The sequence below is a fragment of the Staurois parvus genome, unplaced genomic scaffold (assembly GCF_062004578.1).
Source record: "Staurois parvus isolate SC_StPar_1 unplaced genomic scaffold, SC_StPar_1.0 ptg000827l, whole genome shotgun sequence".
Taxonomy (NCBI): Eukaryota; Metazoa; Chordata; class Amphibia; order Anura; family Ranidae; genus Staurois; species Staurois parvus.
In genome coordinates, this window is record NW_028318623.1 from 93,041 (window position 1) to 235,570 (window position 142,530).

At 44.7% G+C, this 142,530-nt stretch overlaps 2 protein-coding genes across 4 annotated transcripts; one reads left to right on the top strand and one right to left on the bottom strand.

The window, feature by feature from the left end:
- The first annotated feature begins 1,919 nt into the window (after positions 1 to 1,919).
- Positions 1,920 to 17,461, top strand: AKT1S1 (AKT1 substrate 1). Of its 3 annotated transcripts, none has more exons than XM_089655150.1 (5): positions 1,920 to 2,072; positions 7,154 to 7,641; positions 11,264 to 11,344; positions 13,828 to 13,979; positions 17,030 to 17,461. In XM_089655150.1, the coding sequence occupies exons 2-5, from the start codon at positions 7,173 to 7,175 to the stop codon at positions 17,162 to 17,164; spliced, it is 837 nt and encodes a 278-aa protein (XP_089511276.1). In that variant the 5' UTR covers positions 1,920 to 2,072; positions 7,154 to 7,172; the 3' UTR covers positions 17,165 to 17,461. The 3 variants fall into 3 exon arrangements, with proteins under 3 accessions (XP_089511276.1, XP_089511278.1, XP_089511277.1); XM_089655152.1 differs by having other exon boundaries at positions 1,921 to 2,072; positions 13,828 to 13,973; XM_089655151.1 differs by lacking the exon at positions 1,920 to 2,072 and adding an exon at positions 2,079 to 2,214.
- A 20,730-nt stretch (positions 17,462 to 38,191) lies between these two features.
- LOC149443832 (pleckstrin homology-like domain family A member 2) lies at positions 38,192 to 98,525 on the bottom strand. The gene is made up of 2 exons (XM_089655153.1): positions 97,589 to 98,525; positions 38,192 to 38,777 (listed from the first exon to the last, which is right to left on the bottom strand). Exon 1 carries the CDS (start codon positions 98,023 to 98,025, stop codon positions 97,618 to 97,620), a length of 408 nt encoding a protein of 135 aa, XP_089511279.1. The 5' UTR covers positions 98,026 to 98,525; the 3' UTR covers positions 38,192 to 38,777; positions 97,589 to 97,617.
- Positions 98,526 to 142,530: the final 44,005 nt, after the last annotated feature.

Below are 142,530 nucleotides of genomic sequence, written 5' to 3' on the forward strand. Positions count from 1 at the left end.
TTTTTCCGTTTACATCCATTTTTTTTCCGTTTACACCAGTGTTTCATCCATTCCATTTTTCTTCCATTCAAAAAAAACGGATGTTAACGGTTGCAGACATTAATGGATATAAACAGATGATCATCCGCTTACATCCGCTAGTCCATAGAAATACATGGGTGTCCGTAAACGGACAGATAAAAAACGGACATACGGAACGCCTGTGTGAAAGAGGCCTAAGGCCCCTTTCACACGGGCATTCCATTTTTTTCATCAGTTCAGTCACATTTTTTCTAAGAAAAAACAGATCAGTTCACATCAGTTTTTCATCAGTTTACATCCGTCTTTCTCATCCGTTTTCATCCGTTTGTTGTCCGGTAACATCCTGTTTTTTTGTCTGTTTACATCCGTTTTTTGTCCGTTTTGGTCCGTTTACATCCATTTTTTGTCCGTTTTCATCCATTTACACCAGTATTTCATCCATTCCATTTTTCTTAACAGAAGAAAAATAGGGTTTTCTTCCATTCAAAAAAACGGATGTTAATGGTTGCGGACATTCATGGATGTAAACAGATGATCATCTGTTTACATCCGCTAGTCCATAGAAATACATGGGTGTCCGTAAACGGACAGATGATAAATGGACATACGGAACGTCTGTGTGAAAGAGGCCTAAGGCCCCTTTCACACGGGCGTTCCATTTTTTTCATCAGTTCAGTCACATTTTTTCCAAGAAAAAACAGATCAGTTCACATCAGTTTTTCATCAGCTTACATCCGTTTTTTTCATCCGTTTTCACCCGGTTTTGTCAGTTTACATCTGTTTTCACCTAGAAAAAAACAGATCAGTTCACATCAATTATTCATCAGTTTACATCCGTTTATTTAATCTGTTTACATCCATTTACTTCACCCGTTTACATCCGTTTTTTTGTCTGTTCTGTTTTTCTTAACGGAAGAAAAATAGGGTTTTTTACCGTTCAAAAAAAACGGATGTTAGCGGATGCGGACATTAACGGATGTAAACAGATGATCATCCCTACATCTGCTAGTCCATAGAAATACATGGATGTCCGTTTTTCCTCAGTAAACGGACAGATGAAAAACGAACATATGGAACAGCCGTGTGAAAGGGACCTAAGGTGGTGTCACACCAAACCCGACTTACCGTGAAGTCGCACGATTTTAAAGTCGGATGACATGCCAATTTCAGGTGCGATTTGCAAGACGTCTAACACAGATGTCTATGCAAATCTCACCAAAATTAGTGCTTGTCCTACTTCAGAAATCAGTGCGGCTCTGACCAAGTCGTAATTGCGCCGATATGACCGCTGTCATAAGGGGTGCGGCTTGGCATACGATTCGGCATGTCCCATGGCACGTAAATCGCATGCCAAGCTGCCTCCAGTGTGCCCGGGGACTGACATTCATTTCTGTATATTTTTTTAATTGATAAACAGATGTGCAAGTACCGTGCGACGTATGTGACGACCGCCGCCGTTTTATTCCGCAGGGCCTCTGCTTTCAGGAAATACGTCCATTTTTTAAAAGGTTTAGTTTCTAAGCGCAGATTGCCGATTTTGTAGGAAGTAAATAGAATGGCGGGAGGTGGGCCAGTGTGTGAGGTGATTGGAATGACTGAGCAACGTGTGTGCTGACAGGCGAGCCGCCATGGGTCTGCCTCTGTGAACACACTCCATGCAGTAAACAAAACTGGTCACACCACAGCATTGGAAAGTGTCAACAACCTCCCACACATGCAGGACAGCTGCAGCCTACCGCCGCCATATTTACTAAGGGCAACCCCTTGCCCTGTCCCTCCGCGCACCCATAGCTCTAAAACGTCACTTATACAGTCCAAGGGAGCCCTGATTACTTGTCTCATGGCATGCTGTGACGCTGTCCAGCGCCACCCGTGGCGGTGACATGCTTTGCAAACACTGTGCGCTTAGTGGTGGAGGCAGGGGACGCCATATTTGTTGTGGGCAATGAGAGAATTTGGGGAAAAGTCGGCTGTATGGAGTCTCGGCCTCGTATTGGAGCCTGATTGCCCGACACCTGTGGCCGGCACCTGTGCGGCGGGCGGCTAGTAAGGTGAGGGGGCGTGGTTACAGCGAGAGGGGAGGGGCCGGCAGGGGTTTAAAGAGGGGAGTGAGCGGTGTGGTGGACAGGCTGGTGACGTTTGTAGCTGTGCGACCCCGGGGGGCTGAGAGTGAGGACTGCTGGAGACACACAGGTACTGCACGGGGGGGGCAGGTTGTGCTTGCAGTGTAGATGGTGACGACCGATCAGATCGGCCATCTATGGGCATGCTGGGGCTTGTAGTCCTGCACGTGCCACACGTGGTCCTGGTTGTGTTCCGCACTCCCCTCCCCATCTATGGGCATGTTGCTCTGATCATCCATCGATCATGATCGGCCAGTCTGTCCATACACTGCTGTAAGATCAGTCTGCTGGTGGGCATGCTGAGACTTGTAGTTCTACAGCAGACCCTTTTTGCAGTAATTCTTTTGGCATGCAGAAGTGCTGTGGGATGATCTGTGTTTGGTCTCCCCATACATCATACAATCTACTTTTTTAAGCTTTCCAAGAAGAATTGGTCTCAGATCAGACCCTGAGACTACACAGATGGCTGATCTAGAGATCATTGGACAATCGGATTGTATAGTCGGCTCTAAGCTCACCATGCATGTTATGGTCTGATTGTACAATCTGTTAGGGTCCTATCACAGTTGGGCGCAGGGGTGGACTGACAACTCATGGGGCCCCTGGGCAATAGGGGATCATGAGGCCCCTGTGTCCTTGCCCAAACTCACAAAAGCCTATGAAACAGGTACCAGGGGCATCTCATGGGGCCGCCTACTGACCTCGGGCAGTGCCTGAGTTTCCAAATGGTCAGTCCGCCCCTTGTTGGGCGACTTCAAAATTGTGATTTCAAAGACCCGTTCAGGTGTCATTCACAGCAGTGCGACTTCAGAATTGCATCATTTCCATTGCAACTTTTGATGCGACTTTGGCTTTGACCGAGGATGATTGAGCTCTAAAGTCACACCAGTCTCATGCATCCTTTTTGGAGGGTTTACATTGATGTTCATGGCCCTCAAGTTGCATGAAAGTTGGCCTGAAGTAGTGCAGGAGCTACCTACAGGTTGCTGTGGCTTGAAGTTGTACAGATATGAATGCTACACATTGGGGGAACATGGGGTGGGGCTTGTCAAGTGTCGTTTTTTTTTGTTTTTTTTTTGCGGCTATTTTTACTTTTTCACCTAAAACAAAAAAAAAACCGCAGTGGTGATCAAATGCCTGCATGGTCACCCTTTTATGTGCTTCAGAAGTAGGTTCTTTCATGGGAAGACTTCCCCATCAATGCTCTTCAGTAGCTGCAGAGTTCATGTTGACAGGAAGTGGCTGCAAAGATGGAGAAGATCAGCAGCACGAATGCGAAACCAGTATCTTTAAGGGCAGGTTCACACTATAGAAATGCAGTCCAAACGTGCTCCGGATGCATGTTTTTGGTGCATTTTTATGAATTACAGTTCAATTTTTCCCTTCAATTTAAATAGGGATGTGTGTGCGTTCCAGAGCGTTTGTTCTTTTGTTTGTGGTTTTTTTTTTTTTTTGTTTGCATTTTCCCCCCCCCCCCCCCCCCCAAGCGCTGATGTTAACTAGGTGATTGACAACCATATGACCTACTTTGTGTATTTTGGATGCAGAAAAAAGCATCAGGTATTTATTTCAGGTACTTGTATAGCGCCACCAACTTACGCAGCACTTTACATATACAGTCATGGCCGAAATTGTTGGCACCCTTGATATTTCTCCAGGAAATCATGTATTTCTCATGAAACGTATTGCATTAACACATGTTTTGCTATACACATGTTTATTCCCTTTGTGTGTATTGGGACAAAACAAAAAAAGGGAGGAAAGAAAGCAAATTCGACATAATGTCACACAAACCTCCAAAAATGGGCTGGACAAAAGTATTGGCACCCTTTCACAACTGCGGATAAATAAGAATGTTACAAGCATGTGATGCTCCTGTAAACTCACCTGGGGCAAGTAACAGGTGTGGGCAATATAGAAATCACACCTGAAAGCAGATAAAAAGGAGAGACGTTCACTTAACCTTTGCATTGTGTGTCTGTCTGTGCCACACTAAGCATGGACAACAGAAAGAGGAGACGAGAACTGTCTGAGGACCTGAGAACCAAAATTGTGGCAAAATATCAACAATCTCAAGGTTACAAGTCCATCTCCAGAGAACTAGATTTGCCTTTGTCCACAGTGCGCAACATTATCAAGAAGTTTGCAACCCATGGCACTGTAGCTAATCTCCCTGGTCGTGGACGGATGAGGAAAATTGATGAAAGATTGCAACGCAGAATAGTCCGGATGGTGGATAAGCAGCCCCAAACATGTTCCAAAGACATTCAAGCTGTCCTGCAGGCTCAGGGAGCATCAGTGTCAGCGCGAACTATCCGTCGACATTTAAATGAAATGAAACGCTATGGCAGGAGACCCAGGAGGACCCCACTGCTGACACAGAGACATAAAAAAGCAAGACTACAGTTTGCCAAAATGTACTTGAGTAAGCCAAAAGCCTTCTGGGAAAACGTCTTGTGGACAGATGAGACCAAGATAGAGCTTTTCGGTAAAGCACATCATTCTACTGTTTACCGAAAACGGAATGAGGCCTACAAAGAACAAAACACAGTACCTACGGTAAAATATGGTGGAGGTTCAATGATGTTTTGGGGTTGTTTTGCTGCCTCTGGCACTGGGTGCCTTGACTGTGTGCAAGGCATCATGAAATCTGAGGATTACCAAAGGATTTTGGGTCGCACTGTAGGGCCCAGTGTCAGAAAGCTGGGTTTGCGTCCAAGATCCTGGGTCTTCCAGCAGGACAATGACCCCAAACATACGTCAAAAAGCACTCAGAAATGGATGGCAAAGAAGCGCTGGAGAGTTCTGAAGTGGCCAGCAATGAGCCCAGATCTAAATCCCATTGAACACCTGTGGAGAGATCTTAAAATTGCTGTTGGGAAAAGGTGTCCTTCCAATAAGAGAGACCTGGAGCTGTTTGCAAAGGAAGAGTGGTCCAAAATTCCGGGTGAGAGGTGTCAGAAGCTTATTGATGGTTATAGGAAGCGACTGATTTCAGTTATGTTTTCCAAAGGGTGTGCAACCAAATATTAAGTTAAGGGTGCCAATACTTTTGTCCAGCCCATTTTTGGGGTTTTGTGTGACATTATGTCATATTTGCTTTTCTGCCTCTGTTTTATATTTGTTCCAATACATACAAAGGGAATAAACATGTGTATAGCAAAACATGTGTTAATGCAATACCTTTTTTGTGTGAAATACTTGATTTTCAGGAAAAATATCAAGGGTGCCAACAATTTCGGCCATGACTGTATATTGTACATTCACATCAGTCCCTAACCCTCAAGGGGTGTACAATCTAAGGTCCCTAACTCACATTTATACATACACATACTAGGGACAATTTAGACAGGATCCAATTAACCTACCAGCATGTCTTTGGAGTGTGGGAGGAAACTGGAGTACCCAGAGGAAACCCACGCAGGCACAAGGAGAACATGCAAACTCCAGGCAGGTGGTGCCGTGGCTGGGATTCGAACAAACTACCTGAGTACTGCCAGGTGGGAGTGCTAACCATTTAGTCACTGTGATATGGCATTGACAACCACATGACCTATTTTCTGTGCATTTTGGATGCAGAAAAAAGCAACTGAAATGCACACGGTATGACCTAGCCCTTGAAGGGAAACATGGCTCCAGCAAATGACCTCTCATCCAGTTGGGGCTTGCAGTTTTTGCAGTTTAGTTCCTTGGGTGTGTGAACAATTTTACTTCGCTGTGAGGTCTTCAACAATTCTGATGGCTCCTATTGCTTTGAGGTTGGTCCATCTTGGTTGGTTGCCCCCCTGGGGATGACTGCATGTGTAACTTTGCCCTAATCCTGCATGGAATACTTTTGACCCATCTTACTATGTGGTCTGAGCCAAATTTGCATGGCCAGGGGTGGACTGAACTCCTGGGGCCCCTGGGCAATAGGGGATCATGGGGCCCCTGTGTCCTTGCCCAAACTCGAAAAAGCCTATGAAAAAGGTACCAGGGGCATCTCATGGGCCCCCTACTGACCCCAGGCAGTGCCCAAGTTTCCAAATGGTCAGTCTGCCTCTGGCCATGGCAACCTCCACCACCTGCATGACCATACTGCTAGCATGGGGACTTATTATTATTATTATTATTATTATTATTATTATTATTATTATTACATCGAGTTTATATAGCGCCAAAGGGTTTGCTCAGCGCTGTACAATAGGGGGGACAATACATGGCACAGTACAACAAAAACAGACAGCGTACGAGGGGTAAGAGGGCCCTACTCATTCGAGCTTACAATCTAGGAGGGAGGGGGTAGTGGTACAATAGGAAGTGGAATAGGAAGAACATCAACAAATAATGAATGAGTCTTGACAGCACTTGTCTCCAGCTGAATGAGTTTTCACTCTGAATACAGGGGGGAAAGGGAGCATTAGTTCCCCCTATTCCACCCAGTTTTCACTGGTGCTAGGATTCTAGTGGCTGGGCCACACAGAAGGCTGTGCTGCCTTCCTCCTAGCTACCAATGACTGAACAGCCTGTACTCTTGACCAATAAAAAGATGGAGGGCCACTGGGTGGGAGCCCTCGCTAGACCTCCCGCCCTTTGCTCCCCAGGCCCTTGCTAGACAGGCAATGGTGACTAGGCTCAAAGTTGACGACTTCCACAAATTGGGCTTCCATCAGGGGAGGAGCAGACAACATCGAAAGGAAGACCTGAAGAAGGGGAAATGTACTGGTGGGTCAATCATACATGTGTTTAAACTGCACCCATGAGCTGCTAGTGCCCCAGCCTAGTGTTGGAGGCTTGCAATTACTTCACCAGCACAGGAGTAATTGCAAATGCCTTATTGCTGCAGTTTGGGAACCCTTGGGTGGGCTTGGTGTGGTTGATGTGATTGGGGCCCTCACTGCTAAGGCACCCACCTGGCTAGTATGCTTGTGCTCCCTGGTTGCAGTTTAAACCTTTTGTATACATGCTTGTTCTGCTTTCTGTACCTGTGTATACAAGTTTTGCTTGGCTAACTGTTTCTCCATTCACAGGGTGCAAGATATCTGAAACATGACTGACATGGCTGACAACCACAAGGAGGCCTGGGAAGCCTTGATCAACGCTGCGAACAAATACCGCAGACTGACTGGCAATGACATTGTGCTAATGACTGCTTATAAATCCAAGTTACTGACCTCCTATGCCTATGCCGTTCATGGCAACGGGGTGCTCCTAGAGGCCACTCAGCGTTACATCGATGACATTGCTGTAGTGCATAAAACCACTGCTTTTACCAGCCCACTACCGATCAGCAAGACCAGCACAGAGGCCACTAGTGGCAGACAGAACTCTTACTCAAAGAGCTACCCTTCTATCTATGGCAAGGAGGGTTTGCTGACACTGGAGGACGGTGAACGTGCCAAACCCCCCACTCAACTGCCGGAGCCGCTGCCACCTCTGAATCCACCTGAAGAGGATTATGATTACAGCAAGCGGAGCCAGCTGCATAAGGCAGACAGTGTTCCCAGTGACTCAACAGGTGAGGCTCTGGATGGTGGATGCTGGATTTGGTGGGGTTTTGTTTTACAGCTTAAACCTTGTTTGGTCCTTCAACCCAAATTTGGAATGGGTCTCATGTCTTGGTGTCCTTTGCTGAGAAGTTCCAAAGAAATGGGCCTTGAAGCTGCTTTGCAAGGCATGGCCCAGCATATGATCACTGCTTAACAGGTTGCTCTAGGCCAGCCTTTCTCAACCTCTTCAACCTTTGAAATGACTTTTTGGTCTTGGGGAACCCTTCTAAATTTCTGTATCTGCAGCTCATGATGCGTTCGTGTGATGGTCCATAGGAAGAATGTTCCTTACACTTGTGGTCATTGAAGAATTACCCCCTATAGAGAACTAAAGATATCAATGGTGTCAGCAGGAACCCGAGAGGCAGATATTGCTCAAGGCTCCCCTAGCAACCTCTGGAGGAACCCTAGGGGTCTATGGAACCCTGGTTGAGAGAACCTGCCCTAGGCTATGACTAAAACGTGCAACTCTGGTCCATGGTAGCCTAGGACTTGGTGCTGTTCAAAGGCAACCTGTCATGAAATGCTAATCCACAGATGTCAAACTGGTGGCCCTCAAGCTGTTGCCAAACTACAAGTCCCATGAGGCATTGCAAGATTGACAGTTACAAGCATGACTTGCAGAGGCATGATGGGACTTGTAGTCTCAACAGCTGGAGGGTCCCTACCCAAGGCTACTACTGAACTCTTCACTCTGAATGTGACCTTTTTCGTGACTCATGCTGGTCCACTAGCTCCGGTACGGAGTTGCTGATCTGAATTGTGTTCAGATTAGCTCTAATGCAGTATATAGGGGAGCAGATGCCACTCAAAACCAGTCCCCAGAGTCAGGTACCATGTTGTAGATGGCCTCAGCTACTCCAGCCATGCCCACAGATTTTACACCCCACCATCAGGTCTTGGTCAGATTCCCCTGTGACCGAGCCCTGATGGGTAGAGTGAAACACATCATAGGTGCGTCTGAGGCGATCTACAACATGCTACCATTGTTTAACTCCAGGGATTGTTTTGAATGGTGCCCACTCCTCCATAGACTGCATTTATTTCTGAAATAACTTGGGATGCTGCACCCCTCTCCTTCTCTGCCAGCAGGGTGACCTTCACCTGTATTCGGCCTTGAGTGGCACACTCCCATATGGTTCTCACAGGTCAGGAGCTCATTACTTTGAGATTGGAGGGGGGAGAATGTGTCTATTTTCTATGGTTATTGGTTCCATCTAGTAGCTGTAATGCATTTTCCTGCAATACCACATATTCACTACTAGATGGTGCAGACTATCATAGGAAATCTACATATTGGGCACATTACAGGGATCATTCACCATGGCGCCGCAAATGCTGAGATCAGCACAGCAAATTTAACCACCTCCCGTCCGGCTGTTGTATATAAAGGGCCAGACTGTGGCAGTGCAGGGTCAGGTGGGCATTTATAAGTGGCTTTCCTGGCCCCTGCTTGTGCACGCTCCCTGGGAGCACGCAGCACAGCGATCTGGTGCCCGCTGACAGTGGAAATATGATCGTTGTACGGGAACTCTGTGTGAGGTCCCAATCCTGTGATCACTGATTGGCCAATCAGTGATCACATGCAGAGTAGTAAGCAAGATGCCACTTCTGACATAATTGCTTGCTACATGTGAAATCTGAATGATCTGAGGTCACATGGTACAAGGCCATTCACAACAGCCTTGTACCATGTGACAAGCTGTGACCAATCACGGCTCACAAAGTAGTTCTCAATGGCTGCAAGAATGCAGCTAGGGAGAAGTGGTTGCTTTTACACCCATAAAGGTTGTAAAAGCAGTCAGTGTACAAAAAAAATCTTCTTCACCCCACGAGTAATACAGTATTGCTAGGGTAACTAGGTAGAAAAAAAACAAATGTAAAAAAAAGCTAGGGTTACAGTATGTAAAGTCTAAAAGTTGTTGTTTTTTGGTTATAATTTTGTGTTCTCTTTAAAAAAAAAAAAAATAAAACAGAATAAATGTTGGCCAAGATTTGATATATTTGCTAAATTTTTTCAAAATTTTTGGACTTTTTATTTATATAGCAAAAATAAAAATCCCAGTGGTGAATACCACCAAAATAAAGCTTTTATCTGTCTCAAAAAAATGCCAAATTCATATGGGTACAGTATTGCATGACTGCACAATTTGTCATTCAAAGTGTGATGGCACTGAAAAGCGGCCTGGACAGGAAGGGGGTAAGTGTCCGGACTGGAAGTGGTTAAAGCTGTAGGCCAGGCAAGCCACAAATGGGTTCAGCACAGTTGGGGTAAATCTAACGGGGTGGTTGGGGATGGGTGCATTAGATTTACTGAGAGCTGTACCCTTTTTAATTTGAGATTAGGACACTGGTCATTTCAGTGACACATACAAAGGGGCCTTAAAGTGATTGTAAAGGTCATTTTGTGCACTTTTTTTATTTAATTTTTTTACATTGACTACTCAGTCCTAGGAGAGGCTTTTCATGAACTACACTGGCTGTATTTCTTTAACCATTAAGACCTCATGCACTGCTGCCCCCAAGTTCTCATTTAGGAGCTTTTGGTGTTCTTTTGCTGCCAAAGCTCCTGAAAGCGACTCGTACAAGTCAATGTGTCCATAATCACTTGCATACATTTTTTTTTTTTCTTTTTTTTTTTTCTAACAAAATCTCATTCAGCAGAGGAGTGTTGACATGCCGAACAAGGCAAAATCGCAACACCCAAGTGCTTGATGCAGGTAAATGCAGTACACACTTGGCAGTATCAAGCATTTTTATGCTGCCAGAAGAAAAATGTCCAAAGCAGTTATCGGAATCCAGTGTGCAAGTAACCTAAACCAGGGCTCAACAAACCTTAGGTCACCATGGCAACTAAATTGTATCTTGGCGCCTGGGATTTTGTCAGCCCATTTACTGTCCAGAGGGGTCTCTCAGCACTCAAGCAGTCCTCCGTGCTCAATCAGCTGGGCACTGCTCAGCCTTGGCGTTGGAAGAGCTTGGCCTGGGACTTCCTTAGCCTCACACAGTGCAGAGGGTGTCAGAAGACTGACTATTGTCTTCCCTGGTTGCAGGATGGAGCCTTTAGCGTGCCTACTACCTCCTTGTACTGGGGAGGAGGAATGGTGTTGTAGGGGGCATCAGAAATCAGGTGACGGTTTTCAGGATGGAGACAACCTGTGGATTTCCAGCTGTGACGGTACCTCAGCACTTGGCATAGTATCTGCTGATTGGACATGCTGGACTCTGTAGTTCTAAAGAACCCAGCATGCCAATGACTTCTAATGCAGGGATACTGGTCATTGTCTGCTGACTTAGGTGATTTTTTTTTTTTTTTTTTCCCCCCCTCCCAAAGTCTTCTACTTCTGAGTGGTGTTTATCTTCAGACAGGTTGGTAGGGTAGAGGCAGACGTTAGTTCTTTATTCTGAGATCACCAGACAGGTGATGTAAATGATCAGGTCTAGGTGGGCTGACCTTCCTAATGGTGTAAATATTTTAGTGGACTTGTATCACCATTTGGGGTGCTCCGATATTGCAGAAAAGGCTTGCATATAAATATTTCTCCACTAGGTGACGCTGTAATAACTTGTATTTGTTGGCACTGTATGCAGGACTCTTTGTGATGGACGAAGACTCACCAAGCCCAGACTGTGAACCTTTCTTTGAATCTGACCCTGAAGAAAGCACCGATGGTAAGACTGCAGAGGCTGGAGTTAATTTTTTTATAATTTTTTTTTTTTATTCTTTCAATGGCTGTATATCAACTTGGAGTTTTAAAGTGATTCCCTTACCACATTAAGACAGGCCTATTCTGACACTTCTCACATGTAAAAATCTGCTTTCTTGTGTTAGATTACTCAAAGCAAAATTTCTCTAGGGGAGAGGACAGCAGAAATACTTGCCTGACTTGCCACCTCTGTGTGGGGGGGGGCTGTGCCCCCACTGCAATATATTGCACAGGCCCTAGAAAACAAAATGGCTAGTGTTGCTTTTTTTTTTTTTTTTTTTTGTAAATTTTTCAAACACAGAATTGATAACCCTTTAACACTTTGCTGCCATGTTTGTATGTCATACAGACCAGATGTGGGGGGGGGGGGGCTTCACATCTGCTTTCCTCCCCTTCATGCTGTGCCCTGGAAAGTAATGTGTAGGAAATGACTTCCAGGTTGCCCAGTTTTTTTTTTTTTCCCCCCCCCCCCCCCACCCAGCTAGGATAGAAATGCATTCAGAGATTCAGAGGAGACATGGGGGGGGGGGGGGGGGGGGTAGTCTTCAGGCCTAAAATGATTTTAGTATTGCTAGGTATATTTAAAACACAGCAAGAACTCACTACATGCTTTTCTGCAGTGTTTCCATTGAAGTCTATAGAACCAGGAATGCAACTTTTTGTTTTTTAAAAAAAGACCCTGACCCTTTAAAAAAAATAAAAAATGCACTGGGTGAAATCACAAATGTGATTGTCACATATGAAATGTTAAATGGACTGTATTGCGTTTCTGTAAAATGCTGCAGATAGCAATTGGGTGTCAACCTAGGGTAAGTGGTGTCATTGGGTTTGAGAGAATCTCCCAGGGATTCGCAGTAATAAAATGCCAAGTCCTAACCATCAACAGATGGATGGATTTGTGAAAAGTCCAGCTTTAGTGTAGTTTGAAGAGATTGGGCCAAGTCATGAAGCCAGGACACACCTTGGCCATAACTATTTGTAGCTTTTATTTTCTGAACTTTTCATAGTAAATGAAAGCTAAACCCTGTAGCATTTCTGCTAAAACTGTAGCGGAGCTCCTACTTCTGGTTCTACTTAACACTCTAGGTGTCTACAATAGTGGGTTCCCTCCTGGCATGTCCTCCTGACCCCCGAAATCCTAGTGTCCTGAACCAACAAAGGGGCAGCAGGGATAAGTCACAGGAGGGGACATGAACCATCCTAAGGCATGTATGACTCTCCCTAACTGGATAGGTCCTTCTCCCCACCCCCAAATGGGCTGCTTTTTTTTTAAGTGGCTTCCTTTTTGTTATAACCAACATTTAAGCAATTGCAATCCAATTCAGCTTTTCACAAACTTCAATACAGAACCCCTTTGAAATAACTTGGTCTCAGAACCCCTACTAATTGCTATATCTACAGCTCCTGGTACATTAGCATGATGGTTAGTGAGCATGCTCCTTACACTTGTGGTCATTGGGAAGAATTACTCCGTTACAGATGGCTAAAAAGATGATTTGTCAGTGAAAACTTATCTGAGAGCCAGAAATTCCTCATTGTTTAACCACCTTCTGCCTGCCCTATAGCCCAATGATGGGCGCAAGGTGGTTCTCTAGGTCTGATATGACATCCTTCCATTCTCACCACACATGCATGGCTCAGGGAGCACATAGCACAGTGATGGCTGGTGTGCTGTCCCTCCGACACAGCGGATCACGGAAAGAGCCGAAGATGTCGGCTTGGTCATGTGATCAGCTGTGTCCAATTCCATGTAAACACAGAAATGCAAACACGGAAATGCCAGTTATCATTTCTCTCCTCTCAAGCTGTCACGCTGACTGCTCGAGAGGAGAGCCGGTAATCTGCTTTCTGCGGAGGGGACATGTACACTGATCATTGGGGCACTGATGATCAGTGTGGCCCCAAAAGTGCCACCTGTCAGTGTCCACCAGTGCACATCAGTGCTCATCTGAGCTGCCTTTCAGTGATGCCTGTCAATGCCCATCAGTGCAACCTACCAGTGCCTCCTCAGTGCCCATCACTGCAGCCTCATTAGCACACATCAGTGAAGGAGAAATCACTTAAATTGTATAACAAATTAAAACATTTCAACATTTTCAGTGGTTTTTGGTTTAAGAAAAAATAAAAATCCCAGAGGTGATTAAATACCACCAAAAGAAAGCTCTGTCTCAAATGATAAAAATTTCATATGGGTACAGTGTTGCATGATCGTGCAATTTCACATTCAAAGTGTGACAGTGCTGAAAGCTGGGAATTGGCCTGGGCAGGAAGGGGGTATAAGTGCCCTGTAGGTGAGGGGTTAAGGAACCGCTAGCAGCCTATGGAGCAACCCTAGAGTTCCCTGAAACCCTGCTCTGTATACTGAATGCTTGTTGTATGTAAACGTGTACATCTTGAGGTTTAAACTGCTTAGAATGCTGTCTAACCCATCTTCTGGTCCATCTTCAGACGGAAGTTTAGCTGAAGATGCCCCTGGACGCCCTCCACAACGCAATCTCCAGCAGTATGCCAAGTCTCTGCCGGTCACTGTGCCTGTATGGGGATTTAAAGAGAAAAGGCAGACTAATAAATCTTCTGATGATGAAGGCACAAAGGTTGGTGTAAGTAGAGAGCATCCTATAGCTCCATGATCTTGCAAGGATTTAATCCTTGCATTTGGCACCAGGATACAAGATGAGGGGGTTGATGATCTCTAATGGGTACCACTTGGTCACTGAGAAGTCTTCTCTGTACCTTGCTAACCAATAAGGTGATGTTTTTTTTTTTTTTTAACGGAGTAGGTGGTACACCATGAGGTCACACAGTTACTGTCAAGTCTGTAAGAATGTATTGCTTTCTAAAGTTTGGCTAACATGGCTATTTCACCTATGCTGAAAGCTTACACTGCTGCAGTTTGACATTACCTTGTTTAATAGGTGTAGCTTTACCATGCTCTCCCACAGGGGCGGACTGACAACTCGTGGGGCCCCCAGGCAATAGGGGCTCATGGGGCCCCTGTGTCCTCACCCACACCCAAAAAAAGCCTATGAAATAGCCAATTAAAGGTACCTTTTTCATAGGCTTTTTTGAGTTTGGGCAAGGACACAGGGGCTCCATGATCCCTTATTGCCCGGAGGCCCCATGAGTTGTCAGTCCGCCCCTGGGGGGAGGAGCGCACAGTCGCACGCACACCCAAAACGTGTTGCCATCAGGGGTGGACTGAACTCATAGGGCCTCCGGGCAATAGGGGATCATGGGGCCCTATGTCCTCGTCCACACTCAAAAAAAGCCTATAAAAGGTACCAGGGGCATCTCATGGGGCCCCCTACTGACCCCAGGCCCTCGGGCAGTGCCCGAGTGCTCAAATGGTCAGTCCGCCCCTGCTCTCCCATGACCTTTCCATTAGTGTGGTATACCTCAGATCATGCCACATGTACTCATTATCCCTACAGCCCTTTCCCATATACAGGAAAGGGGTTAGGGTGCTTAAAGTGATATTAAAGGTTCTTGGCATGTTATACTTTCCTGCTCTGTAATTTGGCAGAATAGCCAGGATCCTCCTCTTCTGGGGTCCCCATAGCAAGCCACTTGCTCTGGGGGCACTCATGCAAGCTGGCTCCCAAGCCCTGCTCTGTCCAAGATGCACAACAGGGCTTAGCCGTGCCCCTGCTGCTCATCGTTGGCTCTGATGGGACAGCAGTAGGAAACTATGTCTTCTGCTGCTGTATCTCAGTCAATAGGGAGCAAGAGCCTCAACTCATGCACATCGCTGGATCAGGCTTGGGTATGTGTTTGGAGGGGGGAAAGCTGCATACTTTTATATCTTTTTTTTTTTTTTTAACCTCACTGCATAGAATGCTGTAGGTAAAATAACAAACCTGATTTTACATCTTCAGCTTGAATCATGCCTGCACAGTCTTAATCTGTCTCATTGCAATGCTGATAACATGGCCTTTAACACTTGTGCCAGTTCTTGCTGCATAGCATCAGACTTGCATATGACCAGGGGCGGACTGACAACTCATGGGGCCCCTGGGCAATAGAGGATCATGGGGGCCCCTGTGTCCTTGCCCAAACTCAAGTCTGCGAAAAAAGGTGCCAGGGGCATCTCATGGGGCCCCCTACTGACCCCAGGCCCTCAGGCAGTGCCAGAGTTTCCAAATGGTCAGTCCGCCCCTGCATATGACTAGTCTTAAGGGCTCAGTCACACAGGTGCCTTGGCTTGTACAGTGTGAAGATCTATTTATGCTTTCAAAGTAGCATAGAGCTGAATGCAGGCAGCATATTTCCCAATGGAGTTGGTATACACTCACATGCAGCTCTCACTTTGACAAGTATGGGTGCACGGACCAGGACACTTGTGGTCTGCATAAAGGCTGTGCAGTCACCCCTGCATACCTGTTAAATGGGCTGGGGGGGGAGTGGTTGCAGCTCTAATTCAAAAACCAGCTGCCTGCATACAGCTTAATCCTTAGAGGATAAAGATGACTTCTACAAATTCATTCATGTGAATGAGCCCTGACTTTGGTCCAGCTGCTTTTGAATCATATACCGAAATACGGCTGCCAGACTCATTCACCTTTCCAACCGCTTCGTTTCTGCCACCCCCCTCTGCCAATCCCTCCACTGGCTTCCAATTGCACAACAGATCAAATTCAAAATCCTAACTGATGTACAAAGCCGTCCACCATACTGCCCCGAACTACATCACTGACCTAATATCCAAGTACCGCCCAACACGCACACTCCGCTCCTCACAAGACCACCTTCTCTCTAGTTCCCTGGTCTCCTCCTCCCATGCCCGCCTCCAGGACTTCTCCAGGGTGTCACCCATCCTCTGGAACTCCCTGCCCCAACCCATCAGATTATCACCTACTTTCCTCTCCTTTAGGCACACCCTGAAAACCCATCTCTTCAGGGAAGCCTACCCCACCCCCTGCTAACCTGCCGACCTCCTCCACTCCATCCCCCACAGCTATTTCCTCCTGTGCCACCATCCCCTCCCTCCTAGATTGTAAGCTCCAAAGAGCAGGGCCCTCGATCCCCTCATGTATTGCATTGGTATTGTTCTGTCCCCCTTTGTAATATACAGTGCTGAGCGACCATTGGCACTTTATAAATCCTGTATAATATACCCACCCTTTGTGCATCATGTACAGGCAAGAATGGGCCACTCATGAGCTGGACCACTTGTAGTCCATATAACTGATGGTCACTCTCTTATCAGAGCAAATGGAAGTGTGGCACTATGGTATTGCCCCAGCTGTGCAGACCACTAGGTCAGAAAAGTTTCTGTATGGGAAGATCTAGTAGTAGCTTTTGTATAAGCCAGCCCTTTAGAACTGCTAAATAGATTGCAGACCTTGCCTACTTGATTGTAGGTCTTTATGTCCCTTTTTTACTTTTTCAGGAGTATCTGGCTCAGGCATAAAGCATGCATGGTGATGTCTGTCCCATGTTGACCATGAAGGCTGGCTTTTAAATAGTCTGAGGTCAGGGGTCATCTTTAGCATTCCTGTGTTCTGCATATAGCCCACCCCACTATGGGTGTGGGAAGCAGTATATGTAATGGATTACCCCCCCCCTTCTGCATGTGTGGTATTATACTTCCCACACTGGAAACCTACAGTACTAACTGAATTTTTTTTTTTTTTTTTTTTTTTCCCTTCAGTTTCCATCTCCTGATCTTGACCGGATTGCTGCCAGCATGAGAGCTCTGGCTCATGACAACACTCAGCCGTTTGGGGATCTGCCTCGTCCTCGTCTGAATACCGGTGACTTCCAGATAAAATACCGGAAATATTAAGTCTACCGGAATACTAAGACTATAGACTAAGTCAAGCCCACCTTCCCAATGGTGTGACACTACAAAGACTGTTTTTTTTCTTAATCAAAGAATCGGCAAAAGAAGCTTACGATTTGGAAACTCCCTACCTGTTAGGAGGCAGACTGGTTCACTTCCTAATGTGGTAAACGTTTGTCTAATTCTTTTTAATTGAATTTTTTTGTTTTTTCCCAGGCCTGACAAATGTGGGTACCCCAATTGTCAGATTTTTACCCCAACTTTTTAAATTTCACCTCAATAAAAGAGGAATACAACTCACTGTCTTGTTTCTGTGTGTTCAGTTCTCCTTGGAAGAATTTAAGTGACTATATGCTATGGTTCTCCAGGAAAGCCTTTACTAAAAGGAAGGCTGTGAAGTGATTGGTGCATGTCTGCTGGCTTCTATTGGACCTAACTGTAGGAGTACTAATCTGTCTGATCCATCAACACCACTTTCAATGTGTAGGGTGTTTCTTTTTTTTTTTTTTTTTTTTTTTTTTAATTTAAAAGGAAAGCTCCATAACTCCTAGGTGGATACAGACTCAGTACAATGCTTCATATGTCCCCCACTACTGCTTCTAAGACTGATCTGAGCAATCAAAGACCACTGACTACTCAGACCAGCTTGCTGAAGACCAAAAACTATCAACAGCTCTCTGCTCTGCCTCCCAGCATTAACCTGGCTCAGCTTCTCAGTGGCTTGCTGAGCTAGCTACTGGCCCAGGCATCTGAATAGATCCCAACTGTAAAGTCTGGATCAATCCAGAGCCGGAACCAGCAGGGTGACAGCTGATGGTGGGCTTTAGCCCAGCCTCAGCTAAACTGGTCTCTGGAGTGAAGAACAAATTGCACTCTGGCCCATAAACGTGGGGTTGAAAAGGCTTTGACCCTGTCTTAAAGATATCCTCACAGGAGGGGGAATGGATGGTTGCCACTTAACTGTCCTTAGATGTGGCTGTATGGCGGTCCTTCTAGGAAAAGGACCATTTGAGTACAGAATCTTTCAGAAATGCAGTCCTGGTCCCTTCCTGTGGATTGAACTGATTGAATGTCCTTGGCTATTGCCTACTAAGGCTACATTCAAATGGCCACTTCTGTGGACAGTATGCTGTGTTCAGAGGCAGTAACAGTCTGCAGCTAGTGGCCAGCTTATATATGGCAGAACTCTGCAGAAGAGCTGACAATCAACATTTACTAAAACTAGTACAGCTGTGCATGGTAACCAGTCAGCTTCCAGGTTTTGTCAAAGGTTAACGCAGTGTTTCTCAACTCCAGTCCTCATGGACCCCCAACAGGTCATGTTTTCAGGATTTCCCTCAGATGAAACCGCTGTGGTAATTACTAAGGCAGTGAAACTGATCAAATCACCTGTGCAAAATAATGGAAATCCTGAAAACATGACCTGTTGGGGGTCCATGAGGACTGGAATTGAGAAACACTGGGTTAACGGAACAAGCTGAAGTTGCCATGCACAGCTGCACACTTTAGTAAAATCTCCACCATGTTGTCTGCATCTAGTTGCTCAGAGGTCATAGTTTGCTGTTGAAATGAGCAGTTGCATGCAAACAGTAGCAGCATTAGCCATATCTTTACCTAGTAAAATCTGCTAGGCAGCTGTCTGACTGTAGCCTTGGTTCCCCTGTAATGGGATAGGAATAGAAGTTTAGTCCTGTCCTAGGGTAACAGCACTACTCTATGGTGTCTCCCTTGTACATGGGATTACCCAGTTAAAATAAAGGGTGTTGGGAGCCTGGAAAACGTTCCTAAATCTAGGAATGGATGAGGGTAATTTTATTTTTTTTTTTATGGGTTTTTCCTTTAAGCCACCTGGGTATTGCCTCTAAATGTGTGGAAAAACACTACCATGCTGTGAATTATATAGGTTGCCAAGTGACCCTGTTACTACAGGATCAAATGTAAGGTAGCCTGTCAAATGCTACAGATTTTGCCTTGCTGTGAATTGCGCCTGCAGTTCCCAGAGATCAGCAAAGCAAAATGGACAAAGTGGCTGTTTTTTAGTTAACACTGTTCCCTACACATGGCAAAAGTGGAAGTCCAGTCAGGTCCTAAAATCTTCTCCCATTTTGAAGCCTAATCCTTACCATGTACAAGGAAGGATGCCCATGCTGAGGCCACATGATCGGATCCCAGTAGCAGTTTGTGTAGAGGGACTGCTGACAAGATGACCCATAAGCCTTTGGGTGATGCCATTGTACAGCCTGGCACTACAGATATCTGTAGTTTTGACTTTAATTTATTTTATTAAAGAATAAACCTCAGGTAAATGTGCATTTAATTTTTTTGTAGGGCACCTGCAAAGCATTGCACTAGCAACCAACAGATCATGGGTGCAATGCAGGGCTCTTGCAGACTGTCAGTTTAAGCTGCTTGCTTGTACAGGCAATTGCACACTTAATAGGAAGCATCAATGAACTACCAGAGTGCTCATCAGTGCCCTGTTAGTTCATTGAGAACTACAAGCTGGTAGCTGCAAAGGCTGTTGGTACTTGTAGTTCATTCACAAGGTGAGAATCTTTCCCTGTACCCACTATCATGGAGTGCAGGGATTGGAGCGGCTGCAGGAGCAAGAACATGCTACACCCTAAATGTGTGTAATGTGTTCCCCCAAAGGTCAACTTACTCCTCTAACCACTTCCTAACAGGTGGACATGTTTGACTTTGGTTGTACTAGGGTGATGCAGCTACAGGCTATTATACTTTAGTATTTATAAAGCACCAATAGTTCGCTCAGCGCTGTACATTACAAAGGGGGACAGAACAATACCAATACAATGCAAAACATGAGGGGATCGAGGGCCCTGCTCTTTTGAGCTTACAATCTAGGAGGGAGGGGATGGTGGCACAGGAGGAGATAGCTGTGGGGGATGGGGTGGTAGGAAGAGTGGAGGAGGTCGGAAGTTAGCAGGGGGTGGGGTAGGCTTCCCTGAAGAGATGGGTTTTCAGGGTGCGCCGAGAGGAGAGTAGGTGATAATCTGATGGGTTGGGGCAGGGAGTTCCAGAGGATGGGTGACACCCTGGAGAAGTCCTGGAGGCAGGCATGGGAGGAGACCAGGGAACTAGAGAGGTCTTGTGAGGAGCGGAGTCTGTGTGCTGGGCGGTACTTGTATATTAGGTCAGTAATGTAGTTCGGGGCAGTATGGTGGACAGCTTTGTACGTCAGTGTTAGGATTTTGAATTTGATCCGTTGGGCAATTGGAAGCAAGTGGAGGGATTGGCAGAGGGGGGTGGCGGATACGGAGCGGTTGGTAAGGTGGATGTGTCTGGCTGCCGTAGTCAGGATCGACTGAAGCGGGGATAGCCTGTGGCGAGGCAGGCTAGTGAGGAGGGAGTTATAGTAATCAAGTCATGATATGATGAGGGAGTGGATGAGCTGTTTAGTGGTTTCTGGAGTTAGGAACGTGTGGATTTTGGCGATGAGGTAGAGTCTGCATGAGTTTGTTAAAGATTGGACTTGGGGCATCTAGTATCTTTATTTTTATCCAGCAATTCCCCGTTTTAGTAAAATACATCATTGTGGCAGATTAGCTGCCAGATTGCCTTTAACAGGCAGTTGGAGGGGATGCTGCCATTGGATTCTCGGAGGCCAGGAACAATGTCATGGTGTTGCTGGCAGATGTGAAAGCAGATCAATGGTTTTTATTGATCTCGTGCTTTCCGGGGAGATATTTGGTGTCTTATTGACCCCAGATGTCTCTATAAAAGATCTGTCATGCATTTCTATCACAAGGAATATCCTAATTTGTATTCCTTTTATTCCCATCAAAGGAAATAAGACTAAAAAAACAGTTAAAGTGCACTAACACATAGGTTGCACCTGCATACAGTATATAAATGGTAAATATTGCAAAATTATGTAGCGCTGGTACCAGTAGTGAGAAATGTCAAACACACAAATAATAAAATGCTTTATAATATATCACATATCATAAGGTAATATAAACGCATGTTTTTGTTTATTACCTTTATGTTATATTAAGCATTTTATTTGTGTGTGTTTGACATTTCTCACTACTGGTACCAGTGCTACATTTTTGCAATATTTTTACATGTAGATCATTTGGTATATGATTGGATGTTGGCAGCTGTACCTTCATTCTTTATATTAACATTTCAGGGGTGGACTGACCATTTGGAAACTTGGGCACTGCCTGGGGTCAGTAGGGGCCCCCATGAGATGCCCCTGGTACTTTTCGTTAAGGCTTTTTTTTTGAGTTTGGGCAAGGACACAGGGGCCTCATGATCCCCTTATTGCCTGGGGGCCCCATGAGTTGTCTGTCCGCCCCTGCATTATTTTAGGGACTTGGATAAGAGTGCAGGAGGTCTTTTTTTACTCATATGTATGTAAATGTTGTTTTTGTACAACGTGTATGTTGCCACAAGCATTAGTGCAATAATTCTAGCTCTAGACCTCAAAATCAACTGGTGATGTGTCCACTTTAATGGTTCTGAATGGTCTAAGGCACGGGTGTCAAACTGGCAGCCCTCCTGCTGTTGCCAAACTAGAAGTCCCATGGGGCATTGCAAGATTGACCGTTAAAAGCATGACTCCCAAAGGCAGGGGTATGATGGGACTTGTAGCTGTGCAACAGCTGGATGGCTGCCGGTTTGACACCCCTGGTCTAAGGTGTTAGTGATGTACCCTAAAGCAGTGTTTTTCAACCTTTTTTGTGCAAAGGCACACTTTTTTCATGAAAAAAATCACGAGGCACACCACCATTAGAAAATGTTAAAAAAATTTACCTCTGTGCCTATATTGACTATATATAAAGTAATTCTCTTGAATAGGAATCAAACACAAAGAAATTATTTTATAATTACTTTATTATGAAATAATAAAGTATTTTATAATTGGACCCGGGGGCCGGACCAAGAGTAGATGAATGATGTGTATGTGTCATCCATAGTAAGTATAGTAATATTCCCCCATAGTAAGCATAGTAATTAATCCCCCATATAGTAATTCATCCCCCATAGTAATTAATCCCCCATATAGTAATTCATCCCCCATAGTAATTCATCCTCCATATAGTAATTCATCCCCCATAGTAATTCATCCCCCATAGTAATTCATCCCCCATAGTAATTCATCCCCCATAGTAATTCATCCCCCATATAGTAATTCATCCCCCATAGTAATTCATCCCCCATAGTAATTAATCCCCCATATAGTAATTCATCCCCCATAGTAATTAATCCCCCATATAGTAATTCATCCCCCATATAGTAATTCATCCCCCATAGTAATTCATCCCCCATATAGTAATTCATCCCCCATAGTGTAATTCATCCCCCATAGTGTAATTCATCCCCCATAGTAATTCATCCCCCATAGTAATTCATCCCCCATATAGTAATTCATCCCCCATATAGTAATTCATCCTCCATATAGTAATTCATCCCCCATAGTAATTCATCCCCCATATAGTAATTCATCCCCCATAGCAATTCATCCCCCGTATAGTATTTCATCCCTCGTATAGTATTTCATCCCCCGTATAGTATTTCATCCCCCGTATAGTATTTCATCCCCCATATAGTATTTCATCCCCCATATAGTATTTCATCCCTCATATAGTATTTCATCCCCCATATAGTAATTCATCCCTCATATAGTATTTCATCCCTCATATAGTATTTCATCCCCCCATATAGTATTTCATCCCTCATATAGTATTTCATCCCCCCATATAGTATTTCATCCCTCATATAGTATTTCATCCCTCATATAGTAATTCATCCCTCATATAGTATTTCATCCCCCCATATAGTAATTCATCCCTCATATAGTATTTCATCCCCCCATATAGTATTTCATCCCTCATATAGTAATTCATCCCTGATATAGTAATTCATCCCCCATATAGTATTTCATCCCCCCATATAGTATTTCATCCCTCATAAAGTAATTCATCCCTCATATAGTATTTCATCCCCCACAGTACTATTCCCCCCCCCCCCTTCTAGTAAGCCAAGTCCCCCGTGTCAATTCACTTACCTTTTGCGTTCCTCTCGCTGTCTTCCCGCGCCGTTCGGGTCTTCAGGGCGGACTGTGAGAGGAGCCTAGCTCCCCTCCCCTCACGTTCGGCACGCTGCCCCGCCTACACACATCCTGACAGCCACATCCGCAAGCCGGATTAAAAGGTCCGCGCGGACTTTTGGGGCTGCCAACCGAGAGGAGGCAGGGGAGCGGCCGACCGAGAGGAGGGAGGGGAGCAGGCGCCCGGCACACAGAAGAGCCGCATTAGACTGGGTAAAGAGCCGCATGTGGCTCGCGAGCCGCGGCTTGCCGACCACTGAATCATTAGATTCTAATGATTGGTCTATTTGTGAGCCGAAGCCACATGTTACAGATGAAATTGGAATTTTTCCCACGGCACACCAGACAATATCTCGCGGCACAGTGGTTGAAAAACGCTGCCCTAAAGCTCAATATTGTGGCTGTTTCTGATTTAGTTTTTGACACTTAAAGTATAACTGCTTGCAGATGACACCAGGCTATGCAGTTAAATAACATCCTTACAGGATGTCTTGGATTTACAAGCTGTCCTCAATGCTTTGTTTAATTGGGCAACTAAGTGACAAATGAGGTTTAAAGGATGAGTTCACCTTAAGGAACATGATGCATTGTCCACCCATTGAGGTGTAAAGAGTTCCAACTTCTGCAGCAATCCTGAGCCCTCTGTGTGACAGTAGTACAGGGAGAAGTTCCCTGAACCAGCTGTTTCTACTTAAAGATTGGGGCTCCAGCCACATCAGTTCTGTGAATGGGAAAATGAAGTCCCAAAAGCTTTAGCAGCTGTCAGCTTGTAGTTATTATACGGCATTTATATGGTGCCAACAGTTTGCTCAGCGCTTTACAATATAACAGGAGACAATACAGAAACAATACAGTTCAATACAAGAGGGATAGGAGGGCCTGATCCTGGGAGCTTACAATCTAGGAGGGTCTCAATTTAACTACCATGGCACTGTGGTAATTCATTGCATCTTCCCGTCAGCAGCCATGATTTTGCCATTAAGCATAGGGATGCCAGCCTCTACAAGTATATTAACTTTAATGGAGTCTTAGTCTGTAGGGTTCACTATTGCGTTGGCCCCGCCCTTTGCTATAACAGCTTCAACTCTTCTGGGAAGGCCATCCACAAGGTTGAGGAGGGTGTCTATGGTAAAGTTTCTGCGTTCTTCCAGAAGCACATTTGTGACGTCAGGCACTGATGTTGGGGGAAGGAGGCCTGGCTTGCAGTCTCTGCAATAATTCATCCCAAAGGTGTTCTATGGGGTTGAGGTCAGGACTCTGTGCAGGCCAGTCAAGTTCCTCCACCCCAAACTCGCTCATCCATGTCTTTATGGACCTTGCTTTGTGCACTGGTGCGCAGTCATGTTGGAACAGGAAGGGGCCATCACCAAACTCTTCCCACAAAGTTGGGAGCCTGAAATTGTCCAAAATGTCTAGGTATGCTGACGCCTTACAAGTTCCCTTCACTGGAACTAGGGGCCAAACCCAACACCATAATTCCTCCTCTCTTTCCAGCAAACATTACACCTGGCACAATACAGTCAGACAAGTACCATTCTAACAACCACCAAAACCAGACACGTCCAATTGTCAGAAGTGAGTTTTCACTCCAGAGAGCACATCTCCACTGCTCTAGAGTCCAGTGGTGGCGTGCTTTACACCACTGCATCCGACGCTTTGCTTTGCACTTGGGATGGAAGGCTTGGATGCAGCTGCTCAGCCATGGAAACCCATTCCATGAAGCTCTCTGCGCACTGTTGTACTAATCTGAAGGCCACACCAAGTTTGGAGGTCTTTAGCTATTGACTCTACAGACAGTCGGTGACTTCTGCGCGCTTCAGCATGCGCTGACCCTGCCCTGTCATGTGACGTGGCCTACCACTTGGTGGTTGAGTTGCTGTTGTTCCCAGTTGCTTCCACTTTGTTATGATCCCACTAACAGTTGAGCGTGGAATATTTAGTAGCCAGGAAATGTCACGGATGGACTTATTGCACAGGTGACCACCTATCACGGGACCACGCTTGGAGTCACTGAGCTCCTGAGAGTGACCCATTCTTTCACCAATGTTTGTAGAAGCAGTCTGCATGCCTAGGGGCTTGATTGTATACACCTGTGGCCATGGAGGGGATTGGAACACCTGAATCACATGATTTGGAGGGATGGACCAATACTTTTGGCAATATAGTGCATCTGCTTTCCTGTATGTGCAAGCTAATATACTGGGTATACTGACAGATCTGCAGGAGACCTGCATGGCACCAGCAATCTGATTGCTGGTGCAATACTTCACAGGCTCCTGCAACCAAAAATGTTTTTTTTTTTTCCCTGCAGAAAAAGTGCATTTATTGATCAAAAGTTTAACTTGCTCTTTAATGCTCCAGGTATGTCTTTCATAATAGAACGGCTCTGAGCTGTCAATTCTCTATGCCCTCCCAAAAATTTTTTTTTATTTTTTAAAGTGTTCAAAAACATTCCCTGAAATAGTGTAACCACAAGAGCACTTTTGGCAGCTGTTATGATTTGGATCATTTATTTTAAAGTGGACCTGGCAAGAGAAAGCTCCAATACCTCAGACCCCCGCCTCCTTTAGAGATACTTGTACAAAACGGGCGGACTGACAACTCATGGGGCCCCTGGGCAACTGGGGATCAAGGGGCCCCTGTGTCCTTGCCCACACTCAAAACACACCCAAAAAAGCCTATAAAAGGTACCATGGGCATTTTATGGGGCCCCCTATTGACCCCGGGCCCTCGGGCAATGCCCGAGTGCTCGAACGGTCAGTCCGCCCCTGGTACAAAACCATACCTAATGGGGTATAAAAATTAAAATGTATACCTGCCTTACTCCTGGTTTTATAGCGGAGGGCTGATATCTTTCCATTTAGATTCCCAGAAAATGTAGAGTACCCCAAGCTTGTAGGATAAAGCTCCAGCGCAGGGAAGTGCTCCTATCACACGTAGGCAATAGTGCCACCCCTTTAAAAAATGATCCACCATAGATCACTTTTCAGAGGGTGTTTGGCAGGCAATGAGAAGATATGTCATCATCTGCTCTAACACTCGAAATTCCAACCCACTTCTGCGCCAATGCATGTGGTTACTTCACACTTGAATAAGGGTACCCCTGCTTCTACCAACCCCTGGCCTGTGTAAATGAGCCCCAAGATCTTCTCCTGAGACTTGGAATCCTCATTTTTCTGAGGATATCTGAATAAAGACAATGATATAATCTTTGCCTAGGTACCGTGGGCACAGCAGGGGTAAGATGAGGCTATTTTCTTTTTTTTTAATGTTCCTCATTCAGTGATTTATAAACAGGGAGGCACCCCCATGTAATGAGCAGACCTTGCTTTCTAGTGTAGGATTTGCTTTAACCTGCAAGGAATACAGAATATATTTTAGACATCACTCTTTATTGAAATAAGGTTTTTACACACTAGATGGCGCCAGCCCCACAAGACACATCAATGATGCAATGGGCTCTATTGATCTGATATGATTTGTATCAAATCCATACAAGATCCATGGGGGGGGGGGGGGGTTTACTAAAACTGGATCACTCAATCTGGTTCAGCTGTGCATGGTAGCCAATCGGCTTCTAACTTTAGCTTGTTCAATTAAGTTTTGACAATAAAACCTGGAAGCTGATTGGTTTCTATGCAGAGCTGCACCAAATTTTGTGTTCTCCAATTTTAGTAAATCTCCCCCATAGAGATTAGGGATGATGAAATGATTTTTTTTTTTTAAAGGTGTTCAATTTTATAAAGTGTCACCTATAGTAATGTCAGTAACATTTTGCCAGGTTTTAATATTTTACGTGTTTACTGTTTCACTGCTCATTCTTAAAGGGTAAGTTCACCTTTGGGAACATGTTCCACCCGTTTTTAGGGTAGAACATGTAACATGTTCCCATAGCAGGAGTGGATTGACAACTCATGGGGCCAACGGGCAATAGGGGATCATGGGGCCCCTGTGTCCTTGCCCAAACTCAAAAAAAGCCTATGAAAAAGGTACCAGGGGCATCTTATGGGGCCCCCTACTGACCCCGGGCCCTCGGGCAGTGCCCGAGTTTCCAAATGGTCAGTCCACTCCTGGTAACATCGCATCAAATTCTCACTACATGAACAGAACCAGGGGCGGACTGGCCATTTGGAAACTTGGGCACTGCCCGAGGGCCCGGGGTCAGTAGGGGGCCCCATGAGATGCCATTGGTAGCTTTTTCATAGGCTTTTTTGAGTTTGGACAAGGACACAGGGGCCCCATGATCCCCTATTGCCCGGGGGCCACGTGAGTTGTCAGTCCACCCCTGAACAGAACTGTCATACTTCCTATTAGCCAAAAATAAAAAGCTTAAAATACTTGCGTTTTTGGTGCAGATCCACTGGTCAGTCCGCCCCTGGTGGAAACGCAAATAGTATGAATTAGCCTCAGGTTAGCTGGGATCCCCGAAATGGGAGCACCCAATAAATTTGCAGTGACAAGTTCACCGGGGAACCCACCAAGGCAGAGGCCACCTCCTACGCCAAATCAAAGAGAGACCAGGGCAAGCCCAGAACATGTGCAAGAGTTCCAGCAAGGCCACAACCCCTAAAGCAGAGGTGAGACATTCCTGGAAACATGACATATAATCTAGAGGGGGAGTGTAATACCAACGGGTTAAGATCTTAAGGGCCGTCTCACGGAGCGAAAGGGATCTAGAACCTCTACGTATATTATCCAGCATGGAGTCCCAGTCCTCATCCGAGAATGTAATATTGCAACCAGGCTCCCACTTCGATCTACATGAGCAGGGGTGGACTGACCATTTGGAAACCATTTGGAAACTCGGCACTGCCCGAGGGCCCTGGGTCAGTAGGGGGCCCCATGAGATGCCCCTGGTACCTTTATCATAGGCTTTTTTGAGTTTGGGCAAGGACACAGGGGCCCCATGATTCCCTATTGCCCCATGAGTTGTCAGTCCGCCCCTGTATATGAGGGAGGGGAGGGGTAAATGGCACATGAGAAGAAAATATGTTTTTCAAGTTGTCGGCCCGGCAATGTGGACAGGAAGGTGAAGTTGCTGTGTTGACGAGTACCGAGCACTTAATCCCCCAAGATTCCAGGTGACCATCCCAGGGCCCAGAGGAGAGAGATCCATAGCAGACCCCCCATCACAGCTTACCTTTAAAGGAGACCTCTAGAAGTGACATCCTACCATCCTTATCCACGGAAGAGGTTATCCATTGCAGGCTGCGTCCTTTCCAGGACAGAGGGGACCTCTGGCTAATTGATATAATGCGCATATAAATTGCGCCTCTGGTGAGTGTGCAATTTTACCATTCTCCTGCACGTCGCCGGAATACATGCTCCACGGGGATTAGCGAAGTCACCCATCCAGAATAATTTTTCCTGCACCTATATAGAACATTTATTGATCTATTCATTTATTTATTTATATATAGTGCATGGTTGTTGGGATATATTATATATTCCACATTTGGTCTGGACATCACTTCTATGTCACATATTCAAATTTTATTTTATGATTCAAGTGCTTTACCAGGAATTTTACTGTAATCTTTAGCGTCAGGCGTCCATATTTTAAATGTTTTTAGTTTTTATTCTATATTTCGTTTAGCGCTGCACTAAGTGATTTATGTTTGATTTAGAAGGTTTTATGGTTTCCTTTTTAGCTGCTTTATCCGTAAGCGCTCGCTGAGTTCCATTTTTTACAAGTTGTCGACTGCTTTCTCTTTTTACACAAACAGAAACCTTATTGGTCTGTGTGTGTTCTATTTGTATGCTATTTCCATGTTCAGGACGCCACAATGGTGTTGTATTAGTAGATTCTTGTAGGGATGTTTGGACAAGTGATGGGTAAAATCCTCTTATCACCTGTCTGACAAACACATCAGACACAATGAACACACAAGTAAACTAGACGTATTTTGGACACGTACAAAGGGTTTTGTCCTTGACTTCTTTCTCAAGGATAGTCTTGTTTTACTTGTGTACATAAAGTCAATGCTTAAGAAACTGTATTGAAAAATTTTGTAGGCGCTATTGCTATTTTTTTGTTTCAAGCCCAGTGGTCAGAATTGTTGGCCAGCCCTGTACGCAAAACTAAGTAAGAGCAGTTACATGCAGGGGCGGACTGACAACTCATGGAGCCCCCGGGCAATAGGGGATCATGGGGCCCCTGTGTCCTTGCCCAAACTCAAAAAAGCCTATGAAAAAGGTACCAGGGGCATCTCATAGGGCCCCCTAATGACCTCAGGCAGTGCCCGAGTTTCCAAATGGTCAGTCCGCCCCTGGTTACATGCCAACAGTGGTGGTGCCGGCTATTGATGCAGATCTTCATTTCTAACATACCCTAACTTTACTTACCAGGGTACTAGGTGTAATCCTAGACTCCCATCTGTCCTTCCAGCCCAGATCCAATTGTTGACAAAATCATGTAGACTTCACCTCCGCAACATCTCCAAGATACGACCGTTCCTAGCCCCTGAAACCATTAAGCAACTTATTCACTCCCTTTTCATACCACGCCTCGACTATTGTAACTCCCTCCTCATTGGCCGACCTCATCGCAGGCTATCCCCTCTTCAGTCCATCATGAATGCTGCTGCCAGACTCATCCACCTTACTAACCGTTCTGTATCTGCCACCCCTCTCTGCCAATCCCTCCACTGGCCTCCACTCATTGTCCTCCACCCCTCTCTGCCAATCTCTCCACTGGCCTCCACTCAGTGTCTTCCACCCCTCTCTGCCAATCCCTCCACTGGCCTCCACTCAGTGTCCTCCTCCTCTCTCTGCCAATCCCTCCACTGGCCTCCACTCAGTGTCCTCCTCCTCTCTCTGCCAATCCCTCCACTGGCTTGCCCAATGGATAAAATTCAAAACACTAACAATGACATACAAAGCCATCCACAACTCTGCCCCAAATTACATCACCGATCTTGTCTATAAATATCACCCAAACCGTACTCTCCGCTCCTCACAAGACCTCCTACTCTCTAGCTCCCTTATCTCCTCCTTCATCCCCTGCTCGTCTCCAAGACTTCTCCAGGGCGTCCCCATCCTCTGGAACTCCCTACCCCAATCTATCAGACTATCGCCTACTTTACTTACTTTTAGGCGATCACTGAAAACCTATCTCTTCAAGGAAGCCTATCCCACCCTCTGCTAATACTGGATTTCTCTACTCTTCCAACCACTCCATCCTCCACAGTTATTACCTATTGTACCATTAACCCCTCCCTCCTAGATTGTAAGCTCCAAGGAGCAGGGCCCTCTAATCCCTCTTTCAGGAGAAAACCTGCAGTGCCAGCCCCCTTTTTTTTTCTTGTTAAAGGTTTCTTAGAAGTGCGTGTTGCCCAACAAAAAAATTAGAAAAGCAACCCAGTAAAATAGGAATTATACTTGTTCTGCTGCGGGAGGCTCCAACCTTTGCTCTCTTGAAGAATTATACTTGGCTGAAAAATCAGCATTGGTCATTTCCAGGGGTGTTGGATGTATGCGTGCCCTATTGTGCATTGATGGCTACTGTATCTCTGCATAGCTGTAGGGACATGGTGGCCAAAACAAGAGGGCTCACCAGGGGATGCAGGCAACTCACTCACCCAGAAGATACCCTGTGCTATGTAACGTAGAGCCGACTGTACCTGAGCTCAGTTGGAGGCAGGTCCATGAACATTAGTGAAGTTGGGGTGCTGGATCTTAACCCTTGATTTAGGTCAGGTGAGTGTGGGGGCCATTCAATGGTATCAATTCCTTCATCCTCCAGGAACTGCCTGCATACTCTCGCCACATGAGGCCGAGCATTGTCATGCACCAGGAGGAACCCAGGACCCACTGCACCAGTGAGGGGTCTGACAATGGGTCCAAGGATTTCATCCCAATACCTAATGGCAGTCAGGGTGCCATTGTCTAGCCTGTAGAGGTCTGTGTGTCCCTCCATGGATATGCCTCCCCAGACCATCACTGACCCACCACCAAAACGGTCATGCTGAACCATGTTACAGGCAGCAGAATGTTCTCCACGGCTTCTCCAGACCCTTTCATGTCTGTCACATGTGCTCAGGGGGAACCTGCTCTCATCTGTGAAAAGCACAGGGTGCTAGTGTTGGACCTGCCAATTCTGGTGTTCAATGGCAAATGCCAATCCAGCTGTATGGTGCCGGGCAGTGAGCACAGGGCCCACTAGAGGGCGTCACGCCCTCAGGCCACCCTCATGAAGTCTGTTTCTGATTGTTTGGTCTGAGACATTCCCACCAGTGGCCTGCTGGAGGTCATTTTGTAGGCCTCTGGCTGTGCTCATCCTGTTCCTCCTTGCACAAAGGAGCAAATACCAGTTAAGGACCTTCTACGGCCCTGTCCAGCTCTCCTAGAGTAGCTGCCTGTCTCCTAGAATCTCCTCCATGCTCTTGAGACTGCTGGGAGACGCAACAAATCTCCTGACAAATGCATCTATTGATGTGTCATCCTGGAGCAGTTGAACTGCCTGTGCAACCTCTGTAGGGTTCAGGTATCTCCTCATACTACCAGTAGTGACACTGACCATTCCTGTTTTGGGGGTTGTCTCATTGTTGCCCATCTAGTGCCCTCTGCTACTTAACTGACCAGATCAATACCCAGGAGTTTAACTGACTTGATGCTATACTCTGATTAAAAAGTGTTCCTTTAATTTTTTAATTGTATTACCTGCTCTAAGAAGGAGTGATGAAATTGACTTTAATTTCTTTGCTAAAGGGGATCTGTATCCATCTGTTTGAATAAAGCTTTGAGATGTCATCTCCAGGTTCCCAGGAGCCGTGTTGCCCTGGGTGCTGTACCATGCACATGTAAACATTTCCTAATATAGTGGAGAGCTTGCCTAGCCCTTTCTTCCTCCTGCATGATTGTCTTGGATGTTTAAAGTTTCTCATCATAGTAATGTAGTAACAGGAGTATGTGAGAGGTAGTGGGCAAGCTTTTGATTTTGGAATTGTTTTTTTTAACCCTTTTATCCCTGCCCCCCCTTCTTTCCAGTACATCTAATTTCAGTATTTGATCTGGATGTTAACCCTTAACCCCCCTTATCCTATAAATTACCCCTTCATCTCCAAATTCATTTGAGTACAGTGTTTCATGACTGTGTAATTGTCAGTCAAAGTATTAAAGCTTTGGAAAAGCGCTGAAAAATGGCCTGGTAATGATATTACCGGCCAGTACTGAAGCGAATAAAAGAGAAATAAAGCCAAAGCTTTTTTGACTGTACTTCTCCTATGGATCACAGGAGTGCAGTTTGTTCTGGAGAACTGAGCGATCAGCAGTGTTTGATCACTCGGTGGGGGACAGATGCAGAATCGGATCAGTACTGCATCCACCAAGGTGAGTATAATTGTTTTTTTTTTGCATAGCCCATACATCTCTTTTATTGCGCATTGTTTGGCACAGGTTCAAGTACTGAAGTGCTATATTTTTTTTTGCTCTGGAATAAAGTAAATGTGGCCATTAGACATAATGTGGCCCCTGGAAGAAGAATGTAATCAGCTCAGCCCTCTATTTAATTTGATTTTGACATGCCTGATTTAAACTGTGGAAAATACCAAGCCGTGCTATATTACCTCGTTTAGAAATTCCCAAGGCCGACTATTTTAATTCTCATGTTCCACCTGTAATAACATGCTTTTCGCTTGTCCTTCTGCCAGGCTTTTTATCTGATGTGCTGACACAGCAAAGTGGCTGCCTTCTATCAGATTGAAATCTGGGCAATGGAATTTATTGATGTGATGATGAGAATGAAATGAGGCCAGGAGGGAGGGTGATGTGGCGCTTTCATTTGTTTATAAAACACGAGCCAAGATTTATGAATTGTCACTCGTATCCACTTTGTGTATGAACGCTGAATACGCACTTCAGATGTGTTTAAAGAGATTAAATAAGCTTTTTTTTTTTTAGGAGCAATTCCAATCGAATAGAAAGTAATGACGCCTCAAAATGATGTTGGAATTACTAGAAATATCCCTTTACCACCTTTTATCTACCTTTCTTGAGGGCTCGTTCACACTACGGAGTGTATTTATAAAAAATTTGGATAGGCATTTGTCCAGCGAAATTGCTGATACGTTCGTTCTTTGCAAATGGGGCAAAACCAAATGTTTCATAACTATTCCCTCTACAGTTTGAATGTTATTCATTAACTAGTCTGTCTGATTTTAACCAGATTAAACAATGATACTGGTGTATGTGGATACCAATGAGGAAAATATCAGTTGGCCATGTAGGAATAATTTAGCTGGTCGTAGTTTCTTCCCTCTTTGAGATAAACCAGTGATGGAAATATCTGGGTTGGACTCCCTTCTCCACCAGAATAAATACTTACAGTGGTCAATCCAAGAGAATTCAAGGAGAATGTTTTGGCCAGAGTTAGGCTTTAAAATCCCTGTGCGCAATTTATCAGAGTACCCATGTTATGTGGATACCAATGAGGAAAATATCAGTTGGCCATGTAGGAATAATTTAGCTGGTCGTAGTTTCTTCCCTCTTTGAGATAAACCAGTGATGGAAATGTCTGGGTTGGACTCCCTTCTCCACCTGTCAGGGCAGGAACGATGGAATGGGCAGGCAGGCCTATGGTACGGTCACGCCGCGACTGACGACAGCCACTACCCACAGACAAGAGTACCTCAGGGCGCGGAGTCTAAGCCCCAGGCTACCCTTCACCAGGGCCCCTGATGGTGGGGATGGACTTGACGCAGCCTGAGACCAGGTCGTGGCCCCCGAGTAACCCCAGCTGCGGTAACGACTGCCGCCAATGGCGTACAGCTGGTGGGAGCTAGATGGGAACACGTGTAGAGTAGTCAGACAGGCCAGGTCAATAACAACGGAGCAGACAGTACTAGACGGTAGGCAAAGAATACTCAGGTCACGGGCCGGGTTCAGCAACGGGAGGTCAGGTAAAGGGTTAAAGCAGCGAATAGTCTTGTCCAAGCCGAGTCGGTTACCAGGAGAGCAACGAGAACAGAACAAGAGCTTGCGACAAGGAAACATACAGGACACAAATGCAGAGAGCACTTGCAGACAGCAGGTTTAAATGTGCTCAACCAAACCCTTCTGGAGGAGGAGCCGCAGAAGCCTGAAGGCATAAAGGTTCCCACCATGCTTTGCAGAAACCCAAGATGGACACCAGCACATGGAGATGCACAAGCTCTGAAGAAAGGTAGGTCCTTGACACCACCAGAATACATACTTACAGTGGTCAATCCAAGAGAATTCAAGGAGAATGTTTTGGCCAGAGTTAGGCTTTAAAATCCTTCAAATCCTTATGCACAATTTATCAGAGTACCCATTTTATAAATGAATAAAACATTTTTTTCTTTTCAGTAGACAACCCATGACTGACATGTGACTTTCCCCCACCACCACCTTAGGGAAACCCATGTTTTATATTCTAGGGCAGCCTGTCTCAACCTTCTTACCCTAGAGGAAGTCCAAAAATAATTGTCAGCCCTCTAAAACCTCATCCTCAACCCAATTCAATATTGTTAAATTGGTGGTCTATGGGAAGAATGCTCCATACACTGGTGGTCAGTGGGAAAAATACTCCATACACTGGTGATCAGTGGGAAGAATGCTCCCTTTACAATTGTGGTCAATAAGATGAATGCCCCTTACATTGTTGCTCAGTGGGAAGAATGCACCTTACATTGATGGTCTGTGAGAAGAATGCCCCCTACGTTGGTTGCCAGTAGGAAGAATGCCCCCCGCCCCTACATTGGTGGTCATTGAGAAGAATACTCCTTACATTGGTGGTCAAAGAGAACTACCCTTACATTGAAGGTCTGTTGGAAGAATGCTCCCCTACATTGATGATCATTGGGAAGAATGCTCCCCTACATTGATGATCATTGGGAAGAATGCTCCTTACATTGGTGATCAGAGAGAAGAATAGCCCTTACATTGGTGATCAGTGGGAAGAATGTCCCTTACATTGGTGGTCAGTGGGAAGAATGCTCCTTACATGGTGGTCATTGGGAAGAATGCCCATTACCTTGGTGGTCATTGGGAAGAATGCCCATTACATTGGTGGTCATTGGGAAGAATGCTTCTTACTTTGGGGGTCCCTATGAGTAGTAAATAGCTTGTCTCAACACTCTAATTACTACATTTGCAGGAGAGCTTTTTCTGTTGAAACACAACAGACCTACTTCCCAGATCACTAGGTGCAAATAAAGGAAAGAAAGCCTAAAAAAGAAAACCAATGCAGTCGTCACGTCTAAGAATTGGTAAGCTGCAATATACTAAATGTTTATTATTATTAAAAAAGTAACCAGTGGGATGCATTTGAAGACACATTGTACTGCCCCTTCTCAAGGTACACCTGCAAGCACATGTTTTGGCTTGCAGGCTGGTGTGATAGAGCCCTTCCTCTATTTAAAATCAAGAAACATTTGCATTGAAGGTACAATTTAGTTCTCAATAACCTAGCAGCATTAGGGTCGTTGGTTTGAATCCCAGCCATGACACTACCTGCATTGAGTTTGAATGTTCTCCCTGTGACTGTGTGGGTTTCCTCCGGGTACTCCTCTTTCCTCCCACACTCCAAAGACATGCTGGTAGGTCAGTTGGCTCCTGTGTAGGAGTTAGGGCTTGTTTACACTTGCTTCAAATGTGGCACTGGACATGCTTTTTTGAAGCACTCTGAATGCCAGTCAAAGTCCTGTTCACACATAGTTTTTGCCTAAAAAATGATACCCCATGTTGCTTTCTTGGTGCTTCAAAACTTCTCCAAAGAGGACTATGACAACGCTTGCTTACAGCACCTGAAGCTTTTATTCAGCTTTGTTTGTAGGTATTGCAGGTATGAGATATCTCAGGATGCAGTGGGAAACCAACAAGCGAAGTGGAAAGACATCATCAGCTGTCACTTCTGGTTCATGTGGATATATTACGGGAGTGTCTGGTGCAGATGTCACATCTGGTGTGCAGCATGGAGCAGCAGGAAGGTAAGTGGGGTCTGAACTGGAGCAGAGCAACTAGCAGGCTGCACATGTGGCGGGCAACATGGGAATACTATAGTGGAAGGTAAGTGGGGACTGGAGAGAGAGAACTGAGTGCCAGAGGATTAACAGAGCTAGGGGGACTGGAGCAGGAGAAACTAGCAATGTCACATGTACTGCACAGCATGGAAGGAATATAGCGGGGACCAGAGAGAGAGGAAGAACAGGAAACCAGAGAATCAGCAGTGCTGGGGGCTACTACTGAGCAGAGGATCAGCAGAGCTGTGGATTACCAGTGAGCGAGGAATTAGCAGAACTTGGTTTTACTACTGATCAGGGGTTCAGTAGAGCTGGGGGTTACTACTGAGTGGGGGTCAGTAGATCTGGGGGTTACCAGTGAGTGAGGAATTAGTAGAACTTGTGGTTACTACTGATCAGGGGATCAGTAGATCTGTGAGTTAATACTGAGTGGGGTCAGCAGATCTGGGGGTTACCAGTGAGTGAGGAATTAGTAGAACTTGGGATTACTACTGATCAGGGGATCAGTAGATCTGTGGGTTACTACAGAGTGGGGGTCAGTAGATCTGGGGGTTACCAGTGAGTGAGGAATTAGTAGAACTTGTGGTTACTACTGATCAGGGGATCAGTAGATCTGTGAGTTAATACTGAGTGGGGGTCAGCAGATCTGGGGGTTACCAGTGAGTGAGGAATTAGTAGAACTTGGGATTACTACTGATCAGGGGATCAGTAGATCTGTGGGTTACTACAGAGTGGGGGTCAGTAGATCTGGGGGTTACCAGTGAGTGAGGAATTAGTAGAACTTGTGGTTACTACTGATCAGGGGATCAGTAGAGCTGTGGGTTACTACTGAGCGGAGGATCAGCAGAGCTGGGGGTTACCAGTGAGTGTGGAATTAGCAGAACCTGTAGTTACTACTGATCAGGGGATCAGTAGATCTGTGAGTTAATACTGAGTGGAGGATCAGCAGAGCTGGGGGTTACCAGTGAGTAAGGAATTAGCAGAATTTGGGATTACTACTGATCAGGGGATCAGTCGATCTGTGGGTTACTACTGAGTGGGGGTCAGCAGATTTGGGGGTTACCAGTGAGTGAGGAATTAGCAGAATTTGGGGTTAGTACTGATCAGGGCATCAGTAGATCTGTGGGTTACTATTGAGTGGGGGTCAGCAGAGATGGGGGTTACCAGTGAGTGAGGAATTAGCAGAATTTGAGGTTAGTACTGATCAGGGGATCAGTAGATCTGTGGGTTACTACTGAGTGGGGGTCAGCAGATTTGGGGGTTACCAGTGAGTGAGGAATTAGCAGAACTTGGGGTTTGTACTTATCAGGGGATCATTAGATCTGTGGGTTACTATTGAGTGGGGGATCAGCAGAGCTGGGGGTTACCAGTGAGTGAGGAATTAGCAAGATGTGGGGTTACTACTGAGTGGGGGATCAGCAGAGCTGGCAGTATTACTGAGTAGGGGATCTGCTGAATGAGGGTACTAATAAGCTGGATATCTGCTGAACAAGAGTACCGATCAGCTGGGGATCTGCTGAACAAGGGTTCCGATAAGCTGGGGATCTGCTGAACAGGGGTACTAATGAGCTGGGGATCTGCTGAACAGGGGTACTAATGAGCTGGGGATCTGCTGAGTGAAGGTACTACTGAGCTGTGGTTCTTCTGAGCGCCTTTAAAACAAATAGAAAATCATCACACATAGGGCATTTGCCAGTCTTCATGGAAGATTCAAAAAAGCATCAGAGATGCATCAAATACACACCCAAAAAGTATGTTGAAACAGTAGGCACTTTAATGTGTCGAAGCAAGTGTGAATGAGCCCTCAGGGATCTTATATTGTAAGCTCCTAGAGGGCAGAGACTGGTGTGAATGTATAATGTATATATATATATATATATTGCTGTGTAAATAAATGGAGCTATATAAGTACATATGATAAATAAATAATACATAACAAATTAATAGTTTTCATGGAGACCACTCTAAAGCTCAGATTAAATTTTTTTTTTTATTATTTCAAAATCACAAAAAATAACCACTTGTTCCACTTAGGTGGTCAAAAAGTCTGAATGAGTAGCAGCAAAGTAACTACAGTTTCGGAATACCCAGAGGTCCTCTGCACCCACTCGCCCTTTTGTAGATATAAAACAAAAGCACATTCCTCAGTGAAAAACCAAAGATGGAGAGAATTACCGACCAATAATTCTAGCCACATCCCCAGGTCCTGACCAATGTCTTTTTTTTTCTTTTTTTCTTTTTTTTTTAAGCGTTTTAGAATCTTTTTTCTTAGAGGACGGAGAGAACAAATTAACAATAGCTGTTCCTCTGCCTTGCTTAGAAAAAGAATAATGAGGTGTTTTTTTTTTTTTTCATTTCTCTCATTGAAGGTCTTGTAGTTCATGTGAGGATTTCTTAATCAGGCTGCAGTCGGCATCTTCTGCAGATTACAAAACCGCCAGGTCAGCTCGGGTCCCCGTGACTTGGAGCCTGACTTCCAAATTCACACTGCTCCACAAATTAGAGGAAAAGCCAAAAGGAGAAAGAACACTTCGGTCTATGCGGCATCCAATGAATCCTGTACAGGAGAAAAGAATATTTATATTAGCATACATTGTTACTGCTATATATATTTATTTTTTTGCATTTTCTACATTTTGGTATTTACTACACAATTCAGTAGGATGGATTAATTATTTTAAAGTACTTAAACCCAACAACAAAAATAAAACCAGTCCTTAGTTCTCTTTTTCAGGCATATACCGAAAAATACTGGTTGATCCTGCCAGAAATCCTTGCCACTTCCTGTACATTGAACAGAAAGTAATGCTATTGGCCTTCCCAGTTCACTTCTGTGACCTAGAGGACACCCTCTACAATGCTATGGAGAAAGGGGGAGGTGTTATGTAGTCCCGGCAATTTTCCTGACCTAGGGTGACTATGCTACTGCTCCATAAATACAGTATAGTGAGTAGGCAATGTCATTGTAGGACAGATGTGTTACTGGCAGAATGTCATTTCATTATAATTTATTTCTGCTCCCTCATCACCTCCTCCCACGCTCGCCTCCAGGACTTCTCCAGAGCCTCTCCTATCCTCTGGAACTCCCTACCACAGCATGTCCGGTCAGCCCCCACCCTGTCTGCCTTTAGGCAATCTTTGAAAACTCACTTTTTCAGGAAAGCCTACCCCACCTCCACCTAAGAACTGTACTTGAATCAGCTCCACCAGATCATCCCCCGCAGCTATCACCTTTTGCATCACCTCCCCCTTCCTTTAGATTGTAAGCTCCCCGAGCCGGGCCCTCCTATTCCTTCTGTACTGAAATGTATTGTAATTGTATTGTCTCCCTTATATTGTAAAGTGCTGAGCAAACTGTTGGCGCTATATAAATCCTGTATAATAATAATAATAATAATTTCTGATTAGTTAGAATTTGTGATTCAGAGATTCGGATACATCCGAATCTCCTAATAACAAAAGTTTCATCCGAATTTCAATTCGTTATGAATCAAATTGCACTATGATGTCTAAAAATAGCGTGTGACAAGGTTACAATTAGAAAGTGGCACACTATCCCTAAAAATTATTTTAAATCTTGGCATCTACATTCTATTTACAAACATTTATAAGCTCTTTATTTAAATACACAACATGTAGCCAAGGGTTGACTGAATGGCACTAAGAAATGGCTTGCAGTATTTACTACCTGCAAACATTTGTTGACAAGGCTAATGAAAGCCCATAATGTCCAATTCTGCATTTTTACATATATGTAGCGCCTTCTAGGTAGCTAGGTTTATTGTTTTATAGTTAGAGGCTGGATAGCAGCCTGGGATGAGTCAGCCTGGGAGTGAGGCAGGAGTTCACCTAAGGACAGGCTGGGAGGCTCTACAGGTCAGGGCTTCTGGAGCCTTCCCACACTTCAAGAAATTCAGAAAACTTTCTGGAAGGAGGGGAGGGAGCCAAGATCTGCATGTTTAAGGGGACTTGGCAGGTCCCCAGGCAGGAGGCCAGGCTTGGTGACCAAGGACATCCCTTAAATGTGGAAGAGCCTGAGCAGCAGGGGAGTCGGGTGGAAAATGGACTGAAGGAAGGTGCTGAAGCGTGGAGCCTGGAAGGGGGCCCCAGGGAGGGCAGCCTACCTAAAGGCTGGTTGCTGGACTGAAGGATCTTGTCCAGCTTGTTCTCTGAAGAAATTCAGAGACCTTTCTGGAAGAGGGGTGGAGCAGGGAAGGGAGCCTAGATCTGCATGTTTAAGGGAACTTGGCTAATCCCCAGGTAGGAGTCTGGGCATGGTGACCAAGGACAACCCTTAAATGTGGAAGAGCCTGAGCAGCAGGGGAGTTGGGTGGAAGATGGACTGAAGGAAGGTGCTGGAGCGTGGAGCCTGGGAGGGGGCCCCAGGGAGGGGAGCCTACCTACAGGCTGGTTGCTGGACAGGAGGATCTTCATTTTTTCATCACCCCTTAGGGAGGACATTCTGAGCAGCAGGGAAGGAGCCAGCACAGTGAAAGACCTGAAAGCTACCAACCCACCAAGTTGACAGGACAGGACAGTGTGAGTACTCCTATACCCCCCTGGGCCAAATAAAGGGAGAGGGCGGTCAGGTGCAAGACCTATCCAGTTCTCATCTGGGTCTACTTCATTGTTAGATCTTTCCCAGGGATACCCTCAGTGCAGCCTGGTGAAGAGGAAGGATTCATCTGGGGTCTGAGGAGGTACACCAAAGGGGGCTTAGAGCTCTCTAAAAGAGACAGCGCTATATTTGCTCTTTTCTAGCATGTTCTTTTGTACAGTGTACAGGTTGTCTTCAGGTTTACAGTTCTTGAGCGTCCCATATACCCCTAGACCCCATCCAAGCTGTTAACCCCTTAATAAAAACAACTTAAAGACAGTTCAAGGACCGTTCACTGACTACAAGTGTGCAACTGTTGAAAATGCACGTTGGCTGGCTGTACAGAGCTTAGGGGAACCCAAAACAAATCCAGCGGCCCTCAAGTGGGTAGTGCTACATATATATATATAATATCCATAATGGTTTAAGAGTTCTGAAAGCAAGGGTTCTCTTTAATAGTAACTTTTCAGTATTGAAGGGAAGGGGGTACCTTTGGATTTTAACCCCCCTGGCGGTATTCCCGAGTGTAGCTCGGGGTAAAGTTTCAGCACCACAAGCGGTAGCCCCGAGCTACACTCGGGAATAGACTGCAGCGTTGCTCCGGGATCTCTTCTTCACTTACCTTGTCCTGCTCTCCCGCGATGTCCTCCCTGCAGTATCCCCAGCAATGTCCTCCGGCCGATGCCGGCATCTGTCTTCTGGGTTCCGTTCCCTGCGACGTCGGGACGTACGGGGGACGGAACGGCGGGAAATTTAAAAATGTGAAAAAGTGACATTCACTAAAGTCACTAAAATCACATAGTAAAACATTCCTGTATCAAACCATTTCACATACATTTTGTCCCGAGTGCTTTGTCCGGCGCCCTGACTGCATTTTTACTGTTCTTTCTGCCTGGAAACTGAGAAAAGTCCATGGCGTCCAAAAAGCGTCCCTTTAGGTCAAAATCGGTTTTAGACCGGCTAGAGAACAGCGATAGTAAATCAGAACCACTTGCAGAATTGAGTGATAATGATTCGTGGGGGAAATTCCTCATCAGACACTGAATACGATTTTGTGACTTTGCTCAGTGATGTGCGAACTTGGCGCTCTATTTCAAATTTCAGTGTTTTTGGTTTGATTACATTATTGAATTAAATTTATTATTATTATATTATTATTTTTATGATTATTAATTAAATTATAATTTATGATTTCGTGTTTCAAATTTTATCATACCCGGGATGTTTACTAGACTCTTGTTGGGACAGATTTCAGTGAGTTATTCCTAAAAATTACAGCCTACAACAAAAAAACGACATATTTCCATGCAAAAAAATTTACCGCTTTGAGCACAGAAATACTGATATAATCAGACCGCTAGGGAGGCTACTACAATATTATTAAATTCTTATGCTGGGGTCCAGAAAATAATCATGAAAATCCCCTTTGAAATATTACCTATGTGGAGGACACCCAGGCAATCTTAGATTAGAAAAGAAGTTGGGATAGGGACTTCAACTATATAACTGTCAGGAGCATGTAACCCTCCTGTTCCATGGCAGCTGCTTGTCTCATTCCAGCACCTTGGCTGAGCTGCACTCTTCCTGTCTGTCCATTTGCAGGATGATTGCTAGACAAAGCCTCTGGGTGGTGTTCAGATCTGTTTTAAGCCTACCATGCACTCAGTCTCATGCTTGTGATAGTGTTTGCAACATGAGTTTCAAGCTCCTTGTTTCTCTGCCTTGTTCCCACGCCTTGACCTACATCGTCGCCCAAGCCCTGCCAGCTAGTTTGGGTACACTTGTTTTCAACCTTGGATTGGACTTTGACTATGCTCTGAATTCTGCCTGCCTTTTGACCCTGGATTGGACCCTGACCACTCTCTGAACATTGCCTGTCCTGAATCCGGATCAGGGACGGACTGACAACTCATGGGGCCCCCGGGTAATAGGGGATCATGAGGCCCCTGTGTCCTTGCCCAAACTCAAAAAAGCCAATAAAAAAGGTACCAGGGGCATCTCATGAGGCCCCCTACTGACCCCGGGCCAGTAGGATTCTGATGGATCCACCTCCATCCAAACCAGAGTGCAGAAGTAACCTCTGAAATAGTAAATGAACACGTTAAAACGGCAAAACTTCCAAAATACGAATCACCCCCAAGTTCCATTTAGGCATTTTTGCGTGATGTGGTGTGCGATAACATACAATAAGGGACAGCAGAGCACAGGGCCGGATCTAGGGTGGTCTGTGTTCCCCCAGATTTTCATTGAGCCCTCCACAGGTCTCTAAGATCTAGGGTGGTCTGTGTTCCCCCAGATTTACATTGAGCCCTCCACAGGTCTCTAAGAGTGATCCACTGATCAATGAGCCAGTCTTATTGGGGGGGCAAATGATGTAAAAGAGCACTCTGATTGTAACAATCCATGTAAGGGGGCACTGTGATGGGGGCACCTAATGTAAGGGGCAGGGGCGGACTGACAACTCATGGGGCCCCCGGGCAATAGGGGATCATGGGGCCCCTGTGTCCTTGCCCAAACTCAAAAAAGCCTATGAAAAAGGTACCAGGGGCATCTCATGGGGCCCCCTACTGACCCTGGGCCCTCGGGCAGTGCCCGAGTTTCCAAATGGTCAGTCCGCCCCTGATCCGGACTGTTACTGGACCACTCTACCTGTTCGGTTCGCACCTGCTCTGGCGGTGTAGCCAACCACTATAGCATTGTGTATAAGACCTGGGGGCAACCAAGTACCGGTTGGCCTGCTTTCTTTGTGGAACAGGAGACTGTTATAGGTGAAGAACACAGAAACCAGCTATAGTGCCCGACCACCAATGCTAGAGGAAGACGTGACAGTAACTGTACTGTGTATAACAGTTGCTCCGTGTTAAGAACATACAGAAGCATTTTGCATAAAACCGAGGTGGGTTTTGTGTAGAATTGTAATTTTTACTCTCACTTCATCTGGAAATAAAAGCTAAATTGATTAGTAGATGGCCACCAATTATGTTATTACCATTCTTGTAACTTTCCAAAGTGGTTTCACCTATCGCCCCAGAAGACAAGAGCACTGCAGCTGTTCCGCACAGCACCCTTTGTCACGCCCTATTAAAAATTCAGCAAGTGGAACAGATGGGACATAGGTCACTGTGTCTCTGCGCTGCAGTTTCTTCTCTATCTTTATAGAAGTATTAACTATTACTGCAGATAGGAAATAATAGACATGCCATAGTAGTACTGTATCTCCCAGCCACAGTGCTCCAAGAAATAACCTCAATCAGAAGCCACCCATCCCATTAGAAGTCCCCCATCACATCATAAGTCCCTACAATTGAAAATATAGGTGCTGCGCCCTGTATTTGGGTAGATGTCTATTTGATATAATGGCTTTATATGATGGTATGATTTAACGAGAACAATAATGAGTATTATACCCTAATGTATAGTCAGCACAGTTGTAAGGATCAATTCAGCTGTATACAAAAAATATAATAAACCTAAAAAATGTGAATGTGGATTAAGAAATCATTATAATATAAATCGTAATAATAAAACAAAAAAAATAAAATAAATATGAGTGCCCTATCATATCCCACAGACGAAGCCACGTGACCCTGTGGCGCAACGCTTTGGGGAGGGGCATCGACGTCACCACGTACCCGACTTCTAGAACGGCGAGAATTGACAGTGTGTGCAGACATGTGTGATACATAAGTCCCCCAATTCATATCAGAAGCCCCCCATCACTTCAGATCTCCCCTGTTCCCCCATAGATCAGAGTCTCTATCAGAAGTGGAGACCAACTAAATTGATTCCTAAATTTTACACCACCACCACCATCCCAAGCTGCGTGTAGGCGGGAGAGAGGCCAGGGGGTAGGCACCCCCAGGGGAAGGAACGGCACACGTAGTGGTTGGATGTGCAGAAAATGTATTGTTAAGAACGTTCCAACAAACAGCAATGGAGTCTATACAGCAACCTAGAATTATCGCCAACACTCACAGATGGTTGCATGGTACTTGCTGGAAGAGATGCACAGAGACAGCACCCAGCACAGGAGGAGGCTAGGAGGCAGATAGGCAGTGAGCAGGGAAGAGCTGGTGGCAGAAAGGTCCCACATGGAAGCACTAGTGAGTGGTTCCTATACTGTCCCTTCTTCTCTGGAACCTCTCCCTTCCGCTCTCCCTATTCAGCGGGTTCCTGTCCCTAACCTACCCACATGCCAAATGTGCACCACCTGCAATGACCAAGTGCTCTCACTAAAGATGGACGCATGGGTCATCCATGGCAGCAGTTCACCCGATGATGCATATCGAGACCTAGAAAAAGGTACATTCCCATGTCCTCCACTTTCCCTGCATGGTAGTTGCAACAATGTCACGTGTGTGCGGAGGTCAACCTACACCTGCCAACATGCAGCCAAATATTTTGTAGCGGCCCGGATGCGGCATCATTTGGAGACCGCTGGAGAGATGGAGCAAAGGACTGTCACTCCAACTATGGCTAGCCTTAGTATTAAAGTTTATATCAATGCCAAATCAACAAATTCATCCTCAGATCCATGTATAGATTACCATACCACATGTGGGGGAAACTATTTATTTTCAATCTTCATTTTCCCAAAACGATTCAATATCAATTCAATTGTTTTTGAGAATAGCAACCCTGAGCACAAAAAAATTCTTGTAAAATTTTTTAAAATTAAAAATCTTTACAATAACAAGAAATAATAAAGCTGTATAAAACATACTGTATGTTGTCAGAATTGGGTCATAAGAAAGTAAGTTACAGCAGGGCTGGGCAAATCCCAGGAGCCAGGTAGCCAATGTTACTTAAAAATCACAGATGGCTCCTAACTTTTGAGGTTTTCTCTAGGTGTTGTCAATGGAGCTGGCTCTTACCAACAAAGATCCTGCTGTCTCCTGTATTGGACAGACTGGCTGCTGAATTCCATATGAATATGTCCACCCCCAAGTTCCATTCAGGCATTTTTGCGTGATGTGGTGTGCGATAACATACAATAAGGGACAGCAGAGCACAGGGCCGGATCTAGGGTGGTCTGTGTTCCCCCAGATTTTTGTTGAGCCCTCCACAGGTCTCTAAGAGTGATCCACTGATCAATGAGCCAGTCTTATTGGGGGGGGGGGGCAAATGATGTAAAAGAGCACTCTGATTGGAACAATCCATGTAAGGGGGCACTGTGATGGGGGCACCTAATGTGAGGGGCAGGGGCGAACTGACAACTCATGGGGCCCCCGGGCAATAGGGGATCATGGGGCCCCTGTGTCCTTGCCCACACTCAAAAAAGCCTATGAAAAAGGTACCAGGGGCATCTCATGAGGCCCCCTACTGACCCCGGGTCAGTAGGATTCTGATGGATCCACCTCCATCCAAACCAGAGTGCAGAAGTAATCTCCAAAATAGTAAATGAACACGTTAAAACGAATATGGCCAAACTTCCAAAATACGAATCAATTCGCAACAAAGAATATACGATACAATTACAAATATACAAAACTAATTCTGAAAATATATAATGCTAGCATAACGATTATGATGAAACAAAATTTTTTTTTTCCATCATATCTTTTATTAAATTTTCTTTAAAAAAAAAAAAAAAATTCCTTACAAAACCATCATATCTCCTTTTACATCATACATATAAACTTTATCCCCATTCCCACCCCAACACACCCCTGTCCAATCTCATCTTATCCTCTCTTTCCCCTCCTATTGATCTAGTCATATATATAAATCTCTTTAACCATTTAAATTCTCTGGTACTACTATCGGGGGACCTTTCATTTTTAAATATTTTTCTGAAGTTCTAAACTCATACCATCTACCCAGGGGCGGACTGACCATTTGGAAACTCGGGCACTGCCCGAGGGCCCGGGGTCAGTAGGGGGCCCCATGAGATGCCCCTGGTACCATTTTCATAGGCTTTTTTTATTTTGGGCAAGGACACGGGCTCCATGATCCCCTCTTGCCCCGGTGCCCCATGAGTTGTCAGTCCGCCCCTGCATCTACCCCAAATCTTTCTAAACGTTTCCATTTCATCTTTCTCCATGTAACAAAGTTCCTCCATCCTACTAACATATTCAACTCTGTCTATCCAATCCCTCATTATTGGTGGATCCTGGGCCTTCCAAAACCTAGAGCTTAAACCCTTAATCAGATGATTGAATAAACTGTTTTTATATTGTTTTACCGACAACTCTGTTCTATAGAAAAGACATACCCATGGATCCTTCTGAGAGATGTTCTCCAAATCTCCTGCATATGATAAATTATCAAAAATCTCCGAAATAATTAATGAACATGTTAAAACAAATATGGCCAAACTTCCAAAATACGAATCAATTGGCAACAAAGAATATACGAAACAAATACAAATATACAAAACTAATTCTGAAAACAAATAATGCTAGCCTAACGATTATGATGAAACAAAATTATGAACTTAACAAACGAATCTGAAATGATAGAAAACACATTTTTCCATCGTGCACAACTCTACTGGTCATCGTTGATGATACATCTCTGTAATTAAGATTTATGCTGTGTCTGATGAAAGGAACTTAGTGCTTCAACAGCTTGCTACACTTTTTTTTTAATTATCTTTATTCAGATTTTCAATTTTTCTTTTCACAAAATTACAAAAGAAAGATAATATACAAAATCCCGATACAAAGGAATCAGGCAGGAGACAAAAGCAACAAATAGAACAGATCAACAGAATAACTAAATGGAATGTACGTTTCAAGACAAGCAGAAGAAAGCTTGTCATTTACAAGTGAGACACATCATATTCATACATATACAGAGGAAAGCCGAATTCAGGACTGGACACCTCAACTCCGTCCCAAAGTGGCACATATAAAGGTCATAGTCAGAGCGGACTGACAACACCGGAGCGCATGAGACCTGGGGCACTCTGGGCATCCTATCTGCTCTCTTGGGCCTCAGCATTGCCCCATTTTTATACAACAGGTTGGCCTACTGAAACTCCAAAAACCTAAAAATCGGTAGCAAAGATTTTAACCCTTCCCCAACCCAGCTGGGGTCGGCACCTAACAAATCAAGCCGTTTTCAACAAATCAAGCAGTTTTTCTTCCTGAAATACTGAGCAGGTAGCGTATGCTCCCTGTCAGGGGCGGACTGACAACTCATGGGGCCCCCGGGCAATAGGGGATCATGGGGCCCCTGTGTCCTTGCCCAAACTCAAAAAAGCCTATGAAAAAGGTACCAGGGGCATCTCATGGGGCCCCCTACTGACCCCGGGCCCTCGGGCAGTGCCCGAGTTTCCAAATGGTCAGTCCACCCCTGGTCACAATGACAGAAAGGAAACTTCACATGGTCAAGAATACATCTACAGCTATACTTTTTAATAGATTATTTTTAACCCTTTGAGGACCATAAGATTACGGAACGCCAAAAGAATCAATTTGTTGTTTTTAAAGTTCGTACACTTCAGTTGCTGTAACTAAGCCATTTCATGAAATAATTGGCAAAAAGCTAGATCCATTTGTTGTTTGTTGATAAGAACTAATATTTTGACTCAAACCAAAAAAAAAAAAAAAGTATTTTAAGTTCTTAATCAGATGATACAGACAATTAAAAACCTGGGACAAATACGTCCCTTGGTCCTCAAAGGGTTAATAAAAGCTGGATTCATTCCTAAATACACTAAGTATAAACGGATATTAACATTTATAGGTAATAAACACCAGAGACTGTTGATCCAGGGAGTATCAAATTGCCTTTGCAGAAATAGAAACAGAATTGCTCCCTGCTGAAGCAAATTGAACCATGCTTTACGGGGGATGGGGGGGGTGCCTTCCTCTGGATCATCTGTGGGCAGTGGTGTATTTAGGTTTTGTGCTGCCCTAGGCAATGCAAAAGTCGAGCGCCCCCCACCCTGCGGAGAGAACCTGATATTGACCAACAACACCCCCACCCGAAAAAGCCTTCCACTAACACATATCCCCCACCCCCCCAGTGAGAGAAAGAAAGACACTCACCTTCACAGCTCCGGACATCCCTGGGAATGAGAGTCGGGCTCTGCACACACCATCAAGCAGCTCGCAGACTCTCTTGGATCCCATCTGGTCCCTATGCCGCACGTTTCCCTTCTTCAGTCCCTTCTTCCGGGGAGCGATGCTGCCCCCCTGAAAAATGCCGCCCTAGGCAAATGCCTTGTGGTAAATATGCCCCTGTCTGTGGGTATAGGGTTCTGTATATAAAGGTTTTTCTATGTATTTATTTATTCTATTTATTTATTTTTCTATTGATTGAACTGAATGGCCTATTGTCTTGTTTTCAACCTGTAAAAAGACACAATTATGTAACTAGGTAACCTTTTTTTTCTCTAGGCTATGCATACCCAGTAAGAGGGTCCTAAATGCTATACCTCCCTGGGGTCAAGCTTGTTAAATCTGACCGAGGCAACTAAAGGTTTGACATGACAATGAAGAGACCCTGTCACTCTGAAAACTTTTAATATCAGACAGTGGGGTTGATTTACTAAGGGCAAATAGACTCTACACTTTGCAAAGTGCAGTTGTTCCAGAACTTAGTAAATGAGGTAAAGCTTCACTTTGAAAAGAATACGTGCAAGGAAAATGTAAAAAAAACAGCATTTCTGCTTGCACATGATTGGATGATGGAAGTCAGCAGAGTTTCTGCTCATTTACTAAGCTCTGGGGCATCTGCACTTTGTAAAGTGCACAGTCTATTTGCCTTTAGTAAAAAAAAACTCAGTGAGTCCTAGCAGGGGAGGATGGCTTCAATGTTCTGAAATTTTACAGTATCAGATTTTTAAGGCAACAATAAAAAGATATCATATAATAGGTTTCTTTTTTTTCCCATAATGACACTTTTGTATTCGTCAGTGGTTTTATCATTTTCTTTTTTGTTACCACTTTTTTTTTACCAAAATAATTTACCATACTTCTTGCAGTTCTTGATGTTTCAAATGACAAAGAAATACGCCTCTTACCATAGATAGCACCAGGAGCGGACTGACCATTTGGAAACTCGGGCACTGCCCGAGGGCCCGGGGTCAGTAGGGGGCCCCATGAGATGCCCCTGGTACCTTTTCATAAGCTTTTTTGAGTTTTGACAAGGACACAGGGGCCCCATGAGTTGTCAGTCCGCCCCTAGATAGCACTGCAATGTCTTCGTAGCCTCCCTAGCGGTCTTATGTCCATATTTCTGTGCTCAAAGCGGTACTTTTTTTGCATGGAAATATGTATTTTTTTATTGTAGGCTGTAATTTTTAGGAATAACTCACTGAATTCTGTCCGAACAAGAGTCTAGCAAACATCCCGGGTATGTTAAAATTTGAAACGCGAAATCATAAATTATAATTTAATAAATAATCATAAAAAATAATAATATAATAGTAATAATTTTAATTTAATAATATAATCAAACCAAAAACACTGAAATATGAAATAGAGCGCCAAGTTCGCACATCGCTGAGCAAAGTCGCAGAATCGTTTTCAGTGTCTGATGATGAATTTCCCCCACGAATCATTATCACTCAATTCTGCAAGTGGTTCTGATTTACTATCGCTATTCTCTAGCCGGTCTAAAACCACTTTTGACCTAAAGGGACGCTTTTTGGACGCCATGGACGTTTCTCAGTTTCCAGGCAGAAAGAACAGTAAAAATGCAGGCAGGGCGACGGACAAAGCACTCGGGACAAAATGTAAAATGGTTTGATACAGTAAAGTTTTACTATGTGATTTTAGTGAATGTCACTTTTACAACTTTCAAATTTCCCGCTGTTCCATCCCCCGTACGTTCCGACGTCGCAGGGAACTGAACCTGGAAGACAGATGCCGGCATCCGCCAAAGGACATTGCCGGGGACACTGTAGGAGGGACATCGTGGGAGCGAAGGACAAGGTAAGTAAAGAAGAGATCCCGGAGCAGCGCTGCAGGGTACATGACCATTTGGAAACTCGGGCACTGCCCGAGGGCCCAGGGTCAGTGGGGGGCCCCATGAAATGCCACTGGTAGCTTTTTCATAGGCTTTTTTGAGTTTGGGTAAGGACACAGGGGCCTCATGATCCCCTATTGCCCGGGGGGCCCCATGAGTTGTCAGTCCACCCCTGTTCCCGAGTGTAGCTTGGGGTTACCGCTTGTGGTGCTGAAACTTTACTTAGCTACACTCGGGAATACCTCCAGGGAGGTTAATCATGCCTCAAACATTAAACAGGGAAAGATGAAAAAAAAAATATCTATTTACTTAAAAATCACTCATGTAATCCCTTCCAGGGTATAGTCTTAACTTCATATCTGTTCGTCTTCAGAAAGTTTGATCTATCAGAGGCAGAGCCATTATCCCCCATTTATAAACAAATGCTTCTTGGGCTTTTTGATTGTGTCTTTAACTTATGCCTGCTTTGTCCACCAAAAGATGATTACCGAGGTTTGCTCAGCAGATACTACATCTGGATTAATGTTAACAAGATATGGAACAAACAGTCCACACAAGGCTTTAACCCTGTGCTGTCCATACAGGAGGTGCATACTATGTAGTAAGATCCCACAACTATACATGCTTATCATTGTACAGGCTTCTAATAATAACTGTAGTTTGAAAAAAGTTACCAATTAAAGACAGTAAATTCAAAAATATCTTGCTTTATTTGGATAGTGCCGACCACTTTTACAATATTCATTTATCTTTGTTAGTGGTAATAAAGTTGCTAGAAATGAGGGGCCTCAAGTGCAACTCTTGAATTCATCAACAGAAAGCACATAATATTCAGTAATGTAATGCTATAGAGGACTTTCAAAAGCTGAGGACATACAATGGGAAATAGACATGGACTGGGGGAATACTAAAGGAGGTGGTTGGAGACTGTTGACATACTACAGGAAATGGTCAGAGACCGGGCATATATTCAAGGAGATGGCTGGAACTGGGGACATACTACAGGAGATGGGCAGAGACTGCAGACAGTACAGGAGATGGGCAGAGACTGGGGACATACTACAGGAGATGGGCAGAGACTGGGGACATACTACAGGAGATGGGCAGAGACTGGGGACATACTACAGGAAATGGGCAGAGACTGGGGACATACTGCAGAAGATGGCCAGAGTCTAGGGACATACTAAAAGAGATGAACATAGTCTGGGGACATGCTACAGGAGATGGCCAGAGACTAGGGACATGCTACAGGAGATGCTCAGAGAATGAGGACATACTACAGGCGATAAACAGAGACTGGGGGCATACTACAGGAAATGGCCAGAGACTGGGGACATACTACAGGAGATGGCCAGAGACTGGGGACATACTACAGGAGATGGTCAGTGACTGGGGACAGAGATGGTCGGTGACTGGGGACATACTACAGGAGATGCTCAGAGAATGAGGACATACTACAGGCGATAGACAGAGACTGGGGACACACTACAGGAGATGGGTGGAGACTGGGGCATACTACAGGAGATGGCCAGAGACTTGGGACATACTACAGGAGATGGCCAGTTACTAGGGACATACTAAAGGATATTGTTGTAGACTGGAGACATACTAAAGAAGATTGTTGTAGACTGGTGGCATGCTACAGGGGATAGTCAGAGACTGGGGACATACTAACGGAGATGGTTGAAGACTGGGGACAAACTAAAGGAGATGGTTGTATACTGGTGACATGCTAAAGGGGATGGTCAGAGACTAGGGACATACTAAAATAGATGAATAGAGACTGGGGACATGCTACAGGAGATGGCCAGAGACTTGGGACATACTACAAGAGATGGTTAGAAACTATGGACATAGATGATCGGTGACTGGGGACATACTAGATTGTAAGCTTGAAAGAGTAGGGCCCTCTTACCCCTCGTACGCTGTCTGTTTTTGTTGTACTGTGCCATGTATTGTCCCCCCTATTGTACAGCGCTGAACAAACCCTTTGGCGCTATATAAACTCGATGTAATAATAATAATACTACAGGAGATGGTCAGAGAATGAGGACATACTGCAGGAGATGGCCAGAGACTAAGGGACATACTACAGGAGATGGCCAGAGACTGGGAACATATACAGGAGATGGCCAGAGAATGAGGACATACTACAGGAGATAGACATAGACTGGGGACATGGTACGGGTGATGGCCAGTTACTAGGGACATACTAAAGGAGATGGTCAGTTACTAGGGACATACTAAAGGAGATGGTTGTAGACTGGTGACATGTTACAAGAGATGGTCAGAGACTGGGGACATACTAACAGAGATGGTCGAAGACTAGAGATATAATACAGGAGATGGGCAGAGACTGGGCACATACTAAAGGAGATGATCGGTGACTGAGAACATACTACAGGAGATGGCTAGAGACTGGGGACATACTACAGGAGATGGCCAGTTACTAAGGACATAGTAAAGAAGATGGTCATAGACTGGGGACAAACTAAAGGAGATGGTTGTAGACTGAAGATAGGAGATGGCTAGAGACTGGGAACATATTAAAGGAGATGGTCGGCGACTGGGGAAACAGTACAGGAGATGGTCAGAAAATGAGGACATACTACAGGAGATGCCCAGAGACTTGGGACATACTATAGGAGATGGTTGTAGACTGGTGGCATGCTACAGGAGATGGTCGCAGACTAGGGACATACTAAAAGAGATGAACAGAGACTGGGGACACACAATTTTAGTGTTGCCTAGGGCAGCACAGGGGAGGATAAATGCATCACTGACTAGACATGATGTGCGTTTAATTTTTCTGATGAAAATTTGGATGTACTGTATATGAATCCCCAAATGGACATAGTAACGAATGTCAACAAGTCCGAAAAAAGTAATAACAAAAGTAACAAATGCATTTGTTTCATTCATTTCATTCGGATTACATCATATGATGCGATAATTCAAGCCCCTGGGAAAATAAATGAAATTTTCAAATTCATTTGATAATTGGATAACAAATGGATCTGGATTTTATTCCATTCATTAATTCGGTTGCACATGACGCCAGTTGATATTGTCCAATAAGCTCATGCTATTTTTCTTGGTGGGTTGGACTGGCATCCACAAATATCAAATCCTTCCATTTTGAATCTGTCCGATTCCATAATATATCAAATATATGGCAATCTTCTGGAAAAACTGCAACATTTTTGAATCCACCAATGAATATACGGAAAAAAAAATATGAATTCCAAAAACGAATTGGTTCAACATAGCAAATGTGGCGAATCAAAATTCTTCAGTGAACGAATGCATCCGAAGAAACAATTTCCAGCATGCACATGTCTATAGCGCACCAGCTGATTATAATGAACCAGACCCTCCTATTCAGAATGAGTCTCTTGTAACAAACATCTATTTCTTCACAGCAAAAGGTAGACATCTGCAACACGGTTTATCAAAATCCTTACAATGTACATACAGTTGCAAGAAAAAGTATGTGAACCCCTTGGGATTACGTAGAGTTTTGCATGAATTGGGCATAAAATGTGCTCTGAACATCATCTAAGTCACAACAATAGAAGAACACAGTCTGCTGAACATAATACTACACAAACATTAGATGTTGCCATGGTTTAATTGCACATAACATGTAAACATTCACAGTGCAGGGAGGAAAAAGTATGTGAGGCCCTAGCTTAATGACTTCTCCCAGTGCTAATTGGAGCCAGCAGTGAGCCAACCTTGACTCCAATCAGTGTGATGATATTGGATGTGTTGCTGACAGCTGTCCTGCCCTTAAAAAACACACACCTGTTTTGGGTTTACTGGTTTCAAGAAGCACTGTCTGATGTGAACCATGCCTCGCAGAAAAGAGCTCTCAAAAGACCTACGATCAAGAATTGTTGACTTGCATGAAGCTGGAAAGGGTTACAAAAGTATCTCCAAAAGCCTTGATGTTCATGTGTCCATGGTAAGACAGACTGTCTACAAATGGAGAAAGTTTAGCACTGTTGCTACTCTCCCTAGGCGTGGTCATCCTGTAAAAATGACTGCAAGAGCACAGCGCAGAATGCTGTATGAGGTAAAGAAGAATCCCAGAGTGTCAGCTAAAGACCTACAGAAATCTCTGGCACATGCTAACATATGGAAATATCTACAATAAGGAAAACATTAAACAAGAATGGAGTACATGGGAGGACACCACGGAGGAAGCCATTGCTGTCCAAAAAGAATTTTGCAGCACGTTTGAAGTTTGCAAAAGAGCACCTGGATGTTCCACAGCACTACTGGCAGAATATACTGTGGACAGATGAAACCAAGATTGAGTTGTTTGGGAAGAACACACAACACTATGTGTGGAGAAAAAAAGGCACAGCACACCAACATCAAAACCTCATCCGCACTGTAAAACATGGCGGAGGGAGCATCATGGTTTGGGGCTGCTTTGCTGCCTCAGGGCCTGGACGGATTGTTGTCATTGATGGGAAAATGAATTCCAGAGTTCATCAAGACATTTTGCAGGAAAACGTACGACCATCTGTCCGCCAACTGAAGCTCCGCAGAGGATGGGTGATGTAACTGGACAATGACCCAAAGCATACAAGTAATTCAACAAAACAATGGCTGCAACAGCACAGAATACGCCTTCTGGAGTGGCCCAGTCAGAGTCCTGACCTCAACCCGATTGAAATGCTGTGGCATGACCTTAAGAGAGCGATTCACACCAGACATCCCAAGAATATTGCTACACTGAAACAGTTTTGTGAAGAGGAGTGGTCCAAAATGACTCCAGATCATTGTGCAGGTCTGATCTGCAACTACAGGAAACAATAAATGAAAGAACCCCTGCGCTTAGATGACCCTAATAGTAAAAAAAAGCTGCTAACACCTACTATGTACCAATATACCATAAACTAAAAAACTATGAAAATGGTGCAGCGTTGCTAATATTCATTAAGACAATGCATATGAAGCAAATAAAACAACACATGTAAATCAACCCCCTTGTGACAGCATAAATAGCATATATCAATCACTGGTGTCAAGGTGCAAATTGACACACACTTAGTAAGTGACTAAGGGGTGATAAACAGTCCAATATGAGCACACAGGTGAGGAACTCTTCACACGTGGATGTGTCATACGTGCCACAGGAATCCCAAAATAATCTGAGTGCCCCCTCACCTCCTTTCAAAAGCTGAGGACATACAATGGGAAATAGACATGGACTGGGGGAATACTAAAGGAGGTGGTTGGAGACTGTTGACATACTACAGGAAATGGTCAGAGACCGGGCATATATTCAAGGAGATGGCTGGAACTGGGGACATACTACAGGAGATGGGCAGAGACTGCAGACAGTACAGGAGATGGGCAGAGACTGGGGACATACTACAGGAGATGGGCAGAGACTGGGGACATACTACAGGAGATGGGCAGAGACTGGGGACATACTACAGGAGATGGGCAGAGACTGGGGACATACTACAGGAGATGGGCAGAGACTGGGGACATACTACAGGAAATGGGCAGAGTAATTAATCCAATTTATTAAATAAAAACAAAATACCCACTTACATGTAGGCAAACGATCGCACACAGTAATCGGCTGTCCTCCTGACATTCGGCTTCATGGAGTCCCAATATGGCGCGGACGCCGGAAGTGACGTCACCGCGTCCTGGAATAGACAATGAACGTACCAACGCGTTACGTCACGAATATCACGTGACTTCATCAGGGTGAACGCCCATAGTCTCACTCACCGCTTATATTGGCTGCCTGGGTGTCAATCAGCTTAAGAGACAACCCCCGGCGGCCATATTCTTGGAGTCTCGACCCATGCAGACACTCCCATTCAGTCACAATGGGACTAATCGCAACTATTAATATATTGTATAGGAAGACAAATATCGGTGGTTTTATTAGCAATTAAAACCCACCCAACATCCCCAACCACTAAATGGAATAAATCGGGGCATAATAGACCAATAAATATATAATTAAAATATGATTAAAATATGTAATAAATTAAAATAAAAATACATATATCTATATATACATAAAAATATATATAAAATATATATAAAATATATGTATACGCCTGTAATTCAACTCCAATACACATTATAAAACACATTATAATACACATTATAAAATGATCGAAAAAATTTTTAGACAACATTGGCCTATCTTAAGGGTAGACCCTAGTCTGAGTAATATAATTTTTGAGAAACCGCGTTTTATTTATAGAAAGGCACCGACCTTAAGGACCAGGTTAGTAAAAAACGTTGTAGATCCCCCAATTAAAGATAAACGGGTCACCTTTCTGGACCAAAAGGGTTTTTTTCCCTGTAGATCATGTCGTGCGTGTAAGGAAACTAAAGGGCAAAATAAAAAAAGGAAATTTTTTGAGTCCAAGGTGGATGGTACAAGATATGAGATTCGTGATTTTATAACATGTAGGACAGAAGGGGTAGTCTATGGGTTGCAATGCCAGTGTGGGTTACAATACATAGGCAGAACTAAAAGACCCATGTGGAAAAGAATTGGAGAACATATTCAGAATATAAAAAAGGGTTATCCAAAACACAGCGTTTCAAAGCATTTTTCTTTGTGTCATAATAAAGACCCCTCGTCTTTAATTTTTTGGGGTATTGAAAAATACAAGAGCCATTGGAGGGGGAGTCACAAGGTGCGGTCTCTTAGTAAGGCCGAGTCGCGGTGGATATACACAATGCATACACAAGCTCCCAAAGGTCTGAATATTGAATTCGACCTGAATTGTTTTATAAGTGATTTTTGAAAATTATTTTAATATTTTGTCTTTTATATATAATTGTATTTGATCTATCTGGCTATTATGATATATTATGATATATGTATTTTTGGTAGGTTTTTTGAATGTATACTCAAGACATGGAGTGTTTACATGGAGTTGAATTACAGGCGTACACATATATTTTATATATATTTTTATGTATATATAGATATACTGTATGTATTTTTATTTTAATTTATTACATATTTTAATCATATTTTAATTATATATTTATTGGTCTATTATGACCCGATTTATTCCATTTAGTGGTTGGGGATGTTGGGTGGGTTTTAATTGCTAATAAAACCACCAATATTTGTCTTCCTATACAATATATTAATAGTTGCGATTAGTCCCATTGTGACTGAATGGGAGTGTCTGCATGGGTCGAGACTCCAAGAATATGGCCGCCGGGGGTTGTCTCTTAAGCTGATTGACACCCAGGCAGCCAATATAAGCGGTGAGTGAGACTATGGGCGTTCACCCTGATGAAGTCACGTGATATTCGTGACGTAACGCGTTGGTACGTTCATTGTCTATTCCGGGACGCGGTGACGTCACTTCCGGCGTCCGCGCCATATTGGGACTCCATGAAGCCGCATGTCAGGAGGACAGCCGATTACTGTGTGCGATCGTTTGCCTACATGTAAGTGGGTATTTTGTTTTTTTTTTTAAAATTGGATATATTGCACTATGGAGCCTGTTTGGTTTATGTCTCTGAGTGGAAGATAGAGGTGTCGTTAGAGCGGTGGAAGAGGTCTGGCTAAAGTTACCATCATTCCGGTCATACTGAAGGGATCAACAGGAGATTGCCTGACTATCTGTTGAAAGCTGGTTGGCCCTTGAGGTCATTGCAAGGAGGTGAGGGGGCACTCAGATTGTTTTGGGATTCCTGTGGCACGTATGACACATCCATGTGTGAAGAGTTCCTCACCTGTGTGCTCATATAGAAATGCCCGTAGCGAAATAAAGAAGAAATAGCGCAGGGCATACATGACTAGGTCCAGAGTGGGGGAAGGAAGAGCAGAAAGGGTTAAGGTAGCTCCAGGGGGATGTGTTATTGTTAGTGGGGGGTAGCTGATTGGTAGAGGTTGGTGTAGGTGGGATTTTGCTGCACCTTAGGGTGGGAGGTTCTGTGAGGGGGCGTCAGTTAGCTGGACGGCAAGAGTGTGAGCTTGGTGTCCGTTTCGCACACCTTGCTTCAGGCCACCTTTAGCCCTGCCATGGACGGCCTTTTGGTTCGGCTGCGGGAGGCAGCAGAGGACAGGGGGATAAACTGGATGCAGAGCCGTGTCTCGGATCTCTTGCAGGATCCGGGCTCATCACCTGCAGCAGGGGGGCGGGAGCGCCCACGTGCTCGGAGGTCTAGGCCTCCGGAGCGCTTTAGCCCGGGCTCCCCCCCCTCCCTCCTTCCCTCCTTCCCAGAGCTCTGCACAACCATGGGAGCCCCGCTCGGGCCCCTCCGGCTCCGCTTGCAGGGCACTCCTTTGCCTCTGCTAGCAGGGAAGCTGGGAGGAATCCCCGCCATCGGCGGAGCTCGGTGGGCGGGGCCTCGCGCGGGGGTAGCCCCTCCCCCCGCCCCTCCCGGAGCTCTGCACAACCATGGGAGCCCCGCTCGGGCCCCTCCGGCTCCGCTTGCAGGGCACTTCTTTGTCTCTGCTAGAGGGGAAGCCGGGAGGCATCCCCGCCATCGGTGGGCGTGGCCTCACGCGGGGGTAGCCCCGCCCCTCCCGGAGCTCTGCACAACCATGGGAGCCCCGCTCGGGCCCCTCCGGCTCCGCTTTCAGGACGCTCCTTTGCCTCTGCTGGCAGGGAAGCCTGGGGGGAATCCCCGCCATCGGCGGAGCTCGGTGGGCGGGGCCTCGCACGGGGAAGCCCCTCCGCCCCCGCCCGCACAGCATGGAGTCAGAATTGGAATCTGCGGCTCCTCCACTGACAAGGTGCCGGTCAGGGAGGGAGCCCTGCGTGGGGGGCGCACAGCTGCGGCTGCCGGGCTGTCTTCTGCTGCGGCCGGCGGGCCCCCTGAGAAGTCTGGGGCCCTGGCTCCGGTGAGGCGGCAGCATGGGATCGGCACTGAACGGAGTGCAGCGGGAGTTCTGCGGCTGCTGGGCTGTCTACTGCTGCGGCCGGCGGGCCCCCTGGACAGTGTGGTGCTCTGGCTCCACAGCAGCATCAGCGGAAGACTGGAGCTGGGCGGAGGGCAGCTGGAAGTGCTGCAGGTCGGAGCCCAGGGACGGCGGTGAGCGTGTCTGGTGCCGGGAGGCGGAGTCGTGAGCGGCACAGACCAGCAGGACCCGTGGCTCCTGGGACCGGGAGGCCATCTGTACGGCGTGCAGAGGACGAGAGGTCGGAGGGCGAGCTGTCGGAACCCGATGCGGGGGCGACAGCTGGCCGCTCTACAACGGTGGATCGTGAGCGCGCGGCTGAAGGGGCATCTCCTGGGCAGCCTGGTGAGTTACCTGTTCTGGGGTCTATCTCTTTTTCTTCTGCGTTACGGGACCTGCTGGGAGGTGGTAGGGCCGCTATGGTGGGCGCGGCCTCTGCGGCGTGCGCTGTCGGCATTTCCCCGTCGGGTATGGGTGGGGGTCTCGGTGATGTATTTCCGGTTTGCGGGACCTGTTGCGGCGTCTTGAGTGGGGCGGTGGTGGGGCGCTTGGGCCTGCTTCTGCGTGGCTCCCGCCGGATGGTGGGGAAGGTTTCGGGGTTCTTGTACAGGACTGCGGGGACGTGCGGCGTCCGGGGGTCTCTTCTCCTCCGGGGTCTGGGCTAGGGGTTGTTCCGGCCACGACAGGTGATCGGGGTTCTGCGGCCCCCTCCGCAGTGTTGGGTGCGGTTTCGTGGGTGTCCGGACCTGTCGGCTTGGCGGACTCGGCCAGGGGCGAAGTGTACGGGTGTTTTGTGGGCCCTTTTGGGTGCGCACTTACAGTCGGAGGTACGGGAGAAGATTTGGAGTGGGAAGTATGTTGATATATTCTCACTCTTGCCTTTGGAGCGTTTTCCTTTTTTGAAGGGTCCCGGGTTGACGAGAGTTGGCGTGTGGAAGCGGAGCAGTGGCGTTTTTCGTTTTCTCCCACGTGCCTTTGCAAATTGGTTGCAGGCGTTCGCGATCTTGGCTAGTGTGATTGGGGAGAAGGCTCCTGAACGTTGCTCGGCACTACTCTGTTACCTTGATGCCATTGGTGAGGCTCACAGGGTTTATGGGGGTACTGCGTGGCTTCGGTACGATGGCAGTTTAGGCAGCGGAGGGCGGTTCGCCAGTTGTTGCGCTGGGATCATAAGGACATTGGCCTCTGGATGCGACTCCTGACACCGGCGAAGGCCCCTGGTTCGTTTTTTCAGAGCGGGGGCCGGCGGTTCGTTCTCCCCGGGACAATCGGCCTCCAGGCGTCGGGGGTTCTGCTGGCTGTTCCGAGAGGGGACGTGTCGATTTGGTGGGTCTTGCCGTTTTCGGCACGAATGTTCCAGGTGCGGGGGCTCCCTTCCCTTGTCGCGCTGTTTCCAGCGGGGTCGAGGCCTTCCCGGAGAGCATGCTGGTAAGAGGGCCGACTCCGGTGCGAGTGCAAAGGATGGGGCCTTTCTTAAAGAGGTTTCCTGATCGGGCAGCTGCAGTGCTGCTGACGGCGGGGTTTTTTCGGAGGGTTTCCGCATCCCGTGTACTTGGACTTTGATTCCTCCCTTAGCTTGGCTTTTGTGGTCGGCCTTGCGGCATGAGGGGGGGGGGGTTTCGGCTAAGTTGCGTAAGGAAGTGGGGTTGGGACGCATGGCGGGTCCGTTTGCTTGCGCTCCGTTTTCGGATTTGGTTGTTTCTCCCTTGGGGGTTGTGCCCCAGAAGGAGCCAAATGCGTTTAGGTTAATTCCCCACCTGTCCTTCCCTAAGGGGGGGTCGGTGAATGTTGCTATTGATTCGGAGTCGTGTTCGGTGTCTTACGCGTCTTTTGATGCGGCTGTTTTCTGGGTTCGTCGGTATGGGCGCGGTGCGCTTATGGCAAAAGCGGACGTTGAGTCGGCGTTTTTGGCTGTTGCCAGTCCATCCGGACAGTTTTCGTTTTTTTTTGGGTTGTCATTGGCAGGGCTAATTTTTCGTTGATAAGTGCCTTCCTATGGGGTGTTCTATATCTTGCGCTTTGTTCGAGAAGTTCAGTTCCTTCGTGGAGTGGGGTGGTGCGGGATGTCTCAGGGGTGAATTTCGGTCTTCCAATATTTGGATGATTTTCTTTGCGTGTGTCTGCCGGATTCCGGAGTATGTGCATTTTTGCTGGCCACTTTGCAACACGTTGCGGTACGTTTCGGGATTCCTCTGCCGGTGGATAGAACTGTGGGCCCGGCTACGGTGATGACTTTCTTGGGCCATTGTTTTGGATTCCGGCACGATGGTGTGCCGCTTGCCTGTGGTTCAGCTGGTGGCTCTACAGGGGGAACTCCGTGGGGTGCTGGGGCAAGCGAGAAATTCAGCTGCGGGTCTTACAGTCGTTGTTGGGCAAAACTTAACTTCGCTTGTCGGATTCTGCCCATGGGTTGGGTGTTCTGCTGCCGTTTGGCGGCGGCGACGGCAGGGATTGCCTCCCCTTTACATTTTATTCGGTTGACTCGGGATCATCGGGAGGACTTGCATTTGTGGCACACCTTTTTGGATTCGTTTAATGGGCGGGCTCTCTGGATGTCTGGCCCTGTTAGCTATTTTGACTTGGAATGGTTCACGGACGCGTCGGCGGGCTATGGGGCTTTTTTCCAGGGTCGATGGGGTACGGCTTTGTGGCCTGCTTCCTGGCGGGAGGAGGGTTTTCTTCGCGACTTGGTGTTGCTGGAATTTTTTTCCGGTTGTGTTGGCGGTTGGGGTTTGGTGAGAGAATTTTTCTATATCTAACCGTGCGTTGTCACTGTGACAATTTGGGGGTGGTTCCAGTCCTCAATCGGGTCTCAGCTTCTTCACGACCGGTGGAGGCCTTGCTTTGCCATTTAGGGTTGCGTTGTCTGCGTCTGAATGTTTTTTCTCCATGCGCTGCGTCTCCGTGGGGGTTGATAACACCATGGCTGACGCTTTGTCTCGCTTTCGGTGGGACTAATTCCGAGAGGTGGCGCCAGCGGCGGAGCAACACGGGGTTCCTTGTCCCGACGGGCTGTGGGAGATTGCCTTGGAGTCCTTGCGGGCTGGATCCGGCGTTCGGTGAGTGAGGCGACTTGGTCTGCATACTCTAGGGTCTGGCTGGATCTGCTACAGCGGGTTGAGATTGATCCCTGGGGGCCGGAGGTGGTTTTGGCGGTATTGTACTTTGTGACGGAATTTTGAGCGGGGGGTGTCGGCTGCTGCGGTGGGTCGCCGACTGGCGGGTTTGGCTTTCTTCTTTCAGTTGCGAGGGTGTCTGGATTTCACTGAAGATTTTTGGGTTCGGCATGCTCTCCGGGGTTACCGGAGCGCTCTTCGGTGTAAGGATTCTCGTCGTCCGGTGTCTTTTGAGTTGTTGGGGTCTTTGTTTGTGCATTTGTGGTCTGTGTGTTCTTCGGACTTTGAGGTGTGCTTATTTCGGGCGGCTTTTGCGGTGGCCTTTTTTTGGGGTGTTGCGTATTGGGGAGCTAGTTAGTTCGTCCAAATCGGTTCTTGGGGGGTTATTGGTGGATGAGGTCCGGTGCTCCGGTGAATGGGTGGAGGTGCTGGTACGTCGGTCTAAGACGAACCAATTGGGACGGGGTGGTCGTTTTTTCGTTATTCCGGCTTCGCTGGTGTGCCCAGTGCGGGCGGTTCAGGAATTTTTGTCCAGTGGGGCAGGGGTGTTTTTTCAGGCACGCTGAGCGGGAGCTGGTGCGAGATGTCAGGCTGGATTTTCTTCAGTTGCGGCGGGCTTATCCGGGGATGGTGGTGGTGTGGTCCGACATTGTCGCCCATACCTCTTGGCGTTGGGCGCAGTCGGTGGAGAGGTTCAACAAGGCTCGGATCAAGGTGACAGAGAGGTGGGGCGTTTCTTTCGTCACCATGGGGGGTTGGTGGTCCGGCACTTGGAGTTGGAGGCGGATACTTGGCGGTATCTCAGGCGCGATGGGGGTGCATTTTGACTGCGGTTGGGACGGATTTATGGTCCCTGGATCTGCAGGATGGCATACAGCGGGCTGTTTGTTTGTGGCGTGGCACGCATGGGTAAGGGCTTACCCAGCGTGCTGTGACGGTTGTTGGTCTTTGGAGGCGGTTCTTATTTGGAAGGTAAACAACAATGGTGTGGGACCCATCCGTGGTATGGGATGCCCGGGGACATTCCCAGTTAACCAAGGTTTAACTGGAAGGTGGTGGTGCTGCACTGCGGACGGTATGGTTGTCTGCGAGCTGGTTGGTAGCGGCTGGAGGCCTAGTGTATATGGTTGTCCGCAGGTGCATTTCGGATCATTTTCGGGTGCCTTCGAAGACCAACAACAATTCTGGGGGTTTCTGTTATAAGGAATGGTTGGTGTATTGTAACTTGAGTTGTTATTAAAAGGCCATGCTGGCCATTTACTCCAAAATTGGAGTTATGTCTTTTGTTAGTATAATTGGTTAAGAGGAAGGGGGTTAGCGCGGAACGGTAATGGTGATAATGGGGAAGTGGACGAGCCTATCTCTGGTGCAATAGTCATGGACTGTTTATCACCCCTTAGTCACTTACTAAGTGTGTGTCAATTTGCACCTTGACACCAGTGATTGATATATGCTATTTATGCTGTCACAAGGGGGTTGATTTACTTGTGTTGTTTTATTTGCTTCGTATGCATTGTCTTAATGAATATTAGCAGCGCTGCACCATTTTCATAGTTTTTTAACTACAGGAAACGTTTGGTTGAGGTTATTGCTGCCAAAGGAGGGTCAACCAGTTATTAACTCCAAAGGTTCACATACTTTTTCCTCCCTGCACTGTGAATGTTTACATGTTATGTGCAATTAAACCATGGCAACATCTAATGTTTGTGTAGTATTATGTTCAGCAGACTGTGTTCTTCTATTGTTGTGACTTAGATGACGTTCAGAGCACATTTTATGCCCAATTCATGCAAAACTCCACGTAATCCCAAGGGGTTCACATACTTTTTCTTGCAACTGTAGATCACCCGGAGGGTTTTTTGTTTGTTTTTTTTTAACAAAAGTGGAGTTACTCTTTAAATGAATGACACCCAACCCACTGCCATGTTTTAGTGTTCAATTCATTGTTGCTTTAGGATATTGTAATTCATTCCAAAGAGCCTTTAAAATGACTGTCACTAGTCAGCTGTAGAGCTGGATTAACAATGGGCAGAAAAAGACAAATGGGCTCCTAAATGATCAAGTGTGCTAACTGCATCCTTTTAGTGGAAATATTGGCTTTGGCGCACAGCATGTTCAGGCTTGTCCTGCCTCCGGGCCACAAACAGCCTTTGCTCAGCTTGTGAGCTGACCGACAACCGCTGATTAGATGACATTCCACTGCAGATTTCTCAGTATCCCAGCACAGTCTGCCTTGTGTTGCTATGTTCTGACTTAAATGGCCTTAGTTCAGCTAAGGAACACTTATCTAAGCTTAGCTAAAAAGGGAAAAAAAAAAAAATTAAAGGGTACCCCTCGAAGTATTGTAGATAGTCATAGCTCCCAACTGTCCCTCATTTTGAGGGGCTGTCCCTTTTTTTCAAATGAAGTCTCTTTTTCTCCTCATTTCTCCCTCTTTTTCATCTAGAGCAGGGGTCCCCAAACTATGACCTGCGGGCCACATAAGGCCCATTTCCAGACAGTGTAATGAGACTTGAAATTGAATCACCACCAGGAGTGTATTTACCACAAGGCAAACAAGGCATTTGCCTAGGGCGGCACGTTTTAGGGGGCAGCAATGCCCCCAAGAAGAAGAGACATATGCAGCATGGGGACCAGGTGGGATCCAAGAGGGGCTGCTTGATGGTGTATGCACAGCCCGTTGTCCAGAGCTGTGAAGGTGAGTGTCTTTTTCTCTGTTGCCGGGGGGGATGTTAGTTGAAGACTCTCTTGGGTGGGGATGGGGCAGGGGTGTTGTTGGTCACTGTCAGGTGCTCTCAGTGGGGGGGTTTCTGGTGTTGGTCAGTGTCAGGCTCTCTCCTAAACCTAAATACACCCCTGGTCACCACACCACTGCTGAGAGGTCCAGATGCAAATTTATTCCATTAAAAGTCAAGGGAAATCCAAAAAATAAGCCAACTTGTTTTGGGGTCCCAGTGCCCCCTTCATCAGGGCTTGAGTGGCAACAATGTGTACTAGCCAGATGTGAAGTGACGTACAATGGTACTTTTTTCAGTGTGGATGTCCATGGGGTCAAGTCTTCCTGGTGACATCACTTATGGTCCAATGCCATCTTGCGCTCCAGATTGGTTACTGCTACAGTCAGCTGCTTCTTGCTGCTCCATTGTCATCGCTCAGGATCACATGACAGACCCATCTGGATACATAGACATGCCTGTTCGTTCTACTCAAAAGGGAGTTGCCAATTTCCACGTTTTTATAAATGAGGTTGTTTTAATACCGAACTTAGTCTGGGTTTTCCTACTTTTATGTGTTAACGGGTTGTATATCCTAAACCCATTATTCCTGTGGTCTACTCTTTTGAATAAGTCTAATATAGAGGTGTTACTAAAGAATTGTGTCTCTGGCATTATTATTCTATACTTTTGAAATATGTCTGAAACCAGAGTGTCAGAGGTGTCGGGAGGCTTGCAAGGGCAAAGGGCACTTGAATTGCCAGTATTCACTAATGGGCCCCACCATTGCTAGCAGAAAACACTGGATAATTGATTCCTCCTATTTTACTCCTAAACCCATTATTCCTGTGGTCTACTCTATTGAACAAGTCTAATATAGAGGTGTTACCAAAGAATTGTGTCTCTGGCATTATTATTCTATACTGTTGAAATATGTCAGAACCTAGACCGTCAGAGGTGTCGGGAGGCTTGCAAGGTCAGGGCAACCGCTGGGGACAAGCATTTTAAAGTGGCTCCTCCAGGGGTAGTGCTACACAAGGCATTCTGTGACTGAATGAGGTGTGTGTGCATATATATATATATGTGTGTGTATATACATCAAGGGCAGCTGTTAGAAACCATGGGGTCCCATATAGCCAACCTGACAGGCCCCCTCACCCCCCAAAAAACAGTTAACTATGCTTTGGTTATGAATAAACACAGTGAGGGATTGGTACTGATTTTGTGACATAGTGTTCATTCAGGAAAGGAAGGGGCTGGTAAATGTGACATATTTATCCAACCCTTCCCTCACTCATCTTGTAGGATTCTATCGGTGCTTGCAGCTGCCGGTGGGAAAGAGAGGAGGGAAGCCAGCAGCACTTCAGGCGTGGGGACACACAAGAGGGCCTGGGAAGAAGGGGGAAATATTTGGTGCACAGGGAGGGTGATGGGTGCAGGGGGGGAGAGGGGCAATTACTGGAACTGATCCCCTGTATGGCCTTCTCTGCAGCAGCTGAAAGCCAGCAGGAGGGAGAGAAGAAGCCAGCTTTCAGCTGCTGCAGAGAGAGCCATAGAGGGGATTGGTTCCAGTAATTACTCCTTCCCTCATTCTGATCACCCTCCCTGTCCACATCTGATTGAACCAGCTGCCTGGGCCCCCCTGCTGGCCTGGGCCCCGTACAGAAGGACTGGTGGTACTCCCTTATCCATGGCCCTGTATACAATATATAAATATATATATTTGAATAATAATATCATATATTCATATATAGTGATCCTTATGTCATAACCACTACCCAGTCAAATAAATATCCGTATCCAAATAAGCAAATAAACTTAAAAACAAGCATTTGCCCAAGTAAAGCCCTATCAAATATTTGGTGATTAGCTTACAGGAAATACGAGGCATAATATAGGCTCTGACTTCTGAACCATCATACATATTTGTTAGCAGGAAAGGGTTATGTACAGGTTTCTGTTTCATCCAAGACGCAAGATGCCAAAGGCAATTGACAAACAACTATATTCACACACATTATAATGTAATGCACATATTTCAGTGATGGACCTATTATTACAGATGCTTATATAGCGCCATCAATTTACGCAGCGCTTTACATATATATTGTACATTCAAATCAGTCCCTAACTCCCCAGGAGCGTACAATTTAAGGTCCCTCCTCATTGGCCGACCTCATCGCAGGCTATCCCCTCTTCAGTCTACATGAATGCTGCTGTCAGACTCATCCACCTTACTAACCGTTCCATATCTGCCAATCCCTCCACTGGCCTCCACTCAGTGTCCTCCATCACTCTCTGCCAATCCCTCCACTAATCTCCACTCAGTGTCATCCATCCCTCTCTGCCAATCCCTCCACTGGCCTCCACTCAGTGTCCTCCGTCACTCTCTGCCAATCCCTCCACTAATCTCCACTCAGTGTCCTCCATCCCTCTCTGCCAATCCCTCCACTGGCCTCCACTCAGTGTCCTCCATCCCTCTCTGCCAATCCCTCCACTGACCTCCACTCAGTGTCCTCCATCCCTCTCTGCCAATCCCTCCACTGGCCTCCACTCAGTGTCCTCCATCCCTCTCTGCCAATCCCTCCACTGACCTCCACTCAGTGTCCTCTACCCCTCTCTGCCAATCCCTCCACTCAGTGTCCTCCATCCCTCTCTGCCATTCCCTCCACTGATCTCCATTCAGTGTCCTCCACCCCTTTCTGCCAATCCCTCCACTGGCCTCCATTCAGTGTCCTCCACCCCTCCCTGCAAATCCCTCCACTAATCTCCATCCAGTGTCCTCCACCCCTCTCTGCCAATCCCTCCACTGATCTCCATTCAGTGTCCTCCACCCCTCCCTGCCAATCCCTCCACTGGCTTCCCGTTGCCCAACGAATAAAATTCAAAACATTAACAATAACATATAAAGCCATTTATAACTCTACCCCAAATTACATCACCAATCTTGTCTCCAAATATCACCCAAACCGTCCTCTCCGCTCCTCCCACGACCTCTTGCTCTCTAGATCCCTTGTCTCCTCTTCCCATGGACTCCAGGACTTCTCCAGAGCCTCCCCATCCTCTGGAACTCTCTACCCCAATCTATCCCAATCTGCTCTGCCCACTTGTAGGGGATCTCTGAAAACCTCTCTTCATGGAAGCCTATCCTGCCTTCAGCTAATAATGGAATCTTCTACTGCTTCTACTAGTCCATCCCCCACAGTTATTACCTTTTGTACCACTAGCCCCTCCCTCCTAGATTGTGAGCTCCAAAGAGCAGGGCTCTCCTAACCCTCTTGTATTGAACTTTAGTGTTGCTGTATTGTCTCCTTTTATATGGTAAAGCGCTGAGCAAACTGTTGGCGCTATATAAATCCTGTATAATAATAATAATCCCTAACTTACATTCATAATACTATGGCCAATTTACCTACCAGCTTTGGAGTGTGGGAGGAAACCCACACAGGCACAGGGAGAACATGCAAACTCAAGGCAAGTGGTGCTGTGGTTGGGATCAAACCAAGGACCTTAGTGCTGCCAGGTGGAAGTGCTAACCATTTAGCCACTCTACTGCCCTATGCCTACTATTCTATATAGTGCATAGCATAGGGAGGGTGACAACATTTCAATGTCTGCAGTTAGGCACTGCGTCCCTGTGGTGCCTCCTTCTTGCTCTTTGTGCTACTGGGGAATATCAGCACACCTTCGCCTAAGTCTATTTAAATACCTATTTCTGCCTATTGTTTTCCAGAACAGCCGCTAATACTACAAGACTGATTTCAGCTTTCACATGGTGTGTGGCAACTTTATATCAGGGAAGTTTGAAGGTAATTATGCTAGTGTATTGAAAAAAAGGGGCTTGCTCACTCTAAATAGCTACCCCCTGCGGATCCCTTTTTCAGAGCTGGTTTAGAGCCCATTTATTCAGGAGGCAATGCTGCTGCCTCCTGAATACCAGTTTTGCTTTTAACCAATCCCAATGGGGACTTTCCATTGAACTACCACACCGCAACCACAGAGCTGTGACTGGTACATGGTTGGGGCACAGTACCATTGACTCCAATGGGCAAGTTTGACAGGTGGTGCCTCCTGCCAAGCTCAACGTGTTAAAACTACAACACTGCAAAGTGAGGTATCACAGCTGCTGTGATGAAAACAGAGCCAAGCAGCTGCCATGTCTGCTTGTAGGTGGGCATTCGTGTGGTGCAACATGGATCAACTGCTTGTTTTTACCACCCACTGACCACAGACAATGAACCAAAGGGAAGCTTTTTTATGTATTTTAAAGCCTAACTGCACTTGGAAAAGGCAGCCAGCTGAAGATCCTATATATGTCACCTGAAGAAAAAATCATTCTGGGACAGCACTGGATTCCCACATGGAAGAAAAATATATTTTAAATATATTTTTTAAATATTCTTCCCATATATATTAACATATATTTGAAATCAGGGGCGGACTGACCATTTGGAAAAATTAAATACTGTCAAAAATACATTTAATCTACATTTTGGAATGCATTTACAAATATATGTTAAAATGACTTTTTTATATGTAAAAAAAATCTGAAAAATATATTTAAAGAAAATATATTTAAAAAAATATTTTTCATATATTTTGTAATAAATAAAAAACGCATTTCAACATGCAGTATATATATATATATATATATATATATATATATATATAAAAATTAAATACTGCCAAAACTGTAGTATTTCAAACAGGGGCGGACTGACAACTCATGGGGCCCCCGGGCAATAGGGGATCATGAGGCCCCTGTGTCCTTGCTCAAACTCAAAAAAGCCTATGAAAAAGGCTCGGGGTCAGTAGGGGGCCCCATGAGATGCCCCTGCTACCTTTTTCATAGGCTTTTTCGAGTTTGAGCAAGGACACAGGGGCCTCATGATCCCCTATTGCCCGGGGGCCCCATGAGTTGTCAGTCCGCCCCTGTTTGAAATACTACAGTTTTGGCAGTATTTAATTTTTATATATATATATATATATATATATATACTGCATGTTTAAATGCGTTTTTTATTTATTACAAAATATATGAAAAATATTTTTTTAAATATATTTTCTTTAAATATATTTTTCAGATTTTTTTTACATATAAAAAAGTCATTTTAACATATATTTGTAAATGCATTCCAAAATGTAGATTAAATGTATTTTTGAATACATACAGTATATTTGAAAATGTATTTTATAAAAATATTTTTCAGATATTTTGTAATATATAAAAAATGCATTTCAATAAACAATAAATATATGTCAATATATTTGGGAAGAAAATTTAAAAAATATATTTAAGATATATTTTTCTTCCATGTGGTTTCGCTGTCTGGGTGGGTATGTAAGTGACTTGGATTGGAGAGCAGTTCTTGCCAAGCTGACCCAAGTCCCGCCCTACTCTGCTTCTTTTCTGGATAGGACACTCACATATCTGTCTTTTTGGGAGAGATTCCACCATATTATGTTCCATGTACTCCAGGTCTGAGGCCCACCCAGTTCACAGAACTCACATATTTCCATATGATGGCCTGTTTCCCGGATCTAAGATGGTCCACTGAAGATGCTTGTCAACATTTTTACCAAAAAATGATTGTCGCAGTGCAGTCTACTCCATTGCCACAACACTGTACAACAAAGTCCGGCCATCTTTCCCAGTAAACATTTGAGGTTCCCCCACCAGTGGGTTCTCACACAAGGCGTCTCTCCAGACCCAAGTCCTGATGGCCTACTCCAATCTACGGGAGGAGTAGCCAAAGTCCTTCTGCCTTCTCCTTCATGGATCCCCGTAATGTGGGTCTTCCACTCAAGCCACCTTAAGGAGGAACTTCAGTCTCCTAGGCCTGGTTCACACTAGTGCAATTTCAGATGCAACATGAGACAAACAGAATTGCATGACAATGGAAATCACATTGTTTGCAATGGTGCCCGTTCACATCAATGTGGCTTAGCATGGAGCCATTTTGGAAAAGGTTCCTTTGGTGCAATTTTGTCTCCATAGAATATATAATGAGTTGCATCCAAGTACTGTAGCATTACATAATTGCACTGAGCGTCGGGTCAACAATCGTATTACAACAGCGTGAACCTAGCCTCAATCAATATTGATTATTTTAAACACTTATGCTGCCTAGGATTAGTAAATAGTATAGATTCCAGTGGCCCTAGTTCACACCGGGGCAGTCAACAAAAGTAGATTATGTTGCATTTTTTTCTGTATGGAACGTGGCAAAATACATAAAAAATGCACCGGAATGTGCAGAATTGAGAAAAAAAAAGAAGGGAAAAAATGCACCAGAAATTATGGTGTGAAATGGCACCAAAGTTAGGCCCTGGAGATTGCTCTCTCCCTCCCTAGTACACAAGGCACAGCACTACATGATGGCCAAGGGTATCCTGTTCCCATGCCAGAACTGCCACGCCCCACCCACACCAAATACTAAAATGGCACAAACTCCTCCCACATAAAGACACACAACCATGGGGCCCCCCGGGCAATAGGGGATCATGGGCCCCTGTGTCCTCGACCGCACTCAAACCACTCCTAAAAAAGCCTATGAAAGGTACCAGGGGAATCTCATGGGGCCCCCTACTGACCCCGGGCCAACATGTATGTGTTTTGAAGAGAGTATATAGTGAATGCAGGGTCCGGGGAGAGCGGATATAGTGAATGCAGGGTCTGGGGAGACCAGGTATAGTAAATGCAGGGTCCGGGGAGAGCGGATATAGTGAATGCAGGGTCCGGGGAGACCAGATATAGTAAATGCAAGGTCCGGGGAGACCAGGTATAGTAAATGCAAGGTCCGGGGAGACCGGATATAGTGAATGCAGGGTCCGGGGAGACCAGATATAGTGAATGCAGGGTCCAGGGAGACCAGATATAGTGAATACAGGGTCCGGGGAGACCAGGTATAGTAAATGCCGGGTCCGGGGAGACCGGATATAGTAAATGCAGGGTCCGGGGAGACCAAGTATAGTAAATGCCGGGTCCGGGGAGACCAGATATAGTGAATGCAGGGTCCGGGGAGACCGGATATAGTAAATGCAGGGTCCGGGGAGACCAGGTATAGTAAATGCCGGGTCCGGGGAGACCAGATATAGTGAATGCAGGGTCCGGGGAGACCGGATATAGTGAATGCAGGGTCCGGGGAGACCAGATATAGTGAATGCAGGGTCCGGGGAGACCGGATATAGTCAATGCAGGGTCCGGGGAGACCAGATATAGTGAATGCAGGGTCCGGGGAGACCGGATATAGTGAATGCAGGGTCCGGGGAGACCAGATATAGTGAATGCAGGGTCCTGGGAGACCGGATATAGTGAATGCAGGGTCCGGGGAGACCGGATATAGTGAATGCAGGGTCCGGGGAGACCAGATATAGTGATTGCAGGGTCCGGGGAGACCGGATATAGTGATTGCAGGGTCTGAGGAGACCAGATATAGTGATTGCAGGGTCCGGGGAGACCAGATATAGTGATTGCAGGGTCTGGGGAGACCAGATATAGTGATTGCAGGGTCCGGGGAGACCGGATATAGTGATTGCAGGGTCTGGGGAGACCAGATATAGTGAATGCAGGGTCTGGGGAGACCGGATATAGTGAATGCAGGGTCCGGGGAGAGCGGATAGAGTGAATGCAGATTTGTTCACTTTAAAACCCACAGGCTGGTAATAGCAGGAGAAGGACAATTCCATTGAGCCATGGCAGCAGAATACAATGACTGTGGAGAACATATATTGTGCCGTCTCTTTCTAGCGAGAGCAGCAGGTGATTTAGTGTGTCGTTTATGGCGCCATAATGAAGTGATTACCTTGTGCTACAGAAGCAGGTGTTGGGCGGTAAGTTGATAAGGTGGAGAACATTGACTTCCCAAGCACTGCGCTCAGGGGACAGCTGTGTAGACAGAAGGGTGCAGAGAGTCGTTTGTTACCATGGCCATAGAATATTGTCCTGTTATTAGCTATAAAAAAAATTCTTCCTCTTTAAGCTTGCCGTCTAGGGACTCTAAATCCATTCTGAGGAACTGAAACGAACAAACGGAGGTGTCCATACACATCAAGACAAGGCCACTTAAAATCTATTTTAAATTGGAATAACTTCATGTAGTACCCTCCATGCTTTGGGCTGTTCTGGGTTTCTCTGGTTGCAGGTTTGATTGCCTCCTCATCTACCATCTGTAGGATTCCAGAATGTAGTGGGCTGGATGAAGCAAACCAGCAGCTGAATATTTGTGTTGTCTGGACCAGGGGTGGACTGACCATTGGGGAACTCGGGCACTGCCCGAGGGCCCGGGGTCAGTAGGGGGCCCCATGAGATGTCCCTGGTACCTTTCATAGGCTTTTTTGGGTGTGGTTTAAGTGTGGGTGTGGACACAGGGGCCCCATGATCCCCTATTGCCCCGGGAGCCCCATGAGTTGTCAGTCCGCCCCTGGTCTGGGCCAATTCCTGGGGAGCGTGCCCAGATGGGTGCTGGAAGTGAGCGTGACCAGGGGACTAAAGATGGCTGGATCCAGTCCCACTGAACCAACACCTACCCCCCATCCTTAACCTAAGTAACCACACTGACAACAAAATGGAGTTAATGGTCCAAAAACAACCTTTTATTGCAACCATTAATAACATTTAAATAACAGAAACACAGTATAACATACGTTTTTCAAGGTCTCATTAGGCATCAAGAAAACAAATACCCGCATCCTGCTTACCTAGGCCTCCAGCCGCAACACCACCGACTCGGAGACACCACCGCAGATACCCCCACCAGAACAACTGGAAGCCGTACCTCAGATGGGTTCCTACAAAGTGCCTTTCTTGTGCCCACATTAACCAATGAGGACCTTGCAACCCACTGGTTGTCCCCCAGCACCAATATGGCACAACCACCACCAAAACAAACCATAAAACAATGGGTGGGCGGCAGGGAAGTTTGCCTTGTGCAAACTCTCTTCAGACTGAAGACCCCCTGTTAGACCACCCCTTGTAGCTTCCCCCACTCCCTCCGTAAAAACCATTTAGACTCCCCCTTTTTCTAATGGGACTCTCCTCTCCCAACCCCCTTTAAACCCTGTCATGCCGGCCCTTCATTCAGGTCTTCTTTCTTTTTACTCTGGGCCTTCCTTAAATAGTCTGCAGCCTGGAGCTGATGGGTTCTTTGTTGCCCAGTAACATTTGTTACATTAAAGTGGAGCTCCACCCAAAAGGGGAAGTTCCACTTGAACCCTTTGTCCCCCGCTCCCTATTAAAGATTGGCACCTTTGGGGAGCAGGTACCTGAATTTGACAAGTACCAGCTCCCGCTTTCTCTGCGATCGCCTAGGGGATCAGATGTGGAAGTTGTCCTCCCCGTAGTCTTCTGGGACACATGACAGGTCCCTGAGGACTACGGGGCCATTCACAAAGCGCAGCGCTTCTTGCGCATGCGCAGTGGGCACCCAGCTGTCAAGCTGCAAGCTGTCACTGATGGCTGCCCACGCTGAATATGCCGGCTCCAGGGAGAGAAGATGGCCGGTGAAACCAGCCCTGGTGAGGTGGTGAGGACATTTTTTTTTTCATCTGGAACTCCGCTTTAAGGCATTTCAATGGGCTGCCTAATGCTCCAGAACACAACAAAAAAGGTGCATGTAACATTTATACTAGCACAATGCATGTCGATCAGCAAGGGGGTGGTTGGTCACATTGGAGAGATGTGGTGACAATTGTTCTTTTTTTTTTTAAATTATATCTTTTATTAGGTTTTTTTAAAATTTAAATACAAAGAAAAAAAAAGAAATAAGAACATCAGATAAACATAAGTTGGGAAAAAGAAAACACCCGATCTTGTCGGTGAGAATTGTTCTAAATGGTACCCCCCATTTAGAACAATTGTCACCGCATCACACCAACGTGCACAAAGCCTTTAGTCCCTTTAACTAACTAAAATTTTCATCTGACTACTGACATTAAAATGTAGGATTAGTTGTTACGTGCCTTGCTTTTATTTGCTTCAAATTCAAAGAATTTTAGTATACAGTGCTCTGTGCTCTGCATTGTGTTTTTTCAGCTGTTCCCTTATAAATTCCATTGAATTCTATTCTTAAGCTGCCGTTTTACACTAGAGATTAGCTAGCGAAAACCCTTTTTTTTCATGATTGAATTTAGTCTTTCATTATGAAGTTTATTGTATTCCCTTCTATGGCTTTATACTTTTTCTGTTTGTCTACCAACTGTATTTGTAATAAAAGGCATAGAAATAAAATGTTTCGCTGGGTTGCATAGCTCTCTGCTGATTGCTTATGGCATTTCCTAGCAGCTTTGTGTATATATATATATATATATATATATATATATATATATACTGCACAAATATATACATAGTATATATACAGTGGGGATCGAAAGTTTGGGCACCCCAGCTAAAAATTTGTATTAATGTGCATAAAGAAGCCAAGGAAAGATGGAAAAATCTCCAAAAGGCATCAAATTACAGATTAGACATTCTTATAATATGGCAACAAAAGTTAGATTTTATTTCCATCATTTACACTTTCAAAATAACAGAAAACAAAAAAATGGCATCTGCAAAAGTTTGGGCACCCTGCAGAATTTATAGCATGCACTGCCCCCTTTGCAAAGCTGAGACCTGCCAGTGTCATGGATTGTTCTCAATCATCGTCTGGGAAGACCAGGTGATGTCAGTCTCAAAGGTTTTAAATGCCCAGACTCATCTGACCTTGCCCCAACAATCAGCACCATGGGTTCTTCTAAGCAGTTGTCTAGAAAACTGAAACTGAAAATAGTTGACGCTCACAAAGCTGGAGAAGGCTATAAGAAGATAGCAAAGCTTTTTCAGATGTCAATATCCTCTGTTCGGAATGTAATTAAGAAATGGCAGTCATCAGGAACAGTGGAAGTTAAAGCAAGATCTGGAAGACTAAGAAAAATATCAGACAGAACAGCTCGCAGGATTGTGAGAAAAACAGTTCAAAACCCACGTTTGACTGCACGATCCCTCCAGAAAGATCTGGCAGACACTGGAGTTGTGGTACACTATTCCACTATAAAGAGATACTTGTACAAATATGGTCTTCATGGAAGAGTCATCAGAAGAAAACCTCTTCTACGTCCTCACCACAAAAATCATCATTTGAACTTTGCAAATGAACATATAGACAAGCTGATGCATTTTGGAAACAAGTTCTGTGGACCGATGAGGTTAAAATTGAACTTTTTGGCCGGAATGAGCAAAGGTACGTTTGGAGAAGAAGGGGCACAGAATTGAATGAAAAGAACCTCTGTCCAACTGTTAAGCATGGGGTTGGATCAATCATGCTTTGGGGTTGTGTTGCAGCCAGTGGCACAGGGAACACGAGTAGAAGGAAAAATGGATTCAATAAAATTTCAGCAAATTTTGGATGGTAACTTGATGCCATCTGTGAAAAAGCTGAAGTTAAAGAGAGGATGTCTTCTACAAATGGCTAATGATCCTAAACACACCTCGAAATCCACGGGGGATTACATCAAGAGGCGTAAACTGAAGGTTTTGCCATGGCCTTCACAATCTCCTGACCTCAACATCATTGAAAATCTATGGATAGACCTTAAAAAAGCAGTGCGTGACAGACAGCCCAGAAATCTCAAAGAACTGGAAGACTTTTGTAAGGAAGAATGGGCAAAGATACCTCAAACAGGAATTGAAAGACTCTTGGCTGGCTACAAAAAGCGTTTACAAGCTGTGATACTTGCCAAAGGGGGCAGTACAAGATATTAAGTCTGCAGGGTGCCCAAACTTTTGCAGACGCCATTTTTTTGTTTTCTGTTATTTTGAAAGTGTAAATGATGGAAATAAAATCTAACTTTTGTTGACATATTATAAGAATGTCTAATCTGTAATTTGATGCCTTTTGGAGATTTTTCCACCTTTCCTTGGCTTCTTTATCCACATTAATACAAATTTTTAGCTGGGGTGCCCAAACTTACGATCCCCACTGTATATATATATATATATATATATGAGGAGTGACAATTTAATTCCTGGAATACCTGCGGTGTGTGTGTGTGTATATATATATATATAAAAAAGAGGAGTGACAATTTAATTCCTGGAATACCTGCAGTGTAGCCTGAGCCAGGAGTAATACAGCCATTCGCACTCGAGCGTGTTCTAACATGTTCTAACTTGCACTCTCCTGGATCGCAGACCAGTGGACTTAGTCTTTACAGAGTAGTAGAAGAAATAACACGTGTGTGCTTTGCACTGTTGGTGGAAAATGAGTAACAGGAATCTGGAGCAGCGGATTAACAGCAAATTTTTGTGTGAAAATTTGCAAAAGTGCAAGTGAAATTTTAGCTCTGTTACAAGAGGCTTAATGGTGAACATTATATGATGAAATCAAGTGTTTTTGAATGGCACAGGCGGTTTAAGGACAGGCAGGAAGATGTCCACAATGACGCAAGAATTGGCAAGCAAAAATGCGAAGGATGGATGCAGGGGCGGACTGACCATTCGAGCACTCGGGCACTGCCCGAGGGCCCAGGGTCAGTAGGGGGCCCCATGAAATGCCCCTGGTACCTTTTTTTGGCTTTTTTGGGTGTGCTTTGAGTGCGGGCAAGGACACAGGGGCCCCATGATCCCCTATTGCACGGGGGCCCCATGAGTTGTCAGTCCGCCCCCTGGATGGATGCAAGTGGGAATCTAATCTGATCTCTGGCCTGAAAAGTGGCTTTCCCACCACGACAATGCTCCTGCACATGATGCATCAAGTATTTGCGAGTTTCTGGCTCAGAAATCCATTCTGAAACATGAACAACCACCTTAACTTAGCCCCCTGCAACTTTTGGCTGTCTCCAAAATAAAATAAATGGCTTAAAAGGACACAGATTTGATGACATTCCGGATATCCAGCGCACTGCAACAAAGATACTGTGCCGCATTCCGGGAAATGAATTCTACAGTGGCACAGAAAAGTACATCGCTTTACAAGGTGACGACAGCCGCTAGTGTATAGGTAAGGTAAGTCTTTTCTGAGAATTTAATTTTCTCTTTCTCTTTCTCTGTATATATATTTATTACAGGCGTACCTCAGTTTATGAATTGAATGCATTCTGCGGAACTTTTCGTATTGTGAAAAATTTGTAAACCGAAATGTGGTTTCCCGTAGGAATGCATTGAAAACCAATTAATCCATTTCGGAGGTCAGAAAAAAAGTTAAAAAAAAGTCTTTTATCTGTTCAAAACTCTTTATAAAGTGCACTTTAAAGGCATAAATACGGTAAAGAGACATGATAAAAAAAAAATTCGTAAATGCATTAAAAACCTATTAATCCGTTCGTATTGTGAAAAACATTTGTAAACCGAGCCGTTATTTTCAATGGATTTTCATTTGTAAACCAAAAATTATGTTAACTGAGGCGTGCCTGTATTTTTATTTATTACAGACACTTATATAGCGCCGTCAATTTACGCAGCACTTTACATATATATTGTACATTCACATCAGTCCCTAACCCTCAAGGGGCGTACAATCTAAGGTCCCTAACTCACATTCATACATACACATAATACCTTGAACCCCTCGTGTTCTGTCCCCCACTATAATGTACAGCGCTGAGCAAACCTTTTAGCGCTATATAAATACTGTATAATAATAATAGGGCCAATTTAGACAGGAGCCAATTAACCTCCCAGCATGTCTTTGGAGTGTGGGAGGAAACTGAAGCACCTGGAGGAAACCTATGCAAGCACAGGGAGAACATGGAAACTCCAGGCAGGTGGTGCGGATTCAAACCAACAACCTGAGTACTGCCAGGTGGAAGTGCTAACCATTTGGCCACTGTGCTACCCTATGCCTGCTATTCCATATAGTGCATAGCATAGGGAGGGTGGCAACACTTCAAGGTCTGCAGTTAGGCACTGCGTCACTGTGGTGCCTCCTTCTTGCTCTTTGTGCTACTGAGGAGTATCATCACACCTTCGCCTAAGTCTATTTAAATACCTATTTCTGCCTATTATCTTCCAGAACAGCCGCTAATACTGCAAGACTGATTTCAGCTTTATATGTATGTGTACACATGTGTATATATATATATATATATATATATGTGTGTGTGTGTGTATATATATACAGTGGGGATCGAAAGTTTGGGCACCCCAGCTACAAATTTGTATTAATGTGCATAAAGAAGCCAAGGAAAGATGGAAAAATCTCCAAAAGGCATCAAATTACAGATTAGACATTCTTATAATATGTCAACAAAAGTTAGATTTTATTTCTATCATTTATACTTTCAAAATAACAGAAAACAAAAAAATGGCGTCTGCAAAAGTTTGGGCACCCTGCAGAATTTATAGCATGCACTGCCCCCTTTGCCAAGCTGAGACCTGCCAGTGTCATGGATTGTTCTAAATCATCGTCTGGGAAGACCAGGTGATGTCAATCTCAAAGGTTTTAAATGCCCAGACTCATCTGACCTTGCCCCAACAATCAGCACCATGGGTTCTTCTAAGCAGTTGTCTAGAAAACTGAAACTGAAAATAGTTGACGCTCACAAAGCTGGAGAAGGCTATAAGAAGATAGCAAAGCGTTTTCAGATGTCAATCTTCTCTGTTCGGAATGTAATTAAGAAATGGCAGTCATCAGGAACAGTGGAAGTTAAAGCAAGATCTGGAAGACCAAGAAAAATATCAGACAGAACAGCTCGCAGAATTGTGAGAAAAACAATTCAAAACCCACGTTTGACTGCACGATCCCTCCAGAAAGATCTGGCAGACACTGGAGTTGTGGTACACTATTCCACTATAAAGAGATACTTGTACAAATATGGTCTTCATGGAAGAGTCATCAGAAGAAAACCTCTTTTACGTCCTCACCACAAAAACCATCGTTTGAACTTTGCAAATGAACATATAGACAAGCCTGATGCATTTTGGAAACAAGTTCTGTGGACCGATGAGGTTAAAATTGAACTTTTTGGCCGGAATGAGCAAAGGTACATTTGGAGAAGAAGGGGCACAGAATTGAATGAAAAGAACCTCTGTCCAACTGTTAAGCATGGGGTTGGATCAATCATGCTTTGGGGTTGTGTTGCAGCCAGTGGCACAGGGAACATCTCTCGAGTAGAAGGAAAAATGGATTCAATAAAATTTCAGCAAATTTTGGATGGTAACTTGATGCCATCTGTGAAAAAGCTGAAGTTAAAGAGAGGATGGCTTCTACAAATGGATAATGATCCTAAACATACCTCGAAATCCACGGGGGATTACATCAAGAGGCGTATACTGAAGGTTTTGCCATGGCCTTCACAATCTCCTGACCTCAACATAATTGAAAATCTATGGATAGACCTTAAAAGAGCAGTGCGTGACAGACAGCCCAGAAATCTCAAAGAACTGGAAGACTTTTGTAAGGAAGAATGGGCAAAGATACCTCAAACAAGAATTGAAAGACTCTTGGCTGGCTACAAAAAGCATTTACAAGCTGTGATACTTGCCAAAGGGGGCAGTACAAGATATTAACTCTGCAGGGTGCCCAAACTTTTGCAAACGCCATTTTTTTGTTTTCTGTTATTTTGAAAGTGTAAATGATGGAAATAAAATCTAACTTTTGTTGACATATTATAAGAATGTCTAATCTGTAATTTGATGCCTTTTGGAGATTTTTCCTTGGCTTCTTTATGCACATTAATACAAATTTCGATCCCCACTGTATATGTGTGTGTGTGTATATATATGTGTGTGTGTGTGTGTGTATATATATATGTGTGTGTATATATATATATGTGTGTGTGTGTATATATATATATATATATATATACAGTCATGGCCGAAATTGTTGGCACCCTTGATATTTTTCCTGAAAATCAAGTATTTCACACAAAAAAGGTATTGCATTAACACATGTTTTGCTATACACATGTTTATTCCCTTTGTATGTATTGGAACAAATATAAAACAGAGGCAGAAAAGCAAATATGACATAATGTCACACAAAACCCCAAAAATGGGCTGGACAAAAGTATTGGCACCCTTAACTTAATATTTGGTTGCACACCCTTTGGAAAACATAACTGAAATCAGTCGCTTCCTATAACCATCAATAAGCTTCTGACACCTCTCACCCGGAATTTTGGACCACTCTTCCTTTGCAAACAGCTCCAGGTCTCTCTTATTGGAAGGACACCTTTTCCCAACAGCAATTTTAAGATCTCTCCACAGGTGTTCAATGGGATTTAGATCTGGGCTCATTGCTGGCCACTTCAGAACTCTCCAGCGCTTCTTTGCCATCCATTTCTGAGTGCTTTTTGACGTATGTTTGGGGTCATTGTCCTGCTGGAAGACCCAGGATCTTGGACGCAAACCCAGCTTTCTGACACTGGGCCCTACAGTGCGACCCAAAATCCTTTGGTAATCCTCAGATTTCATGATGCCTTGCACACAGTCAAGGCACCCAGTGCCAGAGGCAGCAAAACAACCCCAAAACATCATTGAACCTCCACCATATTTTACCGTAGGTACTGTGTTTTGTTCTTTGTAGGCCTCATTCCGTTTTCGGTAAACAGTAGAATGATGTGCTTTACCGAAAAGCTCTATCTTGGTCTCATCTGTCCACAAGACGTTTTCCCAGAAGGCTTTTGGCTTACTCAAGTACATTTTGGCAAACTGTAGTCTTGCTTTTTTATGTCTCTGTGTCAGCAGTGGGGTCCTCCTGGGTCTCCTGCCATAGCGTTTCATTTCATTTAAATGTCGACGGATAGTTTGCGCTGACACTGATGCTCCCTGAGCCTGCAGGACAGCTTGAATGTCTTTGGAACATGTTTGGGGCTGCTTATCCACCATCCGGACTATTCTGCGTTGCAATCTTTCATCAATTTTCCTCATCCGTCCACGACCAGGGAGATTAGCTACAGTGCCATGGGTTGCAAACTTCTTGATAATGTTGCGCACTGTGGACAAAGGCAAATCTAGTTCTCTGGAGATGGACTTGTAACCTTGAGATTGTTGATATTTTGCCACAATTTTGGTTCTCAGGTCCTCAGACAGTTCTCGTCTCCTCTTTCTGTTGTCCATGCTTAGTGTGGCACAGACAGACACACAATGCAAAGGTTAAGTGAACGTCTCTCCTTTTTATCTGCTTTCAGGTGTGATTTCTATATTGCCCACACCTGTTACTTGCCCCAGGTGAGTTTACAGGAGCATCACATGCTTGTAACATTCTTATTTATCCGCAGTTGTGAAAGGGTGCCAATACTTTTGTCCAGCCCATTTTTGGAGGTTTGTGTGACATTATGTCGAATTTGCTTTCTTTCCTCCCTTTTTTTGTTTTGTCCCAATACACACAAAGGGAATAAACATGTGTATAGCAAAACATGTGTTAATGCAATACGTTTCGTGAGAAATACATGATTTCCTGGAGAAATATCAAGGGTGCCAACAATTTCGGCCATGACTGTATATATATATATATATATATACTATATGTGTTTATATATGTGTGTGTGTGTATATATATATATATATATATATATATATATATGTGTGTGTGTATATATATATGAATATGTGTGTGTGTGTATATATATATATATATTATACACAGGAATAAAATTATATATTTATGGATGCAGGATCCTATTGCTTAGGGACCCTCTCATAAAAGAAAAGGTGTAGGCATCTCTGAGCTTCTACGACTATCTAGTAATCAGAGTGATGGGCCAACACTAATGCGTGGGTGGTAAAAAAAACAGCAGGCAAGCTTCAAGACTATCAATAGGTAGCCAAGAGTCTTGCCAATCAAAACGGTATAGGATTCAAGCCTAAAATTATTATAAGCCAATCATTTGCATATCCAATACAAAATAAGACTAATATCTTATCCCCCCCATCCACCCACCCCCCCCCCATCCCTGTGATGTGCATTATAATAAGCAGTACCTCAATTCATGGTAATACATTCTAGATTTGCATTGCAATGCAGAATCAATGACGCATTTCTACAGAGGGCTTCGATGCACCTGCATTACACCACACCAGAACACATACTGTAAATGCTTAAGCTCTAATGGTCCAAGACATATTTTATCCCGCACTTTGAGCTGTAGATTCTGAAAATGGAAAACATGAAAATGCAAGTGTTGTGGCGCCCTGCTTCCTATTGTAAATAAGCCCCGACACTGTCTGTTTTCTTAATTTTACGTAAGGCTGAATCAAGTTGAGTCATTTTCTAACAGAAACGCAGTTCAACCACAGTCATTAAAAACCTCCTTCATTTTGCAGAGGTCTACCAAAAACCTTGCCGTCAGAAAATAGCTTAATGACATGAAACAATACCCAGAAGCCGCTAGTTTTAGTCACCTTGGCAACTGAGGTTGACATGGAATTTTACGGAAACCTTGGAAAAAAAAAAAAAAGAGAATAATAAAAGTAGAACAGGCTGCCGGTTTTCAGACCTAATCGAGCAGCAGACCCCCGCTGTCAGCTTGTGATCTGGTGTGGCATGACTTTCCAATGCCAATTAATTATATAATAATAATCTGCACTGCTGAGACTGTAATTGGAACATGGAATGTAAGATGGAATATGATTCAAATGGCAGATGAAAAGGAGAAGCTGTTCTTTAGCTGATGGAGCAACAGTAATCCTACACAACAAAGGCTCACCACTCCGCCATGGCTAACAGCAATTGGGGATTAGAACATATTACAATATTTCTCATGCTAAGCCCTCAATTGCCACTGCTTGTCCTCAACAATGGACTCAAAGTTCTTTCACACCTAAAATTCACATTTAAAGTACAGTTTCACCTTCTTTTCGCAGAAGTCAAGAAGCACCATAGATGTTCCATGCAGGGGTGGACTGACAAGTCATGGGGCCCCTGTGTCCTTGCCCACTTCCAAAAAAGCCTATGAAAAAGCCAATGAAAGGTACCAGGGGCATCTTATGGGGCCCCCTACTGACCCCTGCCCTTGGGCAGTGCCCAAGTGCTCGGATGGTCAGTCCGCCCCTGGTTCCATGATTGAATAAAATTAGCTCAAGATTTTATTAATTTCGGTACCTTCTATAATTTTCTATGAGTCTTGTATTTTTTTTTTTTTTAGGGGTGGGTTAAAACCAAACTGTCCAAATTCAGATCAAAGCAACAGGTTCACTGCACAGCAAGTCCTCCAACTGTTTGTAGTTACTGTAATGGAACCGACCCCAGACTGCACTTGAGTACTTCCGTTAGATTACCGCTTCCCCGTCCGAACACTGACAACAGACACCACAGCCGACCATACAAGACTAGATGACACCAGTCTGTCTGAACATGGAACTCTTTATTTTAAACTCAAACGGGCTTTTTATACAATACACACTGAGACTGATCACATGATCATATGCAAACGCAGCTATATACAGAAATAGACACCTAGACAATGGTTTGATGAATTAGGATCTCACTACAGAGCAGACGGTCCGGCTCCTACATTGGAGTAGAGGCGAGGCCAGTGCGATCAGCTTTTTCAATTCACATGTCTAGTTCAGAATCAACAACCAGGAATAGTCTTTATATGGCTGATAAATATTATTGTCCCATCTGAAGTAAATCCAACCGCATTGTCAGCATCCATTAGTCACCCTCTGCCCCTAAGAGACACAGGGTGACTTACACATAAGAGGGATATGGGGAGCTGAGACAGGGGTCTCCCAACCTCTGCAAAGTAAGCTGGATTCCATGAGCCCCCCACCCAAAGTGACTCTCGTCACAGTTATCATCAATTCTGTACCCCACAATCCCTCAGGAACCAAAAACCTCCTCATAAAATGCCTTCTGGATTTTACCTTCCTCTGTGTCATGCCTACCCCTAGCATTGGTGGTCGGGCACTATAGCTGGCTTTGTGTTCTTCACCTACCTTTCCCATAAGGTAAGCAGGTGGACCGGTACTCGGTTGCCCCCAGGTCTTATACACAATGCTATAGTGCCTGGCTACCATGTTGGGGCAGGCACGATCTAAGCATAGCAAACAAGTACTTGTGGCAGGCAGACAAGCAGAGTAGTCCAGTGGCAGTCCAGGTTCAGGACAGGTAATGTTCAGAGAGTAGTCAGTGTAAAATCCATGGTCAAAAGGCAGGCAGAGTTCAGAGAGAGTCCAATCTGAGGCTAACAGAAACGCAATTAAACCACAGTCATTAAAAATCTCCTTCATTTTGCAGAGGTCTACCCAGGGGCAGACTGACAACTCATGGGGCCCCCGGGCAACAGGTGATCATGAGGCCCCTGTGTCCTTGCCCACACTCAAAGCACACCCAAGAAAGCCTACAAAAGATACCAGGGGCATTTCATGGGGCCCCTGTGTCCTTGCCCACACTCAAAGCACACCCAAAAAAGCCTATAAAAGGTACCAGGGGAATTTCATGGGGCCCCCTACTGACCCCGGGGCTTTGGGAAGTGCCCGAGTGCTTGAATGGTCAGTCCGCCCCTGGGTCTACCAAAAACTTTGCTGTCAGAAAATAGCTTAATGGCATGAAACAATACCCAGAAGCCCCTAGTCCAGAAGCCAATCCGAGGCTGATAACAAGGAAATCCAAACTAGCTGGCAGGGTGGGAATCAGGCGAAGGCAGTGGTCAAGGCACGGGAACAAGGCAGGCAAACAGGGAACTTGAAGAACATGTTGCAAACACTATCACAAGTATGACACTATGGGCTTGGCAGGCTTAAAACAGGCTTGGTCTCCACCCAGAGGCTGTGTCTACATCAATCACCCAGCAGGTGGACAGTCGGACAAGGAGAGTAGAGCTCAGCCAAACTGAGATGCTGGAATGAGACCAGCAGCTTCCATGGCACAGGAGTGCTACACGCTCCTGACACCCTGGGTATTCAGGCCTGATGATTGGCCATTCAAACGACATCATAAAAGGAAGGGTAAAGTCACAAGTGTCTATACAGGACCCATGGAGGCCATAAACATTGAAAAAAACTACAAACAAGTTTGATGCATTGCAAAGATATCATCCTTCACAAAGCCAATCTCTATGATTAAACCCTTTTTTGGTGAAACATGTCAGAGTGAGGCTCAGACTGGGCACTTCTATGATCTGGCCTTGGAATAATGAAGCTTTGTGAAGGCTGATGTCATTGGAGTGTGGCTGAGTTATTTGTTCATTCCACGATGGAAGCATTGACAAGCCCCATCAGCTGGCACCTGAAACCACAATGATGTGGACTTGAATGGCTGTCCTCTGTGGTACTGTCAATGAAAAAAAACAGAGAGGGTTGGGAGAGAAGAGTTATTAGAGTGCGAAGAAGGAAAGATAAATACATATAGCTGAGAAAAAGGAGAATTTAGGTAATAAGGTAAAGTGTGAAAAGGGATTTAGGGTACATTTAGGTAGGTGGGTATTGATGTTCCACTTTTTTGTTAGGACATCTGAGGGTGAGCCTTCTCCACAGTTGGTGGGGGTTGGAGGTCATTAATAGAGGACATCAAGGGGGTGGCTGGGAGACAGTGTACATGCCTTCAGAAACATAATGCTACATGAACCGTTTTTTGGGGCTTGAGGAGATTCCTTTCATGATGGACCAGGGGTGGACTGACCATTTGGAAACTCGGGCACCGCCCAAGGGCCCGGGGTCTGTAAGGGGCCCCATGAGATGCCCCTGCTACCTTTTTCATGGACTTTTTTGAGTTTGGGCAAGGACACAGGGGCCCCATGATCCCCTATTGCCCGGGGCCCCATGAGTTGTCAGTCCGCCCCTGGATGGACTGTGAACTAGTAGTGAATGAGCTGACAAACTGCAGTACTCTGAGTATGTCAGGCTGTAACCAACTGGGTTCCCCTTGCATTCTACAAGATGTACTCAGGGGCGTGGATAAGGGGGTACCACCAGTTCTTCTGTATGGGGCCCAGGCCAGCAGGGGAGGCCCTGGCAGCTGGGTGAATCGGATGTGGGCAGGGAGGGACAGGAGATTTGATGCCCTATATGGCTCTCTCTGCAGCAACTGAAAGATGGCTTCTGGCCCTCTCCCTCCCGCCAGCTTTCAGCTGCTGCAGAGAGAGCCACGCAGGGGATCAAATCTGCACCCATCACCCTCCCTGTGCACCATATGTTTCCTCCTGCAGCCCAGGACCCCCCCCCCCTCCGTGTGCTCCCACCCCACAGTGCTGCCGGCTTCCCTCCTTTCCCTCTCACCGGCTGCAAGCACACAATAGGATCCTTCAGGACGGAGAGTGGGGAAGGGTACCAGTAATTATGTCACATTTACCAGCCTCTTCCTTTCCAGAATGAACACAATGAGTGATCGATACCGATCATTCACTGTGTTTATTCATAGCTGAAGCATAGTAAACTGTATGTTTTTCTTTTTTTTTTAGGAGGGCCCTGTCAGGTTGGCTGTATGGGGCCCCATGGTTTCTAACAGCAGCCCTGGATGTACCTGTCACAAAGCAATTTAAATAGTTTAAGGCCTCATACATACGATGAAAATATGGGACAAACAATTGTCTATTTTTTTGTGCATGCTAGTTTCATATCGAAAAGGAATAGGTTACTAAAGGTATGAAAATTCTCTACAACTTCCGAAGCGATGCAATATATTGTATTATTTATTTATTTCAGGTACTTGTATAGCGCCGTCAATTTACGCAGTACTTTACATATATATTGTACATTCACATCAGTCCCTAACCCTCAAGGGGTGTACAATCTAAGGTCCCTAACTCACATTCATACATACACATACTAGGGACAATTTAGACAGGATCCAATTAACCTACCAGCATGTCAAGTTGGGAGCATGAAATTGTCCAAAATGCCTTGGTATGGTGATGCCTTACGAATTCCTGTTACTGGAACTAGGGGGCCAAGCCCAACCCCTGAAAACAACCCCCCACCATAATCCCCCCTTCACCAAACTTTACACTTGGCACAATGCAGTCAGGTAAGTACCGTTCTCCTGGCAACCAGCAAACCCAGACACGTCCATCTGATTGCCAGACCGAGCAGCATGATTGGTCACTCCAGAAAACACGTCTCCACTGCTCTAGAGTGCATGCTTTACACCACTGCTTCCGACACTTTGCATTTCACTTGGTGATCTAAGGCTTGGATGCAGCTGCTCGGCCATGGAAACCCATTCCATGAAGCTCTCTACGCACTGTTGTTGTGCTAATCTGAAGGCCACACCAAGTTTGGAGGTCTTTAGCTATTGACTCTGCAGACAGTTAGCGACTTCTGCGCACTGTACGCTTCAGCATGCGCTGACCCCGCTCTGTCATTTTACGTGGCCTACCACTTGGTAGCTGAGTTGCTGTTGTTCCCAGTTGCTTCCACTTTGTTATAATCCCACTAACAGTTGACTGTGGAATATTTAGTAGCCAGGAAATGACACGGATGGACTTATTACACAGGTGACCACCTATCACGGGACCACGCTTGAAGTCACTGAGCTCCTGAGAGCGACCCATTCTTTCACCAATGTTTGTAGAAGCAGTCTGCATGCCTAGGGGATGATTGTATACACCTGTGTCCATGGAGGGGATTGGAACACCTGAATCACATGATTTGGAGGGCCAGCCGAATATTTTTGGCAATATAGTGTATATTATTATTATTATTATACAGTATTTATAAAGTGCCAATAGTTCACTCAGCGCTGTACATTACGAAGGGGGACAGAACATGTGACAGAACAACAACAATACAATGCAAAACATGAGGGGATCGAGGGCCCTGCTCTTTCGAGCTTACAATCTAGGAGGGAGGGGATGGTGGCACAGGAGGAGATAGCTGTGGGGGATGGAGTGGTAGGAAGAGTGGAGGAGGTCGGAAAGTTAGCAGGGGGTGGGGTAGGCTTCCCTGAAGAGATGGGTTTTCAGGGTGCGCCTAAAGGAGAGTAGGTGATAATCTGATGGGTTGGGGCAGGGAGTTCCAGAGGATGGGTGACACCCTGGAGAAGTCCTGGAGGCGGGCATGGGAGGAGGAGACCAGGGAACTAGAGAGAAGGAGGTCCTGTGAGGAGCGGAGTGTGCTGGGCGGTACTTGGATATTAGGTCAGTGATGTAGTTCGGGGCAGTATGGTGGACAGCTTTGTACGTCAGCGTTAGGATTTTGAATTTGATCCGTTGCGCAATCGGAAGCCAGTGGAGGGATTGGCAGAGGGGGGTGGCGGAGATGGAGCGGTTGGAAAGGTGAATGAGTCTGGCAGCCGTATTCAGGATGGACTGAAGCGGGGATAGCCTGTGGTGAGGCAGGCCAGTGAGGAGGGAGTTGCAGTAGTCGAGTCGTGATATGATGAGGGAGTGGATGAGCTGTTTAGTGGTTTCTGGGGTTAGGAACGTGCGGATTTTGGCGATGTTGCGGAGGTGGAGTCTGCACGGGTCTGTTAAAGATTGGACTTGGGACTGGAAGGATAGGTTGGAGTCCAGAATGACACCAAATACTCTGGCCTGCGGGGCGGGTTTGATGGTGGCGTTGTTGGATGTGATGGAGAAGTCAATGGGGGGTGGGGTCCGGGCTGGAGGGAAGACAAGAAACTCGGTTTTGGAGAGGTTCAGTTTAAGGAAGTGGAGTGACATCCAGTCTGATATGTCGCTCAGTAGGTGTGTGATTCGGGCGGAGACCGAGGGGGTGAGGTGGGGGGTTGAGAGATAGATTTGTGTGTCGTCGGCATATAGGTGGTAGTTGATGCCATAGCATTGGATAGTTTGCTGTCCTGACAATTTGGTGCTGCTGTTTTGGTTTTATCTTTCCATGTTAGTGGTAAAGGGAAGTTGATCGTACCCCAGAATGCTGTTCTTGTGTTTATGAGAAGCTTTAGACCAATGACCTTCTGCGTTTAATTAAATTGTAGGTTTTCCTTCCATACCTGCCTAACCTTCCAAGTGTTTTTTTTTTTTTTTGGTTGTTGGTTATAAAATTGTATTTGTCACCAATGATGTGGGTGGACAGTTGGTTAATCTGTTTTACACAAGCTTAAAATGTAAGCATAGGCAGACAAATCTCCCATTTAATCCACTTATGTATTCATCAAAAATGCTTAACTGTATTTTGAAATAATGCTTCAATCTGTCTTTGTACTAGTCCCTATAATCCCCTGAACATCAGCATTTAGATTGGGGAAGGAATAGGCAGCACTGTAAGCCAATCTGTCATGTTAAAGCATCTGTAAAGTCTTTTTTCTCTTTTAAAATAACAAACATGTTATAGTTACCTGTGAAATGGAGCTGCACAGAACAGCCCCAATCCTCCTTTTCTTGGGTCCCCCACTGGCACTCCTGGCTCCTCCTCTTCTTGATGTGCCACCATAGGACATTTCTTCCTATCGTGGCATACCTGCTGACTCGATTCCAAGCCCCATTGTCTGTGTCTATATACACAGACAGTGAAGCTCCGCCCTGCTCCCTCCTCATAGGATGTGACTTGACAGCAGCGGGAGCCAATGCCTCCTGCTGCTCTCAGCAAACCCTGTGAGAGTGAGGAGAGAGCTACTGAAAATGAGCACATCGCTGGATCAAGATCAAGCTCAGGTAAGTATATAGGGATCGGAGAGGCCAGTATATATGCTGAAACATTTTTTACCTTAATTCTGTGAATACATTAGGTAAAAATATTTAAAGTGTTACTAAACCCCGGATCCTGCATTCACTATATCCGGTCTCCCAGGACCCTGCATTCACTATATCCGGTCTCCCCGGACCCTGCAGTCACTATACCCGCTCTCCCCAGACCCTGCATTCACTATATCTGGTCTCCCAGGACCCTGCATTCACTATATCCGCTCTCCCCGGACCCTGCATTCACTCTATCCGCTCTCCCCGGACCCTGCATTCACTATATCCGGTCTCCCCGGATCCTGCATTCACTATATCCGGTCTCCCAGGACCCTGCATTCACTATATCCGGTCTCCCCGGACCCTGCAGTCACTATACCCGCTCTCCCCAGACCCTGCATTCACTATATCTGGTCTCCACGGCGGACCCTGCATTCACTATATCTGATCTCCCCGGACCCTGCATTCACTATATCCGCTCTCCCCGGACCCTGCATTCACTATATCCGCTCTCCCTGGACCCTGCATTCACTATACCTCGTCTCCCAGGACCCGGCATTCACTATATCTGGTCTCCCAGGACCCTGCATTCACTATATCCGGTCTATATCCTTGGAGCGCACAGCACCACGATCCGGTGCCCGCTGTGTCCTACGGACACAGTGAAACACTGATCGTCGGACGGGACCTCTGTACGAGGTCCCAATCATGTGATCACTGATTGGCCAGTCAGTGATCACATGCAAAGTAGTACGCAAGATGTCACTTGTGACATCATTGCTTACTACGTGTGAAATCTGTGAATGATCACAGAGGTCACATGGTACAAGGCTATTCACAACAGCCTTGTACCATGTGACAAGCTGTGACCAATCACAGCTCACTCAGTACTTCTCAATGAGTGCAAGAATGCAGCTAGAGAGAAAGAGAAATGATTGCTTTTACATCCTATATGGGTGTAAAAGCAATCAGTGTAAAAAAAAAAAAAAATCTTCATCACCCCCCACAAGTAGTACAGTGTCACCATGGTGACACTGTACTGCTAGGGTGACAGTATGTTAAAAAAAATAAAAATAAAATATAATAATATAAAAAAATAAAATAAAAATGTAAAAAAAAATGTTTAAAAATTATAATTTTTGGTTATAAACTTTTGATTTTTTTTTTTTACTAGAAAGATAACTGAATAAATTTTGGCAAAGATTTATGATGAAATATTATTTATTTGCAAAATGTTATTAAAAAAACACTTTTTTAAAAATTTTTTGGACATTTTCATTTACATAGCAAAAAAAATAAAAATCCCAGCGGTGAATAAATACCACCAAAATAAAGCTTTATCTGTCTCAAAAAAATGGTAAAAAATTCATTTGGGTACAGTATTGCATGACCGCGCAATTGTCATTCAAAGTGTGATAGCACTGAAAGCTGAAAATTGCCCTGGTCAGGAAGGGGGTAAAAGTGTCCGGTCTGGAAGTGGTTAAGAGAAATGTCGAGCGTTGATTGGACAATATCACCTGGCGTCAGGTGCATCCGAATTAACGAATGGAATAAAATTCGTAGCCATTCATTATTCGTAATATCGAATAAATTTGAAATTTGAATTCAGTTCACCGTTGGCCTGAACTACAGTACTATCGCATCATGTGACATCCTTCGAATGAAACAATGCATTTGTTAATTTTGATATGACTTTATTCGGATGTATTGACATTTGTTACTATGTCCATTCGGAGATTTGTATACATCGGAATCTCTGAAAATGACATTTTCATTCGAAAAAGGAATCATAACAAAATGAAACGTGCATGTCTAGCTCCTGTTTCTTATTTAACTTTTTTAGAACCAAATATTTGCCTCTTTTAGGATCTGCTGTCCCTCTTTTCTTCTCACTTGGACTTGATTTGATGTGTATAGACCTAAAAGCGGAGTTCCACTCACCTGTCAAAAAATAAAAGTCAGCAGCTACAAAAACTGTACTAAAACTGTAGCCGCTGACTTTTAAAAAACAGTCACTTACCTGTCCCCGGATCCAGCGGTGTGTCCCCCGCAGCCCGTTTCACCGGCTGTCCTGTATTTCAGGAGGCCGGCATCTTCAGTGGGGGCACCCAGCTGTGATAGCTTACGGCTTCACAGCCCACTGCGCATGCACGAGTAGCGCTGCGCTTTGTGATTGGTCCTGTAGTCTTCTGGGACCTGTCACGTGTCCCAGAAGACTATGGGGCAGGAGGACAACTTCTGATCGCTTTAGGCGATCTCAGTGGAAGTGGGAGTCAAATCCGGGTACCCACTCCCCCCGCTCCCCAAAGGTGCCAATCCTTAACAGGGAGCAAGGGACAAACATTAAAGCAGAACTCCCCCTTTTTGGGTGGAATTACGCTTTAACAGTCAGTAACATTTTTTTAAAAGAGCTTTAAAGCAGAACTAAAGGGTTAACACTTACCTGTCCAATGGTCGTCCGCATCTTCTTTTGAATGCTGGCCTTTGGACCTCTTCATTGTCTGGCAGTGGGTGATGTCACTTATGAGCATGCACAGGAGCTAGTCATTCCGGGACTCAGAGACCGGCCCGGCACTGTAAAGCTGGCCATACACATGTAGATTTTCAAAACGAGAATATTTGTAAGAAAAGTCATACGAACATTCTTTGAATGTTCGATGAATGGACGAATGCTGTTCGAAAATTGTCTTTTGCTTTTAACATTCAACTTTAAAACGAATGTAATTTCTGAACGATAACCACCTAGACTGGCCGAAAATTAGTTTGATCGAGAAAAGTTTTCCTTCCTGCCTCTTAGAATTTTCCCACCACTGCTGTCGAAAATGAACATCGATCTGACCCCACTAACGATTAGAAAAACGAAAAATCTTTAAGGAAAATCGATTCGTAAATGGCCAGCTTTATAAACTGAACAGTTTACAGAGCCAGAGAAGACAGAGAGCAAGGAGGGACATTTTATTGCAGAGGAAACAGTGCACGTCTCTTCTGAAATAAAAGCCTACCTTCTTGCTGTTTCTGATCAGTTCTTCTTTAAATCAAAGACCTCTCTAGCTGCTTACACTGTGAAATAATTTATTCTCAAAGTTCCTCAAAGATCACAACAGCTCTACAGTTGAGTCAGCTTCGAACAGCTTAGGTCTGTTTCTCACAGGTGCCCTCGCTTCTGTCTCAGAAGGGGTTCCTGGACTGACCCCCTGTTGTGTTGGACCAGAATGGAAATGGATAATGTATTCCATTCCAATTTAAAAAAATGAGAACCATGTAATCCCTATGGGAGCCTGGATGTAAGCAGACATGGCCAGATCATGGGGGGTGCTGGGGTGGGCTATGCCCCCCACCAGATTTTAGTTGTGACCCCCAGAAGCCAACCCTAACCTGTAAAATGTAGATTTTCAAAACGAGAATATTTGTAAGAAAAGTCATACGAACATTTTTTGAATGTTCGATAAATGGACGAATGTCGTTCGAAAATTGTCTTTTAACATCCAACTTTAAAATTTCTGAACGACAACCACAGTCGAAAATTCGTTTGATCGAGAAACGTTTTCCTTCCTGCCTCTTAGAATTTTCCCACCACTGCTGTTGAAAAAGAACATCGATCTGACCCCACTAACGATTAGAAAAACGAAAATTCTTTAAGGAAAATCGATTCGTATATGGCCAGCTTTAGCTAAACTGAGATGAGCAATTTACAGAGAAGACAGAAAGCAGGCAAGGAGGGACATTTTATTGCAGAGGAAACAGTGCACGTCTCTTCTGAAATAAAAGCCTACCCAATGCACATGTGCGAGTAGCGCTGCGCTTCATGAATGGTCCTGTAGCTGCAGACTTTTATTTTTTGACAGGGTGAGTGCAACTCCGCTTTAACAACACCCCAAAAGCGGTCCACAAAACGCGGTGCGATGTGCAGAATCGGATCGCATAGGTGTGAATACCCATGCGATCCGATTCTACTGTGCACCAAAAAAAGGGCCCTGCATGTTTTTGGTGCGGGTGCAGTGTGATTAGAGCCTTATAAATCACATGTGATTCACAGAGAAATGCGATGCGGTTCCTGTGAGCATCACATGCGTTATACCGCACCACATATATGTCAGAATTTTACTGAATGTATCTTCTATATAAAATTCAATCTAGACTCTACTGTAAATTTTAGCATGTTCCTCCATATTCTTCTAGTTCTATTTGGCATACCAGCCATCCTATGGCTCTTATTCTCCTGAGAGATGTCTAAAGGGATTTTTCTGCTGTGAATGTACAATATATATGTAAAGCGCTGCATACATTGACGGCGCTATATAAGTACCTGAAATAGTAAATAATTTTTTTCTATATTTTATTTATTTATTTCAGGTACTAATATAGTGCTGTCAATTTACACAGCACTTTACATATATATTGTACATTCACATCAGTCCCTAACCCTCAAGGGGTGTACAATCTAAGGTCCCTAACTTACATTCATACATACACATACTAGGGACAATTTAGACAGGAGCCAATTCACCTGTCTTTGGAGTGTGGGAGGAAACCGGAGCACCCGGAGGAAACCCACGCAAGTACAGGGAGAACATATCGGACACATTTATACATACAGATACTAGGGCCAATTTAGACAGGAGCCAATTAACCTACCAGCATGTCTTTGGAGTGTGGGAAGAAACCGGAGTAACTGGGGGAAACTCACGTAGGCACAGGGAGAACATCCAAACTCCAGGCAGGTGTCATGGTTGGGATTCAAACCAGCTGCTAACCACTTAGACACTCATTGTGGATGAAAATATCCTATATGTTATATAGTATATCAAAGTGCTGATTGGGCAGAACAGCGGCTAAATGGCTAGCAGTTCCGCCTGGTAGTAGTAGGGTCGTTGGTTCAAGCCACATCACCTCCTGCCTGGCGTTTGCATGTTCTCCCTGTGCCTGTGTGGGTTTCCTCCCACACTCCAAAGACATGCTGGTAGGTGAATTGGATCCTGTCTAAATTGTCCCTAGTATGTGTATGTATGAATGTGAGTTAGGGACCTTAGATTGTAGACCCCTTGAGGGTTAGGGACTGATGTGAATGTACAATATATATGTAAAGTGCTGTGTAAATTGACAGCGCTATACAAATACCATAAATAAATGTCCACCTACATGTGTGAATTCTTTAAGCAGGCTGTGTTAAATTCAAATCATTTAGGATATGGCCTGTTGCTGATAGCTAATAAAATATGGAGTACGCTTACTGTGCCCCATTATAGCACCAGTCATCTTAGGTAACTATGCGAAGAGTGATAAAATTGAAGAGCCATAGACATGCCCTCTTTGTGACAATATTTGAAAATGTATTTTCAAAAATATTTTTCATATATTTTGTAATAAAAATGCATTTCAACATGCAGTATATATATATATATATATATATATATATATATAATATATATTTTTATTTTATTATTTTTTTTAATATATTGCATACGGCCAAAGTTGTAGTATTTCAAATATATGTCAATATATTTGGGAAGAATATTTTTTAAATATATTTCAAATATATTTTTCTTCCATGTGGGAACCTTTGCAGTTCTCCGTATTCTACTAAGGTCAGATGGCACAAATGGGGGGTATTCATTTTCAGGGGCGGACTGACCATTTGGAAACTCAGGCACTGCCCGAGGGCGTTGGGTCAATAGGGGGCCCCATGAGATGCCCCTGGTACCTTTTTCATAGACTTTTTTGAGTTTGGGCAAGGACACAGAGGCCCCATGATCCCCTATTCCCCGGGGGCCCCATGAGTTGTCAGTCCGCCCCTGGTCATTTGCATTGCCACAGGGCGCTGGCACTTACAAAGTGTTAGCGGTCTATTAGGACTATATAAGCACTTTTCACTTACTTCAAAAATTGTGTAAAGGGCAAAGTGCAATAACCTTTAGTAGCCAATCAGATTTATTGCTGCTGAAGTTAGGCAAGCCATGGATCATATTGCATTCTGGTTGCTGGAAAGAAAATCCTTTCCGCAGCGCTATCATGTTCTACCGGCAGGGAGCCTACCCTGTCGGCCAAGCACAATGATTACTGCTGGCAGCTACAGCATCACATGCATAAAAATACAATAGGCTGGTTGCACTAAAGTTGATCAATGGGTCAACTTCAGGATGCCCACACATGGTCTCTGCTGAATGGGAAGAGATTCAATCCATCTATGACCGGCTTTAGATGGCACAAGATTGGCTGCTCCTTGTGTTGATATAGTAAATAGATCTCCTTGCTTTTATTCAATACTGCTTATTGTAATGGTTCATTTCGAATGGCTCCCCAAAGCCGCCTACACACTTGCATGGCAGTGCACCGCCATGCACAGTAGCACACTACAGTGTGTTGTAGAGCGCTGTGATACCAAAAATGGAGCAGGTACAATTTTAGGTCCATTGTAGTGCATTAGGAAGCCCATTCAATGGGCAACGTACATCACAGTGTGAATGGGCATTGCTCCCTGTCCCGGAAATTGCAGAACGGATTTCACTTTTGAACACTAACAACAAAGAACTGCCATTGCCGAAATTAGTGTTGAAAGCAAAAGCATGACAAAAATACTAGTTCCTAGAAGCAGCTGATTCTTACCATAGAATTCACCTTCACCAATGGAACAGTCATGGACCCCAGCTTCTTAAGCGTTCCCCCGCATCTCTGGCCTGGTGTTCTTTTCGCGCTCTGAGTTCTTGTACGGCTTTTCTGTTCTGGAAGCCCACCAAGGCCAGTGTGATTTCTGCGTTCCACCGACTGCGTTCCCAGCAGCGGAAGTCTATCTCCTGCCCGTCCATGGTGACCAGGGTAAAGTACACTCGCTCCCCTTTCCTCTCCACGCACTCCAATTTGGCCAAGGAGTCAAAACGTAGCACTTTGGCCTTGCCCCTTTTCCGAGGGTCCGTATACAAGTGCAAACCGTCTGCTGTCAACACGCAACGCCGCTTCTTCCAAAGCTGAAGGAAACTATCGCTTCGTTTCTCTAAGTCGCCCTCCTTGATGGCGACAGGTGACGTGACGGCAGAACGATTCATTGTGCAATGGATCTGCAAGTATGGACAATTCTCCAAATGTTTTAAATTCTTGGTAGTCTTCTGGAAGTCCTCAAGGCCATAAATGTTGGTGGTACCGTTCTTCAGAAGTCAACATCTGAAGGCCACGTCCTTTGTTGGATGTTCTTCTAAGGACTATGGATTTATTTTTTTTTTATTTTGAAGACTTTTTGAAAGAAAACCTCTTGTAGATGGCTTTTCGGCGCATAATCTGTGCAGGAGGCCAGTGGCGGTATCACCATTAAAGTGAGAAAGGAGAATTACAGTCAACCTCTTGCTCTCGTGATGTCTGCAGCTTGAACTGAAGAACTGTTTGCACAGACAGGCAGCTCTGTATGTATGGAGGATGGATACAGGCTGTCTCTCCTCCTCTCTCTCCTGCCCCAAGCCTTTGGGTGGGACCGAATACACACAAGGTAATCGCTGCAAGTTCTACCCAGTCACTCTCGCAGCTGCAAGACACAATCTGCCACTGTAACAGGATGACTGTAGTTATACACTGGCTGGGAGATCCAGCTCCTCCTCTATGGACGGCAGCTAAACACACTGCAGAAACAAAAAAAAAAAAACTATTGACAAGCAGCCAGAGCAGAAATAGGTCAGGATTTAATCAATTCTCAATGGCAGTGGAGGATACCGCTGAAGATGAAATCTTTGTTGTCTACCTAATAGTTATCGCAATGGCTTTCCATGCATTAGTACATCTGAATGCGTCCGCTCCGTTCCACCTGGGAGAGTTAATTGAATTCTTAGAAAGAATGTCAAACCAGTGAATACCTACGGCGCAACGTAGGATTTGTTTTCTTTTTTTTTTTTTAAAAGTGGTAATTTGCAAATGCACTTTGCGCTGTTTATTCAAAATGTAAACCTTGACAGGCTACGTGTCCACTTTTTTTTTTTTTTTTGCACAGCGTGGTTGTAGAATTGTACATTTTACATACAGATGCAAGAAAAAGTATGTGAACCCCTTGGGATTACGTGGAGTTTTGCATGAATTGGGCATAAAATGTGCTCTGAACGTCATCTAAGTCACAACAATAGAAGAACACAGTCTGCTGAACATAATACTACACAAACATTAGATGTTGACATGGTTTAATTGCACATAACATGTAAACATTCACAGTGCAGGGAGGAAAAAGTATGTGAGCCCCTTGGGATTACGTGGAGTTTTGCATGAATTGGGCATAAAATGTGCTCTGAACGTCATCTATGTCACAACAATAGAAGAACACAGTCTGCTGAACATAATACTACACAAACATTAGATGTTGCCATGGTTTAATTGCACATAACATGTAAACATTCACAGTGCAGGGAGGAAAAAGTATGTGAACCCCTTGGGATTACGTGGAGTTTTGCATGAATTGGGCATAAAATGTGCTCTGAACGTCATCTAAGTCACAACAATAGAAGAACACAGTCTGCTGAACATAATACTACACAAACATTAGATGTTGCCATGGTTTAATTGCACATAACATGTAAACATTCATATACCCCGAGGAAGTCACAAGCAGACGGTGACGTAACGCGTAGGTTCGCGAGTCCGCAGTTTACGGTGCGTGGTGACGCACTTCCAGTGTGCGACGCCATCTTGCTACACCCAGGAAGTCCCATACACATGCAGTGTACCCACACATCGGTGAGGAGGGAGGCCTGCTAGGAATGTGAGTTATTCCTAACCTTTTAAATAAAGGAGTCGTATTGAAGTACTACACTTAGAGGGTCTTTTTTTCTTGGCTCACTGGATTGGTGAGCCATTGTCCTTCAGAGATACCTTGGCTGATCAGGGGAAATAGGAGCCCCATAAGGAGATCCATTGAAGGAAGGAAGCTGCTGGCCCATATGAGTTAAGGATCCAGGGTGATCCTGCAAGCCTGTTGGCCCCTAGGGGTCACTGGGAGAAGGTGAGGAGGCAATCTAGCCGCCAATAGGAGAAGATGTTTTGGCACAATCACGAATTTGTCAATTACCAATGCACATTGCATGATTATATTTATCACCAAAAGGACATTGCTGAGATAACTTTTTGGAAGAGTGGACACTTTTTTTGCACTGTTTTGGCACTATAGCACTTTATGTTTAGCCCCTTGTATGATAGGGGTTTCTTTAGATACCTAGGCATTATTTAATGCAGTAGGTGTGTGTGCACGCTGTTTAAGTAATAGGCACCTGTCATATGTTATATTGATTTAGTGTGTGAACACGTGTGTCCAGTACGGGACACAGTTATTTAAGTTTGGCACTATTTATATTTTTACACTATTGCTATGGAGAGTTATATTGTATGAATTTTGATTTTTTTAGGGCTGCATTGCATGAATTGGTCACACATTTTTTTGTATTAATTATGAGCGCTACACTATTTATATGTAAAACCATAACTGTGGCTGCCCCAGCATACCTGTGTAGGTAGAGTCCATAAGTGGTAAGTCCAGATTGGCAGGAATCCATTATGACTATGTCCTGACGAGTCGGTGTTCCTCACAGTAGACTACAAGTTCCAGCAGACCCCTATTATATGATGGTTACACATGAAGTTCCCCAAGCCAAGTTCGGTGCAAGACTCCCCGGAGACTCGCCGGCAGCCCTTGATATCCATACTTTTGTCCATTTTATAATCATCAAGGACAGGAGGGCTAGACCCAGAAAAGACCACAAATGTAGTCCAGGGAAGGCAGTAAAAAAATTAACCCCTTTCCCCTACCTAGTTCAGCCATAACTAACTAACAGTAGGCAACCTGCCTACAAGCTGATATGATTATGGTTAGCAGAGCTGCTAGAAACCACGGGGCCCCATACAGCCAACCTGACAGGGGCCCCCCCCCCCAAAAAAAGCACAGTTTACTATGCTTCAGTTATGAACGAACACAGTGAGTGATTGGAATCCATCATTCATTGTGTTCATTCAGGGAGGAAAGGGGCTGGTAAATGTGACATATATACTGGACCCAAATGTACAATCCAAACGCACACGTTCCTGCGTTAAAAATGGCTGTGTGTATAAGTGGGTGCTGCAGCGACCGTCGGCTGGAACCGAACAGAATCAGCAAGGGATAATGTCACCAGCACACCAAGGATCACTAATATGGATCCAAAAGTTTTAATGAACGATCACATAGTTTCAGCAAGGCAACGTTTCGGAGTCTCGCAGGACCCCTTCATCAGGCAAGTACTGGACCCTTCCCTTACTCTCCATCTTGCAGGATCCTATTGTGTACTTGCAGCTGCCGGTGGGAAGGAGAGGAGGAAAGCCAGCAACGCTGAGGGGGGTGGGGGGCACACAGGGGCACCAGGGGGAAACAAATGGTGCACAGGGAGGGTGATCGGTAAGGCAGGGGTCAATTACTGAAACCGATCCCCTGTATGGCTCTCTCTGCAGCAGCTGAAAGCCAGCTGAAGGGAGAGAAGAAGCCAGCTTTCAGCTGCTGTAGGGAGAGCCATACAGGGGATCGGTTCCAGTAATTACCCCCGTGCCTTACCGATCACCCTCCCTGCCCACATCCGATTCACCTAATGCCTGGGCCCCCCCCCGTTGGCCTGGGCCCTGTACAGGAGGACTGGTGGTACCCCCTTATCCACGACCCTGATGCTTATTATCATTATTATTGCTACTACAGCTAGAATGTCTATCCCCAGCTCTGGTCCATTGTACTGTACTGACTATACTGACAGCTCTCCTGCTGCCTGTCCCTGAGCCAGGCATACTTTATGTGAAGAATAATGACAGGTATTGTCTCAGCTGACACTGCAAACATCTACAAAAGAGAGTTAGCTGGAAGGCACCATCAGAGTTCTGTTATGGGGCCCCATAATTAGTACCGTATGAAGCTGTTGGGTCAGCATGGTGCAAAGTCCATAAAGAACCTCTCCAGCACATTGCTCCAATAATAGAAATGAGGTCCTACTATGTACTATATTATTTATCTAATAAAGTGGTCAATGAGTGTTCTGGACATGGATGACAAAGGATCAATTGCCAGCATCCTGGTCCTGATGTTTTAGTATAGTAAGGCTGGCCATACATTATACAATTTTCTTTAGATTTACCAAAACCCATATAATATGAGGTCAAACCAGGGACGGACTGACCATTTGGAAACTCGGGCACTGCCCGAGGGCCCGGGGTCAGTAGGGGGCCCCATGAGATGCCCCTGGTACCTTTTTCATAGGCTTTTTTGAGTTTGGGCAAGGACACAGGGGCCCCATGATCTCCTATTGCCTGGGGGCCCCATGAGTTGTCAGTCCGCCCCTGGGTCAAACCTAAACAGCACTTTCAATTGTGGGCAGCACAGTGGCTAAATGGTTAGCACTTCTGCCTGGCAGTACTTGGGTCATTGGTTCAAATCCCAACCACAGCACCACCTGCCTGGAGCTTGTATGTTTTCCCTGTGCCTGTGTGGGTTTCCTCCAGGTACTCCAGCTTCCTCCCACACTCCAAAGACATGCTGGTAGGCTAATTGGCTCCCGTCTAAATTGGCCCTAGTATGTGTATGTATGAATGTGAGTTAGGGACCTTAGATTGTACACCCCTTGAGGGTTAGGGACTGATGGGAATTTACAATATATATATATGTAGAGTACTGCATAAATTGACAGCGCTATATAAGTACATGTAATAAATAAATAATTGTATCCAATCAGGCAGGCCCTTGCACTACATAGTTGAAGGTAAAGCTAAAGGAAATTGTATAGTGTATGGCCAGCCTTATGCAGGCCATAGACGGGGAGAAAACCAGCCGTTTAAAAAAAAAAAAAAAAAACTAAAAATTGGTCGTTCAATAGGCGGACGTTACCACCAACAGTAAAAAAAATCGGCCGATCTTCTTCTCGTCTACGGCCGGCACTTAATTACTTCTGTCCCTGCAGAGAGCTCCGCTATTATATTTGACATTAAAAAGTATTGCGGTTGCAACATTGTATCTATTTGTATCCATTTCAGATACAGATGGTTTTTCGGATACAAATAGATACATTGTTGCAACCGCAATACTTTTTAATGTCAAATATAATAGCGGACTGGAATTCTTCTTCTTTCTCTTCTTCTTCTTTCTCTTCTTCTTCTTCTCTCTCTTCTTCTTCTTTTTCTTCTTCTTCTTCTTCTTCCTCTTCCTCCTCCTCTTCTTCTTCTTTTTCTTTTTCTTGCAGGTCACGGCTCATGCGCAAATTTTTTATCGGTAAAAAGATTGACCGATTTGCCCATCATTACCGCGAAAATCGGGCGATCTACAAAATCGGCTGATTTTTTTCCAACTTTACCATTTAAAAAAATCTGACAAAATCCAGATAAATGACCAACCAATTAATCCATTAACGGTGCGAAAATCGGCCGATTTTTTTTTTTCGGCCAAAAAATCGGCTGATTTTTGACCCATCTATGGCCTGCATTAGTGTTGGTATTCAGTACAGAGTATACTCCCCAGGACTGGACAGCATGGGCTTAAAGAGAACCTGTTCCCAGATCATGGACAATAATGTATTTACCTTAAAGCGGTGTTCCAGTTGATTAAAAAAAATAAATAAAAGTCAGCAGCTACAAAAACTGTAGCTGCTGACTTTTAAAATACAGTCACTTACCTGTCCCTTGGTCCAGCGGTGTTCTCACCACGGCTGGTTTCACCGGCCGTCTTCTCTCCCTGGTGCCGGCATCTCCAGTGTGGGCACCCGGCTGTGAGAGCAGGCAGCTTCACAGCCGGATGCCCACTGCGCATGCGCGAGAAGCGCTGCGCTTTGTGAATGGCCCCGTAGTCTTCTGGGACCTGTCATGTGTCCCAGAAGACTACGGGGAGGGAGGGAGCGACAATTTCAGTTTCTGATTGCTTTAGGCGTTCTCAGCAAAAGTGGGAATCAAATTCGAGTACCCGCTCCCCAAAGGTGCCAATCCTTAACAAACATTAAAGTGGAACTCTCCCTTTTGGGTGGAACTACGCTTTAACAGTCAGTGAATTTTTTTTTTAAAAGAGCTTTAAAGCGGAACTAAAGGGTTAACACTTACCTATCCAATGGTCGTCCGCATCTTCTTTTGAATGCTGGCCTTTGGACCTCTTCATTGGCTGGCAGTGGGTGATGTCACTTCTGTGCATGCACAGGAGCTAGTCATTCCGGGACTCAGAGACCGGCCCGGCACTGTAAAGCTGGCCATACACATGTAGATTTTCAAAACGAGAATATTTGTAAGAAAAGTCATACGAACATTCTTTGAATGTTCGATGAATGGACGAATGCCGTTCGAAAATTATCTTTTGCTTTTAACATTCAAAATGAATGTAATTTCTGAACGATAACCACATAGACTGGCCAAAAATTCGTTTGATCGAGAAAAGTTTTCCTTCCTGCCCCCTTAGAATTTTCCCACCACTGCTGTCGAAAATGAACATCGATCTGACCCCACTAACGATTAGAAAAACAAAAAATCTTTAAGGAAAATCGATTCTATATGGCCAGCTTTATAAACTGAACAGTTTACAGAGCCAGAGAAGACAGAGAGCAAGGAGGGACATTTTATTGCAGAGGAAACAATGCACGTCTCTTCTGAAATAAAAGCCTACCTTCTTGCTGTTTCTGATCAGTTCTTCTTTAAATCAAAGACCTCTCTAGCTGCTTACACTGTGAAATAATTTATTCTCAAAGTTCCTCAAAGATCACAACAGCTCTACTGTCGAGTCAGCTTCGAACAGCTTAGGCCTGTTTCTCACAGGTGCCCTCGCTTCTGTCTCAGAAGGGGTCCCTGGACTGACCTCCTGTTGTGTTGGACCAGAATGGAAATGGATATTGTATTCCATTCCAATTTAAAAAAATGAGAACCATGTAATCCCTATGGGAGCCTGGATGTAAGCAGACATGGCCAGATCATGGGGGGTGCTGGGGTGGGCTATGCCCCCACCAGATTTTAGTTGTGACCCCCAGAAGCCAACCCTATCCTGCCACTATACTACTCTAACCTGCTACTATGCTGCCCTAAATTGACACAATACCACCATAATCTGATATGTTACTACCAGGGGCGGACTGACAACTCATGGGGCCCCCAGGCAATAGGGGATCATGGGGCCCCTGTGTCCTTGCCCAAACTCAAAAAATCCTATGAAAAAGGTACCAGGGGCATCTCATGGGGCCCCCTACTGACCCCGGGCCCTCGGGCAGTGCCCAAGTTTCCAAATGGTCAGTCCGCCCCTGGTTACTACCCTATTTTCACATTACACTGCCCTAGCCTGACACTATACTGTGATTAATTGACACCATACTGATCTCAGTTATGCGATGTGTGGAGAGGAGGAGCTCTGCTGCCAGTGCCCAGGCTGTGTGCAGTGCAGGGATGGGGGAGCTGTGCCCCTGTCCTCTACACTGCCAGCAGTGACCCCTGTGCTCTGCCCTGCCAGCAGTGATCCCCGTCCTCTGCCCTGCCAGCAGTGATCCCCGTCCTCTGTCCTGCCAGCAGTGATCCCTGTCCTCTGCCCTGCCAGCAGTGACCCCTGTCCTCTGCCCTGCCAGCAGTGACCCCTGTCCTCTGCCCCGCCAGCAGTGACCCCTGTCATCTGCCCCACCAGCAGTGACCCCTGTCCTCTGCCCCGCCAGCAGTGACCCCTGTCCTCTGCCCCGTCAGCAGTGACCCCTGTCCTCTGCCCTGCCAGCAGTGACCCCCTGTCCTCTGCCCTGCCAGCAGTGACCCCTGTCCTCTGCCCTGCCAGCAGTGACCCCTGTCCTCTGCCCTGCCAGCAGTGACCCCTGTCCTCTGCCCTGCCAGCAGTGACCCCTGTCCTCTGCTCTGCCAGCAGTGACCCCTGTCCTCTGCCCTGTCAGCAGTGACCCCTGTCCTCTGCCCTGTCAGCAGGGATCCCTGTCCTCTGCCCTGTCAGCAGTGATCCCTGTCCTCTGCCCTGCCAGCAGTGACCCCTGTCCTCTGCCCTGTCAGCAGTGATCCCTGTCCTCTGCCCTGCCAGCAGTGACCCCTGTGTTCTGCCCTGTCAGCAGTGACCCCTGTCCTCTGCCCTGCCAGCAATGACCCCTGTGTTCTGCCCTGTCAGCAGTGACCCCTGGGTTCTGCCCTGCCAGCAATGACCCCTGTCCTCTGCCCTGCGAGCAGTGACGCCTGTCCCCTGCCCTACTGACCTCCCATCCTCTGTTCCCCTGGCATTTTTTTTACTGCACTCGACATCAGACAGACTAGATCCAGCCCTGCCTATATCTGGTCAGATTAGTAAAAGTGGACCTGGACTTTTTCCATTGAGTCCAACGAACCTTGGTGGACCTTGATGAGTATAGATGGACGCTCATCCGCTCACATCTGGCCACCCATAGATATTTTTTACAGTCCACTTTTGATCAGTGTAATCAAGGAGGACTAGCAGTCTGCCAAGATTCTGGCATGATAGAAAGTAATTACATTGGATTACGTTGGATTAAAAACTCTCTTCCTTCTATATCTCAAATTAAATGTCATTTAGTAGAGCTTTTCAAAATTGAGCTGATATATTTGTTTAATGAGTCAATTAATGACTATTATGGAACGCTGGAAACCATTCCTGAGTTCTATTCCTTTTCTCAAAGCTATTAAGTTATTGGACGTAGCCAGAAAAAATGACAGTTGAGATTTAAATCATATCTCACCCAATGCAGCCACATTTTAGAAACCCTCTCTATACGTTTTCATTGTTCCCATTCACATAGCATGCCTACAAATAGTTAAAAAAATATTTCTTTGGAGCAATTTTATACACAGGACTCTGTAGGCAGCCTATACTGTTCAGAATAACTTTTCAAGGGACATTTTACGGTTGTATTGATGATGCCATACCAAGGTACCGCCCAAGCCTTGACATCTTTGACTGTTGGTTAAGACAAATAGTGTGCACATCTAGTTTACAGCTGATAATGAAGATCTGCCAGCACAGTTCAGATAGGGTTCATTATGGTAAACAACTCCCTTAACATTACATAAAGGGGGGCTGCTAAGTACGATTTTTATAGGATTTGTTTAGCAATTAAAAGGTAAGCAGCTATTTTTAAGTATTTTATTAATGTGATGCTATATGAATGGGAACATGTAATAAATAGGTGTAATCCTAACTTGGCTGCAAAAGTGAAAAATACACTTTAAGTGCCTTCCTTTCTTATATTAGTTTTCCTTATTCTTATTATTTATTACGTTTGACATGTGAGGTGTTTATACGTACAGTATGTATTATATCGATCACATTCTGTACAATTTATTGTATGTTGTACTGTTCCTTTAGATCCTACTTGCAGGGTCCTCTGCTTATTTTGTCTGCTTTATTGTATTCTTTTCAGTATTAATTTATAAAAACCTAATACATTTTTTCCAAACATAAGAGGAACTGAATGTAATCTCTCTTGAGAAGAGGAAATTAAGGGGGATATGATCTCCATGTATAATACATAAGGGGGATATGATCTCCATGTATAATACATAAAAGGGGGATATGATCTCCATGTATAATACATAAGGGGGGATATGATCAACATGTATAATACATAAGGGGGGATATGATCTCCATGTATAATACATAAGGGGGGATATGATCTCCATGTATAATACATAAGGGGGGATATGATCTCCATGTATAATACATAAGGGGGATATGATCTCCATGTATAATACATAAAAGGGGGATATGATCTCCATGTATAATACATAAGGGGGATATGATCTCCATGTTTAATACATAAGAGGGGATATGATCTCCATGTATAATACATAAGGGGGGATATGATCTCCATGTATAATACATAAGGGGGATATGATCACCATGTATAATACATAAGGGGGGATATGATCTTCATGTGTAATACATAAGGGGGGATATGATCTCCATGTATAATACATAAGGGGGGATATGATCTCCATGTATAATACATAAGGGGGATATGATCTCCATGTATAATACATAAGGGGGGATATGATCTCCATGTATAATACATAAGGGGGAATATGATCACCATGTATAATACATAAGGGGGGATATGATCTCCATGTATAATACATAAGGGGGATATGATCACCAGGTATAATACATAAGGGGGGATATGATCTCCATGTATAATACATAAGGGGGGATATGATCTCCATGTATAATACATAAGGGGGGGTATGATCTCCATGTATAATACATAAGGGGGATATGATCTCCATGTATAATACATAAGGGGGGATATGATCACCAGGTATAATACATAAGGGGGATATGATCTCCATGTATAATACATAAGGGGGGGATATGATCTCCATGTTTAATACATAAGGGGGATATGATCTCCATGTTTAATACATAAGGGGGATATGATCTCCATGTATAATACACAAGGGGGGATATGATCTCCATGTTTAATACATAAGGGGGGATATGATCTCCATGTATAATACATAAGGGGGATATGATCTCCATGTATAATACATAAGGGGGATATGATCTCCATGTATAATACACAAGGGGGGATATGATCTCCATGTTTAATACATAAGGGGGGATATGATCTCCATGTATAATACATAAGGGGGATATGATCTTCATGTATAATACATAAGGGGGGATATGATCTCCATGTATAATACATAAGGGGGATATGATCTCCATGTATAATACATAAGGGGGGATATGATCTCCATGTATAATACATATAATACATAAGGGGGGATATGATCTCCATGTATAATACATAAGGGGGGATACGATCACCATGTATAATACATAAGGGGGGATATAATCACCATGTATAATACATAAGGGGGATATGATCTCCATGTATAATACATAAGGGGGGATATGATCTCCATGTATAATACATAAGGGGGGATATGATCTCCATGTATAATACACAAGGGGGGATATGATCTCCATGTTTAATACATAAGGGGGGATATGATCTCCATGTATAATACATAAGGGGGATATGATCTCCATGTATAATACATAAGGGGGATATGATCTCCATGTATAATACACAAGGGGGGATATGATCTCCATGTTTAATACATAAGGGGGGATATGATCACCATGTATAATACATAAGGGGGATATGATCTCCATGTATAATACATAAGGGGGGGATATGATCTCCATGTTTAATACATAAGGGGGATATGATCTCCATGTTTAATACATAAGAGGGGATATGATCTCCATGTATAATACATAAGGGGGATATGATCTCCATGTATAATACATAAGGGGGATATGATCTCCATGTATAATACACAAGGGGGGATATGATCTCCATGTTTAATACATAAGGGGGGATATGATCTCCATGTATAATACATAAGGGGGATATGATCTCCATGTATAATACATAAGGGGGATATGATCTCCATGTATAATACACAAGGGGGGATATGATCTCCATGTTTAATACATAAGGGGGGGATATGATCTCCATGTATAATACATAAGGGGGATATGATCTTCATGTATAATACATAAGGGGGGATATGATCTCCATGTATAATACATAAGGGGGATATGATCTCCATGTATAATACATTAGGGGGGATATGATCTCCATGTATAATACATAAGGGGGGATATGATCTCCATGTATAATACATAAGGGGGATATGATCTCCATGTATAATACATAAGGGAGGATATGATCTCCATGTTTAATACATAAGAGGGGATATGATCTCCATGTATAATACATAAGGGGGATATGATCTCCATGTATAATACATAAGGGGGGATATGATCACCATGTATAATACATAAGGGGGGATATGATCTCCATGTATAATACATAAGAGGGGATATGATCTCCATGTATAATACATAAGGGGGATATGATCACCATGTATAATACATAAGGGGGATATGATCTCCGTGTATAATACATAAGGGGGGGATATGAGCTCCATGTTTAATACATAAGGGGGGATATGATCTCCATGTTTAATACATAAGGGGGATATGATCTCCATGTATAATACATAAGGGGGATATGATCTCCATGTATAATACACAAGGGTGGATATGATCTCCATGTTTAATACATAAGGGGGGATATGATCTCCATGTATAATACATAAGGGGGGATATGATCTCCATGTATAATACATAAGGGGGATATGATCTCCATGTATAATACATAAGGGGGGATATGATCTCCATGTATAATACATAAGGGGGGATATGATCTCCATGTATAATACATAAGGGGGGATATGATCTCCATGTATAATACATATAATACATAAGGGGGGATATGATCTCCATGTATAATACATAAGGGGGGATACGATCACCATGTATAATACATAAGGGGGGATATGATCTCCATTTATAATACATAAGGGGGGATATGATCTCCATGTATAATACATATAATACATAAGGGGGGATATGATCTCCATGTATAATACATAAGGGGGGATACGATCACCATGTATAATACATAAGGGGGGATATAATCACCATGTATAATACATAAGGGGGATATGATCTCCATGTATAATACATAAGGGGGGATATGATCTCCATGTATAATACACAAGGGGGGATATGATCTCCATGTTTAATACATAAGGGGGATATGATCTCCATGTATAATACATAAGGGGGATATGATCTCCATGTATAATACATAAGGGGGATATGATCTCCATGTATAATACACAAGGGGGGATATGATCTCCATGTTTAATACATAAGGGGGGATATGATCTCCATGTATAATACATAAGGGGGATATGATCTTCATGTATAATACATAAGGGGGGATATGATCTCCATGTATAATACATAAGGGGGATATGATCTCCATGTATAATACATTAGGGGGGATATGATCTCCATGTACAGTATAATACATAAGGGGGGATATGATCTCCATGTATAATACATAAGGGGGATATGATCTCCATGTATAATACATAAGGGAGGATATGATCTCTATGTTTAATACTTAAGAGGGGATATGATCTCCATGTATAATACATAAGGGGGGATATGATCACCATGTATAATACATAAGGGGGGATATGATCTCCATGTATAATACATAAGAGGGGATATGATCTCCATGTATAATACATAAGGGGGATATGATCACCATGTATAATACATAAGGGGGATATGATCTCCATATATAATACATAAGGGGGATATGATCTCAGTGTATAATACATAAGGGGGGGATATGAGCTCCATGTTTAATACATAAGGGGGATATGATCTCCATGTATAATACATAAGGGGGATATGATCTCCATGTATAATACACAAGGGGGGATATGATCTCCATGTTTAATACATAAGGGGGGATATGATCTCCATGTATAATACATAAGGGGGATATGATCTCCGTGTATAATACATAAGGGGGGATATGATCTCCATGTATAATACATAAGGGGGGATATGATCTCCGTGTATAATACATAAGGGGGGATATGATCTCCATGTATAATACATAAGGGGGGATATGATCTCCATGTATAATACATAAGGGGGATATGATCTCCATGTATAATACATAAGGGGGGGATATGAGCTCCATGTTTAATACATAAGGGGGGATATGATCTCCATGTTTAATACATAAGGGGGATATGATCTCCATGTATAATACATAAGGGGGATATGATCTCCATGTATAATACACAAGGGGGGATATGATCTCCATGTTTAATACATAAGGGGGGATATGATCTCCATGTATAATACATAAGGGGGGATATGATCTCCATGTATAATACATAAGGGTGATATGATCTCCATGTATAATACATAAGGGGGGGATATGATCTCCATGTATAATACATAAGGGGGGATATGATCTCCATGTATAATACATATAATACATAAGGGGGGATATGATCTCCCTGTATACTACATAAGAGGGGATATGATCTCCATTTATAATACATAAGGGGGGATATGATCTCCATGTATAATACATATAATACATAAGGGGGGATATGATCTCCATGTATAATACATAAGGGGGGATACGATCACCATGTATAATACATAAGGGGGGATATAATCACCATGTATAATACATAAGGGGGATATGATCTCCATGTATAATACATAAGGGGGGATACGATCACCATGTATAATACATAAGGGGGGGATATGATCACCATGTATAATACATAAGGGGGATATGATCTCCATGTATAATACATAAGGGGGGATACGATCACCATGTATAATACAAAAGGGGGGGATATGATCACCATGTATAATACATGAGGGGGATATGTTCTCCATGTATAATACATAAGGGGGGATATGATCACCATGTATAATACATAAGGGGGGGATATGATCACCATGTATAATACATAAGGGGGGTTATGATCTCCATGTATAATACATAAGGGGGATATGATCTCCATGTATAATACATAAGGGGGGATATGATCTCCATGTATAATACATAAGGGGGATATGATCACCATGTATAATACATAAGGGGGGGATATGATCACCATGTATAATACATAAGGGGGGATATGATATCCATGTATAATACATAAGGGGGATATGATCTCCATGTATAATACATAAGGGGGGGATATGATCACCATGTATAATACATAAGGGGGGTTATGATCTCCATGTATAATACATAAGGGGGATATAATCAACATGTATAATACATAAGGGGGGATATGATCTCCATGTATAAATACATCAATGGTTCATATAGTGAACTCAGTGTAGAGTTTTTCACCCTGGGGTCATCACAGAGGACAAGGGGGCGCTCTTTACATCTGGAGGAACAGAAATTTAATCTCCAAACACGGAAAGGTTTCTTCACAGTGAGAGCTGTGAAAATGTGGCATAGGCTTCCTCAAGAGTTGGTTCTTGCCAGCTCAATGGATTGCTTCAAAAAAGTCCTGGATTCTTTCTTGGATACACAGAATATAACTGGATACTAACATTTATAGGTAAAGTTGATCCAGGGAATATCCGATTGCCTCTTGGGGGATCAGGATGGAATTTTTATCCCAGCAGGAGCCAATTGGATCATGCTTTGCTGGGGTTTTTTGCCTTCCTCTGGATCAACTGTGGGTGTAGGATTATAACTTTTTTTTTTTATGTTTGAACTGGATGGATTTTTGTCTTTTTTCAGCCAGACTAATTATGTAACTATATAATAGGAAAAGAGCTTCTGTTGTGAACTTTGAACATGAATTTCTTCACATTTCCTATAGCTGCAGAGGTGAATAAGGGCTCATTTTTAAATACTTTTACTGCTTGCTTGAGATAAATACTTGAGCATGCATAGTCTGGAATTAGGTTTACTTTACATTTATTCCAGGGATGGTTACGGTTACAGGAATGTTAGTGTGAGCAATGCTTTCATGAAGGCTATCACTCTCATTGCCTGGAGCTCAGCAACAAAAGCTAAACTATTGTATGTTGGCTATACCTCTGCTGTCTCTCCAACCTGCTCCAAGTACTTGTGGAATGTGCTTGCATGCTCAATAATTGCTTTTTACTGCCTTGTAACACATTTGTGTATCTAAGCTCACCCTTTGGCTTAACCCATTATAATTACCCCTGTGTTTTTCACCAACATTCCCAAGTGGCTGGCAAAATCCCAGATTTTATCCCGCTGTCCTGTGCAATCACTCACAAGTAGTTTATTACAGAAGCCATCCCCTTGTTGCTAGGTCTTTGAGAAAAATGAGTTTATGACGCTGTGGTTTATTCCAGGGAAGAGCTTCTGGGGTGTGGTGCCCTGTAGCCTTCTTTTACAAGTATGTAGGGCATTAGGGAACATCTCAACTTCCTCATATGGTTAACCCTCTAAAAATAATGGCTTCGTTCCCAGGCGTCCCACATAATCCCACATCAAAGGGCTCTCTGTTTGTTCTTACGAGGAACCGGTTAATTTTTAGTGACATTATGTGAATTAAAGTGCATATAAAAAAATTCCTTGATGTTTCACCCTACAACAGAGCATGTGCTGCAAAGCTAGGAGACTTTCACGGAAACAGGGCTGTCACTGCAGAAGCATGGTACATATTAGATCACATGGGCTCTATTCACCCGATGTTAAATAAATACTGTACGTGCAAGTCAAAAGTCAAAATTAAGCCTTGATATGCATACAGGGAGCAGGGCGGACTGACCATTTGGAAACTCGGGCACTGCCTGAGAGCCCGGGGTCAGTAGGGGGCCCCATGAGATGCCCCTGGTACCTTTTTCATAGGCTTTTTTGAGTTTGGGCAAGGACACAGGGGCCCCATGATCCCCTTTTGCCCGGGGCCCCATGAGTTGTCAGTCCGCCCCTGACAGGGAGCATACGCTACCTGCTCAGTATTTCAGGAAGAAAAACTGCTTTATTTGTTGAAAACGGCTTGATTTGTTAGGTGCCGACCCCAGCTGGGTTGGGGAAGGGTTAAAATCTTTGCTACCGATTTTCAGGTTTTTGGAGTTTCAGTCGGCCAACCTGTTGTATAAAAATGGGGGAATGCTGAGGCCCAAGAGAGCAGATAGGATGCCCAGAGTGCCCCAGTTCTCATGCGCTCCGGTGTGCTGCTGCTGTTCACATGTACAGAGGAGGACTACTAGTACTGAGAATCCCGGGATGCCACCTGGCATGGACTATGCCACCAACTATGGATCTTACTACCACTAATGGACTCTAACATGCTGATCTGATGCTCACAAAGTATGCCTGGGACATGTAATAGTTAGGGTTATGGAAGGAACTGTTTGCACTTTTCCCTGGTTGTCTGGTTTGTACTGAAGAAAGTCAGTAGAGACTGTTGAACATTTCCTTAAGCCTGGTCTGAAAGGGGTGCATAATTGGTGTGGCATATACAAAGAACCAGAGCCTGTTTAAGCAGTAGTTGGGTATGAAGTATACAACATTACAGTGTCAAGCAACCAAATTAAGGAAGAACAAGGCCATTACTAAGGGCAACTTGGTACCTTGGTTAGGTGAGTTATCCTCTGGTAGCTTGAGGGTGCCATCCAAGCTCCTTTCATAGCAGTCTGTCTCCCAGACCAGCGTTATGGAGGCCCTCACCCTAAACAGTACCATATTAAGGAAGAACAAGGCCGTTACTAAGGGCAACTAGTTTATAACGGAAAGCTACAAGGCAACAAGCCAAGGCATGGTACCTTGGTTAGGTGAGTTATCCTCTGGTAGCTTGGGGGTGCCATCCAAGCTCCTTTCATAGCGGTCTGTCTCTCAGACCAGCGATATGGAGGCCCTCACCATAAATGGTACCATATTAAGGAAGAACAAGGCCATTACTAAGGGCAACTAGTTTATAACAGAAAGCTACAAGGCAACCAGCCAAGGCATGGTGCCTTGGTTAGGTGAGTTATCCCCTGGTTGCTTGGGGGTGCCATCCAAGCTCTTTTCATAGAGGTCTGTCTCCCAGACCAGCGTTATGGAGGCCCTCAACCTAAACGGTACAATATTAAGAAAGAACAAGGCCATTACTAAGGGCAACTAGTTTATAACAGAAAGCTCCAAGGCAACCAGCCAAAGGCATGGTGCCTTGGTTAGGTGAGTTATCCTCTGGTAGCTTGAGGGTGCCATCCAAGCTCCTTTCATAGCAGTCTGTCTCCCAGACCAGCGTTATGGAGGCCCTCACCCTAAACGGTACCATATTAAGGAAGAAGAAGGCCATTACTAAGGGCAACTAGTTTATAACAGAAAGCTACAAGGCAACCAGCCAAGGCATGGTGCCTTGGTTAGGTGAGTTATCCTCTGGTAGCTTGGGGGTGTCATCCATGCTCCTTTCATAGCGGTCTGTCTCTCAGACCAGCGTTATGGAGGCCCTCACCCTAAATGGTAAGGGAAGGGAAAAGAAGAGTTAATGACACACATGAGACCCATGCTATGTATCTGGTGGGGTTTCATTCTGTTATTAGGAGGAAGGTGACAGAGGTGTGTACAGCTGCCTGGCGGGTGCAGCATGTTTCATCCCCCTGTCTCTAATGCAACACATGTAAATCACTGTAGGTAGAACAATGGGACAACTCTTGGAAAAACAACTCAGTGTCAGCTCTTCTTTTAATCAGGAGACTGCCTTAATATTGAAACCTGCACATTACTGCAGTTCACACCTAGTTCCAGGCATTGATGAGCACATCTTCCAGCAAAGGTACCCCTAGTGCCCTAGGCCCCACACGCAACATGGCGTAGTCAGAACATTTTAAAATGGATGGAGCCAAGTTCTCAAATGGCGATCCTCCAGCACCTCTTCATCCAAGCATTGGTACTGAACACCAGTCCTCCGCACTCCTTTTTAACTGGTAATTTACTTGTGATCTAACCATGGGTTGCAGTCAGTATTTATGGGGCAATTGTGTTCTTCTGGTGGAGGGGGGCCATGGGGAGCCGTCCCTGTTGGGGGAAGACGATGATTATGGCTAGCGGCTATAGCCACTGGCAATAATCGCATGCTAAAAATCCAACATGGTGATTGTACATTCAGCCTGCCCAAAGATGGATCAAATTTCGTCCGGTCCTTGCTGAACCGGCTTAGATTTGAACCATTTATGGCCAGTTTTATAGTGTCTGCTAGCTATCTGTAGTCTCAATCTATTGTGTATGACCACACAAGCTAATGTTTACTGTAAACTCTAAACTGCCCAATATCTTCTTGAAATGCTTAATTACGTGGCATTGTTTACCAAACAAAAAATGAGGTAATTTAGGAGAATTACCAAGTTACCATTACTGGTTTTGTGCTATGGAGGCAAGTCATAATATGGAAACATCATCATACCTCCACAGAAAAGAGACACCTTACAGCATTCTTAACTGGGGTTCCTCCAGAGGTTGCTAGGGGTTTCTTGAGCTGTGGCTGACAGATTTCCTATCTGTTGGTGCCTGAAAAATTCAGTGGCCAATGGAGCTTGGCAGAACCAGCAGGATTCCTCCAATAATTTTTTTAATAGCGGCTTTTTAACTATCACTGTATCGGAAGCATTTGGTAAGGGTGACATTCTGACCATTACTGTATTGGAAGCATTCGGTACAGGGTGGTATTCTGGCCATCACTGTATTGGACATATTCGGTAAGTGTGGAATTCTGACCATCACTGTATCGGAAGCATTTGGTAAGGGTGGAATTCTGACCATCACTGTATTGGAAGCATTCGGTAAAGGGTGGTATTCTGACCATCACTGTATTGGACGTATTCGGTAAGTGTGGAATTCTGACCATCACTGTATTGGAAGCATTCGGTAAAGGGTGGTATTTTGACCATCACTGTATTGGACGTATTCGGTAAGTGTGGAATTCTGACCATCACTGTATCGGAAGCATTTGGTAAGGGTGGAATTCTGACCATCACTGTATTGGAAGCATTCTGTACAGGGTGGTATTCTGACCATCACTGTATTGGACATATTCGGTAAGTGTGGAATTCTGACCATCACTGTATCGGAAGCATTTGGTAAGGGTGGAATTCTGACCATCACTGTATTGGAAGCATTCTGTAAAGGGTGGTATTCTGACCATCACTGTATTGGACATATTCGGTAAGTGTGGAATTCTGATCATCACTGTATCGGAAGCATTTGGTAAGGGTGGAATTCTGACCATCACTGTATTGGAAGCATTCGGTAAGTGTGGAATTCTGACCATCACTGTATTGGACGTATTCGGTAAGTGTGGAATTCTGACCATCACTGTATGGGAAGCATTTGGTAAGGGTGGAATTCTGACCATCGCTGTATTGGAAGCATTCGGTAAAGGGTGGTATTCTGACCATCACTGTATTGGACGTATTCGGTAAGTGTGGAATTCTGACCATCACTGTATCGGAAGCATTTGGTAAGGGTGGAATTCTGACCATCACTGTATTGGAAGCATTCGGTAAGTGTGGTATTCTGATCATCACTGTATTGGACGTATTCGGTAAGTGTGGAATTCTGATTATCACTGTATGGGAAGCATTTGGTAAGGGTGGAATTCTGACCATCGCTGTATTGGAAGCATTCGGTAAAGGGTGGTATTCTGACCATCACTGTATTGGACGTATTCGGTAAGTGTGGAATTCTGACCATCACTGTATCGGAAGCATTTGGTAAGGGTGGAATTCTGACCATCACTGTATTGGAAGCATTCGGTAAGTGTGGTATTCTGATCATCACTGTATTGGACGTATTCGGTAAGTGTGGAATTCTGATTATCACTGTATGGGAAGCATTTGGTAAGGGTGGAATTTTGACCATCGCTGTATTGGAAGCATTCGGTAAAGGGTGGTATTGTGACCATCACTGTATTGGACGTATTCGGTAAGTGTGGAATTCTGACCATCACTGTATCGGAAGCATTTGGTAAGGGTGGCATTCTGACCATTACTGTATTGGAAGCATTGAGTTAGAAGGGAGTTGGAGGAGAAGTGAGGCTGAGATGCATAAGCCTGGGAGGCGTTCACCTCCAGGCAGAGGGACATCAAAAGGACGAAAGCTGTGGACTTCACTGGCCCTTGAGAGAGGACCACCTGGCAGCAGGTATGGAGTAGCCCAGCTGATAGGCCTGGTAGCAGCCACCTACCCAACAGCAGCAACAGGAGAAGGACTAATTGAGTACTACACCCCTTGAGCCAGAAAGGGGAAAGAGCATCTGGGTGGGGAACCTGATAAGCTCTACACCCAGGACTGTTATATTTTAAGTGGCAGCTTTGGACTCCCTTGCCCAGGGATTCCTCCAGATAGCTGGATAAAGAAGAGGATTTAATTGGGGTCTGGGGTAGCACACCAGGAGAGGCTGGAAAGTTCTCCTAGAAGAGAAGTTCTGACTATGAGACTTGTAATATAGATCAGGAGGAAGTTTGTACTTAGTTGCCATTCCCCTGAGCATCCAATACACCTCTTACCCCATCCAAGTTCTACATCACTAATAAAACTTCAAGATAAAGCTCAAGGACTGTTTTTCTGTCTCCAGATGCAAGTCTGAACAGAAAATGTGTGATGCCTGGCTGTGCAGGACTATAGGGGAACCCAAAATCTGTAGTGACTCCCAAGGGGGTAGTGCTACACACATATAGTGTAAGTGTAGCTGTGTACAATGTTCAATATAATGGAATCCTTGCCAAACACTCAATGAAAGAAATATACAAAACTATGATAATGTACTGTATTGACGGAGGGCTTATCCCACTAAGTGTCGGACTACACCATCTGTACAGGACCACATGTACCCCTTTTATATATAACAACATGTGTATGAGGCCACATAATAAATGAGCAATGTATGTGTATAGTAAGACCTGTCCAAACCAGTTAAACATTACAATAAATAATGTACGTAATAAATAATAATGTGCATTAAAGTCTTCTATCATCAATGTGATTTCTATCAGTATCCAGCTGAGCTCTGGTTAAAGTTTGTAGGAGGAGTTTTAATTCTCCCCTGATTATCCTATGAAGCTGCAAAACCCCGACCCTCTGTCTGGACAGTGCTGATTGGACCTGTGCTGATCACATGCAAGGGAAAAAAAAACCTCTCTAGCCATACACACTAAACTGAGCATGTGCAGAGTGACTCCTAGGGCTCTGCACTATCAGCAGATGGATTGGGAACAGTAGAAGAAGGGGAGGATCAGAGAAGACAGGTTCAAACAGCTTTTTTTACTTAATGTGGAGGATTAACCCTTTAGGTTCCACAGTGAGTATAACAAGCATGCTTTACTGCATCTACAGACTGATTGTACTGTTGTGGGTTTAGCAACACTTAACCACTTGCCGCCCAGCCACTGTACATATACGGCGGCAGGGCGGCACTCGCAGGCAAAACCACATTTTAAAACGTGTGTTTTGTAAACAAATAGGGGGCGTGCTCAAGGCGCACCGCCGCCCTATCTGTCCCGCCGATGTGAGCGGCTTAGCGGCTATGTCCCGGCGATCGGCGGCAAACAGTGACAGACAGCACAGCTGCAGTAGCTGTGCTGTCTGTCACTTCCCTGTCAGCTCGAGGATGAGCTGATCGAGAAAGAACAGTTTCTCTTTCTCGATCAGCCTTGTCCCGCCCAGTACACACCCCCGCCCCCTAGTAAAACACTCCTCACTCCTATAACCCTTCCCTGCAAAATAAAGTTAACCCCTTCCTCCCCAGTGCCATTAGTACAGTGTCAGTGTTTTTTTTTTTGCACTGATCACTGTATTCGTGTTTTTGGGGATGTCAGTGACCCCAAGTCAGTACCCCCCAATGTCAGAATGTCCGCCGCAGTCCCGCATTCCCGCCATAATTCGCTGATCGCCGCCATTATTAGTATAAAAAAAAAACTAAAAATCCCAGGATCTTTCCCGCCATTTGTAAACGCTATAACTTTCTCGTAAACCAATTAATTTACACGTATTGGGTTTTTTTTTTAGCAGAGACATGCCGCGGAATACATTTTGGCAGAAATTTATGACTAAATTTGATTTTTGCATTTTTTTTTTTACTGGACATGTTTTATAGCAAAAAAGTCCAAAATATTGTTTTTTTTTCCTCAAAATTGTCAGCCTTTTTTTTATAGCGCAAAAAATAAAAACCGCACAGGCGATCAAATATCACTGAAAGAAAGCTCAATTTGTGGGGAAAAAAAAAAATGTAAATTTCATTTATGTACCATATTGCATGACCGCGCAATTGTCCGTTAAACTAGCGCAGCGCTGTATAGCAGAAAAATGGTGTAAATTGCAGTATCTATACCATAGTTTGTAGACGCTATAACTTTCACACAAAGCAATCAATATACACTTATTGGGATTTTTTTTACCAAAAACATGGAGCAGAATACATTTTGGCCTAAATTTATAACCAACTTTGAGTTTACTATATATTTTTTATAGCTGAAAGTAAAAAATATTGTTTTTCTTCAAAATTTTTGGCCTTTTTTTGTTTATAGCGCGAAAAATAAAAAGCGCACAGGTGATCAAATTACACCGAAAGAAAGATCTATTTGTGTGAAAAAAAGGACGTTTCGTTTTGGTGCAGCATTGCATGACCGCGCAATTATCAGTTGAATTAGTGCAGCGCCGAGTAGCAAAAAGAGGCCTGGTCATTAAGGGGGGTAAATCCTCTGGAGGGCGAGGGGTTAATAAATTATTAGTGATACACAGGATGAATATAATGGATTATAAAAAATGTCCAAACCTATTCCATACCATCACATTACATAGACATGAAGCATACCAAATAAAATGTTCATAACAAGATAAAGAGAAATCTATTGATGTAGCTACTCACCATAACCTGTCCACTACCCGGATAGACGATCAAAATGTCAGATTCATTCTAACTGTAACCATTTGTTTAAAATCTTAATAAAAAATTTGTGGAAGAAAGAGAGGCCAAATTAAGAAATCAAATTATTTTTTTTAATTTTTTTGCAGGATATGTGGCCCTACCTGCCATTCACATTACAACCCTTTAAAGAGTTACTAAATCTGCAACGGTAAAATCAGTCTGTAGATGCAGTAAAGCATGCTTGTTATACTCACTGTGGGACCTAAGGGGTTAATCCTCTGCATTGTGTAAAAAAGCTGTTTGATCCTGTCTTCTCTGATTCTCCCCTTCTTCCACAGTCCCCATCCATCTGCTGATTGAACAGAGCCTTAGGAGCAAGATGCACATGCTCAGTTTGGTGTGTATTGCTGGAGAAGTTTTTTTCTTGGGAAAGTGCATGTGATCAGCACTGGGCCATTCAGAAGGTCAGGGTCCAGACAGAAGGTCAGGGGTTTTGCAGCCGCATAGGACAATCAGAGAAGAATGAAAACTCCTCCTGCAAGCTTTAACCAGTGCTCTGCTGGACACTGATAGAAGTCACAAGACTGCTTTAACTGTTGATGAGAAAAGGTATTTAGCAGTTTATAATTACTAAAATAATTGCACGTTCATGTTCTGTGTACTGTGGGAGATCAGATATAGTGAATGCAGGGTCCGGGGAGACCAGATAAAGTGAATGCAGGGTCCAGGGAGACCAGATATAGTGAATGCAGGGTCCAGGGAGACCAGATATAATGAATGCAGGGTCCGGTGAGACTGGATATAGTGAATGCAGGGTCCGGGGAGACCGGATATAGTGAATGCAGGGTCCGGGGAGAGCAGATATAGTGAATTCAGGGTCCGGGGAGACCAGATATAGTGAATGCAGGGTTCGGGAAGATCTGATATAGTGAATGCAGGGTCCAGGAAGACTGGATATAGTGACTGCAGGGTCCGGGGAGAGCAGATATAGTGAATGCAGGGTCTAGGGAGACCGGATATAGTGAATGCAGAGTCCGGGGAGAGCGGATATAGTGAATGCAGTGTCCGGGGAGAGCGGATATAGTGAATGCAGGGTCCGGGGAGACTGGATATAGTGAATGCAGGGTCCGGGGAGACCGGATATAGTGAATGCAGGGTTCGGGGAGACCAGATATAGTGAATGCAGGGTCCGGGGAGACCGGATATAGTGAATGCATGGTCTGGAGAGACCAGATATAGTGAATGCAGGGTCCGGGGAGATGGGATATAGTGAATGCGGGGTCCGGGGAGATGGGATATAGTGAATGCAGGGTCCTGGGAGACCGGATATAGTGAATGCAGGGTCCGGGGAGACCGGATATAGTGAATGCAGGGTCCTGGGAGACTGGATATAGTGAATGAAGGGTCTGGGGAGACCAGATATAGTGAATGCAGGGTCTGGGGAGACCAGATATAGTGAATGCAGGGTCTGGGGAGACCAGATATAGTGAATGCAGGGTCTGGGGAGACCAGATATAGTGAATGCAGGGTCCGGGGAGACCAGATATAGTGAATGCAGGGTCCGGGGAGAGCGGATATAGTGAATGCGGGGTCCGGGGAGACCGGCTATAGTGAATGCAGGGTTTTTAGTAACACTTTAAGTATATGAAATAATTATATACCCAGCTACATATCATATTATTCATTATTATTTCATAGCATCTTTCATGACATAATTCTTACTTTTAAACTTACTAGAAATTAATTGGGTTTAAAATATAATTACATTTAATTTTTGAAAATGACCCATGAATACTGAACACACCTCATTGTATCCACCCATGGATAGAGGATTATCTAAAATAACACTGATTATTTCTAAGTGCATGTACAATGTGGATGGAATTGAGCAATTGCTTCATAGCTTGAATGTCATAATGAACAATCTGTTATTAATATCGGAAGATGGACAGGTTGGGGTCATAGGAGAGCCTTTCATTGGATGTCATTCTTTTACCCTGTCACTTAGGAGGATGTTCTCCCAAGTAATGTTGCATATGTGACAGGATCAAATGATTGCCTTGTGATTTCTTTGCTGGGATAATGCAGCAGTCATTGGTGGAGTGCACAATTTCCAGGCAGCAAATTTCAATCTACAGTAAAACTCCAACTTCAACATTTTTTTTGCACTTTCCAAAGAGTTTTGAAAGGTTAACTTTTTTTAATTATTATTATTATTATTGCTGTTGGTGTTCCCAACAGGGACAGCATCCCTCAATTCCTGTCCCAGAGACACACATAGGAGTGGGTGGCAATTTACCCAGTAAGAGGGGAAAGACCACCGTAGACACAAGTCTTCCTCTTGGACGTTATCCCTAACACTTGTAGCACTACCCCCTAGGAGTTGCAAAGTATTTGGGTCCCCCTATAATCCTGCACAGCCAGGCAACACGTATTTCCACACAGACTTGCATTCAGGTGTCAGTGGCACTTCTTCACTGGTCACCAATGTAAGGTGGCACTTCTTTACTGGCCACCAATGCTAGGAGGCACTTCTTCACTGACCATGAGTACTAGGAGGCACTTCTTCACTGGGAACCAATGTAAGGAGGCACTTCTTCACTTGCCACCAATGTAAGGAGCCACTTCTTCACTGGCCACCAATTTAAGGAGGCACTTCTTCACTGGCCACCAATGTAAGGAGGCACTTCTTCACTGGCCACCAATGTAAGGAGGCACTTGTTCACTGGCCACCGATGTAAGGAGGCACTGCTTCACTTGCTACCTATGTAAGGAGGCACTTCTTCACTGGCCATCAATGCTAGGAGGCACTTCTTCACTGTCCACCAATGCTAGGAGGCACTTCTTCACTGGCCACCAATGCTAGGAGGCACTTCTTCACTGGCCACCAATGCTAGGAGGCACTTGTTCACTGGCCACTAATGTAAGGAGGCACTTCTTCACTGACCACCAATGTAAGTAGGCACTTCTTCAGTGGCCAGCAATGTAAGGTTGCACTTCTTCAGTGGCCACCAATGTAAGGTGGCACTTCTTCACTGGCCACTAATGTAAGGAGGCGCTTCTTCACTGACCACCAATGTAAGGAGGAACGTCTTCACTGACCAGCTACATAAGGGGGCCCTTCTCCAAGAAAGACCTTCAATGTAACGGTGCTTATTGCCAATGTGAGGAGGGTCTTCTCCACTGACCACCATTGCTAGTGGGCCCTTTACTAACTACGGTTGTAAGGGATCCCTTCTCTATTGACCACTTAGGTAAGGGTGCAGTGCTTCACTGACCACCACTTAATTAATCTGCACAGTGCACATCCCAGACTCCTGTATATAATATATTCCTGACTGTTCCACTGTTTCTCCTTTTCATTTATTAAATTAATTTTATGATTACTACTGAAGGTATTTTGTGGTATGGGGGGGTAAGAATTAATCTGTTCTAGGTGTCAAATACACTAAATATGCCACTATTTGTGGCTATGCATATATTTACATACCTGGGATATACAATTCAAATGTATATTGAATATATTTGAACTTGTATATATACAAGTCAAAACATATTTCCTTTTTGGAGATGTGTGAAATTAAGCTGGTATTACCGTCTGATACAGGTGAGTATAATGATGGTCATAAACCCCCATATACATTAAAGAGAGTCACTATGCTACAATAAAACTAGGTAGGGCAGGAGACACAAGTGCGTGAGAACAGATTGACAAGACAATACTATGGCAGATAGCTTGCTGAGTAATAAATCATATCATGGTAAATCTCTGTCACACTTTGAAGGTGATACAGTAATACAGCAGGTGAAACCTAATGCACATTTTACTGCTGTATTACTGCTGAGGTGAAAGCTGTGTTCACAGGACACATTTAAAGTTTCCCAGTCTCCGATAAAAGTGGTGGTGGCAGTAGAGGGTTAGTTGCGTAATTAACCCGACCCAGCAACAAGCGCATTTAGGCTGCAGGCACCGATTGTAGTCCATTAGCTGGGCAATCGCTGTGCTGGGTGCAGCTGAGTGTGGCCTTGTTACGCGTGTCACACCGCGGTTTTAGATCAGCTGGTCCTTCGGTCACAAGTTTGGTGAGAAGGTCTGGGGTCTGACGCCGTGGGCGTGACGTATTACTGTTAGTCGCGGTCGTGCAATTGTCGCCTGTTGGTGGCAGCGACCGTGGATCCGTGACAATAGCCTTTTGCTTTTAGGCCAAAAAGTTAAATTTTCATCTCATCTGACCAGAGCCCCGTCTTCCACTTGTTTGCTGTGTCCCCCACATGGCTTATCTTAAATTGCAAACGGGACTTCTTATGGCTTTCTTTCAACGAAGGCTTTCTTTTTGCCACTCTTCCATAAAGGCCAGATTTCTGGATTGCATGATTAATAGTTGCCCTGTGGACAGATTCTCCCACCTGAGCTGAGGACCTCTGCAGCTCCTCCAGAGTTACCATGGGCCTCTTGGCTGCTTCTCTGATGAATGCTCTCCTTGCCTGGCTTGTCAGTTTAGGTGGACGGCCATGTCTTGGTAGGTTTGCAGTTGTGCCATACTCTTTCCATTTTCGGATGATGGATTGAACAATGCTCCATGAGATGTTCAAAGCTTGGGAGAATTTTTTTATAACCTAACCCTGCTTTAAGCTTCTCCACAACTTTATCCCTGACCTGTCTGGTGTGTTCCTTGGCCTTGATGATGCTGTTTGTTCACGAATGTTCCCTAACAAACTGTAATGGAACTGACCCCAGACTGCGCTTGGGTACTTCCGTTATAATACAGCTTCCCCGTCCGAACACCGACCACAGACACCACAGCCGACCAAACAAGACTAGACAACATCAATCTGTCTGAACATGAAACTCTTTATTTGAAACTCGAACTGGCTTTTTATACACTCAGGGGGCAAATCCCCCTCCCTGCATAATGTTACAGGGTGGGGCAATCTACATTTAGTAACAAGAGACACACCAACAGACAGTCCCATCAGGATGGAGGGCTGCTGTAGACACCTCCCTCCCACCACCACTAAGCTAATACACATAAACACATACATCCCATAATAGTTTGCTCCCAAGCCAGACATACAATAGAACAATGGGATGCAACCACACAACACCAAAAAATCCAAAACCCCCCACCCCACCTATCTCCTAGACATGTCTACACAATATTAGGACAGATCACCCTGTACCCCTAACAGGCACAGGGTGACTTACACATAAAAGGAATATGGGGAGCTGACACAGGGATCTCCCCACCTCTTCAAAGTGAACGTGGGCCCCCCCACCCAAAATCACTCCCGTCACACAAACCTCTGAAGGCTTCACAGAACAGCTGTGTTTATACCAGGGGCGGACTGACAACTCATGGGGCCCCCGGGCAATAGGGGATCATGGGGCCCCTGTGTCCTTGCCCATACCCAAAAAAGCCTATGAAAAAGCCAATGAAAGGTACCAGAGGAATCTCATGGGGCCCCCTACTGACCCCGGGCCCTCGGGCAGTGCCCGAGTGCTCGAATGGTCAGTCTGCCCCTGGTTTATACTGAGATTACATGACACATAGGTGGACTCTATTTACTAATTAGATTAGATTAGAAGGCAATTGGTTCCACTAGATTTTAGTTAGGGGTATCAGAGTAAAGGGGGCTGAATACAAATATACGCCACGCTTTTCAGATATTTATTTGTAAAAAAAATTGAAAACCATTTATCATTTTCCTTCCATTTCACAATCATGTGCCACTTTGTGTTGGTCTAACACATGAAATCCCTGAAAAATAAATTTACTTTTTTGGCTGCAACATGGCAAAATGTGGAAAATTTCAAGGGGTATGAATACTTTTTCAAGGCGCTGTAAATGAAGCTGTTATGTTGTCCTATGTGACAAAGTACATATTCTTTGTATGAGAAAGTACAAAGACATTCCTGGCATTTATTGTAATCTCTGGATAAATGATCTGTGCAGGTTTCCGTGTTGGCATAGCCGGCTGTGCAGTGTTGGCCCTTTATTATTCTCATATCCACTTCTCCCTCTTCACTGTTCACTTCCGTTTCATTGTCAGCTTTGGCACCCGTGCTCTGTTTATCTTTGTTCTGCCAGTGAATGAGGAAAGCCTGTGAAAGGAGGTGAATGAATAGGGATTACAGAAGCTTGGATACTGTAAAAGTCAGATCCTGCCAGCCTGTGACGGCGAATGGAAGGCACAGAGACAGGTCTCCCATTGGTCTGAGGTTTACCTGCGTCGCCTGAAACGGGGAGGAGATATGAAGGAAAACAGGTGTCATTTTCACCAGAAATCATTCACCTTTCCACAAAGCACACATTATCAGGAATCCTCAGCGGCTTTGCAGCAACTCCCTGTTAGCTGCCAGTAATTAGTTATGCACTAGTTGTAGATAGTGATTATGAAGACATGGTCTGTAGATGTCATTGTCCAGTGAATTTGTTTTTGGCATTAAAGTGTTACTAAACCCCGGACACTGTATTCACTATATCCACTCTCCCCAGACCCCGCATTCACTATATATGGTCTCCAGGACCTTGCATTCACTATACCTGGTCTCCCAGGAGCCTGCATTCACTATATATGGTCTCCAGGACCTTGCATTCACTATACCTGGTCTCCCAGGAGCCTGCATTCACTATATCCGCTCTCCCCGGACCCTGCATTCGCTATATCTGGTCTCCCCGGACCCTGCATTCGCTATATCTGGTCTCCCCGGACCCTGCATTCACTATATCTGGTCTCCCACAGTACACACAACATGGAAATGCAATTATTTTAGTAAATATAAACTGCTAAATCCCTTTTCTCATCAGCAGTATATAGCAGCCTTGCAACTTCTATCAGTGTCCAGCAGAGCACTGGTTAAAGCTTTTAGGAGGAGTTTTCATTCTGCTCTAGGAGGATACTGAACCCTTGACCTCTGTCTGGGTTTATTAACACTTTACCATATTAACTGTCAAAACCATAATCGTAACATTTACACTTTAATTATCATCCTAACCTTTGATTCTACCGCTAACCTAACCCAGCTGCTCATTAAACACCTAGCACTTACATGAAGCTAAACTTCCAACAAACCACTAAATACACAGATGAGATACTTTTATGGGAGCTGTTTTACCTGACAAAGGATTTATGTTCCTGTGCAACCAGTTCTGAAATTCACCAGCTTCGCCATGTACCACCAGACCTGATTTTTCTCTGCTGCAGTTCAGTTCCACTTACAGGTCTTGTCCCTCCCCCCAGTCTGTGACTGGACAGTGAAAGGAGAATCAGCAGACTGATGAGCTCTCCTATCAGCATGGTCCTTGCAGAAAAACTGATTGTTTCCTTGTGCTGCTTCTCCCTCTCCCATCTGAGCTCTGCTATATATGAACGTTAGAGGCTCATATCAAGCCAGTTTCAGGTACTTAAACTGCTTGCAATTAAAAAGTAAATTTCTTGGTGTACTAATGAATAGAGAGTTGCACTAAAGTGGTTCTAAAGTGTTCAAGACTCTGCTCTCTCCTGATTCTCCTCCTACCTATCACAACGCCCCTATAACTCGGTCTCCTCCTCTCCACTCCCTCTTTCTGTAGGGGTCCCTCAAGGTTCTGTCCTTGGACCCCTTCTCTTCTCCATCTACACCTCCTCCCTTGGTCACTTGATAAACTCCCACGGCTTTAAGTACTCTATGCTGATGACACACTAATCTCTCTACTCCTCACCTCACTCCTTCAGATTCCTCTCGCTTTACTAACTTACTAACCGACATAGCAGCATGGATGTCACTCCACTTCCTCAAACTCAAACTTTAAAAAACGGAGCTCATACTATTCCCTCCAGCCCGTGCCCCCTCCACTGACTTCTCCATCAAGATCAATAGTAGAACAATCAGTGCCTCTCCTCATGCTAGGGTGCTGGTGTAATCCTGGACTCCCATCTGTCCTTTCAGCCCCAAATCCAATTGCTGTCCAAATCTTGTAGACTTCACCTCCACAACATCTCCAAGATACGCAACATCTCCAAGATACGCAACATCTCCAAGATACGCAACATCTCCAAGATACGCAACATCTCCAAGATACGCAACATCTCCAAGATACGCAACATCTCCAAGATACGCAACATCCCAAAAATATGCCTTTCTTTTAACCGTTGAAACCACTAAGCAACTTATTCACTCCCTTATTATCTCTCACCTTGACTATTGTTACATAGTTAGTCTGGCTGAAAGAAGAGTAAAGTCCATCCAATTTAACCATAAAAAAAGAAGTTATAATCCTACACCCACAGTTGATCCAGAGGAAGGCAAAAACCCAGCAGAGAATGATACAGTTTGCTCCTGCAGGGGGAAGTTCCTTCCTGATCCCCCGAAAGGCAATCCCTGGATAACTCCCTCCTCATTGGCCTACCTCTTTGTAGGATATCACCTCTTCAGTTGATCATGAATGCTTCTGCTGCCAGACTCATCCACCTTACCATCCATTCCATATCTGCCATCCCTCTCTGCCATTCCCTCCACTCGTGTCCTCCATCCCTCTCTGCCAATCCCTCCACTGACCTCCACTCAGTGTCCCCCATCCCTCTCTGACAATCCCTCCACTGGCCTCCACTCAGTGTCCCCCATCCCTCTCTGACAATCCCTCCACTGGCCTCCACTCAGTGTCCCCCATCCCTCTCTGACAATCCCTCCACTGGTCTCCACTCAGTGTTCTCCACCCTTCTCTGCCAATCCCTCCACTGGCCTCCACTCAGTGTCCTCCATCCCTCTCTGCCAATCCCTCCACTGACCTCTACTCAGTGTCCCCCATCCCTCTCTGCCAATCCCTCCACTGGCCTCCACTCAGTGTCTTCCACCCTTCTCTGCCAATCCCTCCACTGGCCTCCACTCAGTGTCCTCCATCCCTCTCTGCCAATCCCTCCACTGGCCTCCACTCAGTGTCCTCCACCCTTCTCTGCCAATCCCTCCACTGACCTCCATTTAGTGTCCTCCACCCCTCTCTGCCAATCCTTCCACTGGCCTCCACTCAGTGTCCTCCACCCCTCTCTACCAATCCCTCCACTGGCCTCCACTCATTGTCCTCCACCCCTCTTTGCCAGTCCCTCCACTGGCTTCCCATTGTCCAACGAATAAAATTCTAAATATTAACAATAACATACAAAGCTACATCACCAATCTTGTCTCCAAATATCACCCAAACCGTCCTCTCCGCTCCTCCCAAGACCTCCTGCTGTCTGGCTCACTTGTCTCCTTCTCCCATGCTCATCTCCAGGACTTCTCCAGAGCCTCTCCCATCCTCTGGAAATCCCTACCTCAATCTGTTTGGCTATCTCCTGCTCTGTCCACTTTTGATCCCTGAAAACCTATCTCTTCAGGGAAGCCTATTCTGCCTTCAGCTAATAACCAAAACTTCTATCTCTCCCATCAGATCATCCCTCACAGCTATATACCTTTTGTTCTACCAGACACTCCCTATTAGACTGTAAGCTCCCAAAACCCGGGATGAGGGATGCCTCTGAATGAGGCCAGTGAAGTTGGTATCAATGAGTGGGGGTGGGGGCCCTATAAACTGCCCTACCCATATGGAAGAAAAATATATTTGATATATATTTTAAAAATATTCTTCCCAAATATATTGACATATATTTGGAATGCTACAATTCAATATATTTCAAAATGTATTTCAATATATATATATATATATATATATATTGCATGTTGAAATGTGTTTTTATTACAAAATATACAAAAAATATATTAAAAAATAAATTTCAAATATACTGCGTGTCTTTAAAAATACAGATGCATTTACAAATATATGTAATAATATATGTTAAATGACTTTTTTATATGTTAAAAAAATTCTGAAGAATATATTTAAAAAATATATATTTTAAAAAAATTCTTCATATTTTTTTAACATATAAAAAAGTAATTTTAACATATATTTTTACTTATATTTGTAAATGCATTCCAAAAATGTAGATTTGTATTTTGAAGACATACAGTGTATTTGAAATGTATGTTTAAATATATTTTTCATATATTTTGTAATAAAAATGCATTTCAACATGCAGTATATATATATGGTATATCTCATGGGGCCCCCTACTGACCCCAGGCCCTCGGGCAGTGCCCGAGTTTCCAAATAGTCAGTCCGCCCATGCTCCCAGCACACATGTCCGGTACTCACGGAAAGGTCCCTCGTCTCCTCTTTCGATCGGGACCTTTCCTGATCATGTGACAGCCGTGATGGCGTGTCATGGCGGTCACATGACCCTAAACCCCGCCTCCTGCCTTCTGAAACCCTTGGCGCTGGCACCAAGGGGTTAAAGACATACAGTATATTTGAAATGTATTTTTAAAAACTTTTTTTTTTCAATTGTTAAAAAAAAATGTTTTTTCATTTATATATATTTATATATTGAATTTGGCCAAAATTGTAGCATTTCAAATATATGTCAATATATTTGGAAAGAATATTTTTTAAATATATTTCAAATATATTTTTCTTCCATATGGGAGGTGCAACTTGCTCTAAGTGAAAATGAGAAATGACAGCTTAATATTAGCCGAACAAAAGTATATAAGTATATAAGTATATATATGAATGCATTTTAAAATATATTGAATACGGCAAAAATTGTGGCATTTCAAATACATGTCAATATATTTGGGAAGAATATTTTTAAAATATATTTCAGATATATTTTCCTTCCATGTGTGTAAGTTGACTTGATAAACATAGTCCTGTCCAACATCATATTGTGAAGGACACGACTGAATAAACTAGATCAGCAGCAAAGTGTCATTAGAAAATATTTTACAGCATTGGTTGTGTATTTCGGTAATTGAGTTGTGATGGGTCTGTGTGGGTTCTTGTTCCTTTAAATTTCTACTACAAATTTAGTTTGAGGTTTCTGGTCACTTATTTCCTTCCCTAATTTTATAGAGAACTTTCCCATTAAAGATTTATTGTTCTATAAAGCAGGATTTGCTACGGTGCTGTAAATTAGGCACAAAAAGGGTAGACACAGGAATTCAACAGTAAAATGTTTTCTTCCCGTACAGAACAGACTCTTCATGGCTGATGGCTGATGGGTGCATTTTGTTGGAACTGGACAGTTTTTTAAAGTACATATTTTTAAAAATCTGCATATTATTTGAACCAGCCAAGTCAGTCCATATGTAAATGGAAATACCTTCTAGTAAATTCTCTCTTTGTTGCAGTATCTATAAATAATATCAGTGTATAGGCAGGTGCAGTCTATATTCTGCACTGCAGGTGGCGCTCTATCTCATCAGCAAAAATTGGCTACCTATCTCTTTATAGCAGCTAAAAGGGCCATCACTAGGACCTGGAAGAAGCCATCGGACCAGTTCAGGGAGGTGGGAACAATTATGACCACCCTCATGATCCATGAAAAAATGTTGAGTATCCTTCAGGGGCGGACTGACAACTCATGGGGCCCCCGGGCAATAGGGGATCATGGGGCCCCTGTGTTCTTGCCCACATTCAAAGCACACCCAAAAAAGCCTATAAAAAGGTACCAGGGGCATTTAATGGGGCCCCCTACTGACCCCAGGCCCTCGGGCAGTGCCGAGTACTCAAATGGTCAGTCCACCCCTGGTATCCTTACTGACACCCATCCTTTGGTTCCTGAACATTTGGATCCCTTGGTGGTCTTACGCTCACCCTTCAATTCCTGAATACAGTTTGGGCTTGCACCAATTTTATGGGGGACCCCCATGCTCAGACCACCTCAATACTGTCTCCTTCTTGATTTTTTTTCTCTCTTTTCACCTGTTCTCCTGTGACAGGAGTCAGTTTGGGTGGGGGGCTCATGGAACCCAGCTCACTTTGGAGAGGTGGGGAGACCCCTGTCTCAGCTCCCCATATCCCTTTTATGTGTAAGTCACCCTGTGCCTGTTAGGGGTATAGAGTGATCTGTCCTAATATTGTGTACACATGTCTAGGAGATAGGTGGGGTGGTGGGTTGTGGATTGTTTGGTGTTATGTGGTTGCATCTCATTGTGTGTCTGGTTTGGGAGCAAACTATTATGGGATGTATGTGTTTATGTGTATTAGATTAGTTGGTGGGTGTCTCCAGCAGCCCTCCCTCCTGATGGGACTGTCTGCTTTAGTGAAGTTTGAATACATGTGTGTCTCTTGTTACTAAATGTAGATTGCCCCGCCCTGTGACATTATGCAGGGAGGGGGGATTTTTCCCTTGAGTGTCTATATCGTGTATCTGTGTTCAAATAAACCAGTCTACTTTCTGGCTTACTTAAAATCTGTGGTGTCTGTGGTCGGTGTTCGGATGGGGAAGCGGTATTATAACGGAAGTACCCAAGCACAGACCTCTTTCGCTAGGTTGCCGTTCTCTCTTCTCCTTCTTCTTCTCCCTCCTGGCCCCCGTTTTCTCACAGCTCACCACCGCGACTTATCTCATCGGAGATAATACTCATGCTCATCCCGCTCTTTTAGGGGCGTGTTCTTATTGATGGATATTTGCTCACTCAGGGGCGGACTGACAACTCATGGGGCCCCTGGGCAATAGGGGATCATGGGGCCCCTGTGTCCTTGCCCAAACTCAAAAAAGCCTATGAAAAAGGTACCAGGGGCATCTCATGGGGCCCCCTACTGACCCTGGGCCCTAGTTTCCAAATGGTCAGTCCGCCCCTGATGTCACTGTTTGTACCAGGGGCGGACTGACAACTCATGGGGCCCCCGGGCAATAGGGGATCATGGGGCCCCTGTGCCCTTGCCCAAACTCAAAAAAGCCTATGAAAAAGGTACCAGGGGCATCTCATGGGGCCCCCTACTGACCCCGGGCCCTAGTTTCCAAATGGTCAGTCCGCCCCTGATGTCACTGTTTGTACCAGGGGCGGACTGACAACTCATGGGGCCCCCGGGCAATAGGGGATCATGGGGCCCCTGTGTCCTTGCCCAAACTCAAAAAAGCCTATGAAAAAAGTACCAGGGGCATCTCATGGGGCCCCCTACTGACCCCGTGCCCTTGGGTAGTGCCCGAGTTTCCGAATGGTCAGTCCGCCCCTGGTTTGTACTGCTTATCTGTCAATCGGTCCCCTGCGAGGGTCCTTTTTTTTTCTTACCAATTGTACTCCAATATTGTCTCAACCTCAAAAACTGAAAAACGAATAAAAATTATTGTACAAGAAACCACAACTTGGTTTTATCTTCATTATAAATATTCCATTTTCAGGACGTTGTGGAGTTTCTCGTCTTTATTAATCTCAGTTTAATTTATGAATCTGCAGCTGCCTCGTTACAAGGTTTAATCTGCCAGGTCGGGAAGCCTATTAAGCGTTTTCATAAATATTCTACAACCAAGGATGAAATTAGGCTGAAAAATGTTGAGATGTTAAGCTCGTGTCAGGTCCATTCTGCTCAGAGGGTGGACATCATTTCATCAAGAAGGTCACAACTTATTACCACCTCTTGTGTGTTTAATTAGAGAATTAGAGGAATTAACCAATTCAAGTCTGGACAGTTTTACCCCCTTCCTGCCCAGGCCAATTTTCAGCTTTCAGTGCTATCACACTGTGAACGACAATTGCGCGGTCATGCAACGCTGTACCCATATGAATTTTTTAGCCTGTTTTTGAGACAGATAAAACTTTATTTTGGTGGTATTTATTCACCACTGGGTTTTTTTTGCTATATAAATGAAAAATTCCAAATAATTTGAAAAAAAAAGTGTTTTTCTTATAAAATTTTGCAAATAAATAATCTTTCTTCATAGATCTTGGCCAAAATTTATTCAGTTATCTTTTTAGTAAAAAAAAAAACCCAAATTAGTTTATAACCAAAACATTTTTCAAAACAATTTTTTACATTTTTATTTTATTTTTTTATAACAATATTTATGTTTTTTTTAACATACTGTCACCCTAGCAGTAGTTTCACCATGGTGACACTGTACTACTTGTGGGGGGTGATGAAGATTTTTTTTTTTTTTTACACTGATTGCTTTTACACCCATAAAGGCTGTAAAAACAATAATTTCTCCTCTCTGGCTGCATTCTTGCAGCCATTGAGAAATACTGTGAGGGCTGTGATTGGTTACAGCTTGTCACATGGTACAAGGCTGTTGTGAATAGCCTTGTACTATGTGACCTCTGTGATCATTCACAAGTAGTAAGCAATGATGTAAGAAGTGACATCTTGCTTACTACTCTTCATGTGATCACTGATTGGCCAATCAGGGATCACATGATCGAGACGTCACACAGGTCCCGTACAGCGATCGGACACAGCGGGCACCGGATCGCGGCGCTGCGTGCTCTCAGGGAGCGCGCACAGGCAGGGAATGTGGGAGGACGTTTATAAACAGCCACCCACTCCTGCCCTGATCCCGTCCGGCCGTTTATGTACATGGGACGGACGGGAAATGGTTAAAAAACATTTTTGACAGCAAATTTTATTTATTTATTTAATGTACTTATATAGCGCTGTCCAGGGGCGGACTGACAACTCATGGGGCCCCTGGGCAATAGGGGATCATGGGGCCCCTGTGTCCTTGCCCAAATTCAAAAAAGCCTATGAAAAAGGTACCAGGGGCATCTCATGGGGCCCCCTACTGACTCTGGGCCCTCGGGCAGTGCCCGAGTTTCCAAATGCTCAGTCCGCCCCTGGCGCTGTCAATTTACGCCTTGCTTTACATATATATTGTACATTCACATCAGTGCCTAACCCTCGAGGGGCGTACAATCTAAGGTCCCTAACTCACATTCATACTTACTGAACCCAGACCCCTCCATAAAGAGTACCTGTCCCAGGCCTATTGCTATCACAGGGGGTGTTTACATTCTTTTGTGACAATAAAAGTGATCAAAAAAATTATTTTAAACGCTTGTCCGCCGCCCTATAGCAGAAATACTGCTACAAGGCGGAAGGGCTGTGCAAAATCACACACATATATATATATGTGATTTTTCATTTACAGGTAGGGGGTGCACATGCGCCCTACCCGCGCTGCCATTGGCGGCTTCAGCTGTCGATCACGGGGTCCCGGCAGGTAATTCCCTGCCGGCACCCGGTGATCGCCGATTATCACTGACAGGGGAGAGGTCTGCATGTAAACAATACAGATCTCTCTACTGTCAGCTCCAGCATTGCTGCTTTGTTTGGCTGCGCATAGCACAGCCATACAAAGCAGCTTGCTTACACAGTACAACACACATAGTAAAACAGCACACAGTTAACCCTTTGATTGCCACAGATGTTAACCCCTTCCTGCCCAGTGCCATTAGTACAGTGTCAGTGCTCTTTATTAGTACTGATCACTGTATTAGTGTCACTGAGGATGTCAGTGACAGTCCCCCCCCCCAGTGTGTGTGTGTATATATATATTATTATACAGTATTTATATAGCGCCAAAGGGTATACTCAGCGCTGTACAGTAGCAGGGGGACAGAACATGAGGCAAGACAGTAACAATACACTACACGAGGGGTTCAAGGGCTCTGCTCTTTCAAGCTTACAATCTAGGAGGGAGGGGAAGTCGGCACAGGAGGAGATGGCTGTGGGGGATGGAGTGGTGGGTGGAGTGGAGGAGGTTAATTGTTAGGTGAGGTCGGGTGTTAGGTGAGGTTGGGGTAGGCTTCCCTGAAGAGGATGGGTTTTCAGGGTGCGCCTGAAGGTGAGGAGGGTAGGTGACAGTCTGATGGATTGGGATAGGGAGTTCCAGAGGATGGGGGAAGTCCTAGAGAAGTCCTGCAATCGGGCGTGGGAGGAGGAGACCAGGGAGCTAGAGAGCAGGAGGTCCTGTGAGGAGCGAAGGGCACGGGTAGGGTAGTATCTGGGTATCAGGTCAGTTATGTAGTTCGGGGCGGCATTGTGAATGGCTTTGTAGGTCAGGGTTAGCAGCTTGAACTTGATGCGTTAGGCAATCGGGAGCCAGTGAAGGGATTGGCAGAGGGGGGAGGCAGATGTGGAGCGATTGGTGAGGTGGATGAGTCTAGCCGCTGAGTTTAGGATCGACTGGAGTGGGGATAGTGTTTGTTTGGGTAGGCCAGTGAGAAGGGAGTTGCAATAGTCCAGGTGTGAGATGATGAGGGAGTGTACGAGTTGTTTGGTGGTGTCTGGGGTGAGGAATGTGCGTATCTTGGAGATGTTGCGGAGGTGGAGCCTGCAAGATCTAGATAGCAGTTGGATGTGGGGTAGGAAGGAGAGGTGGGAGTCCAGAGTGACACCCAGGACTTTGGCGTGTGGGGTGGGAGAGATGGTGGCGTTGTTAGTAGTGATGGAGAGGATGGGGGGGGGGGCATGGGGAGGGGGGAAGACCAGGAGCTCGGTTTTGGATAGGTTAAGTTTGAGGAAATGGAGCGACATCCAGTCTGATATGTCGTATAGGAGGTGGGCGATGTGGGCAGAGAGTGAGGGGGTGAGGTGGGGGGAGGAGAGGTAAATTTGGGTGTCGTCGGCATAGAGATGGTAATTGAAGCCGTGGGAGTGAATAAGTTTGCCAAGGGAGGAGGTATAGATGGAGAAGAGGAGGGGCCCGAGGACTGAGCCTTGGGGGACCCCGACAGAGAGGGGGAGGTGGCAGTGTTATAGGTGACGCTGAAGGAGCGTTGGGAAAGGTAGGAGGCGAACCAGGAGAGAGCAGCGTCCTTGATGCCAAGGGAGTTCAGTTTGGCAAGGAGGAGAGGGTGGTCAACAGTGTCGAAGGCCGCGGAGAGGTCAAGGAGCAGGAGGATAGAATAGTGGCCATTGGCTTTGGCAGTTAGCAGGTCGTTTGTGATTTTAAGTAGGCCGGTTTCGGTGGAGTGCAGGGGGCGGAAGCCAGACTGTAGGGGGTCAAGGAGGTTGTTATCAGTGAGGTGGGCGCTTAGGCAATTGTAGACCAGGCGCTCAAGGAGCTTGGAAGTGAAGGGCAACAAGGAGATGGATCTAAGGTTGTTAAGGTTAGTGGGGTCAAGGGAGGGCTTTTTGAGTATGGGGGTGATGTGTGCGTGCTTTAGAGGGGAGGGGAAGGTGCCTATATATATATGTGTGTGTATGTATATATATATCCTAGATTGTAAGCTCCAAGGATCAGGGCCCTCCTTTCCTTCTTGTCTTGAACTGTATTGTTGCTGTATTCTCTCCCGTTATATTGTAAACCGCTGAGCAAACTGTTGGCGCCATATAAATCCTGTATTATAATAATAGTATATAAATCCTGTATAATAATTATAATAATATACATATATATGTATATGTATGTGTGTGTGTGTATATGTATGTGTGTAAGTATATATATATATATGTATGTTTGGGGGTTCTAAGTAATTGTAGCATAAAAACTGATTGTTGCATATAAATAAAAAGTGTCTGAAAAAACTTGTATCTTGAGTAGATAGTATGTATAGTATATAACATGTATAGTATTTAGAAGTCATTCTAACATCTTCAGTGACATTTTTATCCACTAAGTGGCAGTGCTTCATTTACTTTGTGTCTATTGCTTCCGACCAGATTTTATCTATCCACAATTTTTATCAGCTTTTATATCAAATTATATACAATGCTATAAAAAGGCACACATTTTACAACTGCACGTAATATTTAATGATTTACTCAATAAGGCAAGAAAATGTGAATTCCCCCAGAACTCAAACAGCTTTTACCTATAAATTACTTGTACCTCATAGGGCAGATCTAGATCATTCGCTTGCCTGGATTTGCTTGCATACACCAGCTATTTGGTATATTTCACCATAATATAAATTCAGCAGATGTTACTGAATCATAAAGGATGGCGCATCCAGATGTGCTGTAAACAGGATTTGATGAATGTGCACGAAGATGTTCTAATTTTGGTTCGGTGGAGATAGACTCGGGGAAGGATGGAAACCACCGTCAGGTTTTATCTGCCATCCAATGCACTGCGGTCGGGTACACAGTTACTGACAGAACAAGCTGCTGTGGAGCATTCAAACAAATACTTAGGCCGGCCATACATGGGTCAATTTTTGAACGATTTTTTGTTCAAGAATAATCCTAAGAATAATCGGTTGATTTTCGCTCTGTTAGTGGGGCAATGGCACCAGCCGATTTTCGTGGTTTCTCCCCATTTTGTTTATCAGGCATGCTGGAAAATTTGTGAAAAACAACCGATTTTCGAAATCATTGGTGACACAATCGGATTAGAGAACGAATGATGTTTTTGATTTTCAATCCAAAAATTGTTCAGAATTCAACCCATGTATGGCCTGCTTAATATACTATATTGGCAAAAGTATTCAAATCATTGGAGGGCTGGCCCAAATCACCTCCATGGACACAGGTGTATAAAATCATCACCTAGGCATGCAGACTGCTTCTACAAACATTTGTGAAAGAATGGGTCGCTCTCAGGAGCTCAGTGACTCCAAGCGTGGTCCAGTGATAGGTTGTCACCTGTGCAATAAGTCCATCCGTGACATTTCCTGGCTACTAAATATTCCACGCTCAACTGTTAGTGGTATTATAGCAAAGTGGAAGCAACTGGGAACAACAGCAACTCAGCCACCAAGTGGTAGGCCACGTCACATGACCGAGTGGGGTCAGCGCATGCTGAAGCACACAGTGCGCAGAAGTCGCCAACTGTCTGCAGAGTCAATAGCTAAAGACCTGCAAACTTTGTGTGGCCTTCAGATGAGCCCAACAACAGTACGTAGAAAGCTTCATGGAATGGCTTTCCATGGCCGAGCAGCTGCAACTTTGTGGGAAGAGTTTGGGGATGGCCCCTTCCTGTTCCAACTTGAGTCCTGACCTCAACCTGATAGAGCACCTTTGGGATGAATTAGAGTGGAGACTGCGAGCCAGGCCTTCTCGTTTATTTTGGGTTTATTTTTTATTGTATAAATTAAAAAAGACCAGACATTTTGAAAAAATATATTTTTTTTACAATCTGTTATAAAACATATGCAATAATAAAAAATAAAAAAAAATCTAATTTCTTCATGTTTTTGGAAAAAAATCCAAATAAGTGTATATTGATTGGTTTGTGTGAAAGATATAGCGTCTACAAACTATGGTATACCCTCACCGGCCACTTTATTAGGTACACCTTGCTAGTGCCAAAAAAATCTCCCCCACTCCATAACACCACCACCAGCCTTAACCGTTGATACAAGGCAGGATGGATCCACCACACCATGACACCACCACCACCAGCCTGAACCATTGATACAAGGCAGGATGGATCCCCCACACCATGACACCACCATCACCAGCTTTGGGGGTGCTTTCATGTTGTTTGCACCAAATTCTGACCTTACCATCTGAATGTCCCAGCTGAAATCGAACACTCATTCTCCTCTGACCTCTGACATCAACAAGTCATTTTTCTCCACACAACTGCCACTCACTGGATATTTTCTCTTTTTTGGACCGTTCTATGTAAACCCTAGAGATGGTTGTGCTAGAAAATCCCAGTAGATCAGCAGTTTTTGAAATACTCAGTCCAGCCTGTCTGGCACCAACAACCATGCCATTTTTAAAGTCACTTAGATCCCTTTTCTTCCCCATTCTGATGCTCGATTTGAACTTCAGTAAGTCGTTTTCACCACATCTAGATGCTTAAATGCATTGAGTTGCTGCCATGCTGCAATTTGTGTTACCAAGCAATTGAACAGATGTACCTAATAAAGAGGCCGGCGAGTGTATATATATATATATATATATATACTGGAATTTCTATTTAGGTGTCAGGAGGGGGTGTCAGGATTAGGTGTCAGGAGGTTCAGGGCACATGCCCTGAACCTGGAAGAAAGTGACAACATATAGATACATGACGATGCTTGGTGTAGGATGGTGTTTGCAGGCAAAGGTACCTGAATTTCAGACTGTTCCTATCATAGATATGTTTCAGGCCTGGCCAAGTTCATAATTTAAAGACTCATAGTCCTAGCTTGCAGTTTTATATATATATACAATTAACAGTGAGGAACAGAAGTATTTGAACACCCTGCGATTTTGCAAGTTCTCCCACTTAGAAATCATGGGGGGGTCTGAAATTCACATTGTAGGTGCATTCCCACTCTGAGAGACAGAATAAAAAAAAAAATTCAGGAAATCACATTGTATGATTTTTAAAGAATGTATTTGTCTTGCACTGCTGAGCATAAGTATTTGAACACCTAAGAAACAGCAAGAATTCTGGCTCTCAAAGACCTGTTACTGTGCCTTTAAAAACTCCACCTCTACTCCACTCATTAATCTAACTTAGTAGCACCTGTCTGAGCTCTTTAAAGACACCTGTCTACCCCACAGTCAGTCAGATGCCAACTACTACCATGGGCAAGACCAAAGAGCTGTCAAAAGACACCAGAGACAAAATTGTGGACCTCCACAAGGCTGGAAAGGGCTACGGGGCAATTGCCAAGCAGCTTGGTGAAAATAGATCAACTGTTGGAGCAATTGTTAGAACATGGAAGAGGCTAAAGACGACTGTCAGTCTCCCTCGGAGCGGGGCTCCATGCAAGATCTCACCTTGTGGGGTATCACTGATGATAAGAAAGATGAGGAATCAGCCCAGAACTACAAGGGAGGAGCTGGTCAATGACATGAAGAGAGCTGGAACCACAGTTTCACAGGTCACTGTCGATAGAACACTACACCGCCATGGTTTCAAATCATGCATTGCATGGAAGGTTCCCCTGCTCAAGTCATCACATGTCCAGGCCCGTCTGAGGTTTGCCAATGACCATCTGGATGATCCAGAGGAGGAATGGGAGAAAGTCATGTGGTCAGATGAGACCAAAGTAGAACTTTTTGGTCTAAACTTCACTCGTCGTGTTTGGAGGAAAAAGAAGGATGAGTTGCATCCCAAGAACACCATCCCTACTGTGAAGCATGGGGGTGGTAACATCATGCTTTGGGGGTGCTTTTCTGCGAAGGGGACAGGACGACTGCACTGTATTAAGGAGAGGATGAATGGGGCCATTTATTGTGAGATTTTGAGCAACAACCTCCTCCCCTCAGTCAGAGCATTGAAGATGGGTCGTGGCTGGGTCTTCCAACATGACAACGACCCGAAGCACACAGCCAGGATAACCAAGGAGTGGCTCTGTAAGAAGCATATCAAGGTTCTGGAGTGGCCTAGCCAGTCTCCAGACCTAAATCCAATAGAACATCTTTGAAGGGAGCTGAAACTCCGTGTTGCTTTGCGACAGCCCCGAAACCTGACAGATCTAGAAGAGATCTGTGTGGAGGAGGGGGCCAAAATCCCTGTTGCAGTGCAAACCTGGTCAAGAACTACAGGAAAAGTCTGACCTCTGTGATTGCAAACAAAGGCTTCTGTACCAAATATTAACACGGATCTTCTCAGGT

Excerpts from the sequence above, each read along its gene's own strand:
- AKT1S1 (XM_089655150.1), top strand. The coding sequence starts at position 7,173 with ATGACTGACATGGCTGACAACCACAAGGAGGCCTGGGAAGCCTTGATC. Across the intron at positions 7,642-11,263 it reads TGTTCCCAGTGACTCAACAG|GACTCTTTGTGATGGACGAA; the intron begins GTGAGGCTCTGG and ends CACTGTATGCAG. Across the intron at positions 13,980-17,029 it reads ATGAAGGCACAAAGGTTGGT|TTTCCATCTCCTGATCTTGA; the intron begins GTAAGTAGAGAG and ends TTTTCCCTTCAG.
- LOC149443832 (XM_089655153.1), bottom strand. The coding sequence starts at position 98,025 with ATGAATCGTTCTGCCGTCACGTCACCTGTCGCCATCAAGGAGGGCGAC.